Source organism: Salmo salar, chromosome ssa27 (assembly GCF_905237065.1).
Source record: "Salmo salar chromosome ssa27, Ssal_v3.1, whole genome shotgun sequence".
Taxonomy (NCBI): Eukaryota; Metazoa; Chordata; class Actinopteri; order Salmoniformes; family Salmonidae; genus Salmo; species Salmo salar.
This window is the reverse complement of record NC_059468.1, coordinates 4,016,708-4,160,886: the sequence shown is the minus strand read 5'-3', so window position 1 is coordinate 4,160,886 and position 144,179 is coordinate 4,016,708. Positions and strand designations below refer to the sequence as shown.

The window sequence follows — 144,179 nt, the reverse complement described above, 5'->3', positions numbered from 1 at the left end:
GATGATAAATCAGCAGAACATATTGAAGTCGCTGACCAAATGAATGATGAGAGAATTCAGGTGATGAGGATGGAAATATTGATTTCTAAGCAAGCAGAGGAAATCTCATCACTGAATCTTTCGCTCCGTACTCAAGACCTCTATCTGCAAACTATGACAGATAAGTTTGAGATTGAAAGGAGCAGGTGTGACACTCACGTGTCCAAAATCAGTACTCTAAGCGCTCAAGTGGACTCTGCAATGCAGCAGAATTCCACCCTTAGGTACCATCTGGAGGAAATCCAGAATGGTCACGCTCTACAGCGCGACTACCCATCCAAGCAACTGGAGCCCTGTACTCACAGGAGTGAAGACAATAGGTTTCAGACCTTGCCTCCCTCATGTGTCCCTCAGTCTTCTCCTCTTGGCCCTTTGGCACTGAGTAATATGGAGCCTCTTGGCCAACAACAACAAGGCTTGGCTTCTTCTCTTGGCCTTTTGGCCCCAATTTCTCCACAGGATGAAGCCAACCCTCTCCGCCCGCTTGGCGCGGAATACCTTGACAAACTCGTCAAGAATTTACCCACCTTTGACCCCGTTCCAGGTCAGCCAAACGATACTGAGACGTTCCTAGCTGACATAGAGGACGCGTTGGATAGCTACCCGAATGCTACGGGTTCTGACAGGGTTTACCTGTTGAAGCGAACGTCGAATAGACACGTGACAAGGTTAATTCGTTTACAACAGCAACACGTGCTAAATGACTACGCTAAACTTGCCACAGCTTTGAAATTAGAATTCAGTGGTTCTGCAACTCGCAAACACGATAGCTCACTGGCTAACACCGTCAAACAAGCTCGGAACGAACACCCACAAGCTTACTATCATAGGCTTCGTTCAGCTTACTTTGGCCTACTCACTGAAACAGGAATGGAAGAGCTGTTACCATTCAAACAAATGTTTCTGTAGAACATGTATCCCACCTTCATTACCTACTTGGGCCCTGCCGCCCACGTTGGCTTGCCTATCTTTCAACTCAGAGAGCTTGCAAGCACAGCTTTTGAGGCATCAAAAGTTCACAACGCTAAGAGCCCTGACCACTCGGTTTTGAAGTTTGACCAGGAGCACTCACTCCAGTTAGAGGGTACATTATCAGGTATTGGAGCGTAAAGAGATGACGCACAACGACAGTTTCTACCACGAAACCATGATTCCAATAACCTCCGCGGTCAAAATAACTGTAAAGTACGTAGCCATCAACATGACTACCGCTACAATCGACCCGATCGCTACGTTCCTGCACCCAACCCACAAAAAGTGTCAGAGCACAAGGGTAACAAAGGGTTGACGGACGATCAAAACGTAGACCAATGTTCTCCAGAAGTCCCACTACGGGAAGAACTTAAGCGAGAACAATTTGAGAAAAGGGTAAAAGATAAGTCACAAGGACTAAACGGGGAATTACCGGACACCAGGTCCGCAGGAATTAACACCCATAGCAAGGACGTTAAAGTTCAAATTTCTCCCGCTCTCATTCAAGACCCTATCCAGGGCCCGCTTGATCAAGAAACAAGCCCCCGGGCTTTGTCTATAGACTCTGATACAAAAGTTGCGAAGAAAAAGGTAAAACGCTTCGTTAAAGCCAAGCCCACTCAAAATCGGGAAAAGTCAATCTGCTTCCACCTTGAACAGAAATGGCACATCACGTCGTTGTGAACGACCACTCCACTTTGTGGGGAATATGTCCACTAACCACGAATCTAAACGGCCATACCTGGAAACAGTCCTGGAGGACTGCTTAACTTGTCATGCGCTAATGGATTCGGGTGCGACAATATCACTCATCTCTCAAACATTGTTTGATGATCTCAAAAGGGCTTTGAAGCCAACTAAACGTTGGTTAAAAGTGGAACGATGCGACACTACACTTCGAGGGGTCACTCAGAATACCTCGCCTCTCACATTGAGAGTCATGCTGAAACTACACTTCCAGGATGTATCGCTCGTTCACCCTGTGTATGTTACCAGCCTCGAAACTGTAACCCTGCTACTTGGAGCAGACTTGATGGATCGGTTACTCCCATTGATGGATTGGAAAACCAATCAGGTATGGTCACAGGCCACGGTGCCTTCTCCACTGACCACACTGTCTTCCCCTAACGCTAGCTGCAACGCAGTCATTCACGAGGGGTATCTGTCGAAAGCACCCCTTGGGAAAAAGACGTTTAGAAACCTCTCGGTACAGAATCCGATCCACGGAGATATTACGATATCTCAACACATTCCATCAGCCAATCTGATTGACCATTCTTTTCATGATTTCGAGCCAGCTGTCTCTGTGAATAAGCAACTTCCCTCCTCCTTGCAGTCGTGCAATACGATAGTTGAGATGAACTTCTCTTGCCCTTTGGACGCTTCCGCAAGCACTGCGGCCGTCCCAGCAAGAAAAACATTGATGCGCAGAGTATACTCTGTTTCCGATGATACACCTTGCGCTTTGTTGGGGACTGTCACCCCTTACAATGACACCAATGGCATCAGTCCAGCAACTGACCCGATGACTCCCACTGGTGAAACACTTTGCGATATCACAGACCGATATCCTCGTCTCAGTTCGCAGGTAATGAAGAGGTTGCCACACGCAGACGCGGTGGTGACTGACATGCCTCAACAGCCACTGAGCGTTTTGAAGCACAAACACCAGGAGATTTGGTTGAAAGGTTACAGCCATTCTCATAAAAACGCGGCCGCTGACAACTCGTACATAGGGTCCGATCTTTTCGTTTGCACATCGGACACCAACACCACCCGCTGGTGGGGGGGTCCCGAGGCACAAAGGGGGGAATAGTAGCCCAGACCCATGATGAGCCTCATCGAGGCCGGTGGGGGGGTCAAGACTACGGACAACACCGTACGAAGCCGCCAGAGCATAAATCAAATCTAGTTGTAAACTCCCCTATGAGAACAGTGAGGAGCAGACAGGCCCCTAGACGGGGATTATCTTAGAAGACATCTAAGATAGTACTGAGGTGTACCACACTGGTCGTAAAGGAAGTCCAGTGGACTTGTCCACCTCCAAAACAAATGGCATCAATAAACCATTCTTTGCCATGTGTAGGTTCAACTACAATACAACTAGTAATATGCTCCAATCATGTGTTCCGGTAGATAATATTTCAGAATAAATCGGTAGGATAACTGGTCCCCTTGAGTACCAGTACCAATACTAGCAACAGTCAGTCCAGCTACAATCAGTAAGAATGTTAGAGACTTAACCAATCAAATTACCATTGACAACAGCGACATAGGAGTCACTCAGAGTGCAACACGTGGAGGGGAATCTCCAGTGCACTCTTCCAATGGTTAACACACGTGTCACTAATAAATAGGACCCTCCATTCAGGAGGAAAATTATTAGAAGTCATGAACCATGATCACACCACGTATGACTGGTCCAATACTTAAAGAGTACTTCCGTCGTGAGGTTAGCTCCTCCGTGGATAACATAGCTATGAAATAGACTTCATACCTATCGCCACTACAAAAGTGGAAGACACAGTGACTTGTAGAAAAACTACTACAGACTCCCTTGACACCAATTCTGACTGACCTCCAGGCATTGACCTGAAAATGTCAGACTCATTCTGAACAAGTTGTAATCTGCCCGGATACTTGGTTTTCTTCCCTTGACATATGCGATTGTGTAAGCATAAACGCACATGCACAACGGAACATCCAATTAGGATTTATGCTAGGACCACTTAAGGGCTCAAGCAATATACCAGCCTTAGTAAAGTTGAACATTTACTTCTAGGCCTTTGACTCTACAGCACTCACCAGTTTTCTTCCCAGAAGTCCATAGGTCATTCCTGTAGACTGCCCAAAACTAGTGCATTACAGCTGTAGACTTATCATATAGTGATCAACTTAGGATAGCGCCTAAGCAACACACCAAGTAGGAAAAACCCTAGATATGGAATTAGAGACAATGCCATGATAATAATTTTGCCAGAACATTGGACGTATATAGAATACAGTCCAATTAGATGATTTTTTGTGTGAGAACTATATTTTGTATATTTTTTGTTTTGTTTATGCTTTCATTCCTTTTCGGTTCAGTTCCTTTGACACTTAGGAAGTGATAGAGCCATAAAAAAAGTCCCCATAAAACCATCACTTAGTGCCACAACGCCGCTCATTGGGGAATGAATGTAATTATATATATTTCATGAGTGTGTGTGCGTTGTTAACATCTGCCTAAGTTACTGCCCAGAACTTCCAGTCTGGACGATGGGTCCAGAACGGCGACCCCAAATCCGGACACCCACGGCCTATCCTTGTGGCGGCATGCCCGCTGTCAGAGAGCCTACCAAGGTAAACCACCAGAGGGGGGGACCGCAACGGCGATCACCAACCAGGACATCCCCTGGCCCTTCCTGGGGTACTTTGCAGCTTCCAGGGAACCTACCAAGGTACACCACTAGAGGAGACCGCAACGGCGATCACCAACCGGACATCAACTGCCCATCCTTGTGGTGGACTGCTCCGCTTCCAGAGAGCCTATAACAGTTCAACCACCAGAGGGGACTGCAACGATGATCTACCAACGGGACATCACGTGGTCATGATTTTATGTTGATTTGTAACTTGCAGGATAAACAAGATCCAAACCACCAGGGGGGATATGTCATGACGTTGGCCTCTTTGAGTACAGGGAGGACAGTTGACCCCCTCCCCCCTTGCACCATCCCCCAACCTACCTCCCCCCACCCAGGCCCTGTGTGAAAGGGTTGTAAAACTCTAAGAGGAGAATCTCTTGCCACATGGCCCATAGAGAGACACAGGAAATTCTTCCAACTCACAGAATTGGGGAGCCAAGCGAAATTTGTGTTCTGGAGAAGGTATGGAAGACTGGTGAAGAATCCAGCTACGAACTGGTCCGCTTGGTACAATTTTGTGATACTCAGAAGAGACAATATAGCCATATTACCATAAAACGGTTTATATAATAGCCTCAGCAATGAGACTTGCATCCACATGGTTGTATAAAATGTATTAATAAGGATAAAGCTATTTGTAATACATTGAGATGCTATGTACTGATGTTAATGTGATAGAATTGTATTTCTGTACCAAGCTTAACCTCTCTGGGCTAGGCGGGAAGAATTCGTCCCGCCTACGCAACAGCCAGTTGAATCCCGTGGCGCGATTTTCAAATACCTTAGAAATACTATTACTTCAATTTCTCAAACATATGACTATTTTACAGCATTTTAAAGACAAGACTCTCGTTAACCTGTTAGGGCTAGGGGGCAGTATTGACACGGTTGGATAAAAAACTTACCCGATTTAATCTGGTTACTACTCCTGCCCAGTAACTAGAATATGCATATAATTATTGGCTTTGGATAGAAAACACTCCAAAGTTTCTAAAACTGTTTGAATGGTGTCTGTGAGTATAACAGAACTCAAATGGCAGGTCAAAACCTGAGAGATTCCTTTACAGGAAGTGGCCTGTCTGACCATTTATTGTCTTTCTTTGACATCTCATTCCATTACAAAGGATCTCTGTGGTAACGTGACACTTCCCACGGCTCCAATAGGCTCTCAGAGCCCGGGAAAAACCTGAATGTCGTCATTCCAGCCCCAGGCTGAAACACATTATCGCCTTTCTCAAGTTGCCGATCAAGGGACTGAGGGCTTAGGCGCGTGCACTGGCCGCCCCCGTCTTTGTGTTTTTTCCTCTGTTTACAGAAAAGGAGATTCCCGGTCGGAATATTATCGCTTTTTTACGAGATAAATTGCATAAAAATTGATTTTAAACAGCGGTTGACATGCTTCGAAGTACGGTAATGGAATATTTAGACATTTTTTTTCACGAATTGCGCCATGCGCGTGACCCTGATTTATCATTTCGGATAGTTTCTGGAACGCACGAACAAAACGCCGCTATTCGGATATAACGATGGATTATTTGGGACCAAACCAACATTTGTTATTGAAGTAGAAGTCCTGGGAGTGCATTTTGACGAAGACAACAAAGGTAATAACATTTTTGTTATAGTAAATCTGATTTTGGTGAAGGCTAAACTTGCCGGGTGTCTAAATAGCTAGCCCGTGATGGCTGGGCTATGTACTTAGAATATTGCAAAATGTGCTTTCACCAAAAAGCTATTTTAAACATATCGAGTGCATAGAGGAGTTCTGTATCTATAATTCTTAAAATAATTGTTGTGCTTTTTGTGAACGTTTATCGTGAGTAATTTAGTAAATTGTTAGTAAATTCCCCAGAAGTTTGGGGGGGTATGCTAGTTCTGAACGTCACATGCCAATGTAAAAAGCTGTTTTTTGATATAAATATGAACTTGATTGAACAAAACATGCATGTATTGTATAACATAATGTCCTAGGGTTGTCATCTGATGAAGATCATCAAAGGTTAGTGCTGCATTTAGCTGTCTTCTGGGTTTTTGTGACATTATATGCTAGCTTGAAAAATGGGTGTCTGATTATTTCTGGCTGGGTACTCTGCTGACATAATCTAATGTTTTGCTTTCGTTGTAAAGCCTTTTTGAATTCGGACAGCGTGGTTAGATTAACGAGAGTCTTGTCTTTAAATAGCTGTAAAATAGTCATATGTTTGAGAAATTGAAGTAATAGGATTTTTAAGGTATTTGAAAATCGCGCCACTGGATTACACTGGCTGTTACGTAGGTGGGACGATTATGTCCCGCCTAGCCCAGAGTGGTTAATCTAACCACACTGTCCGATTGTCCCACCTACTCAACAGCCAGCGTAATCCCGTGGCGCGTTATTCAAATTCCTCAAAAATGCAAAAACTTCAATTTTTCAAACATATGACTATTTTACACCATTTTAAAGATAAGACTCTCGTGAATCTAACCACACTGTCCGATTTCAAAAAGGCTTTAAAACGAAAGCAAAACATTAGATTATGTTAGGAGAGTACATAGCCAGAAATAACCACACAGCCATTTTACTAAATTACTCACTATAAAAGCTCACAAAAACCATAACAATTATTTTAAGAATTATAGATACAGAACTCCTCTATGCACTCGATATGTCCGATTTTAAAATAGCTTTTCGGTGAAAGCACATTTTGCAATTGTCACGTCCTGACCAGTAGAGGGTGTAGTTGGGTCAGGACGTGGCAGAAGGGAGTGTGTGTTTTTTATTGTTTCATTGATTTTGGCCGTGTGACTTCCAATCAAGCACAGCTGTAGAGGGTTGTGGTTGATTGGGAGTCACACATAAGGAGCATGTTTTTCCTTTGGGTTTTGTTGGTAATTGTTTCTTGTTTAGTGTGTTTGCACCTGACAGGACTGTTGGCTGTCAGTTTCCTTGTTTTGTTTGTTATAGTGTTCTTTCTAATTAAATTGAAAGATGAATACTAACTCCGCTGCATTTTGGTCCATTCCTGAAGACAGCCCTTACAGAATTACCCACCAAACAAGGACCAAGCAGCGGAGGAGGAAGGAGCAGCGACAGGAGAGAAAAAGGGAGGAATGGACATGGGAGGACGTCCTGGACGGCAAGGGAGCCTACACCTGGGAAGAGATCCTGGCCGGAAGGGATCGCCTCCCATGGGAACAGGTGGAGGCACTCAGGAGACTGGAGGCAGCTGGACAGAGGAACCATCGGGAACGTTACGCTGGAACACGGTTGGCTAGGAAACCCGAGAGGCAGGGCGCCATGTTACGCTGTGGTACGCACCATCTCGCCGATACGGACGCACAGCCCAGTTCGCCCATTTTGGTCCATTCCTGAAGACAGCCCTTACAGCAATATTCTCAGTAGATAGCCCGGCATCACAGGGCTAGCTATTTAGACACCCAGCAAGTTTAGCACTCATCAAAGTCAGATTTACTATAAGAACACTGTTATTACCTTTGCTGTCTTCGTCAGAATGCACTCCCAGGACTTCTACTTCAATAACAAATGTTGGTTTGGTTCAAAATAATCCATAGTTATATCCAAACAGCGGCGTTTTGTTCGTGCGTTCAAGACACTATCCGAAAGGGTAAATAAGGGTGACGAGCATGGCGCAATTCGTGACAATTTTTTTTTAAATATTCCATTACCGTACTTCGAAGCATGTCAACCGCTGTTTAAAATCAGTTTTTAAGCCATTTTTCTCATAAAAAAGCGATAATATTCCGACCGGGAATCTGCGTTTAGGTAAACAGACGAAAGAAAATAAAGCATTCGGTCGACTCGGGCACGCGCCTAAGCCCATAGTACTCTGATCGGCCACTTGCCAAAAGCGATAATGTGTTTCAGCCAGAGCCTGCCTCGATATCGTTCAGCTTTTTCCCGGGCTCTGAGAGCCTATGGGAGCCGTAGGAAGTGTCACGTTATTGCAAAGATCCTCAGTCTTCAATAAAAAGAGCCAAGATGAAACACAATTTGTCAGACAGGCCACTTCCTGCATGGAATCTTCTCAGGTTTTGGCCTGCGTATGAGTTCTGTTATACTCACAGACACCATTCAAACAGTTTTAGAAACTTTAGGGTATTTTCTATCCAAAGCCAATAATTATATGCATATTCTAGTTACTGGGCAGGAGTAGTAACCAGATTAAATCGGGTACGTTTTTTATCCGGCCGTGTCAATACTGCCCCCTAGCCATAACAGGTTAACTCAGCCATCGGCACGCCCCCAGGGACACAGAGAGGACCAGGCGTCATGTGACAAGCCTGTTCTATGTTCACTATAAAACTATACCCTGATCTACTTTCTTCAGACCAGGCCTCCACTCCATTGCGAGTTGGCCAATACGTTTGACCATCCAATCCATCTACTGAAAGTGAACCATACACATGGTTAACTTTTAGACTATTGATATCGACAGAATAAGAACAAGTCTTTGATATTAATTAATAGTCTGCAGCTAGAAATTATATAATTGAACGCGAAGACCAACGAAACATCCATTCTATAACGACATTAATGAATGTCGCTTTGAAAGATCCATTCTAACCGAGAGAGAGAGAGAGAACGCGGACAAACCTCTCCAACAGAACGACGCTCCAACAAGGATCCCGACGACACACTGAGCGTAAATATATATTGATTGCAATTGTTCCCAAATGAGTGAGCGTTCATGTGCAATTGATTAGCATGTCAATTGTTAATATTAATGAACTCTGTGTGTCTCCTCAGCTGACCATTTATGACCCATTGTTCAACAGGCCGCCAGGCCTGTTAGCCCACTAGGGCACATTACTCTACCAATTCTTTGTGACGATAATTACTGTTTGTATACTTTCTGTGAATTACTTAGTTTAGTAAATAAATGATTTTAAGACAATTGATGTATGGATGACTCTTAGTAAAGGCTGGGTTCGTGCAGATACAACAATTTACGACGTTTGGAATGAGACTGGACGCGAGGTAAAATACACCATTTAAACCAGAAGATAATCGGCCTATACTATAATAGAATATAATATATAATGTTATAATATAGGAAAGTTGTATTAGGAAAATTATAACTTTGTAATCTGAATATTTTCCTTGGTGCCCCGATCTCCTAGTTAATTACAATTAAACGATTAATCAGTTTAATCGCGTGATAATAATTACAGGGAGTTAATTGATAAACATGTCTTCAGTTTAATGGTACCCCAAAGACACGACAGTATGCTATTTAAGATACTGAATACATAATGTTAATAATAATCTATAATAAAACCCTACTTCTTCAAACAGTATCTTAAATTATCCTCCTCCTCACCTCGACCCCCCTCCCCTTCTAGCTATGACTCTATTGTCTGCTAAATGACAACGTAAAAATAAAAAAAACATGTGATAATCTCTCTGCCTTATTTTCCAGTTCTCAGAACATCCATCAGAATGTGCCCTGAAATGACAGTATTGATCATGGGTTTCGAACAGAACTAAACTGTCACAACTGTCTGAAGAATGGGACCAAAGCGCAGTGTGTGTATCGTTCCACATTTTATTATAACTGTGAAACTATGCAAGACATACAAATAAACTAATGACCAAAACAAACCATGACGAAGCGGTGCAACATACACTTACTCAAAATAATCTCCCACAACTCCTAGTGGGAGAAACAACAACTTAACTATGATCCCCAATTAGAGACAACGTTGACCAGCTGCCTCTAATTGGAGATCATCCCAAAAAAACAACAACATAGAAATACAACAACTAGAACCCCACATAGAAATACATAAACTAGACAAAACCCCAACATAGAAAAAAGAAACTAGAACCAACATAGACATAAATAAACTAGATAAAACCCTCTGTCACGCCCTGACCTACTCTACCATAGAAAAATAAAAGCTTTCTATGGTCAGGACGTGACATAAATATTGGGTTTCTCACTTGAGGGAGAATGTCAATATCATCGACAGTGCAAGAACAACACGCAACATCACATCAGTTAACCTTAACAACAGCCATATTGATCTGTCCTGTGCTTATCTGTCCTCAGATCAAAGCTTAGAGCTGTTTGGGTTAATTGAACACCCAGACAGATAGAAGACAAAAGGATCCAATGCACTCGAGATAATAGTGTTGTATTTTACATTATTTCATATTGCACTGAGGCATATGCGGAAATGTTTAAATGAAATACATATTTTGTCTTATTAATGATAATTTCTCCAATGAGTTTCAAAAGAAGATACCAGTATTATGATTTATGAATACATGCAGTCCAACAATAAGTCGGCATTCAACTGGCACAATCATAGCCTTGCATTTTATCAGAAATCATTAGAATATTTGAAAAGCAATCTTATTGTTTGCTTATGCATGCTGCGAGAAGATAAATTAAAGGGGACTTTTTAACTGAAGATCTTGAGCCAAAATTGGACACACATTTTAATCTATTTTCAGGAGCAAATAACAACAGGCCATCATAAATCATTTTTGTAGCACCCATTTATCCTTCCCTATGTGACAAACACAGTGGAAAGGCCTTTCCAGGTCCTGATAAGTGTTAATAAATTACCTGAATTTCCCAGTTAATGGCTGTCAGCCTGCTAGAATGAGATACCATTGTGTGTCATGAATATTTTGATGGCGTGATTAGATCAAAATGCAGTGAATTCCTAAACAGCAATGCCAAAGCACTACTGATCATAAAAGTCATTTTTGTTGCATATCTACTGATGTGAAATAATTAGGATGGCACTGCACTGTTAAAATTAAGTACTTTGTAACACCAAAACTAGGGTTAACTGAGCTGCCACCAACTTGAAGACTAAACCTTAACTTTGCTGGAGCATTGAAACACATCATCCAGAGATGTTTTGAAACATAACATGGTGTGTTGTAACGCTACTTAATCAAGTGTTGTGCAATACCTTGCCAGGAACTGGTAACACTAACAGAAAAGATTGAAAACACTATTTTGGTGTTTCGATTCCTGTTTAGTGCAGAATTAGAACAGAATTAGAACATTTTTTTTAGACAGTTATGCAATGACAGAGGGGATACAGATAGGTGGGAGAAACAGATTGAAGGGTTGGAGTAGGGAATTTAACCCTGTTCTTTGGTGGGGAGAGAGATGACGAGTCTAAGCCAGGTTCGTTACCGCTAGACCACGGGCTCTGCACGACTTGCATTCATTTTTATTAAGTATGTGATTTATTTATTTTTTGGTCAATTTCAATTCACCCCTGAATAATTTCTTACAGTGTGGCTGTGTGGTTGAGTGGGTAAAATGTCTATGAAATGTACCATCTTACCTACCACCCCTCCAGTTTGTAATATGTCTAAATAAAGTATTGAAAAAATAAAGGTGGAACTCAACCAAAAATATTCTCCATAGGACCTTATCATCAATCAATATTTAGGCTATAAAGTATTTGCATTTCTAAACCACTAATTCTATGAGAAACACAGTTTTAGTGTTTTTATGCTGCATTTTACATGCACTTAAACCCTCAGAGTGTTTTCACAACACTCTCAAAAACACCAATATTCAGGTTGATGAACCACTTTGGGTGTTTCAGAGTACTTCATTTCTGTTTTAAAACACTTACATTGGGTTTACATTCAAACACCAGATCTCAGCTTAGGTGCACTACTTTTCATGATTTCATTACACAATCATGGTGTTTTAAAACTTTGTATTTTGAAAGTGTGTCAGTTTGCGACAAGATCTGCAACCACCTAAACTTAGTTTTCTTCTCTGGACGCTTAAGTTAAATGCAGGTCTTTTGGAACTTTTCTTGGAGATATAGTGGTTTTTATTGTGATGTTAAAGCAGTTTGTATTTGGCTAGGAAATTAAGAAGAAGAAGAAGAAATGCCAGTTATTGTCCTTTTGAGACATTGATTGGAGACTGTCATTCTCTCTCTGCTTCTCCATTCCCTCTCCCCTATTATTTGTCTGTGATAGGAATCACATACATGTATGAAATGCTCATATAATCTAATTGACCGGGACAAAAGTCTGACAGATAAATATTAGACAAGCAAAATTAAAGAATTGCTAGGAGAGTTAATTTGATCTCTCTCTCCTCGTCTCCTTATCCTCCTCTCTCTCTCTCTCTGTGACGATCGTCAAAATGAGTAGACTAAGGTGCAGCGTGGTACGTGTTCATATTTCTATTAAACTCAGAACACAAAATCAAACCAACAATCAAACCAACAAACAAAGAAAAAAACTAATGTCACGTTCTGCAGGCTTACTGAGCTGTACAAAAAAAAAATCCCACAACTGAAGGTGGAAAAAACGGCTGCCTAAGTATGATTCCTAATCAGAGACAACGATAGACAGCTGCCTCTGATTAGGAACCATACTCGGCTCAACACAAAGAAATAGAAAACATAGAATGGAACATAGAAATATAACACATAGAATGCCCACCCCATGTCACACCCTGACCTAACCAAACAGAGAAAAACGTCTCTCTCAGGTCAGGGCGTGACACTCTCTTTCACTCCCTCTTTCAATTCAAAGGGCTTTATTGGAATGGGAAACATATGTTTATATTGCCAAAACAAGTGAAATAGATAATAAACAAAAGTGTACTTTTTCTCTTTCTCTCTCTCTTTCTCTCTTTTTCATAATTTCCACATGCATACTTTAATTGTGTCTTTGAAATTCCATAGTGCCATATGTGCAAGGTTCAGGTATTCTAATCTACATAAAACTGAATCCACTACCAATATTTCTATGCAGTAGATATATGCTTGCAGCACCAGCCATGAAACAACCATGGTACAGCAGAATTAAGTGGGACTACTTTTAATTGCTAATTTGTTGAATGAGAAAAGGCATCTGCACAGATGGCTGTCAGAATATGCGGCTTGTCAGTGAAGATTTGCATCTCTGTGTTCATTTGCATGGTACTCTCTGTGATGTGATGTTTCTCTATCCCCCCTCGAAACTGTCTGAGTAAAAGCTAAAAGACATCTGGAAATATGCATTCCCAAATGGCTGTTCCAACCAGCGGAGTCCACACCTGTCACTCAACCACTTACATTTTACAGTACAGGTGATGTTTATATCTCTCTCACATTGGAATCTATGGGGCTATGTTTAGCTGAGTAAAACTAAATTAGTAAAACTAAATAACCATGTCATAATATGTCAACAGCAGACATAACTTGCCATAACATGGTCATACCACTGTCATGACACATATATTTAGACCTGTTGTGAAATATATTGCATTTTTTTATGGGTGGTTATGACACCTACATAAGAGTGTCAAAACCTACAAAACCTAGCACGGTAGTTATTTTATGGCTGGTTATGACACCAACATAAGAGTGTCAAAACCCACAAAACCTACCACACAAGGAAAAACATTCCATAACGCGATCGCCTACTTGTCAAACATATTTTTGTTATATTGTATAAGGATCCGCCCCTTTTTTTCAATTTTCGCCGAAAATGACATACCCAAATCTAACTGCCTGTAGCTCAGGCCCTGAAGCAAGGATATGCATATTCTTGTTACCATTTCAAAGGAAAAACTTTGAATTGTTTGGAAATGTGAAAGGAATGTAGGAGGATATGACACAATACGTCTGGTAAAAGATAATACAAAGAAAAAAACAACTGTTCTTTTGTATTTTTTTGTACCATCATCTTTGAAATGCAAGGGAAAGGCCATAATGAATTTTTCCAGCCCAGGTGCAATTTAGATTTTGGCCACTAGATGGCAGCAGTGTATGTGCAAATTTTACACTGATCCAGTGAACCATTGCATTTCTGTTCAAAATTGTGTATCAAGACTGACCAAATTTGTTTATTAATAACTTTTCATGTTCAAAATTGTGCACTCTCCTCAACCAATAGCATGGTATTCTTTCTCTGTAATAGGTACTGTAAATTGGACAGTGCAGTTAGATTAACAAGAACTTAAGCTTTCTGCCAAAATCAGATATGTCTATGTCCTGGGAAATGTTCTTGTTACTTACAACCTCATGCTAATTGCATTAGCCTATGTTAGCTCAACCGTCGAGGGGAAGGGACACCGATCCCGAAGAAGCCTTTGTTGTTGTTATAATGAATTCTTTAAAGTACCGTAATTTCCGGACTATTAAGCGCACCTGAATATAAGCCGCACCCACTGAATTTAAAAAAAAGTATTATTTTGAACATAAATAAGCCGCACATCCGCAGGTGCCTACCTGTACATTGAAACAAATTAATTTTACACAGGCTTTAACGAAACACGGCTTGTAACAAAAATAAATAGGCTTTAACGAAACACGGCTTGTAACAAAAATAAATAGGCTTTAACGAAACACGGCTTGTAAAAAAAAAAAATTTTGCAGTAAGCTTTGCACTGAGTCTATTCCTCACGCTGCTGTTTCCAACGTCTTATCATCGACTCATTAAGACCAAGCTCCTGTGCAGCAGCTCTATTTCCTTTTCCAACAGCCAGATCAATCGCCTTCAACTTGAAAGCTGCATCATATGCATTTCTCCGTGTCTTTGCCATGATGAGGGTGACAAAATGACTACCGTAATCAGAATGATGGGAAGTTTGAGAGCGCTCGATTTAATCTAAACAGTAAACAAAAAAGTTGCTTGACCTTAACCCGTTCGGCAATTTCATTGGTCTAATGAAAGCTTCATGCCGCCAAAAAACTGAGCACGTCACAGAATGTGTTTAAAAAAAAAAAAAAAATTGAAAGCGGGAAAAATCCATATATTGTTTAAGCCGCAAGGTTCAAACCCTGGGAAAAAAGTTGCAGCTTATAGTCCAGAATTTACGGTAATATTTTTCCACTTTATGACACTGTCAAGAAACACTATGACCATCCTGTGTCACTTTACTTGGACTAAGAAAATACACTTTATGACGCTGTCATGAAGCATTATGACCATCAGCATTATATAAGCCAGATAGGCCTATCACGTACAGTACATGACATTATGTCAGTCATCAGTCAAAAAGAGGGGGTCTTGTCCCACTCATGAAATCTGCTCCTGCATTCATCCCAGTCATCAGCAACAGAGAAATAGGATAGGTACATGTCTGACATTAATGTGTGAGCAATTACAATGATAATTCAATATGGTCCATTTCAGAAAATGTTAAGAAACATTTTTCAAACGAAAGAAAACGTATTGGAAGGGAAAAAATACATTTGAATAAATGTGGGTTTTGACACTTATGTAGGTGTCATAATCAACCATAAACAACATGTCACAACAGGTGTAAATATTTAGGTTGTGACAGGTTATGTCAGCTGTTATGACATTTATGACATGGTTATGACCATATCATAACGTGATATGACACTAGGTGTCAAGTAAAGTGTTACCACATTAGTATTACTGCAGTGTTGTTTTTCCACAATGGTTTGTATCACTTTTTCCGTCATTGTCAGGTGTATAAAACACCATATGAAAATGACCATGTTATCTCTTTTTTTTTGCATTCGCTATTACCTTACTAAGATAGATTGATAGTATAGTATAGCCCTGTCAATATATCTATCTAACTAACCTGATTCACACTATATTTTCCCCTCATTTGAGAACAACAACCCTCTTCTGCATAATGTTCACTTACGGCTCATCCAAGTCTATTTTCCATCAAAATCTGAGGGCAAATTTCCATCCTTTCACTTAGAACTCTCCATCAAAGCTCTGAGGTATGAATATGACTATATGTTGACATTTTAAAATGTCAGTGGTAAGGGTGCTTTGTAAAAAGAGGGAGAAGTACCACATTTCTTATAAGCAGTCCTGTATGAGTTGACGTTTAATGGGGCTTATTACACAATGATTTGTGCTGAAGTATGAGAGACTGCACATGTTGGGTGTGATGTGTGTTTTAACTTCAGTGAAATTGTATCAGGACTAGCCTCGGACACCCAGGCTTCGCTCAAGGTGAGGTGAAAGCCTTTGACAGAAGCTATATCAGGCAGATATGATAAACTGTACTCTAGGAGGGAGTCTCATTCACTTGCCATGTTGCAAGTAAGGAGATTGTAGCTATCTACTTCATTCAGATTCCTCTTCTATCTGAAGATCTTAGAATGACCAACGAGTTTACCAAAGATACATGAACAGGAGACAGTAAGCTATTGATTCACAAAACCACTGCTATGTAATGTATAGATTTCTCCATTTTGACTTTATCTTTTCCCATTCTCCTCTTAGATACAAGAGCATGTTGACATTTGAGAACCGGTGACTGTGATGGTTGTCTTGTGAAAGTCTGTTTTCAACATTATCTGGAAACTTTGAGCACTGTAAATGTCCTCGCTGATGAGAGGGAGATAAGAACAAATAGTATTCTGCCTGTCTCTGTCAGGTGACTATTGTGACTCTTGAGGTCTGTCAAGGATCTACAGATATACCCTTTATAAATCTCATCCTCTCATCTCTCAATTAATAAAGGTCTTATTTGAAGGGGGTCTGATAGTTTGCTAATGATGGTAGAACAGAGGCAAGAAACTTGACATTTTAATCAATGCTGCCATCTAGTGTAATGGTAGCCACGTTCTTGTCATTCCGTTTCTCCAGGGGTCTCTGTATGACACAATTATGCACTATTGAATGAGCAAAGTAAACCATCGAAAAGATTCTAATCAGACTGGGAATTCTTAGATATGACATACAATATTTGTCTAAAACTGTAATTATTTGAAAGTCAAAGAGTTTATATCACTCATGGATAAAACAACTGCAGGTGTAGGTGTTGTGTATTGATATTCTAGTTTTGTCCCTTTAGGGCACCTGTAACCCCCCCCCTTGCTTATCTATGTTAAAATGCTTGGAATTTTCTTCCTGTGGCACGCATTAAACAATGCCCACGTTAATTTCTACTCCCGTCTCATACCCTGTCCCTATATTAGTTGTACAAGTAATACAGTGTGCTATACAACAAAACTGGCGATGAGGAAGAAATGTTCTCACGTTTGTGCTCATTATCTTTGGCAGAAAGTCTTAGTTAAATTAGTTCATTTTCTTTCGCTGTAGAAAGATGCAAACAAAACGTGGAGCTAGCCAGTTGAGTGATGCTAGCTAGCTTTTGCTGTTACAGCTACGAGACCATCAAGGGATAGGAAGAGTTTCGCTGCGGGAGAAAGTGAAGTCCGCTTGAGTTAAAAGAAAAAAAAGGGTCTGGGAGTAAGGGACTGTCTGAAAAGTGTGAGAATGAAAAATGAACCGAAAATGTCTGCATTGGTTGGAAATATAGGAACATTTGATGAATCTGGGGAACAATGGAGTTCTTACACAGAACATGTTGAGTACTTTGTGTTGGCAAATGGAATTAAAGCAGAAGTCGTTGTGTCAACATTTTTGACTGTTATGGGAGGAAAAACATTCAATCTACTGCACCGCCTAGTAACGCTGAAAAACCTGGTGGTAAATCATATGATGAAATTGTGGCTACCTTAAAAGAACATTATTCTCCCAAACCACTGATAATCGCAGAGAGATTCCGGTTTCATAAGAGAAATCAAGAGGAGGAGGAATCAATCTCACAGTTTATGGCTGTATTGAAACAGTTATCTGAAGACTGTGAATTTGGGCGATCAATGAGTGACACTATACGTGATAGGTTAGTGTGTGGCATGCGCAGCGAGGCAATTCGGAAACGCCTTTTGACTGAGAGTAACTTAACGCTGCAGAGAGCAATAGAAGTGAGTACGTCAATGGAAATGGCAAATAAAGACGCACAACAGCTAAGTGCATCGACCCAAGTGCATAAGGTGTCTACCGAGTTAAAAAACACCAAGCAGAGGAGTGTTGGAGCAAAGACTTAGACTGCTGAAAAAAGGGTCACATCGAACGTGCATGTAAAAACAAAAAGAGACAATCAAACAAAAGTACTGAACAAAGGAAAAGCGACTTCAGGGAGTATAAAAAGAAAGTGCTTAAAATGGAGCACACAGAGGATGAACAAAGTGATACCCTGTCTGAAGGGGAAGAATCTTTGCATGTTTTGTTCATTTCAGACAATGGACACGGATACTGGGTGACACCGCTACTGGATGGAAACGCAGTACGGACACTGGAGCAGCCACATCTTTGCTGTCTGAGGCTGTATACAAGGAGAAACTACATCAACGCACACTACAGCCCACAAAGATGATGCTGAAAACATACACCGGTGAGATTGTTCCAGTGAGAGGAAGCGTGATTGTTACAGTGGAGCTCAACAAACAGAAGGTAAAGCTACCACTCTACTTTGTGAAAGGCAACCATCCAGCATTGCTAGGACGCACATGGCTGGAAAAGATCAAACTAAACTGTCAGGAAATTCACATGGTTGCAAAAGAGGACACAAACCTACAAGGGATATTGAGGAAACACGCGGATGTGTTCAAAGGAGACCTTGGCAGTATGAAGGACATAACAGTTAAACTGACCGTGAAACCAGACAGCAAGCCAAAATGCTTCAAAGCTACACCTGTCCCATAATACGCCATAAAACCAAAAGTTGAAATTGAGCTAAACAGACTAGTGGAGAGTGGAGTATTGGATCCAGTGGATGTTAGTGAATGGGCTACACCCGTTGTTCCAGTCATAAAAAAAGATGGCCTATCTACAGATGCATGTGGACCAAGAGTCACAAGAACTGTTGACCATAGTGACTCACAAAGGACTGTACAGGTACCGGAGGCTTCTTTTTGGAATCACCTCAGCTCCAGCCTTGTTTCAGAGAGCTATGGACCAGATACTGAGCGGGCTCACTGGGGTCCAATGTTACCTCGATGATCTACTCATCTCCGGCAAAGATGAGCAGGAGCACCTGAGAAACCTGAACGCTACACTACAGAGATTGGAGGAGTACAGTCTGAGGGTCCGGAAGGACAAATGCGAGTTTTTCCGGCCCTCTGTTGAGTACCTGGGCCACGCCATTGACAGTTCAGGGCTCCACAAGGCGCCATTGAAGGTGAAGGCCGTTGCGGAAGCTCCATCCCCACAGAATGTGAGTCAGCTGAGGTCATTCTTAGGACTACTGACATACTACGCAAAGTTTGTGCCAAACCTAGCTAACATGTTAAAGCCACTGCATGAACTTTTGAACAAAACCAAACAGTGGAAGTGGACAGACCGATGTGAGGAGGCCTTCAAGAAAGTGAAAACAGCCTTAGCTCAGTCAGAGGCCCTAATCCACTTCAACCCCAACTTGCCATTACAGTTGGCATGTGATGCATCGCCTTATGGCGTTGGTGTGGTTGTCTCACACATCATGCCATCAGGTGAAGAAAGGCCAATTGCTTTCGCATCACAAACCTTAAGTAAAGCTGAGAGCAACTATGCACAGATAGAGTGTGAAGCACTCACCATTGTGTTTGGAGTTAAGAAATTTCATCAGTTTCTGTTTGGCCGACGATTCACACTGCTGACGGACCGTATACCCCTCACCTCCATCTTTGGTCCCCAAACCGGCATTCCATCGCTTGCAGCCAGCCGCATGCAGCGATGGCCGTTATTGTTCTGTTCTGCATGTCAAAAGATGAGGAACATGCCTCAGCTAGTGCCACTACACCCATGGGACTTCCCAGAGGAGCCTTGGCAGTGAGTCCACATAGACTATGCAGGCCCACTGGAGGATAGAATGTTCTTCTGCCATTTGCTGTGTGCGTCAACTACAACTGAGGTCACAGTGATGAAGAGCACCTCAGCGGAGAGAACCATCGAAGAGCTACGGTCAATCTTCAGTCGCTTTGGCTTGCCAACGCAACTCGTTAGTGATGATGGCCCCCAACTGGTGTCTGAAGTGTTCCGGTCATTCATGGAAGAAAATGGAATTCAACACAAAGTCAGCGCCGTATCAGCCTGCAACGAACGGCCTCGCTGAAAGGTTTGTCCAAACGATGAAGCAAGCTTTAAAGTCATCACAAGGGAACGGCTCCCTCAATAGGCGCCTAAACACCTTCCTGTTAACCTACAGAAACACTCCCCACGCTACAACCAAAGTGGCACCCGCGTCAGCCATGATGAAAAGACAGCTTCGCACACAACTCGACCTCCTGAGACCTCCAAAGACTAAACAGGTTGTACAGATACAACAGAGAGCACAGGTGGAGAGATGGAGAAAAGCTAGCTGGAGAGAGAGTTCTTGCTCGGAACTACTGCAAAGATCCAAAGTGGATACCAGCCACAGTGGTTGCACAAACAGGGCCTCTGTCCTACACAGTTCACACACCGGAAAACATCATCTGGAGGAGACACGTGGATCAACTGTTGCCAGGAACCAACCTCAGAGATGACTCCTGTCAAGTGACAAACCAAGATCAGCTACTGGAGACCTACCATGACTACGAGCTATCACCTGAACATCCACTGCAGCAACCTACAAATGTGGAAAGTGCTCCAGACTCAGCTGAACCAGCCAGAGTGCCTACTCAGGGTACTGTTGCACCCCAGTCTGGGCATACACCATCACCACTCAGACTCAGAGATAATGTGACTGTAGACTTACCTGAACCAGCCAGAGTGCCTACTGAGGGTACTGTTGCACCCCAGTCTGGGCATACACCATCACCACTCAGACTCAGAGATAATGTGACTGTAGACACACCTGAACCAGCCAGAGTGCCTACTGAGGGTACTGTTGCACCTCAGTCTGGGCATACACCATCACCACTCAGACTCAGACATAATGTGACTATAGACTCACCTGAACCAGCCAGAGTGCCTACTCAGGGTACTGTTGCACCCCAGTCTGGGCATACACCATCACCACTCAGACTCAGAGATAATGTGACTGTAGACTGACCTGTACGTCGTCATTACCCTGCAAGACAAAGACGACCCCCTGACAGGTTGACTATTTAGTTCAGACTAACCTCCGACATTGGGGCAGAATACACCCCAGGGTTAAGTCTGGGGACTGAGGCAGTCTACCCTCTATCCCTAGTTTAGAAAAGGTTATTCTGAAAAGTTCATTTATTTACATTAGAGAACTTATGTGAAAAAGAAAACAATAGGCAAAACAGTGAATATTTACTTTTTCCTTATTAGTCATCAAAGGTAAAGGGGGAGGAATATGTTGTGTATTGATATTCTAGTTTTGTCCCTTTAGGGCACCTGTAACTTGCTTACTTACTTACATAAAAATGCTTGGAATGTTTTTCCTGTGAAACGCATTAAACAGTGACCACGTTAATTTCTACTCCCGTCTCGTGTCCTGTCCTTATATTAGTTGTATAAGTAATACAGTGTGCTATACAACAGTAGGAATATGGAATGATGGTCTATCAGGGTGGCTTCTCAACTAAGGTGAACGTGTCCCGGTTTAAACAACGATGGTTGCTGTTCTCTTTTGCGTTCTGTATCTGAACATAGTGTACTTAATCCCTCTCACCTTTCAGCGGTCTCCAAGACAACCAGCTATTTATTCCTGCTGTGGTGCTTGGCGAGACATAGACCCTTAGAATATCACACATTTGGATGCAGGCTCAGGACAAAGATATACTGTTATGATTGCAACATCTGCATCTGCTTTTCCAAAGCTGGAAGTTGCAGGGGCCACAGATAGGGCTGCATTTGAGACTATATTGAATGTGACAGTTATATACTATATTGAATGTAAAATGTTATTGATCTCTTAATGTGCCAAATATTCCAATATTCTTCTAAAATAGACATGTTTGTGTGTCTTCAACTAGAAATACACACAAATTACAACTTCAGAAAAAAATATAGAATACAGCTTACTGAAAAAAATTGTAGAGAAGATTCCAATTTCAGTTCTCAAGCCATAAAATGCAGTAGGATCACTATGAGAATCTTATTTCATGTCCATTGTAATTGACCCTACAGTTGTCCCATTCCAAAGGATTAAAAGGGCAAAAACATAATCAAACTCCTCCCCATATTTGTACAATAACTATTCTTCAGTAGGCATCATCTATATGGTAAATCAAAAAGGCAAGTGGCATAACAAAAACTGCTTAATTTTGGAAGAGTTGCTAAATCAAAAGACATCGAATCTATTAATTTCTACATAACACGACCATGAATAATTTATTCTACTACCAATGATCAAATAATGTAACTATACTGAAACAAATGCTTCATTATTTTCTTCTTTGCTTGCATCATTTAATAGGTAGTATGTAGCTTTCAAACCATTTTTGAAAACTTTGCTTACATTTAACTACATGAGCAACATTTGAGAATGTAGTATTAGTTTTAATGCTATATTGGAAAAAGTAGCAATAAAAACAAGTCAAAGAAGGATAAGGTATGTTGGTGTTGTTGTAGTTGTTGTTTTACAGTAGGCCACTGAATCAGCTTCTAATCTGTTGTATGTTCTTAAACAGTGGCTTGATACAAGCTCCCCGCATTACATAAGGAAAACAAAGTCCCTTGCATTAGAATCATTTTCTTCCACCAAATCAAATCCCAAATGAGATGGATATCCCAAAATCGAAAGAGGACGTAGGACTATAGCATCACTGGTAAACAGAATACAATCCCTTGTGTTCGTTCCCCTCCCTGATATTCAGCACTGGATTTAGAGAGAGCATCATCCTATGCAGCGGAAGACTTACCATTAGGCAGAAGAGGCAATTGCCTAAGGCCTCACATCCTCAAGGATTTGTCATAATGCTTCAGCAAATGTATATTATCCCAGGGGCATTGGAAGATACAATGTAAGTAACATAATGTATGTCCCTCTTACTGCCCTGAATGCCTCTGCTGATCTCACAGCTATTGTGGAGGGTTTGACCATGACAGTTGACCATGACAGCGCTACTTGCTCAATTTCCACATTATTCATTAAAAGATTTAGTTGAGGTTTAGTCAAAGCCAGTGGCATGTCGTTAGTAAAGGGGCCTAGACAGTTCACCTTGGGAATTCCTGATTCTTCCAGGATTATGTTGGAGAGGCTTCCATTAAAGAACACCCTCTGTGTTCTGTTAGACAGGTAACTCCTTATCCACAATATAGCAGGGGTTGTAAAACCATAACGCATATGTTTTTCCAGCATCAGATCGATAATGTCAAACGCAGCACTGAAGTCTAACAAAACAGCCCCCAAAATCATTTTTGTCAGTGCTGTGTTTGTTGAATATCCATCCCTATAAGCGTACTTATAAGTGTGTTTATATTCATAACCACATTCCTGTAAAGATTAGAGAGGATCTCATGTTAAATACTGTTGAAGTCATATGGCTACAGGTTCATCTGCCTCACCTAAAGCCCATTCTGGTGGGAATCTGCTATAGACCCCCAAGTGCTAACAGTCAGTATCTGGATAAAATATGTGAAATGTTTGATAATGTATGTGATATCAACAGAGAGGTATATTTTCTGGGTGATTTAAATATTGAATCTGCCCACTCAAGAGAAAGCTTCGAACTGTAACCAGTGCCTGCAACCTTGTTTAGGTTATCAGTCAAGCTACCGGGGTAGTTAAACAGCATTGTAAATTTGAATTCCTTAAAGTGTGTTTGGAAGAGGTGAATTTTTTTTTGTCTATCAACAATGACAAGACACCGGTGTCACGTCCTGACCATAGTAAGTTGTTATTTTCTATGGTAGAGTAGGTCAGGGCGTGACAGGGGGTGTTTGTCTGTTTTTCAACTTTTCTATGTTCAGTTTCTAGTTTAGTATTTCTATGTTGGTTTTTGTTTGGCATGACCTCCAATTAGAGGCAGCCGGTTGTCGTTCTCTCTAATTGGAGGTCCTATTTAAGTTGATGTTTGTCCCACCTGTTTTTGTGGTTGATTATCTTTTGAGTAGTGTGTTTTCCTCTCTGCGTCATGGTTTGTTGTTTTTGTATTTTCAAGTATTTAACCTGTTGGGGCTAGGGGGCAGTATTTGCACGGCCGGATAAAAAACCTACCCGATTTAAACTGGTTACTACTCTTGCCCAGAAACGAGAATATGCATATAATTAGTAGATTTGGATATAAAACACTGTAAAGTTTCTAAAACTGTTTGAATGGTGTCTGTGAGTATAACAGAACTCATATGGCAGGCCAAAACCTGAGAAGATTCCATACAGGAAGGGCCCTGTCTGACAATTTGTTCTCCTTCTGTGGCATCTCTATCGAAAATACAGCATCTCTGCTGTAACGTGACATTTTCTAAGGCTTCCATTGGCTCTCAGAAGACGCCAGAAAGTGTAATGGGGTGACTGCAGTCTCTGGGCAAAGTACAGGAGCTCTGTTTGTGAGTGGTCAGGCTGGGAACAGTGAGACTGGAGATGCGCGTCCGCCTTTGAATGAATACAATGTCGCCCGGTTGGAATATTATCGCTTTTTTACAAGAAAAATGGCATAAAAATTTATTTTAAACAGCGTTTGACATGCTTCGAAGTACGGTAATGGAATATTTTGAAATATTTTGTCACGAAATGCGCTCGCACGTCACCCTTCGGATACTGACCTGAACGCATGAACAAAACGGAGCTATTTGGATATAACTATGGATTATTTCGAACCAAAACAACATTTGTTGTTGAAGTAGAAGTCCTGGGAGTGCATTCTGACGAAGAACAGCAAAGGTAATCCAATTTTTCTTATAGTAAATATGAGTTTGGTGAGGGCCAAACTTGGTGGGTGTCAAATTAGCTAGCCGTGATGGCCGGGCTATCTACTCAGAATATAGCAAAATGTGCTTTCACCGAAAAGCTATTTTAAAATCTGACACCGCGATTGCATAAAGGAGTTCTGTATCTATAATTCTTAAAATAATTGTTATGTATTTTGTGAACGTTAATCGTGAGTAATTTAGTAAATTCACCGAAAGTTTTCGGTGGGTATGCTAGTTCTGAACAAAACATTCTAATGTAAAAAGCTGTTTTTTGATATAAAAATGAACTTGATTGAACAAAACATGCATGTATTGTATAACATAATGTCCTAAGAGTATCATCTGATGAAGATCATCAAAGGTTAGTGCTGCATTTAGCTGTGGTTTTGGTTTTTGTGACATATATGCTAGCTTGAAAAATGGCTGTGTGATTATTTCTGACTGGGTACTCTCCTGACATAATCTAATGTTTTGCTTTCGCTGTAAAGCCTTTTTGAAATCGGACAATGTGGTTGGATTAACGAGAGTCTTATCTTTCAAATGGTGTAAAATAGTCATATGTTTGAGAAATTGAAATTATAGCATTTTTATGGTTTTTCATATTTCGTGCCAGGCGCTACCATTGGATATTGGCGAGGCGTTCCGCTAGCGGAACGTCTGTCCATAAGAGGATAAGGGACCTTTCTGCTGCATTTCAATGATGGTGGTAGAGAAAGAAAATGTTCAATGGTTGTTTTTTTCTTTGTATTGTCTTCTACCAGATCTATTGTGTTATATCCTCCTACATTCTATTCACATTTACACAAACTTCAAAGTGTTTCCTTTCAAATGGTACCAAGAATATGCATATCCTTGCTTCAGGGCCTGAGCTACAGGCAGTTAAATTTGGGTATGTCATTTTAGGCAACAAAAAAAAGGAAAAAAAGGAGGCTATCCCTAAGAAGTACCAGGTTTCCAGCCAACCTTTTTACGTGAGTAATGTAGCCTACATGTCTGATAAATATGACACCACATCATGGGAAAGCATGCAGTTTTATTAGGTTACAGATGAAATAAGTTATGATGAACTTCACAGGGTCGTGAAAGTGCACGGTGATGAGGTTGATGCTCCTTTCGATAAATATTGAGGGTCTTATTCTGGTGACATGATGATCGATGCTTGAATTCCATTTGACAAATAAAAATCATCTTGCACTTTTGTCCATAATATTCTCATCATGTAGTAGGCTCTACCTGCAATGTATCTGCAAGCCAATGGGCACATTCACTATACAACCGGAACATTTTTTGTGACAAAACCATCAGTGAGTCTAGAGTTGAAAATGTGATGGAAACCCATTTAATTTGTATTTTTTATTCAGTACATGGGAATTTAACCTCTTATGTGCACTACCACAGACTTTTATCTGCAACAAGTCAATTTGATTGTAACACAACTCTGATGGGAAAATTCTCCAGGGTTTCCCTTAACTGATAATTGCCATAATTTGGCTGATAAAAAATGAAAGCAGATAAATAAAATTGTAGCTGCCCAAATTGTCCAGGAGGGGCTGTCTATCATAGCTTGCACACCGAATTCTCACTTCAGCACCATTATTATTTTAATTATTATTATTGTATATCATTGTTAAGCTTATTTATTAAATATGCAAAACACTGTTTTGTTTAATTCTGTTGACATTTTCAATGGCTAAATTAAATTTGATCTGTCTTTTTAATTGTGTGCTCCGTATTTAATTTAAGATAGGTTGTAAGTAGGTCTGTTGTAGAATAAATAACATGAGCCTATTTCTGTCATTTGTTGGGTATGGTAGGCATTTGCCTTTGTTGGTAATTGCTGCAATATAGCCTGTTCATTACCTTTGTTAAGGTTTAAATCAGTTCGGAAGTGTTTAGTGTCATTCTATTGAGCCATTTTCTTTTGCCTAATTAAGTTCCAACTGTAATGCTGCGTTTGACGCAATACAATAGCCTGCTCACATTTTCCCTATAAACAATGGCTTGACTTACTTTTGATATTACATGAATAAAGTTTAGAAACTTTTGTGAAGGTTTGTTGTGGCTATTATTAAGCTTTAGCTATTGCAAGCCTATGATATGAAGGCAGGCGCTTTCCAACTAATTCCGGCAGTTGATTTTGAGGTGAGGAAGAATGTTTCAGGGCTACCAGAGTTAATCCTATAATCTACCAATATAATGCTTATCTTTATACAAAATATTCTGATAGAAAATTATTGAAATAGCTTCATTCTGTTCCTAATACAGTATATACTGTATGTATAGCATAAAGCAATGCATGTTGATGTAGTAGCAAGCCTCTGGCATATCTCTCTGGGGCAAGGCCTAAGCTTCTCTTCCTTTATATAGGCTTAAACAGTGCATTCGGAAAGTATTCAGACCCCTTGACTTTTTCCAAATTTCTTTACATTACAGCCTTATTGTAAAATTTTTACAATTGTTTTTTCCCCTCATCAAGCTACACACAATAGCCCATAAGGACAAAGCAAAAACAGGTTTTTAGAAATGATGACATTTATATAGGTATTCAGACCCTTCACTCAGTTTCTCCAATTATTCTCTGAACATCCTCTCAAGCTCTGTCAGGTTGAATGGGGAGCACAGCTATTTTCAGGTCTCTCCAGAGATGTTCGATCGGGTTCTAGCTGGGCCACTCAAGGACATTCGGAGACTTGTCCTAAAAACACTCCTGCATTCTCTTGGCTGTGTGCTTAGGGTCGTTATCCTGTTGGAAGGTGAACCTTCGCCCCAGTCTGAGGTCCTGAGCGCTCTAGAGCAGGTTTTCATCAAGGATCTCTCTGCACTTTACTCCGTTCATCTTTGCCTAGATCCTGACAAGTCTCCCAGTCCCTGCCGCGTAACCACATCCCCACCACCATGCTTTACCGTAGGGATGATGCCAGGTTTTCTCCAGATGTGACGCTTGGCATTCAGGCCAAGAGTTCAATCTTGGTTTCATCAGACCAGAGAATCTTGTTTCTCATTGTCTGAGAGTCCTTTAGGTGCCCTTTGGCAAACTCCAACTGAGCTGTCATGTGCAATTTACTGAGGAGTGGCTTCTGTCTGGCCACTCCTCCATAAAGGCCTGATTGGTGGAGTGCTGCAGAGATGGTTGTCCTTCTGGAAGGTTCTCCCATCTCCACAGAGGAACTCTGGAGCTCTTTCAGAGTGACCATCAGGTTCTTGGTCACCTCCCTGACCAAGGCCGTTCTCCCCCGATTACTCAGTTTGGCCGGGTGGCTAGAGCTAGGAAGAGTCTTGGTGGTTACAAACTTCTTCAATTTAAGAATGATGGAGGCCACTGTGATCTTGCGGACCTTCATTGCTACAGAAATGTTTTGGTGTCCTTCCCCAGATCTGTGCCTTGACACAATCCTGTCTCGGAGCTCTATGGGCAATCCCTTCGACCTCATGGCTTGGTCTTTTCTCTGACATGCACTGTCAACTGTGGGACCTTATATAGACAGGTGTGGGCCTTTCCAAATCATGCCCAATCAATTGAATTTACCACAGGTGGACTCCAATTAAGTTGTAAAAACATCTCAAGGATGATCAATTTTGAGTCTCATAGCAAAGGGACTGAATGCTTATGTAAATAAGGTATTTCTGTTTTTTATTTTTAATACATATGCAAACATTTCTAAAAACCTGTTGTTTCTTTGTCATTATGGGGTATTGTGTGTAGATTGAGGGAAAACAGTTATTTTATCCATTTTAGAATAAGGCTGTAGTGTAACAAAATGTGGAAAAAGGGAAGGGGTCTGAATACTTTCTGAATGCACTATATATATTTTTTATACACTGCTCAAAAAAATAAAGTGAACACTAAAATAACACATCCTAGATCTGAATGAATGAAATAATCGTATTAAATACTTTTATCTTTACATTGTTGAATGTGCTGACAACAAAATCACACAAAAAATAATCAATGGAAATCCAATTTATCAACCCATGGAGGTCTGGATTTGGAGTCACACTCAAAATTAAAGTGGAAAACCACACTACAGGCTGATCCAACTTTAATGTAATGTCCTTAAAAAAAGTCAAAATGAGGCTCATTAGTGTGTATGACCTCCCTACAACGCCTGGGCATGCTCCTGATGAGGTGGCGGATGGTCTCCTGAGGGATCTCCTCCCAGACCTGGACTAAAGCATCCGCCAACTCCTGGACAGTCTGTGGTGCAACGTGGCGTTGGTGGATGGATCGAGACATGATGTCCCAGATGTGCTCAATTGGATTCAGGTCTGGGGAACTGGCGGGCCAGTCCATAACATCAATGCTTTCCTCTTGCAGGAACTGCTGACACACTCCAGCCACATGAGGTCTTGCATTAGGAGGAACCCAGGGCCAACCGCACCAGCATATGGTCTCACAAGGGGTCTGAGGATCTCATCTCGGTACCTAATGGCAGTCAGGCTACCTCTGGCGAGCACATGGGCTGTGCGGCCCCCCAAAGAAATGCCACCCCACACCATGACTGACCCACCGCGAAACCGGTCATGCTGGAGGATGTTGCAGGCAGCAGAACGTTCTCCATGGGGTCTCCAGACTGTCACATGTGCTCAGTGTGAACCTGCTTTCATCTGTGAAGAGCACAGGGCGCCAGTGGCGAATTTGCCAATCTTGGTGTTCTCTGGCAAATGCCAAACGTCCTGCAAGGTCTTGGGCTGTAAGCACAACCCCCACCTGTGGACGTCGGGGCCTCATACCACCCTCATGGAGTCTGTTTCTGACCGTTTTAGCAGACACATGCACATTTGTGGCCTGCTGAAGGTCATTTTGCAGGGCTCTGGCATCGGCTCCTCCTGCTCCTCCTTGCACAAAGGCGAAGGTAGCGGTCCTGCTGCTGGGTTGTTGCCCTCCTACGGCCTCCTTCACGTCTCCTGATGTACTGGCCTGTCTCCTGGTAGCGCCTCCATGCTCTGGACACTACGTTGACAGACACAGCAAACCTTCTTGCCACAGCTCGCATTGATGTGCCATCCTGGATGAGCTGCACTACCTGAGCCATTTGTGTGGGTTGTAGACTCCATCTCATGCTACCACTAGAGTGAAAGCACCGCCAGCATTCAAAAGTGACCAAAACATCAGCCAGGAAGCATAGGAACTGAGAAGTGGTCTGTGGTTACCACCTGCAGAACCACTCCTTTATTGGGGGTGTCTTGCTAATTGCCAATAATTTCCACCTGTTGTCTATTCCATTTGCACAACAGCATGCGAAATGTATTGTCAATCAGTGTTGCTTCCTAATTGGATAGTCTGATTTCACAGAAGTGTGATTGACTTGTAGTTACATTGTGTTGTTTAAGTGTTCCCTTTATTTTTTTGAGCAGTATATTAATATCATACAGTGGACACCTAAGCTTATAGGCCTATGCATCCAATGCACTGATGCATTTAGTGATAAAATCCCGTATATTTGATCCGTTAGGTGGACAATTACTGTTTTAGGAAAGTAGTCTAAAAAACTATTTAAAAGATTGTCTATACGGTTTTGCAAATGCTACACTTCGAAACACAAGGAATAGTGTTTTTATAATTTGCTTAAGGATGTTTTTAATCCTTAAGAGTCTATTTACCTACCCATGCGTCAATCTAAGTAACATAATAAAACAATCTCCATCAAAATCCTTGTTTAAACTCGAGATTTCTGTTTTTTGCATGGGCTGTGTCTCAATCCACCACATCCAACAGGCCTTCTGCATCTGCGGTGGAAGGTGGCCAAGCTACAGCAGTGTTTGTCAGATCATGAGACATCCCAAAAATCGGTCTTCTCACGAAAATGTCTGTAACGTCCGAACGGTTTGGCCTACAAAAATAATATGACCACTCTATGGAAAGGGGAGACTTTCACAGAACTCGTCTGAAGGTAACCCATACAAATCAATGGAAGTATTGGGGTAGTTTTGTGCCAACAAAAATAAGGGGTTAAATATGTGTAAAAATCAATTTAAAAAATATTTCCTGAGCTTTCTTATATCGCCTAGATATAGGATAGACACTTCAAAACCTTATTCCTGAAAAAATGTACTACCATTTATGAATGTTCTACTCAATGAGTTTCTATGGGCAATAGTAATAAAGGTCAACTTGTTATATACTTTAAGGGGTCCTAAACTTCTAAATCAAATAGCTAAATGATCCATGGTATGACCATCTTAAAACAATTCCATATGTTAGCTTAGAACAACCCCACAGCACCCCCAAACATCTAAAGAATAAGGTACAGACTATGGTTGAATATCTTCCTGGTATTTGACAAATGTTCCATCCCGAGGATAATCACTTTCCTTCAGGTTAACCCAGTGTTTCCCACCCAACCGGAAGTGTCCTTCTAAACAGTATAAAGCATATAAATATGTCTGGATTTGATTAAAGCTTTGATCATCATGAAAATTCAAGTATGATGCTACCTGAGTCTGATGAGCCATACATTAAATACAATTTATGAGCCCTAGGTTAGCAAACATTACGTATGACAGAAAAACATAAAAGCCCATAGATGTAGCTATATTAAAAAATAATGTGACCACCAAAAGCCAGATGGAGATGTGTAAATTATACTTGCATTCAGTCCTTATATTACTGTAGCATTTGCTGAAGCAAATGTAGGCACCACAATGGCAATAAGGCGACGAGTGAGTCGGTTACCCCTGAGCCTATGCAACTAGGCAGAGCTGGACTATCGCCTAAGGAACGTTCCCGCAGGCTGAGCGCCAACTGTTGTCTGTACAGTGGGGCTGCAGGACATTATATAGCCACCAGCCCCTTCAGGTGGAATCCCGCAAACTTTCCCCCCGTTTCATTGGCCCTTTCCCCATCTCTAGAGTCCTTAGTTCCACTGCTGTTCGTCTTTTGTTACCCCGTACCTTCCATATTCACCCTAAATTCCATGTGGCTAGGATTAAGCCCGTGTCTCACAACCCTTTGTCTTCTGTTTCCAGGCCCACCCCGGTGAGACGCCTCCTGAGTGTTCGACCACGGGGCAGGGGTTTCCAATACCTGGTTGACAGGGAGGGTTATGGCCCGGAGGAGAGGTGCTGGGTTCCCGCTAGAGACATCCTGGACCCAGCCCTCATCGCCGACTTCCAACACCGGCACCCCGGTCAATCAGGTATGCACCCAGGTAGGACGCCAGGTGGCGGCCCTGGGGGGGGGGTACTGTCACACCCTGATCTGTTTCACCTGTCCTTGTGCTTGTCTCCACACCCCTCCAAGTGTCGCCCATCTTCCCCACTTATCCCCAGGGTATTTATACCAGTGTTTTCTGTTTGTGCTAGTTTGTCTTGTTTGCCTAGTCAACCAGCGTTTTTCTCTCAGCTCCTGGTTTTCCCAGTCTCTCTATTCTCGCCCTCCTGGTTTTGACCCTTGCCTGTCCTGACTCTGAGCCCGCCTGCCTGACCACTCTGCCTGCCACTGACCTCGAGCCTGCCTGCCACCCTGTACCATTTTGGACTCTGCCCTGGCTATGAACACTTGTCTGTCCCTGACCTGCCTTTTGTCTATCCCTTGGATTATAATAAATACCAGAGCTCAAACCATCTGCCTCCTGTGTCTGCATCTGGGTCTTGCCTTGTGTCGTGATAGTAATATGTCATTTTTCATGTTTTGTGTGGACCACAGGAAGAGTAACTGCTGCTTTTGCATCAGCTAATGGGGATCCTAATAAAATAATAAAATACCAAAATACCAAAAAATGCATTGAGGAAGATGATAACGCCCTGATTTTAGGGGATGTTACCAGCAGCCTGGAAACATGCCATAGTGGTGCCAATTGTGAATACAGACCTATAGCGTTGACCTATGTACTGTGTAAAGTAATGGAAGGAATGGTCACAGACTGATTAGTACATACTGTATGTTTCAGAGTAAACGTCTCTTTTCCCTGTACCAGAGCAGATTTAGGTTGGGACGGTGTACCATGGACTCAGTGCTAGCACTGGACTGTGATATAAAGAAGATGCTGGCCAACAAGGAGGGAGTGGTGGCGGTGTTTCTGGACGTTGAAAAGGCATATGACATGCTCTGGAAAGGGGGACTGCTGCTGAAGTTGTATGCTGCTGGGGTGCGGGGTCGCCTGTTTAATTGGATCCAGGAATTCTTGAAGAACCGGGCGATCCAGTTCCGAGTTGGTGGGGCCAATTTTGAGTCAGTGGGGACAGAGAATTGGACACGGCAGGGAAGTGTAGTTGGTCCAATTTTGTTTAATATAATGATGAATAACATGTTCCAGGATGTCGGGCCTGGTTTTGGCCTCTCCCTGTTTGCTGATGGGGTGCTCTGGAAAAGAGGAAGGAATATTCCGTTTGTGGTCCAGAAGGTGCAGGAGGCATTGGGAAAGCTGTTGGACTGAACAGATAGGTGGGTATTTAGACCAATATAAAAAAGAATGTGGAGCAAGGGCTTGAAATGTATGATACACTGCTGGAACGGGTCAAGACGTTCAAATTCCCGGGGGTTTGGTTGGAAGAGAGAATGTCCTGGAACAGTGGTTCCCAAACTTTTTATAGTCTCGTACGCCTTCAAACATTCAACCTCCAGCTGTGTACCCGGGGTCAGCGCACTCTCAAATGTTGTTTTTTGCCATCATTGTAAGCCTGCCACACACACACTATATGATACATTTATTAAACATAAGAATGAGTGTGAGTTTTTGTCACAACCCGGCTTGTGGGAAGTGACAAAGAGCTCTTATAGGACCAGGGCACAAATAATAAAATAATAATAATCAATAACTGTGCTCTTTATTTAGCCATCTTACATATAAAACCTTATTTGTTCATCAAAAATGGTGAATAACTCACCACAAAAATCATACAATGATGGAATAACCTGTGTGTTTTCCTTGTTAATGCAGACAGAGAAGAGCTAATCATAGCCTCAATTTTGTCCCGCACGTTGAATATAGTTGCGGAGAATCCCTGTAATCATAGATTCAGATCATTCAGGTGAGACAAAACATCACCCAGATAGGCCAGTCGTGTGAGAAACTCGTCATCATGCAAGCGGTTAGACAAGTGAAAATGATGGTCAGTAAAGAAAACGTTAACCTCGTCTCTCAATTAAAAAAAACGTGTACTTTGCCCCTTGATAAATCCTGTTGGGGCTAGGGGGCAGTATTTTCACGGCCGGATGAAAAACGTACCCGATTTAAACAGGTTACTACTCTGGCCCAGAAAATAGAATATGCATATTATTAGTAGATTTGGATAGAAAACACTCTGAAGTTTCTAAAACTGTTTGAATGGTGTCTGTGAGTATAACAGAACTCATATGGCAGGCAGAAAACCTGAGAAAAATTGAATCAGGAAGTGGGAGAAATTAGAAATGTAGTTTTTTCTTTTGAATCCCTTGAAAAACTACAGTGACATAGGATTTACGTTGCACCTCCTAACTCTTCCATTGGCTGTCAACAATCCTTAGGAACTGGTTTTATCCGTCACCTGTTACTGGGCAGAAAATTGTGGCTCAGTCAATCACTGGCCAGTCTGAGGACAAGTGTCTTATGACGCACATGCACATGACTTCGTTGTTTTTTTATTTTTCTTCTGGGATGAATACCTATTGCCCGGCTGTAAAATGATCGCAATTTTACGTTAAAAAATACCCTAAAGGATTGATTGTAAACATCGTTTGACGTGTTTCTACAAACGGTAATGGAACTTTGAACATTTCGTCTATGGATTTGCGTCCACGCCACATGGCATTGTAAAGTGTTCTGGATGGGTCAACAAAACGGACGTATTTGGACATAAATGATGGACTTTGCAGAACAAATGAACATTTCTTGTGGAAGTGGGTGCCCATCCGAGTGCATTCCGCCGAAGATCAGCAAAGGTAAGTAAATATTTCAAACATATTTTTGAGATTTGTCGACGCTGTGGTTGTAGGCTAACTGTATAGCTTAGCATTGAAGGCTAAGTTCTGTACTCAGAATATTGAACAATGTGCTTTTTCCGTAAAGTTATTTTGAAATCTGACAAAGTGGTTGCATAAAGGAGTACATTATCTCTAATTCTTTAAATAATTGTTCTACATTTTGTCAACGTTTATGAGTTCTTCTGTAAATTAAATGTGCCTATTCACCGGCGGTTATGGGGAGAAAACATTTTCTGAACGTCACGCGCCAATGTAAAAATTGGGTTATTGGATATAAATATAAACTTGATCGAACAAAAAAATGCATTTATTGTCTAACATGATGTCCTAGGAGTGTCATCTGATGAAGATTGTCAAAGGTTAGTGCTTAATTTTAGCTGTATATCTGGTTTTGTGATGGCTTTCCGTGCTTGGAAAATTGCTTTTTTTTTGCTAAGGTGCTATGCTAAAATAATCTAATGTTTTGCTTTCACCGTAAAGCCTTTTTGAAATCGGACAATGTGATTGGATTAATGAGTAGAGTATCTTTAAAATGCCGTATAATACTTGAATTTTAATTTAGAGATTATGTTGTTTTGAATTTCGCACCGTGCCATCTCACTGGTTGTTGTCCAACCAATCCCTTTAGCAGGATTTTATCCTCTAGAGGATAACCAGCGCACTTCTGTGTGTTGTAAAAGCGTTACATGGTCGCTGCCCATATCATTGTATAGTGCAGGAAATACGCGAGAGTTCAGGGGCCTTGCTTTAATAACAAAGTTAACCATTTTTCACTGTAGTGTCCAAAACGTCTTTCAAGCTGTCAGGCATTCCCTTGGCAATAAGATCCCCTCGGTGGATGCTGCAGTGTACCCAAGTGGCGTCGGGAGCAACTGCTTGTACACGCGTTACCACTCCACTATGTCTCCCTGTCATGGCTTTTGCGCCATCTGTCCAGATACAGATACCAACACATCTTAACCACCACTTCCGGTTTGGAGCGAGCAGTCGCACCACGCTTCGCTCCACAGGTAATATTCCACTTCGCTACATTACAACGGCTTGATTTGTTTGATCTGAGCAATTCTTCTTAGCTAGCTACATAGCCGTCTTTGTATCAAAGATAATTGTGTAGTTTAGAGTAACTGAGTAATTATCGAGGCTAGCTATCTTCGTCCTCCTAACGTAGTCAACACTGCTAGCTGCTAGCTAGCTAGTCATCACTGTTAGCTAGCCAACTTCTACCGACTAACAGCACCGCAGAAACTATTACATTACAACGCAACGACTTGATTAGTGTGGTGTTAGTGTTAGTTAGCCAGCTACATAGTTGTCTGTGCTGTCTCTGTATCTAAGATAATTGTGTAGCTTGAGTTTGAGTATTATCGAGGTGTGCTAGCCAGCCGCGACGCGGCGCCAGACTTACTCAACACACCTAGTCATCATTAACCCACTGCCAGATAGCCATCCGTTACCGACTAGCAGCGCTGTAGTTACTAATACTTCACAACGGAACGATTTGACTAGTGCAGTGTTACCTAGCGAGCTACCTAGTTGTCTTTGTCATAGCTTGATAATTGTTAATTGATAATTGTTAGCTAGCCAGCCATCGAGGTTAGCTAGCCAGCTATTTCCGTCCCCCGCGACGCCATTTTTCCTAACCTAGCCAACTATTACCGACGAGCAGCATTGTTGAAACTAAATACACTACAAGGAACGTCTTGATTAGTGTTATGTTAGCTAGCTAGCTACAAAGTTGCTTTGTATCATGACAAGGTGTAGTACTGAAACTACCGAGGTTACCTAGCCAGCTACACGTTCAAAGTCAACAACGCAGCCACTGCTAGCTAGCCTACTCCACCAGCCAGCAGTACTGTATCATTTTAGTCAATAACATTTTTGCAACGTAAGCTTAACTTCCTGAACATTCGAGACGTGTAGTCCACTTGTCACTCCAATCTCATTTGCATTAGCGTAGCCTCTTCTGTAGCTTGTCTACTATGTGTCCGCCTATCCCTGTTCTCTCTCCTCTGCACAGGCCATACAAACGCTCCACACCGCGTGGCCGCTGCCGCTCTAACCTGGTGGTCCCAGCGCGCACGACCCACGTGGAGTTCCAGGTCTCCGGCAGCCTCTGGAACTGCCGGTCTGCGGCCAACAAGGCTGAGTTCATCTCAGCCTATGCTACCCTCCAGTCCCTAGACTTCCTGGCGCTGACGGAAACATGGATCACCACAGATAACACTGCTACTCCTACTGCTCTCTCCTCGTCTGACTACGTGTTCTCGCATACCCCTAGAGCATCGAGCCAGCGGGGTGGTGGCACTGGAATCCTCATCTCTCCCAAGTGGACATTCTCTCTTTCTCCCCTGACCCATCTGTCTATCTCCTCATTTGAATTCCATGCTGTCACAGTTACCAGCCCTTTCAAGCTTAACATCCTTATCATTTATCGCCCTCCAGGTTCCCTTGGAGAGTTCATCAATGAGCTTGACGCCTTGATAAGTTCCTTTCCTGAGGATGGCTCACCTCTCACAGTTCTGGGTGACTTTAACCTCCCCACGTCTACCTTCGACTCATTCCTCTCTGCCTCCTTCTTTCCACTCCTCTCCTCTTTCGACCTCACCCTCTCACCTTCCCCCCTACTCACAAGGCAGGCAATACGCTTGACCTCATCTTTACTAGATGCTGTTCTTCCACTAATCTCATTGCAACTCCCCTCCAAGTCTCCGACCACTACCTTGTATCCTTTTCCCTCTCGCTCTCATCCAACACTTCTCACTCTCCCCCTACTCGGATGGTATTGCGCCGTCCCAACCTTCGCTCTCTCTCTCCCGCTACTCTCTCCTCTTCCATCCTATCATCTCTTCCCTCTGCTCAAACCTTCTCCAACCTATCTCCTGATTCTGCCTCCTCAACCCTCCTCTCCTCCCTCTCTGCATCCTTTGATTTCCTCTGTCCCCTATCCTCCAGGCCGGCTCGGTCCTCCCCTCCTGCTCCGTGGCTCGACGACTCACTGCGAGCTCACAGAACAGGGCTCCGGGCAGCCGAGCGGAAATGGAGGAAAACTCGCCTCCCCTGCGGACCTGGCATCCTTTCACTCCCTCCTCTCTACATTTTCCTCTTCTGTCTCTGCTGCTAAAGCCACTTTCTACCACTCTAAACTCCAAGCATCTGCCTCTAACCCTAGGAAGCTCTTTGCTACCTTCTCCTCCCTCCTTAATCCTCCTCCCCCTCCCCCCCTCCTCCCTCTCTGCGGATGACTTCGTCAACCATTTTGAAAAGAAGGTTGACGACATCCGATCCTCGTTTGCTAAGTCAAACGACACTGCTGGTCCTGCTCACACTGCCCTACCCTGTGCTTTGACCTCTTTCTCCCCTCTCTCTCCAGATGAACTCTCGCGTCTTGTGACGGCCGGCCGCCCAACAACCTGCCCACTTGACCCTATCCCCTCCTCTCTTCTCCAGACCATTTCCGGAGACCTTCTCCCCTACCTCACCTCGCTCATCAACGCATCCTTGACCGCTGGCTACGTCCCTTCCGTCTTCAAGAGAGCGAGAGTTGCACCCCTTCTGAAAAAACCTACACTCGATCCCTCCGATGTCAACAACTACAGGCCAGTATCCCTTCTTTCCTTTCTCTCCAAAACTCTTGAACGCGCCGTGCTTGGCCAGCTCTCTTGCTATCTCTCTCAGAATGACCTTCTTGATCCTAATCAGTCAGGTTTCAAGACTGGGCATTCAACTGAGACTGCTCTTCTCTGTGTCACGGAGGCTCTCCGCACTGCTAAAGCTAACTCTCTCTCCTCTGCTCTCATCCTTCTAGACCTATCTGCTGCCTTTGATACCGTGAACCATCAGATCCTCCTCTCCACCCTCTCCGAGCTGGGCATCTCCGGCACCGCGCACGCTTGGATTGCGTCCTACCTGACAGGTCGCTCCTACCAGGTGGCGTGGCGAGAATCTGTCTCCGCACCACGTGCTCTCACCACTGGTGTCCCCCAGGGCTCTGTTCTTGGCCCACTCCTATTCTCGCTATACACCAAGTCACTTGGCTCTGTCATATCCTCACATGGTCTCTCATATCATTGCTATGCAGACGACACACAATTAATCTTCTCCTTTCCCCCTTCTGACAACCAGGTGGCGAATCGCATCTCTGCATGTCTGGCAGACATATCAGTGTGGATGACGGATCACCACCTCAAGCTGAACCTCGGCAAGACGGAGCTGCTCTTCCTCCCGGGGAAGGACTGCCCGTTCCATGATCTCGCCATCACGGTTGACAACTCCCTTGTGTCCTCCTCCCAGAGTGCTAAGAGCCTTGGCGTGACCCTGGACAACACCCTGTCGTTCTCCACCAACATCAAGGCGGTGACCCGATCCTGTAGGTTCATGCTCTACAACATTCGCAGAGTACGACCCTGCCTCACACAGGAAGCGGCGCAGGTCCTAATCCAGGCACTTGTCATCTCCCGTCTGGATTACTGCAACTCGCTGTTGGCTGGGCTCCCTGCCTGTGCCATTAAACCCCTACAACTCATCCAGAACGCCGCAGCCCGTCTGGTGTTCAACCTTCCCAAGTTCTCTCACGTCACCCCGCTCCTCCGCTCTCTCCACTGGCTTCCAGTCGAAGCTCGCATCCGCTACAAGACCATGGTGCTTGCCTACGGAGCTGTGAGGGGACCTCCGTACCTTCAGGCTCTGATCAGGCCCTACACCCAAACAAGGGCACTCCGTTCATCCACCTCTGGCCTGCTCGCCTCCCTACCTCTGAGGAAGCACAGTTCCCGCTCAGCCCAGTCAAAACTGTTCGCTGCTCTGGCACCCCAATGGTGGAACAAGCTCCCTCACGACGCCAGGACAGCGGAGTCAATCACCACCTTCCGGAGACACCTGAAACCCCACCTCTTCAAGGAATACCTGGGATAGGATAAAGTAATCCTTCTAACCCCCCCCTTAAAAGATTTAGATGCACTATTGTAAAGTGGTTGTTCCACTGGATATTATAGGTGAATGCACCAATTTGTAAGTCGCTCTGGATAAGAGCGTCTGCTAAATGACTAAAATGTAAATGTAAATGTAAAGTCCGTTTGATGTCACAAAGCTGTCCAGTACTGAAAAAATATCCTCTCATGTTATCCTGGTTTCCAGAAGAGGGTGGCTTCCTTAATTGACCCCCATAAATGTAATGGACATATACCATATACCATGGACATATACCAACAGATCCGCCACGTCTGTTGACTCATCCAGCTGTAACACATAGAATTTACTGGCTTGTATGCAAAGCAGTAATTGTTTGAAAATATCTCCTGCCATGTCACTGATGTGTCGTAAAACAGTGCAGGTGTAGTACTGCTGGTTGTAGCAGTACTACCAGTAGAGCTGGTATGTGTCTCTATGGACGCGGGCCTTACTTTTTTTTGAACAATTTATAAATTTTCTAGCAAATGGAATGACCAGCAGCTATTTTTGGCTACATATGGACCATTAGTGATATTCCCATGAGAGAGTAACAGTTAATGTGATTGGATGTTAATTATTTGACTAGGCTACCTATATTTGACATTGTGTTGTTATTTCACTGAACACTACATGGTTTAATAACATTTTTGACAGGAAAACGAGGCTACTCAGGCGAGAGAAAAAAGCTCACCCAAATGTATAGCCCCATTGGAAAATCTAAATGCACTGTTTGAAAATATGAATCACATTTTTATTTGGCGTACCCCTGACGGCAAGTTTGGGAATAGCCGTCCTGGAGGATGATCCGCAATGATCCGCTTGGTGCTGGAATATGGGAGCATGGCATTTGGATCGGCGGCAGCTACAACCCTGTGGATGTTGGATTTGGTACAGGCATGGGCGCTGAGGTTGTGTTGTGGGGCATTTCGAACTACCCCTATCCCTGTGTTGTTGGTTGTAATGGGGGAGGTTCCGTTGAGGCTGAGACGAGCTAATCTGGCCATTCACTATGGTATGAAAGTATGGGGAATGACTCAACTCCCCTCACAAAGTGTCTGCTGGGAGAATGGGGAGGTGAGGGAAATGGAGTGAGAAGAGGTAGGCCAAGCTATGTGACCCAAGTGCAGGAATGGTGGGAGGAGTTAAGAATGGGAGGTCTGGAAGTGGGGGTCCCTGTCTGCTGGCCATAAGTTCCTCAGTGGCTGTTTGATGAAGGTTCAGTCTTCTCTGCTGAAATGCTAGCACTAGTGTGGGCGTTGGGATGGGTGGAAGAAATGGGTCCTAAAGGGATTTGTTTTCAGACTTTGCTGCTAGACTGGTCGAAGGGAAGTCAAAGGCATGACCAGACCTGATAAGGTGGGTCAGAAAGGGTGTAAGGTAGCTTTCTGTGGATCCCAACTCATGTTGTGGTAGGGGAAATGAGGCAGCAGATAAGGTAGCGAAGGCAGCTCTGAAGAGGGAGGACGTAGATGTGGTGGTCCCATTAGGGGGGGATGGAATTTCGGAGCATCATAGTAGAGGGGTTGACCCAGGAGTGGTAACATAAGTGAGAGAGAGAGAGGAGCGGTGAAGGCAGTTTTTCTCTATCCAGAATTCTGTGAGGAAGGTCAGTAGGAATCAGGGGCTCGTTTATAAACGTTGCGTACGTACAAAATATGCCCCAAAACATGCATGTGCCAGTTTTCACACAAAATTGGGAAATTATAAGAAATGTATTTGACCTGAGAATGTGCTTATCCTCCCACTGTAATGACGGTCGTCAGGAATGGACCAAGGCGCAGCGGGTTGAGTGCTCATAATTAACTTTTTAATGAAAACACTTATACCAAACAAAACAAAACGATGGACGATGAATACAGACTTAAAGGCAAACAACAGCAATTCAAGTGACAACCTCCCACAAATTACAAACACAAACACACCCTAATATATAGGACTCTCAATCAAAGGCAACTAGACAACACCTGCCTTCAATTGAGAGTCCACACCCCAATTAACTAAACATAGAAAACAGACTAACTAGAAAGAACATAGACTAACAGAGCAGTGACCAAAAACCCCGGAATACATAAATCAACTACCCTCTACTAATACACACACCCTGAACCACATAAACCAAATACCCTCTGCCACGTCCTGACCAGCCTACACTAACAAAATAACCCTCATACTGGTCAGAACGTGACACCCGCAAACTTTAGATCATGCATACGCACAGTGTTTGAAGTATTGCATTGCAAGAGGCAAAACTAGGCCGTCATTGTAAATAAGAATTTGTTCTTAATAACTGACTTGCCTAGTTAAATAAAATGTAAAAATAAAATAAAAGTAGCCTATTTAGTAGCCTTGTGCAGGAACATTCACATAGCTTAACCTCTCTAGGGTCGGCTCGACGAAATCGTCCCACCTACGTAACAGCCAGTGGGATCCTGTGGCGCGTTATTCAAATACCTTAGAAATGCTATTACTTCAATTTCTCAAACATATGACTGTTTTACACCATTTTAAAGACAAGACTCTCGTTAATCTAACCACACTGTCCGATTTCAAAAAGGCTTTACAACGAAAACAAAACATTAGATTATGTCAGCAGAGTACCCAGCCAGAAATAATCAGACACCCATTTTTCAAGCTAGCATAGAATGTCACATAAACCAAAATCACAGCTAAATACAGCACTAACCTTTGATGATCTTCATCAGATGACACACCTAGGACATTATGTTATACAATACATGCATGTTTTGTTCAATCAAGTTCATATTTATATCAAAAAACAGCTTTTTACATTAGCATGTGACGTTCAGAACTAGCATACCCCCCGCAAACTTCCGAGGAATTCGCTAACAATTTACTAAATTACTCACGATAAACGTTCACAAAAAGCATAACAATTATTTTAAGAATTATAGATACAGACCTCCTCTATGCACTCGATATGTCCGATTTTAAAATAGCTTTTTGGTGAAAGCACATTTTGCAATATTCTAAGTACATAGCCCAGGCATCACGGGCTAGCTATTTAGCCTCTATGGGACCGGCGGGACGAATTCGTCCCACCTACGTAACAGCCACTGCCAGCCTGTGGCGCGATTTTCAAAATCTTAAAAATCCTATTACTTCAATTTCTCAAACATATGACTATTTTACAGCCATTTAAAGATAAGACTCTCGTTAATCTAACCACACTGTCCGATTTCAAAAAGGCTTTACAACGAAAGCAAAACATTAGATTATGTCAGCAGAGTACCAAGCCAGAAATAATCAGACACCCATTTTTCAAGCCAGCATATAATGTCACCAAAACCCAGAAGACAGCTAAATGCAGCACTCACCTTTGATGATCTTCATCAGATGACAACCCTAGGACATTATGTTATACAATACATGCATGTTTTGTTCAATCAAGTTCATATTTATATCAAAAACCAGCTTTTTACATTAGCATGTGACGTTCAGAACTAGCATACCCCCCGCAAACTTCCGGGGAATTCGCTAACATTTTACTAAATTACTCACGATAAACGTTCACAAAAAGCATAACAATTATTTTAAGAATTATAGATACAGACCTCCTCTATGCACTCGATATGTCCGATTTTAAAATAGCTTTTTGGTGAAAGCACATTTTGCAATATTCTAAGTACATAGCCCAGGCATCACGGGCTCGCTATTTAGACACCCGGCAAGTTTAGCACTCACCATAATCATATTTACTATTATAAAAATGTCATTACCTTTTGTTGTCTTCGTCAGAATGCACACCCAGGACAGCTACTTCAATAACAAATGTTGGTTTGGTCCAAAATAATCCATCGTTATATCCGAATAGCGGCGTTTTGTTCGTGCGTTCCAGACACTATCCGAAATAGTAAAGAAGTGTCACGCGCTTGGCGCAATTCCTGACAATAAAATTCAAAGTATTCCATTGCCGTACGTCGAAGCATGTCAACCGCTGTTTAAAATCAATTTTTACGTCATTTTTCTCGTAGAAAAGCGATAATATTCCGACAGGGAATCTCCTTTTCGGCAAACAGAGGAAAAAATCCCAAAGGCGGGGGCGGTCGGGGTCACGCGCATAAGCTAGTGTCTCTTGATGGGCCACTTGAGAAAGGCGATAATGTGTTTCAGCCTGGGGCTGGAATGACGACATTCTGTTTTTTCCCGGGCTCTGAGAGCCTATGGAAGACGTGGGAAGTGTCACGTTAGAGCAGAGATCCTTAGTAAATGATAGAGATGGCAAAGAAGTTCCAGAAATGGTCAGACAGGCCACTTCCTGTAAAGGAATCTCTCAGGTTTTGACCTGCCATTTGAGTTCTGTTATACTCACAGACACCATTCAAACAGTTTTAGAAAATTTAGGGTGTTTTCTATCCATATGTAATAAGTATATGCATATTCTAGTTACTGAGTAGGAGTGGTAACCAGATTAAATCGGGTATGTTTTTTATCCAGCCGTGTCAATGCTGCCCCCTAGCCCTAACAGGTTAAACACCCGGCAAGTTTAGCACTCACCATAATCAGATTTACTATTATAAAAGTTTGATTACCTTTTGTTGTCTTCGTCAGAATGCACTCCCAGGACTGCTACTTCAATAACAAATGTTGGTTTGGTCCAAAATAATCCATCGTTATATCCGAATAGCGGAGTTTTGTTGTGCGTCCCAGACACTATCTGAAATGGTAAATCAGGGTCAATTGCGCAATTCGTGACCAAAAAAATCTAAATATTCCATTACCGTACTTCGAAGCATGTCAACCGCTGTTTAAAATCCATTTTTATGCCATTTTTCTCGTAAAAAAAGCGATAATATTCCGACCGGGAATGTCCATTTAGCTAAACAGAGGAAAGAAAACACAGCTTTCGGTCGACGCGGGCACGAGCCTGAGTCTCACAGTACTGTAACCAGCCACTAACCAAACGCGCTACTTTTTTTCAGCCAGAGCCTGCAAAGCCACGATTCTGCGTTTTGCTGCCTTCTGAGAGCCTATGGCAGCCGTAGGAAGTGTCACGGGACAGCTAAGATCCTCACTCTTCAATAAACAGAGACAAGAAGAACGACACCTTGTCAGACAGGCCACTTCCTGCATGAAACCTTCTCAGATTTTTGCCTGCCAAATGAGTTCTGTTATACTCACAGACACCATTCAAACAGTTTTAGAAACTTTAGGGTGTTTTCTATCCATATGTAATAAGTATATGCATATTCTAGTTACTGGGTAGGAGTGGTAACCAGATTAAATCAGGTACGTTTTTTATCCGGCGGTGTAAATACTTCCCCCTAGCCCTAACAGGTTAAAATCAATTTTTATGCCATTTTTCTCGTAAAAAAAGCGATAATATTCCGACCGGGAATCTGTGTTTAGGTTCAGAGATGAACGAAAATAAAAACATGGGGTCGACTCGTGCACGCGCCTCAGCCCTTTGTCCTCTGATAGAGCACTTGCCAAAAGCGCTAATGTGTTTCAGCCTGGGGCTGGAATTACATCATTCAGCTTTTTCCCGCCTTCTGAGAGCCTATGGGAGCCGTAGGAAGTGTCACGTTACAGCAAAGATCCTCAGTCTTCAATAAACAGAGTCAAGAAGCTCAAGGAATGGTCAGACAGGCCACTTCCTGTAAGGCATCTTCTCAGGTTTTTGCCTGCCATATGAGTTCTGTTATAGTCACAGACACCATTCAAACAGTTTTAGAAACTTTAGGGTGTTTTCTATCCAAAGCCCATAATTATATGCATATTCTAGTTTCTGGGCAGGAGTAATAATCAGATTAAATTGGGTACGTTTTTTATCTGGCCGTGAAAATACTGCCCCCTAGCCATAACAGGTTAACTTCTCTAGGGCCAGTGGTACGATTTCGTCCCACCTACGTAACAGCCAGTGGAATCCCGTGGTGCGTTATTCAAATACCTTAGAAATGCTATTACTTCAATTTCTCAAACATATGACTATTTTACACCATTTTAAAGACAAGACTCTCGTTAATCTAACCACACTGTCCGATTTCAAAAAGGCTTTACAACGAAAGCAAAACATTAGATTATGTCAGCAGAGTACCCAGCCAGAAATAATCAGACACCCATTTTTCAAGCTAGCATAGAATGTCACATAAACCCAAATCACAGCTAAATGCAGCACTGACCTTTGATGATCTTCATCAGATGACACACCTAGGATATTATGTTATACAATACATGCATGTTTTGTTCAATCAAGTTCATATTTATATCAAAAACCAGCTTTTTACATTAGCATATGACGTTCAGAACTAGCATACCCACTGCAAACTTCCGGCGAATTCACTAAACATTTACTAAATTACTCATGATAAACGTTCACAAAAAACATAACAATTCTTTTAAGAATTATAGATACAGAACTCCTCTATGCAATCGCAGTGCCCGATTTTCAAACAGTTTTAGAAACTTTAGAGTGTTTTCTATCCAAATCAAACAATTATATGCATATTCTAGTTACTGGGCAGGAGTAGTAACCAGATTAAATCGGGTACATTTTTTATCCGGCCGTGCAAATACTGCCCCCTATCCCCAACAGGTTAATATAATAGCAAGATGCAATCATTTACTGTTAGTGAGAAGAGTGCATTCTAAAATAATTAGAAATAGGCATCTATTTCCTATTATTTATTTAATTTCCATGATCCTTGCAGAGTAAATGGCTCACCTTTTCAAACTGTGATGGTTTCATATTTGCAAAATAGCCTATAGGCCTACAACAAGTTAGGATAGGCTACTATTCGTCCAAGGGAGTCATTTAATTGGACATACTTCACTGCAGTAAATAGATACCCACACAGACAGTGTGGTGAAGAAGGCGCAACAGCACCTCTTCAACCTCAGGAGACTGAAGAAATTTGGCTTGGCCCCTAAGACCCTCACAAACTTTTACAGATGTACAACTCAGAGCATCCTGTCTGGCTGTATCACTGCCTGGTACGGCAACTGTACCGTCCGCAACTGCATTGCTCTCCAGAGGGTTGTGTGGTCTGCACAACATATCACCGGTGGCACACTGTCTACCCTCCAGGACACCTACAGCCCCCGATGTCACAGGAAGGCCAAAAAGATAATCAAGGACATCAACCACCTGAGCCACAGCCTGTTCACCCCGCTATCATCCAGAAGGCAAGGTCAGTACAGGACCATCAAACCTGTAACAGAAGCTGTTTTTCAACGTCAAGGCCATCAGACTGTTGGATGTAGTCTATTACAGTGCCATCCGTTTTGTCACCAAAGCCCCATTTTTTACCCACCACTGCGACCTCTATTCTCTCGTTGGCTGGACCTCACTTCATATTCGTCGCCAAACCCACTGGCTCCAGGTCATCTATAAGTCTTTGCTAGGTAAAGCTCCGCCTTATCACAGCTCACTGGTAACCATAGCAACACCCACCCGTGGCACGTGCTCCAGCAGGTATATTTCACTGGTCATCCCCAAAGCCAACACCTCTTTGGTCGCCTTTCCTTCCAGTTCTCTGCTGCCAATGACTGGAACGAATTGCAAAAATCACTGAAGCTGGAGACTTACCTATATCTCCCTCACTAACTTTAAGTATCAGCTGCCAGAGCAGCTTACTGATCACTGCACCTGTACACAGCCCATCTGTAAATAGCCCACCCAACTACCTGTGTCGTGGAAAATTGCAAGATTATGTTATAATGCTTCTATTGTATTATAATGGTTGTTTTATTCGACAGAATAGAGTATTCTGTTAACTATTGTGTGTGTGTTTTACTGAGGATGGGCCTCTATGAGATAGCACTGACAGAGGAGATTTACAATGTCTTTGGGTGATAAAACCTAAAGAGCATTCCAGAATAACATGAGGTAATGTTTTTGTGCTATGAACTACCAGGAACGAGATTAGAACCTCGTCTTAGGGAACAAACTGAACAATAATTTATAGCGAATGCTATCTGCCTATGGGATACTCCTCTCTCAAGTAAAAGTCTTTCTTTGTGAACTGTTCCTAAGATCTGTGGTTCGTCATGTAGGTTGAGAGGGATGTATCTTGGCTATAAAAGATCTTTGTACTTTTGTGTTGTCACTTTCAATGGTTCATTAGGAATGGCGCATCATTGAAAGTCAGTGCTAATGCAAAGCTCTTATTATTAAAGATGTAGTTTAAGTATAGCTCTGACTGGTGTGTGAAGTTTGTAACTCTCCTCATTTGGTAATGCAGAAATTAGCTACCACATTTGGCGACGGGGATGTGAATCTTTACTTGGTTACCGCTCCCAACGAGCAAATCGTGCACGAGGGATCCCTCAAACTTGGGATCTCAGGGAAACCACACTTCGAGAACTAAGCAGATGGACCCACCTTTGATCTGAGGCAGTGAGCTGAGTGGATACCACATCTCGAACTTAGTTTTTTAAAAGAAAGAGGTGAGCAAACCACACTTGAAGTCGAGTTTTTAGAAAAACCTCTGTTACGTAGGCTCTGAGTGTGTATTCCTTTGTGAGGGGGGCACCTTGGAGGCGTAAGCAGGGCTGAGTCAGAGGAGAGTAATCTGAGAGTTTGCGGACTCAAAGATACTCTGCCACTGGTCGGTTGCGGGCGACCTAGAGCCGTCCTGACACTGAATTGATCACAGTGGGGATTGGTGCGGTCTGTGGGGGTGAGGGGCCAAGGTGACTGTGTTCTGTGTGAAACACGGTACTTGGTAAGCCCTATTGGAAGAAGGACCTCATTCTGAAAGTGTCTATGTGACTGTCTAAGTGACCCTCAGAGGTGGTGAATTCCAATTATTTTAAATGTGCTAGCCAGGTATGCCCTTGGTTACTCTGTGTGAGTATTTTGTTTTGGGACCACTAGGTAATCTTTGTAGGAGCGTTCCGTGTGAGCGGGGTAGGTTGACTCTGTGTGGGTAACCTTTCAATTATGTTCTGATGTTCTGTGTGGACATCTGACCAGTTTTGTGTGAGCATCTGACCAATCCTGTGTGGGTGATTCTTAATGTTCTGTGTGAGTACCTAAGAATTTCTAACGTTTTATATGGATTCTGTGAATATATGAAAATATGATACATTTTATGTGTCTATAAACAATTACTAGAGATTTGATAAAGTAATGCTGAGAATATAATTAGATACAATTTAAACCACCCATTCGTAGAAGTACGTAGGTTTTGAGTTGGTATCTTTATTAATGGATAATTTGATAAAGATGAGGTTTTAAGCACTATTAAACTGTCTAAAAAAAAATCTGGGCAATTGTGCTCTAGAAACTGATTGGAGTGTGTCCACTTTTGGTTATCTTACCCTAACGATGTAACTATAAATGCTTATTGGATTACCTCCTTCTGGGTACAACAGTTGAAATCAAACTGCCCTTAAGGTCTGAAACTGTTTTATTTTTTCTTCCCAGTATGAGAGGAGTTGCTGGATTTATTGAATAAACCATTTTCCATGAAATTAGAGAGAATTAAGATGGAATCTCAACGTAATTTATAATGTCGTACAAAGCCTAGGGTATCCATCAAACTAATTATCATTGCTTGGTTAATGTGATGTAGTAAAGTAATTGAAATACGTTGCATGAGAAAACATAATCTACTTTTATTAAAAGTCGCAAGATCTGTTTCCTAGTCAATGAATGTCGATTTTACTCTTTGACTGCTAATCTATTCATTTGGCATGTGAGAATCATCACCGGAGTAACGCTTGGACCTTTACATTATGGCTATTTTCTGGGAATTGTCTCAGTAGTACGTGCCTGATTTTACGACTACAGACAATTGTAAATTGGTTTATTTGCGGGGAGTTTTAGTCACTTAAATAGCATTGGTGGTTCAGTGGTAGAATTCTCCCTGCCACGCGGGAGGCCCGGGTTTGTTTCCCGGCCAATGCACTAATTGACTAAAGTCTGGTTTTCTGATTGTAATTCAACTATTGATCTGTTTTGCCTGGAAAGATACGGTCACTAGTGTTTGTTTAAGATAAACTGAACGTTTTAATAGCTTGTCGGGTTCAAATTGAAAGACGAATTCATTCAACTTAAATAGCGAGGTGATTTCGATGTAATACGTTGTCTGTTGCCTAAATGGTCTGCTGGAATAACATTTTGAGAATTGAGGTCGTATTTAAATAACTGAATCAAAGAAGAGACAGTTACCTAAATCTAATGAATTATAATAATAAGCGGATAGGTAATTGCGATAGAGTTGTGCCCACCGAAATGTGGTTCTTTTTCTAAAGGGTTGACTGATGTATTTTATAAATGTCACGGTTGCCGTAGGTTAAAGCAGACCAAGACGCAGCGGGGAAATGTGCACTCATCTTCTTTTTATTTAAACGGACAAGAAGGTGAACCAAAACAAATACGTACATAACAAAAACACAACGACTAATAACAGGCCGGTAAGGCAACAAAGCTATACCTAGCACAATCTCCCACAAAATACTAATATAAACACATACCTATATATAGGACCCTCAATCAAAGGCAACTAGAAAACACCTGCCTCCAATTGAGAGTCCAATCCCCAATTAACTAAACATAGAAATACAAAGATCTAGACTAAACATAGAAATACATTAACATAGACCAGTGCCCAAAACCCGGAATACTAAATCAAACACCCTACTAAACACACAACCACCCCGAACCACATAAAACAAATATCCTCTGCCACGTCCTGACCAAACTATAATAACAAATAACCCCTATTACTGGTCAGGACGTGACAATAAATTTGGCACTTTATATGTTATTTTTAAAGTTTTGGACATTTCATAAGTGTGAAGCCGAAAGAGAAGAGAAAGTTGTAAAGTTTGTTTTTAATCTTACGATAGAGGTAAGGCAGAATGTTGTTTGAGTAGGGGTTATATATTTTCGTCTACTGGTAAGAATAAGTTTCTGATGATTGTTTCTTGGTGAATTTGAGCAGGAAGTTTAATGTATTCTATCATTATAATCTGTTTCCATTATGTGGAACAATGTCCGGTTATTACTGAGTGGAGGGGGAGCCTGGACATTTAGGATCTTGAATACAAGACAGGCGTCAGTGTATTGCACAAGATTTTTTTCCAACGCTGGAGCTTATGCTTTCTATAGCTATTGGGCTTCCTATCAAGCACTTTGAGAGCCTGTTTGCAGACAGACTGAATGGGTTTTAATGTTGTACAGCAAGCTTGGGCCAAACTAGTAAAGTAGTATGTTAAGTGGGGGAGTATCATAGATTTGAAGTATAGTTTTGTTACCTCTGTAGTCAAACAATTTCATATGTTTTGGAAATTAGCTAGGTTGAATTTGGTTATTTAAGTTATCTTTTTCATTTGCTTTTTAAAAGAGAGGTTGGAATCAAGTATGATGCCGTGGTACTTAAAATCAGATACCACCTGGAGCTTTTCCCCTGATACATAGACATCTGTCTCAGGGGCATCAGTTGTTTTCTTTGTGAGGATCATGCAGACTGAGTTCATTTTTTATTTTTATTGAGATGCAAACATGAGTCCCTGAGCAACTTTGTCATCTGAATCATAACAGTAGTGAGTTCTTGTGTAGCTTGTTGTTTGTTTTTTGCATGCATTTATCACTGTATCATCTGCATACATTGGAACTTCAGACCCTGTACAGATAGAAGGAAGATCATTAATGTACGAGCTGTACGGGGTTATGGGTTTGTTTATTGTTTACTGTTTAGTGTTTATTTTGGGTGTTGATTTCACTTAATTAAACATTGTATTATCTGATGTGTTTGAGTAGGATTCTTTCTTTCGGGATGGATGGAAGTCACCTAAAGTATGTATGTTTAAGGAGACATAGAAGAACACGTCTAAATTTTTATTAAATGCCTGGGATTAAATATTGCTGATACCTTACACTGAGAAATTTACTACATTTGCGATAGAGGATAATTGTGTCTAAGGGTAGCGCATGCTAAATTAAGTACATATAAATATTGAGGAAGTTTAAAACTAATGATTAATAATTTGAGGGAGTACAGTGGAATTATCATTATTATTAGATTTTGTTTGTAGTTAACTTTTGGGTTTCTGAATCGGTATAGTATAATGAACGCTAATGAAGTGTTTGTGTTTTTTTCTGGGAAAATTAGTGTTTCATTGTCTCTCTTTGGAATGTTTCCTGGGACTATAATCTTGGGGAGAGTGAGTGAGATTGAGGCCGTAAACTACCAAAATTGAAAAGGCCTGGCAATTTTTTGTTTGTTTTTACATTAGGGTTTGCAAATACACACAACATATTTGTTATAACTATTTGTTGGTGTTTTTAAAATACTATGTTTGATTTGTTTTTCTATTTCCTTTGGGTTTGGTGAGTTTTCCATTTGACTTAGAGCTAAGATATCGTAAAGGGGCATCCACACACATGGAATTTTTATACGTTTTTATTTTCTGAGTTTTAATTAAACACGTGAATTCTTCTGATAAAGAAATGTTCTGGGAACCTGGGATACAACATGTAGGAAATGTTTGACGGTTTTTCTTTAATTTGTCTAATATAGTAAGAAACACCTCTTTGAAGGGGTGGTATGACTTTTGACCTTTGTCAGGGCTTTCCTTTGTGGTCTGATCAGCCTCATTGGAAAGCCATTTGGATAATGAATTTAAGGTAATTTGTTATAGTGATTTCAAGGTAATTCATGAAATTGATAACTATGATGGAGTTTATAGTTCTTAGACATATTTGTAATTTGGACCAATGTGAAGAAGGAGAGGGCATTGCCTTTAACTTAGGGTAGGCTGCTTTAAGTCTATTTTCCTATGACCATATGGGTACAATAATTTTTCTTTGTGGAGTTTTTCAGAGTAGTGATTTTAATTTGATTATGCTATTTGAAATTTTGTTTTATCTTTTGACCAGTAGTAGTGTTGTTTCATACATTACTCTCATGGAGGGTTATGTGTTTAAAAATGGGGGGAGGATTCAGTCCTTTGAGGTTTTGGATTCAGTTCTTTGAGGTTTTGGATTGAAGTTTACACACCTTGAGTGATATGTGAAGGAGTGTATTGTTGTGTTGTTTGTTCTGTTCTATTCCCGATAGGTTATAGGTCTAACTTCCTGATCTTTTGGCTCTGCGATGGAGTTGACAGTGTGATGGGGAGTATAAGCCAATTTGAAAGAATAGTTTCAATAGAATGTGTTGTTATTCTCTTTAACATATGTTTAGACATTTGTATTAAGAATAATTGGTAAAAGTAATAATTTATCATATAGTTAATGAACTGAACTAAACTGTTGTTCTGATCTGTTCTTTCGAGGTTATCATGAAAAGTGACATCAGACGGTATCTTAATGCATGGAAGAGATAATTGGACCGAACAGTGTGTGTACCTCAAAACCCCCTCTAACTGGCTGAAGAAGAAGACAAAGGCGTTGAATACGGCCCTGTCCGAACCACTTCTACCGAGAGAAAAGAGCCGAGCCAGAAATCGGGGGAGTATCCGATCTAAGCTATCAACTGCTTTTCTCTCATGTTTTTCTCAGGAGTGTGAGAGGAGTCCATGTGGAGTGAGCATGGGGAAAGGTGCTGTTCTAAACTTCCCTTATGTTGCTGGTATACTGGTTGACGAATGGACAAGAAATAATGGGTGGTAAAGGTGATGGTGTCTAAGGTGAAACATTGAAATTGGGACATTATCATGGGAAATCCACTTTGAACTGTAAAGCTATCTAAGGTGAAACATTGAAATTGGGACATTATCATGGGAAATCCACTTTGAACTGTAAAGCTATCTGAAGAAGAACGAAAAGGATGCCAGAAGAATCAGTGCCTGAAGGAGGGGGGTTGGTCAACTGTGCCCAAAAAATTGTGTTAGACTTTTGGGGTATCAGGTTGATTGTAGAGGTCTACACCAGATAAAATTATAGTAATTTAGATTAAGAATGCATTGAGATACTGATCTGTATTATAATCGTGATAAAAAAGTTAATAGTAGAATTATGGGATAATTATACTGGATGTTAATATAAATGTACATTCTGCCAATGTCGATGTGTGTTAAATTGAGTTTTTTACTTTGAGTGATAGGACCAATTTGAATCACTGAGCAATGTCATTCTAAATTTTGGTTGGATAATTAGTCACACCTGGATTTGTCCAACAAGATATGCTAATTTTAGTTTCTGGGATGGAAATAGTCATTTCCAACATACTATGCTGATCCATTGGAGTGTGATAGATAACTAAAGCTTATTTTATTAAACTCCATTGTTGCATGCACTGCATTATGCATTAAACATGTGCTTTTCACTGTCTATGGAAATTATAGCTTTGAATCTCATAAACTGTATGCATTTTTCGTTTTTCTTCGTGGTTTCGTGCAGGTGACTGTGTATCATAGCCTTCCCAGACAAATTGCTAGAGTGCTTAGAAAATGTGTTGGGGATTGAAATAAGAGACAGTGCTGAGTTTCTTGGGATGAGGCTGAGTTAGTGTTGTGGAAGCTGGTCATGTGCAGGAACCCCATGCAATGAGTTATTGTTTTGTGATTTTTGGTTTATGGAGAATATATGTATTTTCTATGTGAATGAATGTTCTTAAATCTTGTAACTTTCTTTTAAGTTGAAGATTCTCAAAATGGGGGCGATGTCGTGGAAAATTGCAAGATTATGTTATAATGCTTGTATTGTAATGGTTGTTTTATTCGACAGAATAGAGTATTCTGTTAACTATTGTGTGTGTGTTTTACTGAGGATGGGCCTCTATGAGATAGCACTGACAGAGGAGATTTACGATGTCTTTGGGTGATAAAACTTAAAGAGCATTCCAGAATAACATGAGGTAATGTTTTTGTGCTATGAAGTACCAGGAACGAGATTAGAACCTCGTTTTAGGGACCAAACTGAACGATCATTTCTAGCGAATGCTATCTGGCTATGGGATGCTCCTCTCTCAAGTAAAAGTATTTCTTTGTGAACTGTTCCTAAGATCTGTGGTTCGTCATGTAGGTTGAGAGGGGTGTATCTTGGCTATAAAAGATCTTTGTACTTAATGCTAAATTGTAATTATTTCACCTCTATGGCCTATTTATTGCCTTACCTCCCTAATCTTACTACATTTACACACACTGTATATAGATTTTTCTATTGTGTTATTGACTGTACGTTTGTTTATCCCATGTGTAACTCTGTGTTGTTGTTTTTGTCGCACTGCTTTGCTTTATCTTGGCCAGGTTGCAGTTGTAAATGAGAACTTGTTTTCAAATGGCCTACCTGGTTAAATAAAGTTGAAATACATTTTTTTAATAAAAAAAATAGCAAATCAATAGCTGGCTACCACCCGGTTATTCAACCCTGCACCTTAGAGGCTGCTGCCCTATGTACACAGACATGGAATCCCTCGTCACTTTATTAAATGGAACACTTGTCACGCCTGCTCCCGCTTTCCCTCCCTGGCACTCAAGGGCGCCAAGCTGCCCTGCATTACACACTACTGCCACCATCATTACACAGACCTGCTCCCCTCGTGACACGCATCAGCGATTCATTACACTCACCTGGACTCACTCACCTGTGTTTATTTCCTCCCCTATATCTGTCTGTTCCCGAGGTTGTCCCCCACTTCAGCATTGATTGTCATATGTCTATCTCTTACCAGGTTCTGACGCTGTTCCTGGCTCATGTCTGTGTAAATTAAATGTTCACTCTCCGTAACTGCTTCTCATCATCAGCGTCGGTTCTTACAGAATGCTGAAGCCATCAAACGAAGCATTGGGGAGTGCTGACGTTTCGGTTGGTGGTGACGTCGGGTCCGGTGTCCGCCTCCGATGGAACCGGGGGTGCCTTAGCTGGCTCGTCGGGCTTCCACGCCCTAGCCAGCTCGAGAGGTTTCCTTGCCCTGGTTGACTCGGCAGGCGCCCATCCCACGTCAGGCCTCAGCCGGATCGTCAGGTTTTTACGCCTCAGCCGGATCATTAGGCTCTCACGTCTCAGCTGGCTCATCTGGCTCCAATGTCCCAGCGGGATCATCAGGCTGTCACGCCTAGACCGGATCGTCAGGCTCCTACGCCTTTGCCGGTTCGCCAGGCTCCTACGCATCTGCCGGTTCGTCGGGCCTCTACGCCCCCGCCGGCTGGTCCAACGCCCATGCTTCGGTTGGCCCGTCAGGCTCGTCCAGGTGGGACGACAGGTGGGGCCCCTAGAGGGGGGGTATTGTCACACCTGCTCCCGCTCTACCTCCCTGGCGCTTAAGGGGGCAAGGCTGCCCTGCATTACGCACTCATGCCACCATCATTACGCACACCTGCTCCCCTCGTCATGCACATCTGCGATTCATTATACTCACCTGGACTCACTCCCCTGTGTTTATTTCCTCCCCTATATCTGTTTGTTCCTGAGGTTTTCCCCCCGCTTCAGCATTGATTGTTGTATGTCTTTGTCTTAACCTGTTAGGGCTAGGGGGCAGCATTTGCACGTCTGGATAAAAAAAATGTACCCGATTTAATCTGGTTACTAATCCTACCCAGTAACTAGAATATGCATATACTTATTATATATGGATAGAAAACACTCTAAAGTTTCTAAAACTGTTTGAATGGTGTCTGTGAGTATAACAGAACTCATTTGGCAGGCAAAACCCTGAGACATTTTCTGACAGGAAGTGGATACCTGATGTGTTGTATTGACTTTAAACCTATCCCATTGAAAAACACAGGGGCTGAGGAATATTTTGGCACTTCCTATTGCTTCCACTAGATGTCACCAGCCTTTACAAAGTGTTTTGAGTCTTCTGGAGGGAGATCTGACCGAACAAGAGCCATGGAACGATGATGTCCCATTAGACACCTGGCGCGCGAGTTCATGTTGGGTACCCTCGTTCCAATACGTTATAAAAGAGTATGCATTCGTCCACCTTGAATATTATTCATGTTCTGGTTAAAAAAGGCCCTAATGATTTATGCTATACAACGTTTGACATGTTTGAACGAACGTAAATATATTTTTTCCCCTCGTTCATGACGAGAAGTCCGGCTGGCTTAGATCATGTGCTAACAAGACGGAGATTTTTGGACATAAATGATGAGCTTTTTTGAACAAAACTACATTCGTTATGGACCTGTGATACCTGGAAGTGACATCTGATGAAGAGAATCAAAGGTAATGGATTATTTACATAGTATTTTCGATTTTAGATCTCCCCAACATGACGTCTAGTCTGTATCGCAACGCGTATTTTTCTGGGCGCAGTGCTCAGATTATTGCAAAGTGTGATTTCCCAGTAAGGTTATTTTTAAATCTGGCAAGTTGATTGCGTTCAAGAGATGTAAATCTATAATTCTTTAAATGACAATATAATATTTTACCAATGTTTTCTAATTTTAATTATTTAATTTGTGACGCTGACTTGACTGCCGGTTATTGGAGGGAAACGATTTCCTCAACATCAATGCCATAGTAAAACGCTGTTTTTGGATATAAATATGAACTTGATAGAACTAAAAATGCATGCATTGTCTAACATAATGTCCTAGGAGTGTCATCTGATGGAGATTGTAAAAGGTTAGTGCATCATTTTAGCTGGTTTTATGGTTTTGGTGACCCTGTCTTTGACTTGACAAAACATTACACACAACTCTTGTAAATGTACTGTCCTAACATACTCTAAATTTATGCTTTCGCCGTAAAACCTTTTTGAAATCGTAAAACGTGGTTAGATTAAGGAGATGTTTATCTTTCAAATGGTGTAAAATAGTTGTATTTTTGAAAAATTTGAATTTTGACATTTATTTGGATTCAAATTTGCCGCTCTTGAAATGCACCTGCTGTTGATGGAGTGCACCACGGGTGGCACGCTAGCGTCCCACCTAGCCCATAGAGGTTAACCGGTTCTGACGCTGTTCCTGTCCTGTCCTGTCCCTGTCTGTGTAAATTAAATGTTCACTCTCCGTACCTGCTTCTCATCATCAGCGTCGGTTCTTACAACACTAGTCACTTTAATAATGTTTACATACTGTTTTACTCATTTCATATGTATATACTGTATTCTACTGTATTTTAGTCAATGCGACTCAGACGTCACTCATCCTAATATTTATATATTCTTAATTCCATTCTTCTACTGTCACGTTTGCTCCTGCTCCTCCCCTCCGGCGTACGACGTCGCCAGAGTACTAACCACCGGTCCTGGGATTCATCATTACGCACACCTGGCACTCATCATTACGTGCACCTGGTAATCATTATAATTCACACCAGGACTTCATTACCTTAATCATCTACTTTTATATGTCACTCTCCCATGTTCACTCACCAGTTGGTATTATTCTTGTGTATCGGCGTTCTGCCTTATGTTAGTGTCGTGTTCTTGGTTTTGTTGTTTTATTAAAACGTTTCACCTGTTTCCGACTCACCGCCCCATCATTACAGAATACCTACTCAATATGGAAGCAGCAGGACAACCGGACATCTCCCAGACAATCGATGAACAAGGTTAACTTCTTCGTCAACACCATGATCAGCTGGCTCAACTGGGGACGGCCATGAAAGATGTTCTCCGCAGTCTACAATGTCTCAACAGCGGAGGATATTCTAGAGCCCGTCTACCCAATGAGTCAGCACACCAGCCCATCCAGCAAACCGCTCAGGTCAGCGATACCCGTCTACACCTCCCGGAGAAATATGACGGGACACCATCCAAATGTCATGGCTTCCTCATTCAGGGCTCCCTCTATTTCGCACATCAGATGGGAGCCCCCACCACTGACAGGTCTAAGGTTGCCACGGTTATTTCTTTGCCGACTGGGCGGACATTGGAATGGGCTACGGCCATCTGGGAAAGAGGAGAGGAGGAGCTCGAGTCTTATGAGGGGTTCATGGCTCTGTTTAAATGTATTTCCGATCATCCTGCGGAGGGCAGAGAGGGAGGTGAGCATCTGCTTCAGCTCCAGCAGGGGAATCAGACAGATGTTGAGTATACTCTTACCTTCCTGACAGTAGCAGCTTCCAGTGGATGGAATAAGCCGGCGCTCAGCATGTTATTTAGAAGAGGTCTGCGTGTGGAGGTCCTCTGCGTGAGGAGGCCCTGGACGCACTCATTGCGATGGCCATCCATCTGAATATCCTCCTCCGGGAGATTCGGCATCTTCATCGCTTCTCTCCCTCCTTCGGCAAGTGTTCGGGATCAGAGCCTGAACCCATGGAGGTACGGGTCACACACCTCCCCACGGCGGAACGACGCAGATGGATACAGCTGGGGCTCTGTCTGTACTATGGCCAGGGAGGGCAAAAAAGCTAGCGGTGTCCGTTACTTCAGAATCCGGGATCCACTAGAGATGAGAGACGGTACGTGATGTTACATCCCCTGGACAAGGAGTGAGTATTCCATCTACTGCTCTTCCTGTTAGACTCTTTGTCGTACCCATCACTCTGGCTGACTGTCCCTCATGCCCTGTCTACAGCTTTAGTGGATTCCGGCGCCGCGGGGAACTTTATGGATCAAATCAAATCAAATTTATTTTTATATAGCCCTTCGTACATCAGCTGATATCTCAAAGTGCTGTACAGAAACCCAGCCTAAAACCCCAAACAGCAAACAAAGCATGTGAAAGAAGCACGGTGGCTAGGAAAAACTCCCTAGGAAAAACTCCCTAGAAAGGCCAAAAACCTAGGAAGAAACCTAGAGAGGAACCAGGCTATGAGGGGTGGCCAGTCCTCTTCTGGCTGTGCAGGGTGGATATTATAACAGAACATGGTCAAGATGTTAAAATGTTAAAATGTTCATAAATGACCAGCATGGTCAAATAATAATAATCATAGTAGTTGTCGAGGGTGCAACAAGCACGTCCGGTGAACAGGTCAGGGTTCCATAGCCGCAGGCAGAACAGTTGAAACTGGAGCAGCAGCACGGCCAGGTGGACTGGGGACAGCAAGGAGTCATCATACCAGGTAGTCCTGAGGCATGGTCCTAGGGCTCAGGTCCTCCGAGAGAAAGACAGAAAGAGAGAAAGAGAGAATTAGAGAGAGCATATTTAAATTCACACAGGACACCGGATAAGACAGGAGAAATACTCCAGATGTAACAGACTGACCCTAGCCCCCCGACACATAAACTACTGCAGCATAAATACTGGAGGCTGAGACAGGAGGGATCAGAAGACACTGTGGCCCCATCCGATGATACCCCCGGACAGGGCCAAACAGGCAGGATATAACCCCACCCACTTTGCCGAAGCACAGCCCCCACACCACTAGAGGGATGTCTCCAACCACCAACTTACCGTCCTAAGACAAGGCCGAGTATCAGATCCTTGCCTCCTCTCTCAATATTACTACCTACCCACTCTCCTTTTCCGGTGCAAGTTCTTGGCTGTCGGCCTCTAGGATCCGGAACCATCACACACATCACCCAACCACTCACCCTCACTGTGGAGCCTAATCACCAGGAAAACATCCCTTTCTTCATCACCACTACACCAGCTCACAAAATCATCCTCGGCCTACCTTGGCTTCAGCGCCATAACCATACCATCTCATGGTAGAGGATGAGAATCCCTGGCTAGTCACATGAATGCCGGAGGACATGCTTCCCTGTCCCCTGTGGTTCCACGTCGGTTGAGAGTCCCATGGTTTCCCTCCAGCCCAATATCCCGGAGGAATATCAGGATCTAAGGGAGGTATTCTCCAAGACCCGTCTTACCTGTCTCCCTCTTCATCGCCCCTGGGACTGTGCCATTGACCTGTTTTCCGGTGCTACACCTCCGCGCAGATGCAGCTAGTGGCCAACCGACAGAGGGTAGATGGACTACATTCAAGATGCCCTCCAACAGGGTTTCATCCGCAGGTCCACATCCCGTGTTGGCTGGTTTCTTCTTCATGGCCAAGAAGGAGGTAGGATTAAGCCCTTGTTTCGATCAACGTGGAATCAATGACATCAACACAAAGTATCTGTACCCTCTCCTGCTGGTGCCATCAGCCATCGAGCAGCTCCACCGGGCCCGGTTCTTTACCAAACTGGCCCTGCAGAGTGCCTACAATCTCATTCGCATCTGGGAGGGGGATCAAATCAAACTTTATTTGCCACATGTGTCGAATACAACAAGTGTAGACTACAGTGAAATGCTTACTTACAAGGCCTTAACCAACAGTGCAGTTCAAGAAGAAGAAAATATTTACCAAGTAGGCTAAAATAAAAAGTAACACAATTAGAATAACAATAACTAGGCTATATACAGGGGTCACCGGTATCGAGTCAGTGTGCAAGGGTACAGGCTACTTGAGGTAATCTGTACATGTACGTGGGGGTAAAGTGACTATGCATAGGTTACAAACAAACAGCCAATAGCAGCAGTGTACAAGGGAGGAGGGGGGGGGGTCAATGTAACTTGTCCGGTGGCGATTTTTATTAATTGTTCAACATTCTTATGGCTTGGGGATAGAAGCTGTTGAGGAGGCTTTTGGTCCTAGATTTGGCTCTCCAGTACCGCTTGCCATGCGGTAGCAGAGAAAACAATCTATAACTTGTGTCAGGGATTTCTTCGTCGTCAGACGATATGGCGAAATCATCGTCGGAAAATGAGGACCAATATGCAGCAGAGTTGAGATAGTTCATTTTTGAACATTTAATGAACTCAAAAATGAACATACAAAATAACAAAAACGAACTCACGATTTCTAGACAGTCCTGTTAGGCTCACTCACGCTGAACAAGAAACAGATTACCTAGACTAAACATAGAATTACATAAACAAGGAACAGTGCCCAAAAACCCCGGAATACATAAATCAAATGCCCTTTTTAGAAAAACCACCACCCCGAACCACATAAACCAAATACCCTCTGCCACGTCCTGACCAAACTACAATAACAATTAACCTTTATACTGGCCGGGACGTGACAACTTGGGTGACTGGAATCTCTGACAATTTGATTTGCCTTTCCTCTGACACCGCATATTATATACATCTGAAGTCGGAAGTTTACATACACTTATGTTGGAGTCATTAAAACTTGTTTTTCAACCCCTTCCACAAATTTATTTTTAACAAACTATAGTTTTGGAAAGTCGGTTAGGACATCTACTTTGTGTATGACACAAGTCATTTTTCAAACAATTGTTTACAGACAGATTATATTACTTATCATTCACTGTATCACAATTCCAGTGGGTCAGAAGTTTACATACAGTTAGTTGACTGTGCCATTAAACAGCAAGAATTGAACCCTGTGGCACCCCCATAGAGACCGGACAACAGGCCCTCCGATTTGACACACTGAACTCTATCAGAGAAGTAGTTGGTGAACCAGGTGAGGCAATCATTTGAGAAACCAAGACTATTGAGTCTGCCGATGAGGATGTGGTGATTGACAGAGTCGAAAGCCTTGGCCAGGTCAATGAATACGGCTGCACAGTATTGTTTCTTTTCGATGGCGGTTAAGATATCGTTTAGTACCTTGAGCGTGGCTGAGGTGCACACATGACCAGCTCTGAAACCAGATTGCATAGCGGAGAAGTGCGGTGGGATTCGAAATGGTCGGTAATCTGTTTGTTGACTTGGCTTTCGAAGACCTTAGAAAGGCAAGGTAGGATAGATATAGGTCTGTAGCAGTTTGGGTCAAGAGTGTCCCCCGCTTTGAAGAGGGGGATGACTGCAGCTGCTTTCCAATCTTTGGGAATCTCAGACGACACGAAAGAGAGGTTGAACAGGCTAGTAATAGTTGCAACAATTTCGGCAGATAGTTTTAGAAAGAAAGGGTCCAGATTGTCTAGCCCGGCTGATTTGTAGGGGTCCAGATTTTGCAGCTCTTTCAGAACATCAGCTGACTGGATTTGGGAGAAGGAGAAATGGGGAAGGCTGGGCGAGTTGCTGTGGGGGGTGCAGTGCTGTTGACCGAGGTAGGGGTAGCAAGGTGGAAAGCATGGCCAGCCGTAGAGAAATGCTTATTGAAATTCTCAATTACAGTGGATTTATCAGTGGTGACAGAGTTTCCTTTCCTCAGTGCAGTGGGCAGCTGGGAGGAGGTGCTCTTATTCTCCATGGACTTTACAGTGCCCCAGAACTTTTTTGAGTTTGTGTTGCAGGAAGCAAATTTCTGCTTGAAAAAGCTAGCCTTTGCTTTTCTAACTGGCTGTGTATATTGATTTCTAACTTCCCTGAAAAGTTGCATATCACGGGGGCTGTTCGATGCTAATGCAGAACGCCACAGGATGTTTTTGTGTTGGTTAAGGGCAGTCAGGTCTGGAGAGAACCAAGGGCTATATCTGTTCCTGGTTCTACATTTCTTGAATGGGGCATGCTTATTTAAGATGGTGAGGAAGGCATTTAAAAAGAATAACCAGGCATCCTCTACTGATGGGATGAGGTCAATATCCTTCCAGGATACCTGATCGCTGAGATCTTGGTTGAAAACAGCAGAGGTGTATTTAGAGGGCAAGTTGGTTAGGATGATATCTATGAGGGTGCCCGTGTTTACGACTTTGGGGTGGTACCTGGTAGGTTCATTGATAATTTGTGTGAGATTGAGGGCATCAAGCTTAGATTGTAGGATGGCTGGGGTGTTAAACATATCCCAGTTTAAGTCACCTAGCAGCCAAGACCTCAGAAAAAAAATGGTAGACCTCCACAAGTCTGGTTCATCCTTGGGAGCAATTTCCAAATGACTGAAGGTACCATGTTCATCTGTACAAACAATAGAACGCATGTATAAACACCATGGGACCACGCAACCGTCATACCGCTCAGGAAAGAGACGCATTCTGTCTCCGAGAGCTGAACATACTTTGGTGCGAAAAGTGCAAATCAATCCCAGAACAACATCAAAGGAGCTTGTGAAGATGCTGGAGGAAACAGGTACAAAAGTATCTATATCCACAGTAAAACGAGTCCTATATCGACATAACCTGAAAGGCCGCTCAGCGAGGAAGAAGCCACTGCTCCAAAACCGCCATAAAAAAAGCCAGCAACTGCAACTGCAACTGCACATGGGGACAAATATCGTGCTTTTTGGAGAAATGTCCTCTGGTCTGATGAAACTAAAATATAATTGTTTGGCCATAATGTCCATTGTTATGTTTGGAGGATAAAAGGGGAGGCTTGCAAACCTAAGAACACCATCCCAACCGTGAACCACGGGGGTGGCAGCATCATGTTGTGGGACGGACTGCAGCATCATGTTCTGCAGGAGGGACTGCAGGAGGGACTGGTGCACTTCACAAAATAGATGGCATTGTGAGGAATGAAAAGTATGTGAAAATATTGAAGCAACATCTCAAGACATCAGTCAGGAAGTTAAAGCTTGGTCACAAATGGGTCTTCCAAATAGACAACGACCCCAAGCATACTTCCAAAGTTGTGGCAAAATGGCTTAAGGACAACAACGTCAAGGTATTGGAGTGGCCGTCACAAAGCCCTGACCTCAATCCTATAGAAAATGTGTGAGGGTAGCGTGGTTCGTTCTGCATTGTGTGATTTAAGTAGGACACTGCCACAACTGGAGGTCTGCTGGTTGGATTTTTTTATTTGCCATGCACATGAACGAGATGTGCTGGGCTCGACAACAACAGTACTGCCCACAGAGAGTTTTGTCTTTGGGGTTAGGCGGCCCCACACCAGATTCTCACTCATGGGTTGGAGCATTACTGGTCTCTTCAACTAAATAGTGCCCATTTTATCTGGGATGGAGTCTCCTCTCCATCTCTCCAGATTTGATAGGAGACGCAGGAACTGGCTGTCATCACACTGGCCAGAAGGACCTGGCGTACCCACCACCCGCCAGTAGCTGTCATTTGATTTGAACTGCCTAATCAGAGACTTCAACACGTTAGTGCTCACAATGAGTTCATCAACCTGGCCATCTACAATAAGCACTAGGACTAGATATCTGAAGCCATAAAGCTGTATTTTTAAGTCACACGTGCCCACTGGGCTAGTCTACGTCCCACCACAACCCACCAGGATGATGTCTGAAGGAGCTAGAATGTTCCCCTCTACCACTCCTGCCTCCTTCAACCGAGGTACAATATCTGAGCGCAGAGTAGTAGCCATGGACCCACTATCTAGCGTCCCCTTCAGCTCCACTTTATTTCTGACAAGAGCCTTCTCTAACACACTCAAAACTTTCTCTAATGTCCCACCCTCAGATACAGATGGGGCCTGTTCTGGTTCACGGCCAAATCAAGAAAAAGATGACACATTAGGTCTGCTCACAGGATCCACTTCCTCCTGGGGGAGTCAAAGACGGCAGCCATCTGCTGTAAAAGTTGTGTTCTACATGCTTTACGCTCCCTTAACAGTTCATCCAAATGATCCTGTACCTCACTGGCTGTCCAGTCACGAAGGGGTTTGCATTTGAACACTTGGGCCAACTCTTTATCAGGACAGTTGTGTACAAACATGACTGCCAACTCTGAGCACTGATTGGGCAAGGTTCTACCCTCGCTCACAAGGTAATGTTCAGCTGCCTCTGCAGCTTCGTTAAACCTAATCCAGAAATCTAGTGGACCCTCATTAGCATATGGTTTGATTGAGTAGAAATCAGCATACCTGAGCAGACAGTATCCCCAAAGTGTTGCTTGAGAACACTGAACACTGCCTTAACATCTGTGACAACAGGGTTGTTACGCATCCAGACTTTGGTCACATCCCGTGCCCTCCCCATGAGCTTAGACATCACCTCTCCAACATGCTCAGACCCAGTGTAACCCCTTTTCTCTAGATACACTCCCATTATCTCCTCCCACTCCAGGACAGAGTACTTATCTGAGCCATCACCCCTAAAGAAAGGTGGAGCACTAACATCTGACTTCACAACCAGATTCAGCTTGGACGCATCAATAAAAGTTGACCCACACTGCTCAGGCAGGGGAAATTGCTGGGGTTGGTGAGGGTGATAGGCAGGAGAAAGACTTGATGCCCCAGGCTGCAGTAAACTCGCTCTGATAGGAGAATCTATCTCTGAACCAATCTGCTAGGGCGGCATTTTCACGTCCGGATGAAAACCGTGCCCAAAGTAAACTGCCTGCTACTCAGGCCCAGAAGCTAGGATATGCATATAATTGGTAGATTTGGATGGAAAACACTCTAAAGATTCTAAAACTGTTTGAATAATGTCTATGACTATAACAGAACTGATTTGGCAGGCTAAACCCCGAGCACAATCCATCCAGGGAAAAAAAATTTTGAGGTCAATCTGTTCTCCGTATAGTTTTCTATGGCAAGCCCATTTTAATAGAAATATGCTTGCAGTTCCTATAGCTTCCACTAGATGTCAACAGTCTTTAAAAATTGGTTGATGTTTTTCTTTAGAGAAATGAAGAAGTACGGCTTTTCAGAACGAGGGTCCAGCCTAGTGCTATCTACTGTTTTGATGCGTGCTCCAGGTCACGCGCTTCACGTTGTTTATATCCGGTATTGAACACAGTTTTTCCCGTCTTCAATTTTTAGCGATTATTTACGTTTTAAAATACCTAAAGTTGGATTAGGAAAGTTGTTTGAAATGTTTGGACAGCGTTTACAGGTAACTTATTAGATATTTTGTAGTCATGCTGGGTGAGTTGGGACCGGTGTTTTGGTAGTGTTGGAACGCGCCAAATAAATGGACATTTTGGAGATATAACGACGGAATTAATCGAACAAAAGGACCACTTGTGATGTTTATGGGACATCAGAAGAAGTTCTTCAGTGGTAAGGCATGAATTATATCGTTATTTCTGAGTTTTGTGTCACGCCTGGCGGGTTGAAATCTGATTTTCATGTGTTGGTATGCTGGGCGCTGTCCTCAGATAATAGCATGGTTTGCTTTCGCCGTAAAGCCTTTTTGAAATCTGACATGGTGGCTAGATTAACCTGTTATGACTAGGGGGCAGTATTTTCACGGCTGGATAAAAAACGTAGCCGATTTAATCTGAATATTACTCCAGACCAGAAACTAGAATATGCATATAATTATTAGCTTTGGATAGAAAACACTCCAAAGTTTCTAAAACTGTTTGAATGGTGTCTGTGAGTATAACAACTCATTTGGCAGGCCAAAACCTGAGAAGATTCTGTACAGGAAGAACCCTGTCTGACCATTTCTTAGCCTTCTTTGTCATCTCTATCCATTACAAAGGATCTCTGCTGTTACGTGACACTTCCTACGGCTCCAATGGGCTCTCAGAGCCCGGGAAAAAGCTGAATGACGTAATTCAAAGCCCTGGCTGAAACACATTATCGCGTTTGTCAAGTGGCCGATCAGGGGACAGTGGGCTTAGGCGCGTGCACTGGCCAACCCCGTCTTTCTGTTTTTCCCTCTATTTACCGAAAGGCAGATTCCCGGTCGGAATATTATCGCTTTTTTACGAGAAAAATGGCATAAAAATTGATTTTAAACAGCGGTTGACATGCTTCGAAGTACGGTAATGAAATATTTAGAAATCTTTTGTCACGAAATGCGCCATGCGCACGACCCTTATTTACCATTCGGATAGTGTCTAGAACGCACGAACAAAACGCCGCTGTTGGACATAACTATGGATTATTTTGGACCAAACCAACATTTGTTATTGAAGTAGCAGTCCTGGGAGTGCATTCTGACGAAGAACATCAAAGGTAATCAAACTTTTCTAATAGTAAATCTAATTTTGGTCAGGGCTAAACTTGGTCGGTGTCTAAATGGCTAGCCGTGATGGCTGGGCTATCTACTGAGAATATTGTAAAATGTGCCTTCACCGAAAAGCTATTTTAAAATCGGACATATCGAGTGCATAGAGGAGTTCTGTATCTATAATTCTTAAAATAATTGTTATGGTTTTTGTGAACGTTTATCGTGAGTAATTTAGTAAATTCACCGGAGGTTTGCGGGGGGTATGCTAGTTCTGAACGTCACATGCTAATGTAAAAAAGCTGGGTTTTGATATAAATATGAACTTGATTGAACAAAACATGCATGCATTGTATAACATAATGTCCTAGGGTTGTCATCTAATGAAGATCATCAAAGGTTAGTGCTGCATTTAGCTGTGGTTTTGTTTTTTGTGACATTATATGCTAGCTTGAAAAATGGGTAGTCTGATTATTTCTGGCTGGGTACTCTGCTGACATAATCTAATGTTTTGCTTTCGTTGTAAAGCCTTTTTGAAATCGGACAGTGTGGTTAGATAAAGGAGAGTCTTATCTTTAAAATGCTGTGAAATAGTCATATGTTTGAAAAATGGAAGTTTTGGGATTTTAGAGGAATTTGTATTTCGCGCCACGCCCATCATTGGATATTGGAGCAGGTGTTCCGCTAGCGGAACGTCTAGATGTAAGATTAACAAGAAGTTAAGCTTTAATTTGGTGTATTGCACTTGTGAATGTATGAAAGTTAAATATTTCTAATAATTTCTTTTTAATTTTGCGCTCTGCATTTTCACCGGATGATGTCAAATCGATCCCGTTAACGGGATTTGATCCATAAGAAGTTTTAATATGGTCACTAAGCTCACTCGGAGGTGTCCCATTACTACTGAGAACTGGGGATGATGGTACACCAAAAGACAGGTGGGATACCCTGGTCAGGTGGAGTAAACAGCCTACCCCTCCCAGTGCTTGTAAACTCAGGACTAGCAAACACTAAAGAGAACTCTACTCCCAGGAGCTGACTGTACAATTGGTGTAAATGCAAGGACACCCCTCCCTCTACCCACACCAAAATCCCCAGCATAACTCATTTTATGGAATTGAGAGTCTTCCATGGCTCAATATAGCACTAAAATACAACGTAATTTACTTCATTCAAATACAACCAAAAAAATTACAATAAACAAATTCCTTCAAAACATGCAAATAAACACAAATACCCTTATCTAGTGAATATGCTACATTCACCTTAACTATTTACAGTATATATTCACTTACAGCAAACTATCAACAAGTGCGCATGCGCAGATCTCGCACCTCATCCCCATGCACAGTTCCGGTGGTCGGCTTGAGCTGACCAGTCGTTGTGGCACCAGTTTGTAGTGTGGTCGTGGCACCAGTTTGTAGTGTGGTTCGTTCTGCATTGTGTGATTTAAGTAGGACACTGCAACAACTGGAGGTCTGCTGGTTAGATTTTTTTATTTGCCCTGCACACGAAGAAACAACACACAATATTTTAGCCCTTGGCACAGTCACAGCTCTCAGGAACCTGCGCGAGCACATGGAAACTCACTCAAACACTGTCCCAAGTACTCACAAGTTAACATAGGTACCCTAGTTAGCGAGCTCGGGTAAAACTTGTTAACATCAATCTTTACATTGTCCACATTGTAACAAAACTTATTGTTGCATAACAGCACATTGTGTAACATTACCACGGTTTTATATTGAACAATTGCTGAGCCAAGGACAACATACCTCGCTAGCCGAAGGTCAGGCAAAAGAGAACAATAAGCAGGTACGGAAATACAGATAACCCGCGATGGACCAAACCAAAATATACAAAACTTTTACAATCACGTGTATGTACAATATAGATATGAAAGTGTTTGTATACCAAAAATAACATTAGCTATGCAGCTGTAAATACATTTTCAAAAACACACTGAATTATTATTATCAAATTATTAACATGCCCTCTTGACCTGGCCTATTTGAATTGGTCCTTGTGTGCAATTTTGTGCATAATCTAGGGGAACAACATCACACTGCTACATTCACCCCCACTGTTTAACACTAGATTATAGGCACAAAACAAAACACATTACCTCGAAGGTAACAAAGCAAAGAGAAAAAATAACATTTCACACCCACAGTACGACAGAGTAACCCAGTGTAGTCCCTTAATTCTAGACCCACAAATGGTTGATCAGGTGAAAAGCTATCCTGTGAAGGATTAGGAAAAATAAGGGGTAGCTAATCCCTTATTCCGTATTGTAACGGCTGTCTTGAGAGAGAGTGGACCAAAACGCAGCGGAGTTAGTGTTCATCTTATTTAATTCTTAAAGACGGAACACTCTACAATTACAAAACAAGAAACTGACAGCCAAACAGTCCTGTCAGGTGAAACAAAATGACAGAAACAATTACCCACAAAACCCCAACGGAAAAACATGCACTTTATGTGTGACTCCCAATCAACAACAACGAACTTCAGCTGTGCCTGATTGGGAGCCACACACGGCCCAAAACAAAGAAATACAAAAACATAGAAAAAGAACATAGAACGCCCGCCCAATGTAACACCCTGGCCTAACCAAAATAAAGAACAAAGAACCCCTCTCTATGGCCAGGGCGTTACACGTATATGAAAAATGCCATATACATTTTATGCCGGTGGACTACACACAAAGTTACATGAATTGTCAAATATAGACAAATCCACAAATCATTCTAAGACACGCTTAGATTACTACATATATATATATATATATATATATATATATATATATATAAAGGTAGGCAATATCCTACCGTCACTGAGAAACCAAGAACTGTTTCATTTCCTGTGTAGACATAGTTTGGATTAGCCTATTCACTGGCTTAATAAATCTACCTAGTCTAGTTCGAACACCCTCACCCAAAAACCTAGCAGGAATGTCACAGACAGCACTAACCGTGCTCAGAGGTCTAACCTCAGGATGGGGAGTACTACAGATCGCAATGCTACATGTGCAGAACTGAAAAAGCGTGTGAGAGCACGGAGGCCTAAAAACCTGACTCAGTTACACCAGCTCTGTCAGGAAGAATGGGCCAAAGTTCATCCAACGCATTGTGGGAAGCTTGTGGAAGGCTACCCAAAACATGTGACCCAAGTTAAACAATTTGTAACAGCGTTCGTCAGAAGAATGGGACCAAAGCGCAGCGTGGTAAGTGCTCATGATTTTATTTAACTATGAAAACACTCGAACAAAATGAAAAGCCGAACAGTTCCGTCAGGTACACTATGCAAAACAGAAAACAACTACCCACAAACACAGGTGAGAAAAAGGCTGCCTAAGTATGATTCCCAATCAGAGACAATGATAGACAGCTGCCTCTGATTGGAAACCATACTCGGCCAAAACAAAGAAATAGAATGCCCACCCCACACCCTGACCTAACCAAATAGAGAAAAAACACGGCTCTAAGGTCAGGGCGTGACACAATTTAAAGTCAATTCTACCAAATACTAATTGAGTGTATGTAAACTTCTGACCCACTGGGAATGTGATGAAAGAAATAAAAGCTGAAATAAGTAATTTTCTCTACTATTATTCCGACATTTCACATTCTTAAAATAAAGTGGTGATCCTAATTGACCTAAGACAGGGAATTTTTACTAGGATTAAATGTCAGGAATTGTGAAAAACTGAGTTTAAATGTATTTGGCGAAGGTGTATGTAAACTTCCGACTTCAACTGTATGTGACAAATAAGATTTGATTTAGATATTTCAAGTATTTTGCACTGTTTGATCCGATCCAAAGCGCAGTTTACTGGTTGAACAGACGGTTTACCTTTTCCATTGACGTTTGTAAGCTACTGCGGCCGAATACTGTAATGTCAAATTTCTCGAATAGACATTATTTCATATATAAACATAATACGTACACTATTATAACCATTGCAGAATAAATTCCTCACCTTTTCTGGCCATTTTTAATTAATATTCTTGTAGCAGCCATACAACAAATTACCATGCGTATCTATCATTGTGCTCTTTAGATATTATAATTTCAATGTTGTTTTTTTTAAGCGAATAAACAGTTTAAGTGGGTAGGCTACCACTGTAAGTAGGCCTAAGTAGGCCTACTGTAAGTCAGTTTTCTGAGTGGAAAATATTTCAGAATTTACAGGCAGTGCGGCATATTGTAACGACCCTGGGTTTATAAACGCGGATATCGACTCTTCCGCACGAGCATGCTTTTGCGGCGCTGGACTAGAAAGTCGAGGGTTCGAGACCTGCTCCCTCCCTGTTTCATTACAATATTTATGTTCGGAAAAAGTAAAAATAAAACACAAATATAAAACATCTGTTTACTGGTCCACAACAATGTGCAATTGTTTTTGTCTTTCAGATACAGCAAGTGTCACTTAAAAAAAATTAAAAAACATTCTGCCAACCCCTCCAAAGACATTTGACCAAGTTCGCCATGCATTGCGATTTCCTTAGATACAATCTTGGCCTAATTCCAATACTTCCAAGGTATACCGAGTGTTATGGTCAGCATGAAAGGCTCGTTCGCGAGCGCACTGTTTCACGACAGATCTGATTATAATGGGAAACATGCGTATGTATGGCGTGCACCAAGTTTACAAATCTCAATATTTGTGTACATGCGCAATCTTTTCAGAAATGACGCATGCAGATATTTTGTGTTACATTTACGCAATGGTTATAAATGACGCTCATGGGGAGTGAAAGGAGGGGTGGGGTTCTGTCCACGAGGTTGAGGTTGGGTCATTGGGAAGTGGGTTATTAGTGGGGAAACACCAGATGGGAAATGTGAGGATTATGGGGAGGTAGAGACTGTGAAGCATGTCCTGTTATATTGCAGGTGGCATGCTGAGCATAGGAAGACATTTTTCTGTGAGCTGGCTGAGTCGGGTGTAACCACATTTAAACTTGTAACAATTGTGGACTCAAAACGACAGGCAGAGAAAAATGGCAAGGAAGCTTTTGTCGTTTCCCTATTCTACCGGCCTGCACCTACGGGTGACGTTTTTTAGACATTTAAATGTGTAATTCGCACTCCGACCTGAGAAAGGCAGCAATACAGCGTCTAGTCTGCCGGAAACGCACAAGAAGAAGCAGAAGGGGATGATGATAATGATGATACTGATACCACCGATACCCCGGCTGTAACAACATTCGGCCGATTCATAGCTAGTTGTGGCTACGACGGGGTGTACTGTTACATACAGGTTAGGGCCCGGAGTTTTAGGGGGCTTATGCTTTATAACATTTTCAATGATGATGAAACTCTAAATAAACATTTTAGACACCACTAGAAGAAGACAGTGAAGTGACATTTCAAGGATACCTCATGAATATTTTTGTTCCGTTCTGCCATTGCTTTGGAAGCTAGCTTACGTTAGCAGGCTAGCTTGTAGCTAGCATTTGGGAGGTTGTGGAGGCGTAAAACGAGAAGAGGGATTGCAACGCTCTTTTGTTTTTTAGTTCACAGTTATCTTTCGGTTATATTGTATTTATTTTTCTAGTTTACATTCAGTGACATTTATGTGCGATTTCAATGTTGGTAATGAAACGTCATTGTGCTAACCCAGCTAGCTATCTTTGTTAAACGATAGCTAACGTTTGCGTTGATCACTAACGTTAGCTAGCTAACACAAAGGGGAGTTCTAGTAGCTAACGTTAGCTAGTTAACGTTGGAGTTGACTGTGTTGCTAGCAATGCCTTTGTATTTTCCTCTGTTCTGGAACAATGCATAACACAAAGGTTAATATCATACTAGGAGATGGGGTGTCACATATATCTACACATGTAATGTGACGATGGATTAATATTGGCTAGGAATAGATAGATAGCTTACATAAGAGTAATCGTTAGCTAGCAGTTTGATTAGCTAAAATTCAATGTCGCTATTTTGTTGTTATACTAGCTAACTAACTAACCAGCCAGTTACAACGCACTGTCGTGTTTAACGGTTTGATTGCAGTATTTTGTCAAGACGGCTATAGTATATTGTTTCTTCATTGTCATCTAGCTAGCAAGATAACTGTATAAGATCTGTATTGGCTGTATAATTGATTGTAAATCACTGTCAGTTGTCTGGCCAGAAAGGAATTGGCAAACGTTAGTTGAAATAACTTTAAATCCGTAGCAATCTCATTGGTTGCTTTTGTTTTTGTCACTGCCTAAATGTTTTTGGGACACCAAAGAGAGGTTGCTTAGTTAAATTTTTGGGAACATTGTAACAAGTAACAACATAGCAACAAATATAATTAGGCCTAGTTCATTAGCTATAATGGCCTACTACACTTTGAGCTCAAATGGGATTTCATCTTCTTCATGGATATCTCTACACATGGTCCTCATATTCACTGGTAAGTATTTAATAACTAAATATTTGTTACAACTCTCATACAATCTATACCACAGCAACTCAAACACACTGAAGCACACAACAGGATATGGTCATTTCCATCTAAAAGGACCCATGCACACCGAGTTAGTCCTGTGTAGCTCAGTTGGTAGAGCATGTCGCTAGATAAGCCAGGGTTGTGGGTTTCGATTCCCACAGTGGACCAGTATGAAAATGTATGCTCTAAGTTGCGTCTGCTAAATGACTGAAATGTAACTTGAAGTTTATAGGCGCATATAACATTTGGTGTCAAATGAAATCTAAGTGTATATTTTGGGAGATTCTCACAATGCTATATGTATTGCGATTCGATACTGGGATTTTCTTGTGATTTGATGTTCCAATCATATTGCTCACTACAGTGCATTCGGGAAAGTATTCAGACCCCTTGACTTTTTCCACAATTTGTTACTTTACAGCCATATTCTAAAATTGATTAAATATTTTTTCCCGTCACCAATCTTCACAGAATGACAAAGCAAAAACAGGTTTTTAGACATTTTCAGAAATGTATTAAAATTAATAACAGAAATTTTGTATTTGCATAAGTATTCAGACCCTTTGCTATGAGACTCGTAATTGAGCTCAGGTGCATCATGTTTCCATTGATCATCCTTGAGATGTTTATACAACTTGGAGTCCCCCTGTGGTAAATTAAATGTATTGGACATGATTTGGAAAGGCACACATCTCTCTATATACGGTCCCACAGTTGTCAGAGCAAAAACCAAGCCATGGGGTCGAAGGAATTGTCCGTAGAGCTCAGAGACAGAATTGTATCGATGCACAAATCTGGGGAAGGGTACCAAAACATGTCTGCAGCATTGAAGGTCCCCAAGAACACAGTGGCCTCCATCATTCTTGAATGGAAGAAGTTTGGAACCACCAAGACTCCCCCTAGAGCTGGCTGCCTGGCAAAACTGAGCAATCGGTGGAGAAGGGCCTTGGTCAGGGAGGTGACCAAGAACCAGATAGTCACTCTGACAGAGCTCCAGCATTCCTCTGTGGAGATGGGAGAACCTTCCAGAAGGTCAACCATCTCTGCAGCACTCCACCAATCAGGCCTTTATGGTAGAGTGGCCAGAGAGAAGCCACTCCTCAGTAAAAGGCACATGACAGCCCGCTTGGAGTTTGCCGAAAGGCACCTAAAGGACTCAGACCGTGAGAAACAAGATTCTCTGTTCTGATGAAACCAAGATTGAACTTTTTGACATGAATGCTAATCGTCACGTCTGGAAGAAACCTGGCACCATCCCTACGGTGAAGCATGGTGGAGGCAGCATCATGCTGTGGAGATGTCTTTCAGCGGCAGGGACTGGGAGACTAGTCAGGATCAAGGGAAAGATGAACGTAGCACAGTACAGAGAGATCCTTGATGAAAACCTGCTCCAGAGCGCTCAGGACCTCAGACTGGGGCAAAGGTTCACCTTCCAACAGGACAACAACCCTAAGAACACAGCCAAGACAACGCAGGTGTGGCTTCAGGACAAGTCTCTGAATGTCCTTGAGTGGCTCAACCAGAGCCTGGACTTGAACCTGATCGAACATCTCTGGAGAGACCTGAAAATAGCTGTGCAGCGATGCTCCCCATCCAACCTGACAGAGAATCTGCAGAGAAAAATGGGAGAAACTACCCAAATACAGGTGTGCCAAACTTGTAGCGTCATATCCAAGAAGACTCAAGGCTGTAATCGCTGCCAAAGGTGTTTCAACAAAGTACTGAGTAAAGGGTCTGAATACTTATGTAAATGTGATATTTCAGTTTTTTATTTTTAATAGATTTGCAAAAATATCTAAACCTGTTTTTGCTTTGTCATTATGGGGTTTTGTGTGGAGATTGATGGAAAAAATTACATTTAATACATTTTAGAATAAGGCTGTAACGTAACAAATGTGGAAAAGTCAAGGGGTCTGAATACTTTCCGAATGCACTGTATATGTCTGCTGCAGGGACATGAGAAAATTACATTTACATTTAAGTCATTTAGCAGACGCTCTTATCCAGAGCGACTTACAAAATGGTGCATTCACCTTATGATATCCAGTGGAACAACCACTTTACAATAGTGCATCTAAATCTTTTAAGGGGGGGTTAGAAGGATTACTTTATCCTATCCTAGGTATTCCTTAAAGAGGTGGGGTTTCAGGTGTCTCCGGAAGGTGGTGATTGACTCCGCTGTCCTGGCGTCGTGAGGGAGCTTGTTCCACCATTGGGGTGCCAGAATGAGTTTTGATCAGTCATGGAAATAAAAGTGCTGAAAACATGTTGGCTCACTATTTAAAAAGCTGTAGAACAAGTTATAGGATGAAAAATACCAGAGTTTTTGCACAGGTACAGCCAACTAGTGCTCGCTAACGCTGCCTGGCATTTTATTATTTTACAAATCGATACTTTGAGTCTTGGTATTGACATATTGTCCAAAATTATATTGCAGTTTGTAACTGCCGATTTCCCCCCCCCCCCCCCCCCATCACTTTCCAATTACCCACATATCTTTATGATATTTTCTTATTTCTCTCCCGCATGAGGGAGAATTATGAAAGTTCACAGAAGTAATAAGTATAGGTAGACATACCGCTTAGTGTTTTTACTGATAACAATTTTGTTTATGAATCGGTAACAGTGACTGAAAAATCTGGAACAAACTGACTGCAATTGAATTGGCCACAATGGGGAAATCCTAGTAATCCCAAACCACAGTTGCAGTAGAGTATGGTACAGTAGAGCACAAATGAGTAGGATACAGTATAATGTAATATACAGAACTGTACTCTTTACTGTACTCTACTGTACCAGGGGTCGCATTAACACAGAATTCTGAGAATTAAAAATTAAAGCTAAAAATAAAACACTAAATAAATATCTTGCTGTATTTTGTAAGCACAAATCTAAAATGTTATTGTAATATCTGCTCGGCTTCAGAAAAATGTTGTGCTTCAGTTGCACTTTTCCGCTCGGATGTCGTCAGACTAAGCAAATTCACGTATTCACAAACGGGCATTCTATCAGCAGACAGCGCTATGATGTGCTAATTTTCTCGGTGTACTTTTATCCGGTAAAATGCAAGATTAACTTCAAGCAAAACATTAGGAAATGTAGATGGTTACAATCATTCTATGATAAACATTAGAAATGTGATGTACATGCTTCGTTTTGCAAAAAAGACCTTGCTTTTTCATTGTAAGCTAATTTATTTGTGTAGCTGCTAGCCAAATAGCATTACACTTCTATTGTCAACTGATGAAAATGAAGCTATTTACTGCCAAATGTTTGGCATTAATTTATTTTGTGTGATGAAAAACCTTAGTTGCATGCTCATGATCGCTGTTGACTTTTAATATAAAACACAGATTTTTTTCATGGTCTGCTGTACTGAACTATACTCTGCTGTGCTGTACTCTAGTCTGCTGTACTCTACTGTGCTATACTGTGATGTCCAAACTTCTTGAACATAGTCATGTCTAAGATTGGTAGATATTAGGTCCATTCTGGACCAACCAAATTTGATCTTGTTTGGGGGCCGACTTCATTAGAATAATAGCTAGTGTGTAGAATAATACCCAAACATGGAGGATATTACATTTTTCTGCCTTATAAATAAATAATAGGGCCAATGTGTCACATTGGAATCAACGTTTTAAATGGGTTGGGGGGGGGGGAGTGTTTCATGCAGTTCCACATGTGTAGTTAGAGGAATAAAAGTGAATATATGCAAATTTGCCCATAACACCACCTATACAACAACATAGGCCTAGGACTATACATCCTTTAAAGAGGGTTCATACAGACATTGGCAAGTCAAATCCAAGGGATTTCAATGTTATACAATGGTATAATTCATATAATTGTACATATAGGGCCTAATATAGAACCCCCCCACCTCTCCCAGCATTCAAAAAGTAGCCATTACCAGAATAATGCATTTTTTAGGCCTTGCGAATGCATTGATAGACAGGTCGACGCAGGGACACATAATAAAGTCATGAATAGCAGTAGCATTAAGCTCACCATTGCTGTTTTTATGATGAGAAAGTTACCAAAAAACAGGTTCCTTTTTTAAATGGAAGGATGTGTATGGAAATCCAAGTTGAAGGCAACAGATATTTTTGTCCTCTTAATAACTGCATTTGGTTTTACCGCAACAATGTAGCGCAACACCCTTCAATTGAAGCTTGTGAAACAAAGAAAATGGTCACATCTCACAAAAAACTGATCAAAAATGAAATCACAGATAATTCTAAGGGAGTAGGAGAACTTAAAATTGGCTAAAATAATTACAAGGACTTTTCAAGAACTAAATTGAGGAAATGTCAGGTTTTCAAGATCGGCCTATTCAAGTAACGAATGAGACACCAAAATATTCTTGACATTTCTTGCAAATGCCTTTTTTTCCAGTACTTAGTGCCTGCGATGCAACAACAGCCCATCACAACAGCTGTTCGTCACTTGAGTGTCATTCTGAAAATTCCTTCCTGGATCAGATGTCACGGTGTAACTATTTTGCATAATTAAGAAAGAACCACGTTAATGAAAATATCGATTTAAGTTTTAAATATCAAGGTAAGGTGACTCGGTTAGAAGCATTCAATTTTGCAATCTCATACATCATTTGGAATTTGTGTGCCCATGCAAAAAAAAATCACCCTGTAACAACACAAGGAGACACAAAATGTTACATAGTTACACTGCATTTCTGAGATCTCTATACAAAAAAACTGTCCAACAGCTGTATCCAGGATTCTTACAGGGTTCAACTTCAATGTCAAATTTAACTGCTTAAAATGTATGACAACAATTTACACTGTCATAAATGCAAGGACAGAAAAGTAATATTTTATGTCACACGATTTTGGACAATCCGTCAAGACAACCATGATAAAGGGTTAAACAGGTTTTAAATCAACTCTTGAATTTTATTGAATATAGCTATGTAATTACATGGGGGAAAAAATGGCACATTGTCATTGACTTGTCAACAGCTGCAACAAGTTGTCCAGTGTAGGAAATCCTCACTGGTACCCTGGTTTATAGAAAGGCCCTCATAATTATGCATTTCTGTATAGTACAGATCAAGGACCCATGATGTCATTATTTTACCGTAAGTATGTTACCAGGTGTTGATCCACTTCACTTTACTGAAGTTCAATAGCCAAAAATGTCCTGAACAAAATATAAACGCAACATGAAACAATTTCAAAGATTTTACTGAGTAACCGTTCATATAAAGAAATCATTCAATTGAAATCAATTAATTAGGCCTTAATCTATGTATTTCACATAACTGGGAATACAAATATGCATCTTTTGGTCACAGATGTATATAAAAAAAAAAAGTAGGGTCATGATGTTAAAAAAAATATATATATATGGTGTGACCACCATTTGCCTAATGCAGCGCGACACATCTCCTTCGCATAGAGTTGATCAGGCTGTTGATTGTGGCCTGTGGAATGTTGTCCCACTCCTCTTGAATGGCTCTGTGAAGTTGCTGGATATTGTCGGGAACTGGAACACAACTGTTGTACACGTCAATCCAGAGCATCCCAAACATGCTCAGTGGGTGACGTCTGCAGAGTATGCAGGCCATAATAGAACTGGGAAATGTTCAGCTTCCAGAAATAGTATACAACATGGGGCTGTACATTATCGTACTGAAACAAGAGTTGATGGCAGTGGATAAATGGCACGACAATGGGCCTAAGGATCTCGTGTTCGTTGTCCGTAGCTTATGCTTGCCTGCCCATACCATAACCAAACAGCCACCACGGGGCTCTCTGTTCACAACGTTGGCATCAGCAAACCGCTCACCCACACAACGCCATACACGTGGTCTGCAGTTGTGAGGCCGGTTGGACGTACTGCCAAATTCTCTAAAATGACGTTGGATGCGGCTTACGGTAAATAAATTAACATTACATTCTCTGGCAACAGCTCTGGTGGACTTTCCTGTAGTCAACTTGCCAATTGCACGCTTCCTCAACTTGAGACATCTGTTGCATAATGTTGTGTGACATTAAAAAAAACACTGCATCGTTTGGAAAGGTCCCTAAGCAAGCATTTCACGGTAAAGTCTGCACACATTGTATTTGGCGCATGTGACATAACATTTGATTTGATTGTCATAGGATGGGTTACCTTTAAATATTGATCAGCAGTACCAGGTCTCTATGGGGTTTGTCAGCTTTCTAATTCTCTTATTTCAGCCCATGTGAAAGGCAGCTATTTAAATCCACATTTGTTAACTGGGTCGTTCCATGTCATTTCAGCAAGCCATAACACGTATCATCTCAGATTGTTCTGGAATAATTTCTGTATTTAGAAACATAAGATAAGCATTCCAGAAACATTATTTTTTAGAAATATAATTTGATCTCTGCGAAATTAAGCTGATTGATGGCACCCAAATTGGCCATTTTAATTTATAAGATTGATATAATATTCAATAATTATACTAGCAAACATCCAATTTGGACCAAACTTTTTTTCTAACAATGAGTTAGACATGAGGAATCCAAAGAAGGGTTCAAAAGCCATCCACGGACCCCCGAGATCCCACACCAGCAACAAGTGTATATGGTATCAGTTCTCTATAGTTGAAAAGTAGTATGAAGCTATGGCTCGGAATATTGCTTCTTCATCCTATGAAATGTAATTCTTTTTCCCCCCTGTTCAGAAAAATTAGTAATTGTAGTTGTTGGGTTTCTGCCCCATTTTAAAGAATCTCCCCCATTGTTAAAGGGATAGTTCACCCAAATTACATAGCATGTGCTGCTGTCATACCTGGTCAATGGACTGTTTACAGGGTAAGAAAACCAATATGTAATTTGGGTGAATTATCACTTTTGACAAAAGGGGGGTGGGTTCTTTAAAGAATCACCTAATAGGAGGAACAGCACCATTATAGTGGTCAGAACCTGGTAATCACAGGATGTAGGATGGGACATAAACCCAACATCTTAACTTACTAATTTCTCTGAACTGGGGGGAAAACAACATCACCAAATTTACTGAGAACACATTACATAGGATGAAGAAAGAATACTCAGAGCTGCAGCTCCATACTACTTGTCAAATACTGTATACTCGTTGTTGGGGTGGGGATTGGTGTGGAGGGTCCGTGGGTGGCTTTTGACCATTCAAATCAGATGTTAGGTACTCTTATAGATGAATCCTATAAAATGGCCAAATTGGGTGCAATCAATTAGCTTAATTTCTCGGAGCCAAAATTATATTTCAACAAAATGATGTTGCAGGAACTCTAATCTTAACGGTTTCTAACAACAGAAGCGATTTCATAACAATCTGAGATGGTGGGTGTCAACCCTCTTTCTTGTGCTTTTTGAGGTGGAACGACTAAATGAATGCAAAATGCCTACTGAGGTGTTTTTTCCCCACTACCATCCATAATGGGCATGTAGGCCTAGCAGCTAGCCTTAGTTGATTGAGGCATGAGCGATGACGTTTTCAGAATAGCATGTCATAGGTTAACCTCTCTAGGGTAGGTGGGACGAAATCGTCCCGCACTATTCAACAGCCAGTGACGCATCAGAGCGCCAAATTTAAAACCACAAAATGTCATAATTCAAAGTTCTCAAACATAGGACTATTTTACACCATTTGAAAGATAAGACTCTCGTTAATCTAACCACATTGTCCGATTTCAAAAAGGCTTTACAGCGAAAGCAAAACATTAGATTATGTTAGGAGAGTACATAGCCAGAAATAACCACACAGCCATTTTTCAAGCAATCATATATATACGTCACAAAAACCAAAAACACAGCTAAATGCAGCACTAACCTTTTGATGATCTTCATCAGATGACACTCCTAGGACATTATGTTATACAATACATGCATGTTTTGTTCAATCAAGTTCATATTTATATCAAAAACCAGCTTTTTACATTAGCATGTGATGTTCAGAACTAGCAACTAGCATACACACTGCAAACTTCCGGTGAATTTACTTTATTACTCAGCATAAAACGTTCACAAAATACATAACAATTATTTTAAGAATTATATATACAGAACTCCTTTATGCAATCGCGGTGTCAGATTTTAAAATAACTTTTCGGCGAAAGCACATTTTGCAATATTCTCAGTAGATAGCCCAGCCATCACGGCTAGCTAATTTGATACCCACCAACTTTGGCCCTCACCAAACTCAGATTTACTATAAGAAAAATGGGATTACCTTTGCTGTTCTTCGTCAGAATGCACTCCCAGGACTTCTACTTCAACAACAAATGTTGTTTTGGTTCGAAATAATCCATAGTTATATTCAAATAGCTCCATTTTGTTCGTGCGTTCAGGTCACAATCCGAAGGGTGACGCGCGAGCGCATTTCGTGACAAAATATTTCAAAACAGTCCATTACCGTACTTCGAAGCATGTCAAACACTGTTTAAAATCTATTTTATGCAATTTTTCTCGTAAAATAGCGATAATATTCCAACCGGGCGATGTTGTATTCATTCAAAGACTGAAAGAACAAAATGGAGAATTCACATGAATGCGCATCTCCAGTGTCACTGTCCCCAGGCAGGCCAGTAACAAACTCTGCTGCTGTTCTTTGCCCAGAGACTGCAGACATCTCATTACACTTTCTGGCGCCTTCTGAGAGCCAATGGAAGCCTTAGAAAATGTCACGTTACAGCAGAGATGCTGTATTTTCGATAGAGAGGCTACAGAAGGACAATCAATTGTCAGACAGGGCACTTCTTGTATGGAATCTTCTCAGGTTTTTTGCCTGCCATATGAGTTCTGTTATACTCACAGACACCATTCAAACAGTTTTAGAAACTTTAGTGTTTTCTATCCAAATCTACTAATTATATGCATATTCTCGTTTCTGGGCAAGAGTAGTAACCAGTTTAAATCGGGTACGTTTTTTTATCCGGCCATGCAAATACTGCCCCCTAGCCCCAACAGGTTAATACTGCTAAGTAGTTTGTCTAGTCAAATGATTCAGTCCTTCAAAAGCCTTGTCTTATTTGCCTTTAGTCAGTTCCTAGGCTACCCCAGGGAAGGAGCAGTGGTTCTGTAGTCAAACTAGTCGTTTAACAACATTGTTTCCTTTGTTGGGACATGTCGGAGGGTTTGTCTGAAGATTATTGATGCTCTGTTCTAATGCTCACTCACAGCACCACACACCCGACATTGCCTAAATGCCCTCAGCTCACAGCTTGGCTAATAACAAGGCATAAGCCTAGGGCCAGGCAGCCAAGTACTTCAAGTCTTCCATTAGCCTAGCCTGTTCAGTCGTATATATTTCAATTGGCATGTAGAATCCATTCTTTCAGTCATATATTTTTTCTTCATTTTCTATGATACTCATAACCTGCAAGAATGTTAAGCCTAGTTAGTTTTCCACTTTCCAATATTTTCCACTCAGTTGTTGACCAATGTTTACGTGTGACACTTTAAGCAAGTGTAATCGTCCTCTCTAACTGTCAGTTGTTCCCATACACATTAGCCTACACACTGTCTCAAAGCTTCTCAAATTCTCCTGCTGCAAGACTACAGATGTAATTTCAGTTGCCTGTTAATCGACGTGTTGTTTGTAGCCTATGTCTAAAGGCAGTCTTGGGTTTCATTTATTCAATAGGTCAACATCTGCATTTGCCCTAGAACCAGTGGACTTGCCTCAGAAGGGCCAGAGTTATGAATTATCCCCGTTTACACAAAAGATGAGTCCAAAGCTCCATCTCGTGATCACACAGTCATTCATTAGAAAATAACCTTTTTTTTTGTTTGTTTTATCTTTTCTAGGAAATGCAGTTTGCTCCCAGCACAACGAGAACGTTTACGTATCGGGGTTTTCTAATGGTAAGTTGATTTAGCCTAGATCACATGATTTATGATTATCTCTGAGCTTGTAGGCAGTAGGCATTAACTTACAACTCAGCCTTTGTTTTTGTCTGCAAAGAACCAAACACTACAATTGTTGCCCACAGCAGACTTTCAGAATAGCCTTTTTGCATGAACAGAACAGAACAACCAGAGTTTGACTGCAGATTGAAGGAAAAGCTGCCAACAAGTCAAGTGCTCAGCATATGTGGGAATTCCTTCAAGACTTGGAAAAGCATTCCTCGTGAAGCTGGTTGAGAGAATGCCAAGAGTGTGCAAAGCGCTCAAGGCAAAGGGTGGCTACTTTGAAGAATCTAAAATATATTTTGATTTAACACTTTTTTTGGTTACTTTATGATTCTATATGTGTTATTTCATAGTTTTGATGTGTTCACTATTATTATATTATGTAGAAAATAGTAAAAATAAAGAAAAACCCTTGAGTAGGTGTGTCCAAACTTTTGACTTGTACTGTATAGGCCCTCAGGAGCAAACTGTTTTTTCACTCTCTATAAATAAGAACATTGTGGCCTACTTTCCTGATTCCATAGTGACATTTTGGTCTTGACAAACTCACAACGGGTGATGGTAGTCCACAGTATGGCTAATCTATATTCTATTGGCTACATGACTTGCAGGCTATTTGATGCAGACATAAGAATAACATTTCCATTGTACAAAATGACATTCACTTACTAGCTCGAGGAAGTTTTGCCCTGGCTTGGAAACATCTCTTGCAATAATTTTTTGAAATTATGATAAAACTTAAAAGTTAGGACTTTTTTTTCGTAGCCCAACAAAATTATATTACCCAACAAAAAATGTAACAGTGATCATAAATTGTATTTCCATAGCTGCACGCATCAATATCTATTTGGAATAGGGAAATTATTTTGATGGTGAAAAGATTTTTTTGCCCTGTCAGAAGCTCTCTGGCAGTTGAAGCATCTAGCCTAATGAAAAACGAGGTTAATACATTTTTTGAATAAATCATTTATTTTAGCTTATACAGTGCCTTTCAAAAGTATTCACACCCCTTTATTTTTTCAACATTATGTTGTTACAGCCTGAATTTAAAATGAATTAAATTAAATTGAGATTTTGTGTCACACAATACCCTGTAACATCAAAGTCGAATTTTGTTTCTAGAAATTACAAAAAAAAATTACAACTGAAATGTTTTGAGTCCAAGTATTCAACCTCTTTTGTTATGGCAAGCTTAAGTTCAGGATTATAACTATGCTTAACAAATCACAGAAGTTGCAAACTCATTCTGTGTTCAATAATATGTGGTTAATATGATTTTTGAATTACTATCCATCACACTACCCCACACATACAATTATCTATAAGGTCCCTCAATCGAGTAGTGAATTTCAAGCACAGGTTCAACCACAAAGACCAGGGAGGTTTTTCAATACCTCGCAAAGAAGGACACCGATTGGTAGATGTGTAACAACAAAAAAAGCAAACACTGATTATCCTTTTGTGCATGGTGAAGTTATGAAATAGGCTTTGGATGACATATCAATACATCCAGTCACTACAAAGAAGCATGCGTCCTTCTTAACTCAGTTGCCGGAGTGGAAGGAAACTGCTCAGGGATTTCACCATGAGGCCAATGGTGATTTCAACACTTACAGAGTTCGGGCTCCCGAGTGGCGCAGCGGTCTAAGGCAGTGCCGCCATTGTAAATAAGAATTTGTTCTTAACTGACTTGACTAGTTAAATAAAGGTTTAATTTAAATAAAATCTCATTTAAAAAAAATGGTTGTGATATGAGAGAACTGAGGATGGATCAACAACATTGTTGTTACGACGCATACCAACCTAAATGACAGTGTGAAAAGGAAGCCTGTACAGAATACAAAATATTCCAAAACCTGCATCATGTTTGCAAAAAGGCACTAAGTAATACTGCAAAGAAATTAACTTTCTGTCCTTAAAGATTTGGGGCAAATCCAACACAACACATCACTGAGTACCACTTCATAATTTCAAGCATAGTGGTGGCTGCATCATGTTATGGGTATGCTTGTCATCGGCAAGGACTAGGGAGTCCTTGAAAGACACGGAATACAGCAAAGCACAGGCATAATCCTCGAGGAATACCTGGTTGTCTTTCCAACAGACACTGGGAGATGAATGCACCTTTCAGCAGTACAATAACCTAAAACACATGGCCAAATATACACTGAACATCTGCATCCCCTTTTTGCTCTCAGAACAGCCTCATTTCGCCGAAGCATGGACTCTACAAGGTGTCGAAAGCGGTCCACAGGGATGGTGGCCCATGTTGACTCCAATGCTTCCCAAAGTTGTGTCAAGTTGGCTCGATCTCCTTTGGGTGGTGGACCATTCTTGATACACATGGAAAACTGCTGAGTGTGAAAAATCCAGCAATGTTGCAGTTCTTGACACACTCAAACCGGTGCGCCTGGCACCTACTACCGTACCCTGTTCAAAGGCTCTCTGCTTCCATACGGCAAGCGGTACCGGTGCATCAAGTTGACACAACAGTAGCTAAGATGGGAAGAAGTCTGTCCATAATAAAGCGTTGCTCTACCTTGTTAACAGCACTATCAACAAGGCAGGTCCTACAGGCCCTGGTTTTGTTGCATCTGAACTACTGTTCAGTAGTGTGGTCAGGTGCCACAAAGAGGGACTTGGGAAAGTTACAGTTGGCTGAGAACAGGGCAGCACGGCTGGCCCTTAAAAGTACACGGAGAGCTAACAATAATGACATGCATGTCAATCTTCGTAAGAGGTACAGAGCTGTCTGTTTAAAATACTAGCTCACAGCTCGGACACCCATGCATACCCCACAAGACATGCCACCAGAGGTCTCTTCACGGTCCCCAAGTCCAGAACAGACTATGGGAGGTGCACACTACTACATAGAGCCATGACTACATGGAACTCTATTCCACATCAGGTAACTGATGAAAGCAGTAGAATCAGATTTAAAAAGCAGGTAAAAATACACCTTATGGAACAGCGGGGACTGTGAAGTAACACACACATGATAACATACGCACTATACACACACATGGATTTTGTGTTGTGGAGTATGCGCCTGAGGGCACACACTTAGTGTGTTGTGAATTCTGTAATGTTTTTAAATGTGTATAACTGCCTTAATTCTGCCGGACCCCAAAAAGAGTAGCTCTGCCTTTACATGAGCTAATGGGGATCCATAGTAAATACAAATACAAATCACTCGGAGTTCCAATGTGGCAATTGTTTGCTTGCCGAGGATTATAGGATTGAAGTGGCTTCCTTGATCAAGGAATTTGCCAGCCTACGTAAGAAACTGGGGGAAACGCAGATTGGAATGTTTACCTTTTCTACGCCGGTAGCTGGACGGTGTTCGCACTTGTTGGATGCATCTCTGCCTTGCCGTTTGTTGTTGTCCGACTGGCCGGTGTTGCCCAGAGTTCGCTCTCCAGGGGAGCCATCTTCTTCCTCTCCTCCCCTATCTGATAGTGGAGTCGAAGGAGCACAGCAAGAGGAGCATGCAAATCCAATGATGGTCGCATGTTACGAGCCATGGAAGCTGAAGACAGCGGCCTGCCGCAAAGCAGGCTACACTCCCTACGACAGGCCCGGTCAGATACAAACAACTAATAGTTTCGCCGCCCTGGAGCCTGATCTTCCTGCACCTTCATTACTGGTGGTACCTGTGTCTCTCGGCCGCCGTGCCTACTCATTCCCCAACGATTTCAATGTCGGCGTCGGCAACCTTCCGTCCCTGCTCTGGATCGAGCGGGCCTGCACCAGGCACCGGGAGCAACTGACTCAAGTTATCCTGCGTCTCGCCCATCCTTAAAGGATTCGCCGAATCCTGTGAAGCGTTGGAGTGGGCGAATTTCCTCGTCCTTCTCGCCAGCTGTGATTTTGGCAGCTCCATGATAAGAAATGTGACTGTTTTTGCACCAGAAACAATGTCTTCTCCCGAAGATCGAGTAAATGACATTACTAAGCTGCTCCCGAATGTACTACGTCAGGACATGGACATCGATTCTATCGTAGTCCTTGTGGGTTTTAATGACATTATGAAGTCAGCTCTGAACAGTTGAAACTGGATTTTAAAGAGCTGACTGATTCTCTGCTAGACAATAATAAAATACCCATCATATCTGGCCCTGTGCCCTCTTTGAATCGTGTCATTGAATGCTTTAGCCGGATTCTTTCTCTTCACAACTGGCTATGTGATTATTGCAGCTCAATGGGTGTAACTTTTGTTGACAATTTCAATACCTTTTTGGTAAACAAAACACGTTTTATAAGGAGGATGGATAATAGATCATACCTTTTGATACAGTGGTAGCAATACATTTTACATTTTAGTAATTTAGCAGATGCTCTTATCCAGAGCCACTTACAGGAGTGAGTTCATGCATTTTCTCGTACTGGTCCCCCGTGGGAATCAAACGCCAAGCTCTACCAACTGAGCCACATGGTTATAGCATCAACAGAAAAGACAGAAATCCCAATAGTGGTGGTGTTGCTGTTTATATTCAGAACTACATTCCTGTAAAGCTCAGAGGATCTCATGTTAAATTATGTTGGAAGTAATATGGCTACAGGTTCATCTGCCTCACCTGAAGCCCATTCTTGTGGGAAGCTGCCATAGACCACCAAGTGCTAACAGTCAGTATCTGGATAACGTGTGAAGTGCTTGATAAATGTATGTAATATCAACAGAGAGGTATGTTTTCTGTGTGATTTGTAATAATGACTGGCTTTCATCAAGCTGCCCACTCAAGAAAAGCTTCAAACTGTAACTAGTGCCTGCAACCTGGTTCAGGTTGTCAGTCAACCTACCAGGGTATTAACAAACAGCATAGGAATGAAATCATCAACGTGTATTAATCACATCTTTACTAATGCTACAGACATTTGCTTGACAGCTGTATCCAAATCCTTTGGATGTAGTGATCACAATGTAGTAATAATATCTAGGAAAACCAAAGTCACACGAGGTCATACAATAAGTTTTGTAGTGATTCCTATGTTGATATAAACAATATTTGTATGCCTGTGGTGTGTAATGAGGAGCTACCACACGCTGCACTTGACACATTTTTGAAATTGCTTATTCCAGTTACTAATAAGCATGCACCCATTTAAGAAAATGACTGTAAAAACTGTTAAATCCTGGTGGATTGATGAAGAATATAAAAATTGTATGGTTGAGAGAGCTGAGGCAAATAAGTCTGCCTGCACAACTGATTGGCAATGTACTGCAAATTGAGAAATCGTGACTAAACTAAATAAGAAGAAGAAATTATACTATGAAACAAAGATGAATAATAGTAAAAAACTCTTGGCTTTGTACAATTTGGCTCAGAACAGGGCAGCACATCTAGGCCTTGAATCTACACAGAGAGCTAAAATTAATAATATGCATGTCAATCTCTCCTGGCTCAAAGTGGAGGAGAAATTGACATCACTACTTGTTTTTGTAAGAAGTGTTGACATGCTGAATGCATCGAGCTGTCTGTTTAAACTACTAGCACACAGCTCAGACACCCAATTCCACATCAGGTAACAGATGCAAGCATTAGAATCAGATTTATTTATTTTTTACGATAAAAATACACCTTATGGAACAGCGTGGACTGTGAAGAGAACATCTGTAATTTTAGTCCCATTCAAATCTGCCATGTCAGTCATTTTTACTTGGCAGGAAGGTTATTATCCCAGCCCTAAAAACCTACAGTTTTTCAGCAAACTCCCAGATCTTCAGATAATAATTATCCTGTGCGAATCGTCACGCCTCTGTTTTGAGGGATATTACAAAGTTGAACAGGTGCTGCACCCAGTTTGGGTAAGAACATCTGGACAATTTGATACATAAAACAAAGTACTATGCATATAGCCTTCAGATTAACTGTTTTGTCATATATCAACTTTCCTAGTGCGATACTTCTCTTTTAAAAGATGAAGTGGACGATATTGTGCCAATGAATTGCAAAATTGCCGTACACGTCAGGTAATTAAATGTTTGGATAGGTTACAGTTCATGGTTCTTGATGATATACATTATTGTATGTAGGCTAATATTAGGCTATCCTTAGATATTTGAAATATCTTCACGCCAGGAAGAGCCCACTTTGAATGAGGAAAAAAAAGAATTGCAGCGGCAGTTTTGTAAAACCAATTCCGTCCGAATCGTCCACTGAAAAAATGGACATGCTGGGGTAATAATTACATAACTGACATTCTATAGTAGTATTAGTCCCATGCGAATAGGGCTTAAATCATGGAAAGGAAAGAGCAGGTGTTCCTAATGTTTTGTACATTCAGTGTAGAAAATCTATGGCAAGACTTGAAAATGGCTGTCTAGCAATTATCAACAACCAACTTGACTTGCAGAACAAAAAAATTAAATAATGGGCAAATATTGTACAATCCAGGTGTGAAAATATCTTAGGTGTTTCTAACATTACTTATCTACTAATCAAGATATATTTGTTTTTTCTGTGTTTTCTGTAGATTGTTGACCGAAAATGAAATACATTTTATACCCACTTTTTAACACAACAAAATTTGGAGGAAGTCAAGGGGTGTGAATACTTTCTGAAGGTCCTCAGATTTTATTATATTTTGCCATAGTCTTTTCCGACCATCCAACAAAGGGTGATAGAAAATCAGTAGCTTACAACAACCTAGCATGATGGACAATGTTTATTGACAGGTGGAATCATGCCCAATTAGGTTGCAAGGTAAAAATGGTAGGCGGGATCTGGTCAGCCCAGTATTGTCCAATGAGGTTGCATGGTGGATCCAAGCACATCTGTTTAATTTACTCTCTTTGTGCACAGTGCAGGGTTCGAGAACAGTGACGTGATACACATACAGTTGAAGTCGGAAGTTTACATACACCTTAGCCAAATAGGTTTTTCACAATTCCTTAATCCAAGTAAAAATTCCCTGTCTTAGGTCAGTTAGGATCATCACTTTATTTTAAGAATGTGAAATGTCAGAATAATAGTAGAGAGAGTGATTTATTTCAGCTTTTATTTCATTCATCACATTCCCAGTGGGTCAGAAGTTTACATACACTCAATTAGTATTTGGTAGCATTGCCTTTACATTGTTTAACTTGGGTCAAATGTGTGTGTGTGTGTCCAGCATGTGGAGATGTGGCAGAGCAGATCAGGGCGTCCAGTGGAGTGATCACCAGCCCTGGCTGGCCCTTCCAGTACCCCTCCAGGATCAACTGCAGCTGGAACATCAGGGCTAACCCTGGGGAAATCATCACCATCAGGTACAGCTCTGCACCATCTCCTCTCCACAATGTATACCACTTTGAAACATCTCTTCCTCTCCTCCATTCCTCATCTCCTCCCTCAGTATCTCCCTCCCTCAGTCTGTACCCTCCTCAGCCTAGCTGGATGCATGCATTGCCCATGCGATAAGAGGGCCTGATTAATGCAGGGGCTGATTCCTCCTGGCCCAAGCCTGTAGGGGGCACTTGAGGTGGGAAAAATGCAGAGTTTCTTTTTTTTTTTTTTACTGCAACTGTCAACTACAGAAGCCTGCACTCAATAAGTGTTAATCAGCAGATGGGGAAGAGAGGAGGTAGGGGGCCCTATATGGGGGTTGGGTAACTGGGGGCCCTAAGCAAGGCAAAACACTTTAGTCAACCCACTCAACCCGCCCCTACCATCCATTCTATTAGCCAACGTGCAGTCACTGGATAATAAACTGGATGAGGTCATTTCGAGACTGTACTACCAACGGGACATTAAAAACGGTAGTATCTTATGTTTCACCGAGTCCTGGCTAATCGACGACACAGATAATATACAGTTGCCTGGGTTTTCCGTGCATCGGCAGGACAGAACAGCTACGTCCGGTAAGACAAGGGGGGGGGGGGGGTGTCTTTGTCAATAACAGCTGGTGCGCAATGTCTAATATTAATGTAATCTTGAGGTATTGCTCACCTGAGGTAGAGTACCTTATGATCAGCTGTAGACCACACTATCTACCAAGAGAGTTTTCATCTATATTTTTCGTAGCCGTTTATTTACCACACAACAAATGACGCTGGCACTAAGACCACACTCAACGAGCTGTATAAGGCCATAAGCAAAAAAGAAAATCCTCATCCAGAAGCGGCCCACCTAGAGGCCAGGGACATTTATGCAGGCAAACTTAACTTAAATCAGTTTTACCACATTTCTACCAGCATGTCACATGTGCAACCAGAGGGGGAAAAAACTCTAGACCACCTTTACTTCACACACAGAGATGCGTAGAAAGCTGTCCCTCGCCCTCCATTTGGAAAATCTGACCATAATTCTATCCTCCTGCTTACAAGCAAAAATTAAAGCAGGAAGTACCAGTGACTCGCTTAATACGGAAGTGGTCAGATGACGTGGATGCTACGCTACAGGACTGTTTTGTTAACACAGACTGGAATATGTTCTGTGATTCATCCAATGGCATTGAGGAGTTTACCACCTCAGTCACCGGATTCATCAATACAGTTGTGGCCAAAAATATTGGCACCCTTGCACTTTTTTCAAGTAACTCACTAATTGTATTTGGTCTCCACAATTCTTTATTTCACTGTTAATATTACAGAACCTTTATTTTTGATTCAGAATGTAATATATCCATTTAAATCAGAAAATAAACAGAAATGGCATTGACAAAATTATTGACACCCTAGACTGCAATCAAGCGCTTCCTATAACCATCAATGAGCTTCCTGCACCTCTGTACAGTCAGTTTGGCCCACTCCTCTTGTGCAAACTGCTCCAGTTCTACCAGATTAGAAGGGTGCCTTCTCCTAACTGCTGTTTTCAGATCTCTCTACAAGTTTTCAATGGGATTTAGATCTGGACTCATTGATGACCACTTCAGAACAGTCCAACGTTTTGTCTTGAATCATTCCTGGGTGCTTTTTGAAGTGTGTTTGGGGTCATTGTCCTGCTGGAAGAACCATGACCTGGGTCTGACATTGCGCTCCAAAATACCTTGGTATTCACCTGACTTCATGATGCCATGCACACGTTCCAGGCACAACCCCAAAACATCACTCAACCTCCATGTTTGACTGTAGGGAAGGTGTTATTTTCTTTGAAAGCTTCATTATGTTTTCCGTAAACATAGAGATGGTGTGCTTTACCAAAAACCTCTAATTTGGTCTCATCTGTCCACAGAAAATTCTCCCAGAAGGATTTTGGCATGTTCAGATGTGTTTTGGCAATTGCAGTCGGGCTTTCTTATGTCTTTCTCTCAGCAGTGGGTCCTCCTGGGTCTCCTACCATATAATTTAGTAAATTATTCTGATTTTTTTGTTTTGTTCAACTGCACACCGAAGACATGCATATATGGATACCAAAATATGTTTTAATTTCAACAGTTTTCTGGAAGAAATGGTGCATTATTTGAAAAAATTACAAGGGTGCCAATATCTTTGTCCGCGACTGGTCGTGCATCGATGACGTCATCCCCACAGTGACCATAGGTATATATATCCTAACCAGAAGCCATGGATTACAGGCAACATCCGCACCCAGCTAAAGCTGCCGATTTCAAGGACTTGGGACACTAATCCAGACGCTTATAAGAAATCCTGCTATTCCCTCAGACGAACCATCAAACAGGCAAAGCATCAATACATGACTAAGATTGAATCTTACTACACTGGCTCTGTCGCTCGTCGGATGTGCCAGGGCTTGCAAACTATTATGGACTACAAAGGGAAACCCAGCCGCGACCTGCTCAGTGACGTGAGCTGACCCAACTGGCTAAATAACTTTTATGCTCGCTTCGAGGCAAGCAATGCTTTTTCAGTTCTGCCCACAAATGTTCTATAGGATTGAGGTCAGGGGTCCAATACCTTGACTTTGTTGCGCTTAAGCCATTTTGCCACAACTTTGGAAGTATGCTTGGGGTCATTATCCATTTGGAAGACCCATTTGTGACCAAGCTTTAACTTCCTGACTGATGTCTTGAGATGTTGCTTCAATATATCCACGTAATTTCCCGCCTCATGATGCCATCTATTTTGTGAAGTGCACCAGTCCCTCCTGCAGCAAAGCACCCCCACAACATGATGCTGCCACCCCCGTGCTTCACGGTTGGGATGGTGTTCTTCGGCTTGCAAGCCTCCACCTTTTTCCTCCAAACATAACGATGGTCATTATGGCCGAACAGTTCTATTTTTGTTTCATCAGACCAGAGGACATTTCTCCAAAAAGTACATTCTTTAAAACCATGTGCAGTTGCAAACCGTAGTCTGGCTTTTTTATGGCGGTTTTGGAGCAGTGGCTTCTTCCTTGCTGAGCGGCCTTTCAGGTTATGTCGATATAGGACTTGTTTTACTGTGAATATAGATACTTTTTTACCTGTTTCCTCCAGCATCATCACAAGGTCCTTTGCTGTTGTTCTGGGATTGATTTGCACTTTTCGCAAAGTACGTTCATCTCTAGGAGACAGAATGCGTCTCCTTCCTGAGCGGTATGACAGCTGCATGGTCCCATGGTGTTTATACTTGCGTACTATTGTTTGTACAGATGAACGTGGTACCTTCAGGCGTTTGGAAATTGCTCCTAAGGATAAATCAGACTTGTGGAGGTCTGAGGTCTTGGCTGATTTCATTTGATTTTTCCATGATGTCAAGTAAAGAGGCTCTGAGTTTGAAGGTAAGCCTTGAAATATATCCACAGGTGCACCTCCAATTGACTCAAATTATGTCAATCAGAAGCTTCTAAAGCCATGACATAATTTTCTGCAATTTTCCAAGCTGTTTAAAGGCACAGTCGACTTAGTGTATGTAAACCTCTGACCCACTGGAATTGTGATACAGTGAAATAATCTGTCTGTCTAAACAATTGTTGGAAAACTTTGTGTCATGCACAAAGTAGATGTCCTAACCTACTAGCCAAAACGATTGTTTGTTAACCTCTCTAGGGTAGGTGGCACCAAATCGTCCCACCTACGCAACAGCCAGTCTAATCCCGTGGCGCGATATTCAAATACCTTAAAAATGCAATTACTTCAATTTCTCAAACATATAACTATTTTACACCATTTTAAAGACAAGACTCTCCTTTATCTAACCACACTGTCCGATTTCAAAAAGGCTTTACAACGAAAGCAAAACATTAGATTATGTCAGCAGAGTACCCAGCCAGAAATAATCAGACACCCATTTTTCAAGCTAGCATATAATGTCACATAAACCCAAACCACAGCTAAATGCAGCACTAACCTTTGATGATCTTCATCAGATGACAACCCTAGGACATTAGGTTATACAATACATGCATGTTTTGTTCAATCAAGTTCATATTTATATCAAAAACCAGCTTTTTACATTAGCATGTGACGTTCAGAACTAGCATACCCCCCGCAAACTTCCGGGGAATTTACTAACAATTTACTAAATTACTCACGATAAACGTTCACAAAAAGCATAACAATTATTTTAAGAATTATAGATACAGAACTCCTCTATGCACTCGATATGTCCGATTTTAAAATAGCTTTTTGGTGAAAGCACATTTTGCAATATTCTAAGTACATAGCCCAGCCATCACGGGCTAGCTATTTAGACACCCAGCAAGTTTAGCCTTCACCAAAATCAGATTTACTATAACAAAAATGTTATTACCTTTGCTGTTCTTCGTCAGAATGCACTCCCAGGACTTCTACTTCAATAACAAATGTTGGTTTGGTCCCAAATAATCCATCGTTATATCCAAACAGCGGCGTTTTGTTCGTGCGTTCTAGACACTATCCGAAATGGTAAATCAGGGGTTACGAGCATGGCGCATTTCGTGACAAAAAAATTCTAAATATTCCATTACCGTACTTCGAAGCATGTCAACCGCTGTTTAAAATCAATTTTTATGCAATTTATCTCGTAAAAAAGCGATAATATTCCGACCGGGAATCTGCGTTTCGGTAAATAGAGGGAAAAAAAGAAGACGGGGGCGACCAGTGCACGCGCCTAAGCCCACTGTCCCCTGATCGGCCACTTGACAAAGGCGATAATGTGTTTCAGCCTGGGGCTGGAATGACGACATTAAGCTTTTTCCCGGGCTCTGAGAGCCGTGGGAAGTGTCACGTTACCGCAGAGATCCTTTGTTATGGAAAGAGATGTCAAAGAAAGCCAATAAATGGTCAGACAGGCCACTTCCTGTAAAGGAATCTCTCAGGTTTTTGCCTGCCATATGAGTTCTGTTATACTCACAGACACCATTCAAACAGTTTTATAAACTTTAGGGTGTTTTCTATCCATATCTAATACGTATATGCATATTCTAGTTACTGGGTAGGAGTAGTAACCAGATTAAATCGGGTACGTTTTTTATCCGGCGGTGTAAATACTGCCCCCTAGCCCTAAGAGGTTAAGGACAGACCGCCTCACCAATATCCAATGGTAGAGCGTGGCGCGAAATACAAATACCTCAAAAATGCTATAACTTCAATTTCTCAAACATATGACTATTTTACACCATTTTAAAGACAAGACTCTCGTTAATCTAACCACATTGTCCGATTTCAAAAAGGCTTTACAGCGAAAGCAAAACATTAGATTATGTCAGGAGAGTACCCTGCCAAAAATAATCACACAGCCATTTTCAAAGCAAGCATATATGTCACAAAAACCAAAACCACAGCTAAATGCAGCACTAACCTTTGATGATCTTCATCAGATGACACTCCTAGGACATTGTTATACAATACATGCATGTTTTGTTCAATCAAGTTCATATTTATATCAAAAACCAGCTTTTTACATTAGCATGTGATGTTCAGAACTAACATACCCACCGCAAAGATCCGGTGAATTTACTAAATTACTCATGATAAACGTTCACAAAATACATAACAATTATTTTAAGAATTATAGATACAGAACTCCTTTATGCAATCGCGGTGTCAGATTTTAAAATAGCTTTTCGGCGAAAGCTCATTTTGTAATATTCTGAGTAGATAGCCCGGCCATCACGGCTAGCTATTTTGACACCCACCAAGTTTGGGACAACCTAAACTCAGAATTACTATTAGAAAAATTGGATTACCTTTGCTGTTCTTCGTCAGAATGCACTCCCAGCACTTCTACTTCAACAATAAATGCTGTTTTGGTTCCAAATAATCCATAGTTATATTGAAATAGCTCTGTTTTGTTTGTGCGTTCAGGTCACTATCCGAAGGGTGACGCGCGAGCGCATTTCGTGACAAAAAAATTAAAAATATTCCATTACCGTACTTCGAAGCATGTCAAACGCTGTTTAAAATCAATTTTTTTGCAATTTTTCTCGTAAAATAGCAATAATATTCCAACCGGGCGACATTGTATTCATTCAAAGGCTGAAAGAAAAAAATTGAGTAGTCTTGTGACCGCGCATCTCCAGTGTCACTGTCCCCAGGCTGACCACTCACAAATTCTCCTGTTCTTCGCCCAGAGACAGCAGACACCCCATTCCACTTTCTGGCGCCTTCTGAGAGCCAATGGAAGCCTTAGAAAATGTCACATATTTTTGATAGAGATGCAACAGAAGGAGAACAAAGTGTCAGACAGGGCACTTCCTGTATGGAATCTTCTCAGGTTTTGGCCTGCCATATGAGTTTGGTTATACTCACAGACACCGTTCAAACAGTTTTAGAAACTTTTGTGTTTTCTATCCAAATCTACTAATTATATGCATATTCTAGTTTCTGGGCAGGAGTAGTAACCAGATTAAATCGGGTATGTTTTTTGTCCGGCTGTGAAAATACTGCCCCCTATCCCAAACAGGTTAACAAGAATTTTGTGGAGTGGTTGAAAAACAAGTTTTAATGACTCCAACTTAAGTGTATGTAAACGTCCGACTTCAACTGTATGTACAGTCACTGTGGGGACAACAACATCGATGCACTTATTGATGAAGCCAGTGACTGTTGTGGTGTACTCCTCAATGGTATCGGAAGAGTCCTGGAACATATTCCAGTCTGTGCTAGCAAAACAGTCCTGTAGCTTAGTATCTGCGTCACCTGACCACTTCCGTATTGAGCGAGTCACTGATACTTCCTGCTTTAGTATTTGCTTGTAAGCAGGAATCAGGACGATAGCGTTATGGTCAGATTTGCCAAATGGAGGGCGAGGGAGATCTTTGTACGTATCTTTGTGTGTGTGACGTAAAGGTTGTCTAGAGTTTTTTTCCCTCTGGTTGCACATGTTACATGCTGGTATAAATGAGATCAAACGGATTTAAATTTCCCTGCGTTGAAGTCCCTGGCCAAAAGGAACGCCGCCTATGGATGAGCACCGACCAGAGTGCTGACAGCAACTTGCCTTTTCTTTTTGGCAGTGCTGTGTCCATGGTTACCAGCACAGAAATAGACCCTGTTTAGTGGTTAAGAACAAACAGAAAATGCAATCTATCAATGACCATTAATGGGCAACAGGGCTTGCATGCAAAAACAACACTTGATAAATTCACTAAATTAGCGAATGTGTTAGTAGTGTTTATACGCAAGTCGTGGTTCTACACATTAGTAATGTAAGTGGTTTTACTCTCTTTATTTTTTTTAATAAAAGCAGTTCAGTATTGGTTATGTCTCATCCAATGTATTCTAACCCTGGAGGAAAGTCAACTAGTCATATCAGGGAAATACATTGATTATCTTTATTGTTGGGAAACTTCTTTCAACTGTTTGCTTTTTTCCAGCATGTACCCTATGAAAGTCGCTCATATCGAGGACATCCAATTTACAGACTTCGACGAGATATGTGGTTTTCTTACCTACTTCAGATGAATGCACTTATTGTAGTTCGCTCTGGATAAGAGTGTCTATAAAGCTAGAATCCTTAATTAGTGAAACTGCCATGTCCTTTTGGGATATTTCAACAAGTTACTGCAAACAACGAACACTCGAACATCAATGCACGCGCATTAGAACAGCAGAATATGTACTGCACATTTTATTTTACCACGCTGCTAGACACTCCTCTCCATTGTTTCATCAACAAAACAATAACAAAGACGCTGGGGCGAACAGTGGTGCTGTTTCCCAAAATGCGGATTCGATCTTTAACATACTAAATTGTGAAATGTACAGTACATGAATGGTTTTTACTGTCGGGAAACCTCTTTTAACCCTTTGCCATTTCTCCCCCCAGTTTCCAGGACTTTGAGATCCAGAGCTCTCACCGTTGCGGCCTGGACTGGATCTCCATTAGCACCTACAAGAACCTGGACAGCTACCGGGCATGTGGCTCATCCATCCCAGCCCCTTACATTTCCTCCCAGGACCACGTGTGGATCAAGTTCCACTCGGACGACATCATGACCGGCAAGGGCTTCAGGCTGTCTTATATAACAGGTAGCACCGCTCGCAGAGTCATGCTATTTATATCTGTAGCAAGGGCTACTGTACAGTCAGATCAGAGATGACATGTGGACAGATGTCTACTGGTGGTGAGGATGTTACTACCCCCAAGAGAAAAGAGAGAAAGCAGCTTTTATTTTTTTTGTCCTCTTTCTATGCTTTTCTCTCTGTTGTCTCCAAGCATTGGATTTTCAAACGTGTAAAAAGACAGAGGATCAGAGGCTCACGGATTGTGTACGTCGATAAATGAACATATAAAGAAATTGATTCTGCTGATATAATGTTGATCAACTTGATCAGCTTGATCAATAGGCACTATCATTGTACATCATTTAACTAAATGATCCCACAATTTTTGCTTGATTGTCACTAATGGTAAAACATTTTTAAATGGTCACAAAGTGCATTAACCTCTATGGGCTAGGTGGGACGCTAGCGTGCCACCCGTGGTGCACTCCATCAACAGCAGGTGCATTTCAAGAGCGGCAAATTTGAATCCAAATAAATGTCAAAATTCACATTTTTCAAACATACAACTATTTTACACCCTTTGAAAGATAAACATCTCCTTAATCTAACCACGTTTTACGATTTCAAAAAGGTTTTACGGCGAAAGCATAAATTTAGAGTATGTTAGGACAGTACATTTACAAGAGTTGTGTGTAATGTTTTGTCAATTCAAAGACAGGGTAACCAAAACCATAAAACCAGCTAAAATGATGCACTAACCTTTTACAATCTCCATCAGATGACACTCCTAGGACATTATGTTAGACAATGCATGCATTTTTAGTTCTATCAAGTTCATATTTATATCCAAAAACAGCGTTTTACTATGGCATTGATGTTGAGGAAATCGTTTCCCTCCAATAACCGGCAGTCAAGTCAGCGTCACAAATTAAATAATTAAAATTAGAAAACATTGGTAAAATATTATATTGTCATTTAAAGAATTATAGATGTACATCTCTTGAACGCAATCAACTTGCCAGATTTAAAAATAACCTTACTGGGAAATCACACTTTGCAATAATCTGAGCACTGCGCCCAGAAAAATACGCGTTGCGATACAGACTAGACGTCATGTTGGGGAGATCTAAAATCGAAAATACTATGTAAATAATCCATTACCTTTGATTCTCTTCATCAGATATCACTTCCAGGTATCACAGGTCCATAACGAATGTAGTTTTGTTCAAAAAAGCTCATCATTTATGTCCAAAAATCTCCGTCTTGTTAGCACATGATCTAAGCCAGCCGGACTTCTCGTCATGAACGAGGGGAATAAATATATTTACGTTCGTTCAAACATGTCAAACGTTGTATAGCATAAATCATTAGGGCCTTTTTTAACCAGAACATGAATAATATTCAAGGTGGACGAATGCATACTCTTTTATAACCTATTGGAACGAGGGTACCCAACATGAACTCGCGCGCCAGGTGTCTAATGGGACATCATCGTTCCATGGCTCTTGTTCGGTCAGATCTCCCTCCAGAAGACTCAAAACACTTTGTAAAGGCTGGTGACATCTAGTGGAAGCAATAGGAAGTGCCAAAATATTCCTCAGCCCCTGTGTTTTTCAATGGGATAGGTTTAAAGGTAATACAACACATCAGGTATCCACTTCCTGTCAGAAAATGTCTCAGGGTTTTGCCTGCCAAATGAGTTCTGTTATACTCACAGACACCATTCAAACAGTTTTAGAAACTTTAGAGTGTTTTCTATCCATATATAATAAGTATATGCATATTCTAGTTACTGGGTAGGATTAGTAACCAGATTAAATCGGGTACATTTTTTTTATCCAGACGTGCAAATGCTGCCCCCTAGCCCTATCAGGTTAAATGGTGGCATTTCCCCTAGGGCTGTTGCGGTGACCGTATTACCGCCACACCGGCGGTCACGAGTCATGAAGGCAGTCAAATTACACGTGACCATTTAGTCACGGTAATTAGGCTTCTCCCAGCTCTGATGCTGCTGCTGGTCATATAGTAGCCTACCAAACTTGCTAACTGCCTGGTACTCAGCACTTTATTGGCCCTCTATTTACTCTGACATCAATGCAAATGCAATCGAAAATCTAATCAAACACTTCATTAGAGCCCATGAGCTCATGTTGCGCAACATTTCTATACGCTATGCAATTGCGTGAGAAAACAGAGTGATGGCCTCTATTAAAAAGAGGAGGATCCCATCACCTTTCTATAGACTAGGCCTACTATATTTATTTCTCAACTTTCCTAATATTAAGCACATTATTTATCTTTACAACAGGAGTATAGCCTACCTGGCTGGCATGAAAATAAACCACAGGGAAAAGCGTTCTCCATTCACTATTTAAGTGCATGTATTTTTTCCCGCTGACCCTGTTTCGATACAGGTGCATGATAATGGTCCATTCTTAATCCAAAACAAATTTCACACATATATTATTTAGTATATGTAAAGACGAGATTAAATCAAGAATAGTCTGATGGGTGACAATATTAGCCTATCACTTGTGAAAATATATCACTTGTGAATGATGCCCAGCATAAGAAACTGCATTTTTTTGTGACTTTTTCAAATCATAATTGCACACCTCGTGTTGCCTAGCCCAAAGCCCTATATGTTTTGATAAGGTTTGGATCAACTAAAGTGGCCAAATAACTTCTTAAAATTAAGTATATTAATCCGCTGTACAAGGGATGTAGAGCCTAACTGGCAGACCCAAGCAGTGTGTGAGTTTCAAGTTTGGGGAAGACACTTTTATAATAATGGTGCATTTTTATGGTGAAAATTATTACATGCATAATTGCATTTGTGATCACTTCTGATAATGGTGTTTTCCCGCTTATGATAATGGTGTTGTGCGCTAATGGAACATTTGCGCTTATAGTGTGCATTGCTGCGCTTATTATGTGAAGAAATAGCCTAATAGTTTATCAACAGTTTAAGCTAAACGTTCTGATCTGTTGCGTCAGCCACATTGCGTAAAAAGGTATTTTGATGTTAGTGGTTGTATTAATTTAGGATCTATCGCATCCCACAACTGTCCCAGACTATGTTTGGAATATTTATTGCCACCTTGAAATTCTAAGCATTATCAAGTGCTTGTCAAATTGTGAATGAGTGACTGATGTAGTGTGTACACCCTACTCAAGAAACAAAGCACAGCTCATGCCTTTCAAGCTACTTTTTTCAAATCATCATTAGAGTCGCATCATGCAGCCTTACAATGTATTAAACATCAAAACATATATCCCAACGTTTGTAGAACTGAAATTACACTAATAACTCTAAATGAAGCATATAGGAATAGGTATTTCTTTGTTAACCGCTCAACACAGAATAGCCGCACGTGCGCACCCCCTCAATTGTTTGGAAAAAATGTCCTTTCTATTTTATTCAGCTTTGTTCAATTGTATTCTTCATACACTATAAAATAATGCCACAGAATTCTAAGCAAATCTTGTCTGCTAAATGAACTAGTGTAGCCCACAGCCATTTGGCATAGCCAGATCAGGACCTAACATTAGGACAACATTTCTTCATATCATGGTTCTTTAGACCCGTTTTTAAAATAAATAATGGATTTATTGTGACGATGTAGGCCATATTATATGGCTTTATTAGACTTTTTAAAATATATATGTTCCAAAGGTCTGCATCAGTGGCAGGGATGTGTGGAAGCCAGGAGATGAGAAAATGTGTTTATGTTGATTAACGGTCAATTACCGTGAGACCGACAGATATTTGCTTGACAATCACCGGCTGACGAACTTTCATGACCGCCACAGCCCTAATATTCCTAATTTCAGGAAAATCGGAGATGATCAGCTGCGACTTGGACCAGTTCCACTGCTCCAACGGAAAGTGCATCCCGGAGTCATGGAAGTGCAACACCATGGACGAGTGTGGTGACAACTCTGACGAGGAGCTGTGCGTCCAGCCCAACCCCTCGGCAGCATTCTCCTTCCAGCCCTGTGCCTTCAACCAGGTATCTCATTTACATACAGTACCAGTCAAAAGTTTGGACACCTACTCATTCAAGGGTTTTTCTTTAAATCTATTATTTGCTACATTGTAGAATAATAGTGAAGACATCAACTGTGAAATAACACATATGGAATCATTTAGTAACCAAAAAAGTGTTAAACAAATCAAAATATATTTTAGATTTTAGATTCTTCAAAGTGGTAACCTTTTGCCTTGATGAAAGCTTTGCACACTCTTGGCATTCTCTCAACCAGCTTCATGAGGAATACTTTTCCAACAGTCTTGAAGGAGTTCCCACATATGCTGAGCACGTGTTGGCCGCTTTTCCTTCACTCTGCGGTCCAACTCATCCCAAACCATCTCAATTGGGTTGAGGTTTGGTGATTGTGGAGGCCAGGTCATCTGATGCAGCGCTCCATCACTCTCCTTGGTCAAATAGCCCTTACACAGCCTGGAGGTGTGTTGGGTCATTGTCCTGTTGAAAAACAAATGATAGTCCCACTAAGCACAAACCAGATGGGATGGCGTATCGCTGCAGAATGCTGTGGTTGCCATGCTTTTTAAGTGTGCCTTGGATTCTAAATAAATCACAGACAGTGTCACCAGCAAGCACCATCACACCTCCTCCTCTGTGCTTCACGGTGGGAACCACACATGCAGAGATCATTCGTTCACCTACTAGACACTGCGGTTGGAACCAAAACTCTCAAATTTGGACTCATCAGTCCAAAGGACAGATTTCCACCCGTCTAATGTCCGTTGCTCGTGTTTCTTGGCTCAAGCAAGTCTCTTCTTCTTATTGGTGTTCTGTAGTAGTGGTTTCTTTGTAGCAATTTGACCATGAAGGCCTGATTCATGCAGTGTCTGAACAGTTGATGTTGAGATGTGTCTGTTACTTGAACTCTGAAGCATATATTTCAGCTGCAATTTCTGAGGCTGGTAACTCTAATGAACTTATCCTCTGCAGCAGAGGTAAATCTGGGTCTTCCTTTCCTGTGGCGGTCCTCATGAGAGCCAGTTTCATCATAACGCTTGATGGCTTTTGCGACTGCACTTGAAGAAACTCCGGATTGACTGACCTTCATGTCTTAAAGTAATGATGGGGGGTCGTTTCTCTTTGCTTATTTGAGCTGTTCTTGCTATAATATGGATTTGGTATTTCACTAAATAGGGCTATCTTCTGTATACCACCACTGCCTTGTTACAACATAACTGATTGGCTCAAATGCATTAAGAAGGAAAGAAATTCCACAAATGAACTTTAACAAGCCACACCTGTTAATTGAAATGCAATCCAGGTGACTACCTCATGAAGGGAATGCCAAGAGAGTGCAAAGCTTTCATCAAGGCAGAAGGTGACCACTTTGAAGAATCTAAAATTTCAAATATATTTTGATTTGTTTAACCCTTTTTTGGTTACTACATGATTCCATATGTGTTATTTCACAGCTGATGTCGTCACTATTATTCTACAATGTAGAAAATAGTCAAAATAAAGAAAAACCCTGGAATGAGTAGGTGTGTCCAAACATTTGACTGCTACTGTAAGTATTCACACCCCTGAGTCAATACATGTTAGAATCATCTTCGGCTGCGATTACAGCTGTGACTCTTTCTGGGTAAGTCTCTAAGAGCTTTGCACACCTGGATTGTATAATTTTTGCATATTATGAATTTTTCAAATTCTTCAAGCTCTGTCAAATTGGTTATTGGTCATTGCTAGACAGCCATTTTCCAGTCTTTAATTATTTATTTTTTGCCCTTTTTCTCCCCAATTTTCGTGGTATCTAATTGGTAGTCTTGTCTCATCGCTGCAACTCTCGAATGGACTCGGGAGAGGCGAAGGTCGAGAGCCGTGCATCCTCCGAAACACAACCCTGCCAAGCCGCACTGCTTCATGACAAAATGCTCACTTAACCCGGAAGCCAGCCGTACCAATGTGTCGGAGGAAACTCCGTACACCTGGCGACCGTGTCAGTGTGCACTGCGCCCGGCCCACCACAGGAGTTGCTAGAGAGACATGGACAACCCAGCCGGCCAAACCCTCCCCTAATCCGGACGACTCTGGGCCAATTGTGCGCCGCCTCATGGGTCTCCCGGTCGCGGCCGGCTGCAACACAGCCTAGGATCGAACCAGGATCTGTAGTGACGTAGCCAGCACTTCAATGCAGTGCCTTAGACCGCTGCGCCATGCGGGAGGCCCTCAATGTTTTACTCTTGACATAGATTTTCAAGCCAATTTTAAAACTGTAATTAGGCCACTTTGAAACGTTCAATGTAATTTTGGTAAGCAACTCGTGTATATTTGGCTCCCAGTATCTGTTGGAAAGCAGACTGAACCAGGTTTTCCTATAGGATTTTGCCTGTGCTTAACTCTATTCCATTTTTATCCCCCCAAAAACTCCCTAGTCCTTGCCGATGACAAGCATATCCGTAACATGATGCAGCCACCACCATCCTCAAAAATATGAAGAGTTGTACTCAGTGATGTGTTGTGCTGGATTTGCCCCGAACATAACACTTTGTATTCAGGACAGAAAGTTAATTTCTTTCACACATTTTTTGCATTTTTATTTTAATGCCTTATTGCAAACATGCATGTCATGGAATATTTTTATTTGGTATAGGCTTCCTTCTTTTCACTCTGTCATTTAGGTTAGTATTGTGGAGTAACTAAATTTGACATTTTTGTCATTTAGCAGATGCTTTTCTCAAGATCAACTTACAGTAGTGAGTGCATACATTTTTCATACTATTTCGTACTGTTCCCCTATGGGAATCGAACCCATAACACTGGCATTGCAAGTGCCATGCTCTATGAACTGAGCCACATGGGACCTACAACTACAATATTGTTGATCCATTCTCAGATTTTTCCTATCACTGCCATTGAGCTCTGTAACCATGGCCTCATGGTGAAATCCCTGAGTTTCTGAAGAGGTAGGAAACCTCAGTTAGGAAGGACGCCTCTACCTTTGTAGTGACTGGGTGTATTTAAAGGGTAATTAATAACTTCACCATGCTCAAAATGATATTCAATGTCAGTATTTTTACTCATCTACCAATAGGTGATCTCCATGCAACTTATGTAATTTGTTAAGCAAGTTTGTACTCCTGAACTTATTTAGGCTTGCTATAACAGCAGAGTTGAATACTAATTGACTCAAGCATTTTCAGCTTTTCATTTTAAATTAGTTCTTAGAAAATGTTTTTCACATAATTCCACATTATGGGATATTGTGTGTGTTCAGACCAGTGACACAAAATCTATTTTAAATTAAGGCTGTAACACAACAAAATGTGGAAAAAGTCAAGGGGTGTGAATACTTTCTGTATGTATTTTCTAATTTAATTGAATATAAAGTGCTTTTGGGGTGTCTAATGTACAGCCAATCTTGCACAAGCTGTCCATTATTTTGCCCACTTGATAAAAACAAGGACCACAATTGAAAATACGTTTGTAGACCTTGTTTTCAATTCTCTACGATTTTTTTGTACTCCCATGGCCGAGGAAACTATATGTATTTTAAATTTGTAAAATAAAATTATAATATTAATATTATTAATTAATACAATTATCATTCAGTTTCCCTGCCTGTCCCGCTACACCCGTGTCTACACCTGCCTGCACGAGTCGCTCAAATGTGACGGCAGCATCGACTGCCAGGACCTTGGTGACGAGATCGACTGTGACGTGCCCACCTGTGGCGAGTGGCTGCGGAACTTCTACGGCACCTTCAGCTCGCCCAACTACCCTGACTTCTACCCACCAGGCAGCAACTGCACCTGGCTTATCGACACAGGCGACCACCGCAAGGTTGGATGTAGCTAGGACTGTTGATTTTTTTTAAATCCTCAATGATTTTTTGTATGTGTGTATTGTTGTACGGTATTCACATGGCTGAGACAACTATGGGTTTGTCTGAAATGACACGATATCCCTATATGGTAAACTATTTTTGACAAAGGCTCACCAGACGTAGACTATGTATTTAAAAATCATTAATTCATTCTTTAATGGATTGATTTCAGGTGATCCTGCGTTTCATGGACTTCAAGCTGGACGGGACGGGCTATGGGGACTACGTCAAGGTGTACGACGGCTTGGAAGAGAACCCTCGCCGTCTACTCCGCGTCCTCACAGCCTTTGACTCCCGTGCCCCCATGGCCGTGGTCTCGTCCTCGGGCCAGCTGCGCGTTCACTTCTACGCTGACAAGATCAATGCGGCAAGGGGCTTCAATGTCACCTACCAGGTAGGCGCATGAGTTCAACCCAAGTTTCTCCATATCGATTAGTTGCTATTGGTTTGGTTGCTAGGGCCGATTGATTCAATTAATAGTTTTCCAGGCAAAATATAGTAAGAGGTACCCACATCGTTGCATACTAGCTTCTTATTTATTGCACGGGAGAAAAGCTTATTTTTTTTTATCAAAACCAACAAGCTTGTTTATTTAAAGGGACATTTAGCCTTATCTCTGCCACTGTATATAGAATATTAACAACGTTACGTTTTTTTCATAAACATAAAAAACCAACAATCGTGTTTATTTAAAGGGACATTTAGCCTTATCTCTGCCACTGTATATAGAATATTAACAACGTTACGTTTTTTCATAAACAACCAACAAGCTTGTTTTCATTTCACTGGCAGAATTAGGAAGTTTCGACTTCCTGTCTATTCCTCTGCTCACAGTGTACCACAAGATCCAGCATTCATACCGAATGCACGACGGACCAGAGCAGGAAGCACTGCCCCACACAGAGCTGTAGTATTTCTGATGTGTCATCGTGTGTATATATAGGAATGAATCCGCTGAAAGACATCCAATGGCTCTATCGAAGAAGTACAACAATATCTACACGCACACAAATATATAGTGCCATTGGTATATCAGAGGCTTTGCGAAATGCCACAAAGCAGGACTTACTTCAATTTTCTGATCTCGTCCGTATTTTTGTCATTGGGTGTATTGTGTATCGTTAGATGCATGAAACCCAGACCCACTTTCTTTGAGGCCAAATATGTGTAAAACACATCTCACTGACCTAGAAGTGCTTCTGATATTTCCCTTTAAACTCTCCCTTGAAAAGTCTTGATTTCTTTATTTTGGAATCATTACGGATGCCCTCGAATCAACTAATCAATTAATCTACCTCATCTCCTGCCAGGTGGACGGTTTCTGTCTGCCCTGGGAGATCCCGTGTGGGGGCAACTGGGGCTGCTACACGGAGCAGCAACGCTGCGACGGTTACTGGCACTGCCCCAATGGCCGCGATGAGGTCAACTGCAGCACCTGCCAGGAGGATGAGTTTCCCTGCTCCAGAAATGGCGCCTGTTACCCGCGCTCGGACCGCTGCAACTACCAGAACCGCTGCCCCAACGGCTCGGACGAGAAGAACTGCTTCTTCTGCCAGCCTGGCAACTTCCACTGTAAGAACAACCGCTGTGTGTTCGAGAGCTGGGTGTGTGATGCGCAGGACGACTGTGGCGACGGAAGCGATGAGGAGAGTTGTCCGGTCATCGTGCCCACACGGGTCATCACGGCGGCGGTTATAGGAAGTCTCATCTGTGGCCTGCTGCTGGTCATCGCTCTGGGCTGCACCTGCAAACTCTACTCCCTCCGGATGTTTGAGCGCAGGTAATAAACTCAGACCCCATGCTATTACTCTTGTTATTACACAGTGGTTAAACAGTTATACAGTGCCCACATAAGTCATAAGACTTTGTTTCTGTCTGTGTGGTTTGCTATGACAGCTTTAGTATGTTTCACACCTACTACGAGAGATGATTGATAATCCAGACTAGTCTTTAGCCTTTTATAAATGCTGTCTTTGGATTCATATAGCTAGTTAGCTCTCTGATTTCTGTCTTTGATCTCCATCAAAGGACACTGAATGAACTTTGAAATGCTTTTTTTTTGTACATCTAACTGATCTGGTTGTGTTTGTTGCTTCAATTCCTTTGAATCCCTCTAACTGTTTCCCCAGGTCATTTGAGACCCAGCTGTCCAGGGTTGAGGCTGAGCTCCTGAGGAGGGAGGCTCCCCCGTCGTATGGCCAGCTGATCGCCCAGGGCCTTATACCCCCTGTGGAGGACTTCCCTGTCTGCTCCGGCAACCAGGTAAGTCTACATCTAGATCACACTGCCCTCTCTTGTTCTCCTCAGAAGATGTGATCCTCTTGTCCATACACGACTTAAGCTTAAGTCTGTGTTAAGAGTGCACATTTCAAGTCCGGACGTGAATGCCTATCTTTGTCATAGGATTGGAGACACCAAGAATCAACTCTGTAATGTCTAACAACCTGACTTCAGTAACAAAAGTTGAAGCGGTTTAACTGTGATTGATTACGTGGAAGTTGACTGGGATTGTTTAGTTAAACAACTGCTTCATGGAGAACATTATGGCTGTTTTTATATAGTAAGGTTTATTTGAGCTTGTACACATTCACAGCTGAAAGCTGAATTACAGTGTACAGACAAAAAGGGAAAGAAAAGATATGCGGGTGAAATGAAATAATGGATTTAAAGCAGATTGGAACTGGAGTGGAGGGAGGATCACGGTAGCAGCCAGGAGGGTCACAGTTAGTCAGCCAAACACGGACAGGTCCGGAGCCTCAGCCACGAATCAAGCTGTCCTGCCTGCTTCTCTGTATAGCCACTTGTATAGCCACTCCTCCAACAAGTTTGTTCAGCACCAACTTTTCTCTCCTCATAAAGCCTTTGTCATGGAAATCCAAACAAACATTCCGGTTTGCCGCCAGCTTACAACTATGTGGGATAAACTGTCTTTCCTGGTTTCTGTTGGGAGACACATTTCCCAATGACCTTCAGATTCACATCTCAGGAGTTTGATGTTAATTGTCATCTATAATAGATTGGATTACTTACTGTAAAGGACTGTGTAAACTGTTGATTTAAAAAGGGCTTTATTATTTGATTGATGATACTAACAGTCTTGCTGTTCTCCCTGTGTGTTGTCCAGGCGTCTGTGTTGGAGAACCTGAGGTTGGCTGTTCGCTCCCAGCTGGGTTTCACCTCCATCCACCTGCCCACCTCCGGTCGCCACAGCAACATCTGGCAACGTCTCTTCAACTTCACACGCTCACGGCGCTCCGGCTCACTGGCCCTGGTGTCTGCTGACGGCGAGGACAACAGCACCAGCAGCAGTAACGGTGGCTGCTCGGCCCACGAACCCGACAGGGCTGGACCGCACCGGGGGTTGCTGCCCCTCGACTCGGACGACACTGATACAGAGAGCGAGCGCCGGGATGTCCGTGGGGCCGTGGGGGGGCTTGTAGCCCCCCTCCCCGTAAAGACCCCTCCGGCAACTGCAGTGGAGGCCATCGTCTCGGTGTCGACAAACTCCACCACTTCCGCCCCTCTGCCCAGCTGTAGGGACAGCCACCGGGCTAGGGCCAGCCCAGCAGTGGTGGAGACACACACCATAGAGACCCCAGGGGGAGAGGCAGCAGAGCCTCAGTGTTCTGCGACCGGGAGGAGTCAGCTGAGCAGTGCCCTGAGCCGGGTCACCCGCAGCCTGCGCTGGGTACGTTTCTCCCTGGGCCGCTCCGGAGGCTCCTCGGGTGGGGGAACCCAGAACCACAGCCCTCTGAGGCACCTAGAGCATGGAGCAGGGACCAGGGAGGACGAAGACGACGTGGAGCTGCTTATCCCTGTTTCAGATGCTGCCTCGGACACTGACTCCACCAGCGAGACCTCCAGGCTCCTCAGCCTGGAGGTAGGTCTAGATCAGGCTGCCCCACGCCTATCATCCCCAGCCTCTCTCAGGTCAGGCCGGGTGTCCCTGGGCCGGAACGGGCCCTGTGAACACTGTAGCATGGTTCACACCGCACAGATCCCAGACGCCTGTCTGGAGGCCACAGGCAAGACGGAGACCAATAGTGATGACGAGTTACTTCTGCTCTGCTAATAGCTCTAACCTAAATGACGTTACAGTATGGCTCAACTGACTGTCAAAATGGACCGTCCCTGTCAAACTTTGCCATTTATTTTCTCTGGAAGAGGGCGGGGGGGTAAATGTCATTTTTATGCCCCGTTTTTGAAAAGTCTGTAGTTCGTACTGTATTGCAGTTTTCTTGGTGTATTCATCAGATGGTACCATCTCTGCCCTCCTCCCCCTCTTCCCCTCCAAGTTCCAGTTCCAGACCTTTCCCTTGGGAGTTCCAACTCAGCCTGGGAACTGGGGAGTAGAACTACTGAACCTTGACTTTGTCTAGCCGAGCAAAAGTTGAATTTCCTCCATAGCAACAAGACCCGTGCACCTGTGAGTGTGAGTTAGGCTTAACTCAAGGCAAGCAGAGTGGGACTGAGGTGTATAACAACGCAGCCACAGCACCTCTTCTTCTAACACTAATTTGGGATGAAGCAGAATAAATAAGCTGTCTTTTTATGTTCAAGAATAATGGTACGAGAGAGACCAAGTGTAGAGTACGTACAATTAACAAACTAAAGCCTATGAAAAGCTTGACGAGATTTAAAAATAGCTGTCAGCTTTATTTGATGTCAGTTGTTTCTTCTCCTTCAGTATAGGGAATGTGAGGGTGAGGGCTCTGAGTATCTGTGGCTTACCGTGTGATGGTATGTTTGTTTCATTTCAGTTCATGGGAGGCTGTGTAACTCCTTTCCTATTGAAAGGTACTGATGTGTTCTCATGCGTAATCTTAGCAAGAGCAGTTTATTTATGAAAAGTAAATTGCAGAGAACCTCTTTCTGAAGACGAAACTTGTATAACATCCACAGATGTTTGTTGTATTTATTGTTTTGTTACTGTTTTGGTAACCTCAGTGTTTTGGTACTGAGAATACTTGTGCCACTGTGTATATTTATTTCATTTTCAGTAGTTATTACTTGAGAAGATGCATGTCAAATTGTCTTGTGCTATTTTTTTGTTAAAGTGATACATTGAAAAACAAGTATATAAACATAACTGTTTTCTGCATGTAGAAAATCAGAATAAAGCATTCATCCTGCTAACTTGTTTGTTTCTTTGTTGGGATATGAGGTGAAATTTGTAATGCTCAAAGTCATTAGTAAATTCAGCACTAATGTTCGTACCTGTATTGCTGTCAATATTAGTTTTCTTTACTGAATCACCTGATGATGGTCGACAATATCACTTGACAACTAGCCTGCAGCTAGTCAAAAATGCGGCAGGTAGCCTAGTGGTTAGAGCGTTGGGCCAGTAACCGAAAGGTTCCTAGATCGAATCTCCGATCTGACAAGGTAAAAATCTGTCATTCTGCCCCTGAACAAGGCACTGTTCCTAGGCTGTCATTGTAAGAATTTGTTCTTAACTGGCTGGCCTAGTTAAATACAGGTTAAATAAAAAATGTGCATCCAATCCATCCAACAAGTATACTGAACAAAAAAATTTAAACAAAATCAGTCAATTCAAATAAATTCATTAGGCCCTACTTTATGGATTTCACATTACTGGGAATACAGATATGCGTCTGTTGGTCACAGACACCTTACAAAAAAGATAGGGGCGTGGATCAGAAAACCAGTCAGTATCTGGTGTGACCACCATTTGTCTTATGCAGTGCGACTCATCTCCTTTGCATAAAGTTGGTCAGGGTGTCTCTGGCTAAAGCTCTGGTGGACATTCCTGCAGTCAGCATGCCAATTGCACGCTACTGTGCCTCAACATGAGACATCTGTGGCAGTATTGTATGACAAAACTGCCCATTTTAGAGTGGGCTTTTATTGTCCCCAGGACAAGGTGCACCTGTGTAATGACCATGCTGTTTAATCAGCTTCTTGATGTGTCACACCTGTCAGGTGGATGGATTATCTTGGCAAAGGATAAATGCTCACAAATAGGGATGTAAAACAAATTTGTGCACGGAATATGAGAAGAACATTTCTGGGACATTTTACATGTTGCGTTTGTATTTCTGTTCAGTGTACAGTATATGTTAATGACAGCAGGCCTATAGTTAACTATTTTGGTTAGAAGCATTCGATTTTGAATTAGCATATGCCTACATTATGTTGGATTTGTGTGAGATCTGTTTTCACAGCGAAACATAATGAAATGTTAAGTAGGTATAGTTACACTTACGGTGCATTTTCAGAGATCTCCAAGATCCATGATTCGTACAGGGTTTAAGTTCAATGTTCTGATTTAATTGTTAAATGCTACATAACACTAATTAATGTAAGGAAAGAAATGTCGTGTTTTATATCACATGATCTGTGAAGACTCCAAGCATTAACTCATGAATTATGGACAATTCATGAACTAGGGTGCAAAACATGTATACTGCTCAAAAAAATAAAGGGAACACTTAAACAACACATCCTAGATCTGAATAAAAGAAATAATCTTATTAAATACTTTTTTATTTACATAGTTGAATGTGCTGACAACAAAATCACACAAAAATAATCAATGGAAATCCAATTTATCAACCCATGGAGGTCTGGATTTGGAGTCGCACTCAATTAAAGTGTAAAACCACACTACAGGCTGATCCAACTTTGATGTAATGTCCTTAAAACAAGTCAAAATGAGGCTCAGTAGAGTGTGTGGCCTCCACGTGCCTGTATGACCTCCCTACAACGCCTGGGCATGCTCCTGATGAGGTGGCGGATGGTCTCCTGAGGGATCTCCTCCCAGCCTGGACTAAAGCATCCGCCAACTCCTGGACAGTCTGTGGTACAACGTGGCGTTGGTGGATGGAGCGAGACATGATGTCCCAGATGTGCTCAATTGGATTCAGGTCTGGGGAACGGGCGGGCCAGTCCATAGCATCAATGCCTTCCTCTTGCAGGAACTGCTGACACACTCCAGCCACATGAGGTCTAGCATTGTCTTGCATTAGGAGGAACCCAGGGCCAACCGCACCAGCATATGGTCTCACAAGGGGTCTGAGGATCTCATCTCGGTACCTAATGGCAGTCAGGCTACCTCTGGCGAGCACGGAGGGCTGTGCGGCCCCCCAAAGAAATGCCACCCCACACCATGACTGACCCACCGCCAAACCGGTCATGCTGGAGGATGTTGCAGGCAGCAGAACGTTCTCCACGGCGTCTCCAGACTCTGCCACGGCTGTCACATGTGCTCAGTGTGAACCTGCTTTCATCTGTGAAGAGCACAGGGCGCCAGTGGCGAATTTGCCAATCTTGGTGTTCTCTGGCAAATGCCAAACGTCCTGCACGGTGTTGGGCTGTAAGCACAACCCCCACCTGTGGACGTCGGGCCCTCATACCACCCTCATGGAGTCTGTTTCTGACCGTTTCAGCAGACACATGCACATTTGTGACCTGCTGGAGGTCATTTTGCAGGGCTCTGGCAGTGCTTCTCCTGCTCCTCCTTGCACAAAGGCGGAGGTAGCGGTCCTGCTGCTGGGTTGTTGCCCTCCTACGGCCTCCTCCACGTCTCCTGATGTACTGGCCTGTCTCCTGGTAGCGCCTCCATGCTCTGGACACTACGCTGACAGACACAGCAAACTTTCTTGCCACAGCACGCATTGATGTGCCATCCTGGATGAGCTGCACTACCTGAGCCACTTGTGTGGGTTGTAGACTCCGTCTCATGCTACCACTAGGGTGAAAGCACTGCCAGCATTCAAAAGTGACCAAAACATCAGCCAGGAAGCATTGGAACTGAGAAGTGGTCTGTGGTCCCCACCTGCACAACCACTCCTTTATTGGGGGTGTCTTGCTAATTGCCTATAATTTCCACCTGTTGTCTATTCCATTTGCAGAACAGCATGTGAAATGTATTGTCAATCAGTGTTGCGTCCTAAGTGGACAGTTTGATTTCACAGAAGTGTGATTGACTTGGAGTTACATTGTGTTGTTTAAGTGTTCCCTTTATTTTTTTGAGCAGTGTATTATATTAAATGTAGTCTATTCTGTGTATGTTCAAGTGTTTAACATTGCCTTGGCTGAGAGGGTAGGCTACCGGCAGTGGTGTAGGCCAAGTGGAGGGTAAACGCTGTTCAAAAAAATGCATTGAAAGTCCAGGGAGAGTTACTTTTTTCACCGTGACCAGCAATCAGTTTACCCACCTATTATTTTTAACACTACATCACTGGCTACCGGTAGGTATATTTGTAGTTCATGTTAATACACATTTTAGCCTAGTTTAGTAAGTTGACCATGTCAGCAAGACGCATCAATTAATGCAGGCCTGATCAATGGCAATCACTGAATGTCATTAGGAACACTTGGTGTTTTGTAACATCTGGCTATTTCCATTCATCAAATGGCATGAGTATACATGCAGTTTGGATGCTGGAATTATTTTGGAGTGGAAGAACATGCCTTCTTTTTGAAGTTATTTCTTGGACAATCAGATGAAAATATCATGACTGGTTGAGTTCATGCCACTTTAAAATGTAATTATGTTTTACAGTTTATTATTAGGCCCTTAAAAAAAATCATGCACAAGCTCAATACTGAGACCCTCCCGAATGTCATAGCATAATTCACATCCCTTATATTGTACGACAACAGGTTTGGGCAGCTGCCATGGTAATACCTGGCATTGGAGTACTCTGTAAGTTAGCGTTTTGATGGTCATCATGCATGCATACTGTGAGAAGATATCTACTGCTCTCTAGTGGCAGGACTTTCCATTCCATGTCCACTTTCATAAGCAATATAAACAACAAAGTACATCACTGAAGAACACATTTATTTGGGCCTGTTCAACGTGAATTGTTCAATAGCAGAACTAGTTTGATGTGTCTTTTATTGGAAACATGCTGTTGTGATGATGTTAGGCCTATCTGTCTTAAAGCCAATTTATTCTTGATCCGAAAATGTGGTCGGAGGCACCGTATGGATGATGTAACGCAATTGCAGAGCTTATGGTGGCATGCAGAAGCTCCGTACTGGAGGTCCAGTATAAACACAAACTCGCTTCCTTGACAACTTCCTTCACAACAGCTCTGCTCAGCGAAGTGCAAGAAGTACAGTTTAAGTCAGAAGTTTACATACACCTTAGCCAAGTACATTTAAACTCTGTTTTTCACAATTCCTGACATTTAATCCTTGTAAAAATTCCCTGTCTTAGGTCACTTAGGATCACCACCTCATTTTAAGAATGTGAAATGTCAGAATAATAGTGGAGAGAATGATTTATTTCAGCTTTTATTTCTTTCATCACATTCCCAGTGGGTCAGAAGTTTACATACACTCAATTAGTATTTGGTAGCATTGCCTTTAAATTGTTTAACTTGGGTCAAACGTTTTGGGTAGCCTTCCACAAGCTTCCCACAATAAGTTAGGTGAATTTTGGCCCATTCCTCCTGACAGAGCTGGTGTAACTGGGTCAGGTTTGTAGGCCTTCTTGCTCGCACACACTGTTTCAGTTCTGCCCACAAATTTTCTATAGGATTGAGGTCAGGGCTTTGTGATGGCCACTCCAATACCTTGACTTTGTTATCTTTAAGCCATTTTGCCACAACTTTGGAAGTATGCTTGGGGTCATTGTCCATTTGGAAGACCCATTTGCAACCAAGCTTTAACTTCCTGACTGATGTCTTGAGATGTTGCTTCAGTACATCCACATAATTTTCCTACCTCATGATGCTATCTATTTTGTGAAGTGCAGCAGTCCCTCCTGCAGCAAAGCACCCCCACAACATGATGCTGCCACCCCCGTGCTTCACGGTTGGGATGGTGTTCTTAGGTTTGCAAGCCTCCCCCTTTTTCCTCCAAACATAACGATGGTCATTATGGCCAAACAGTTCTATTTTTGTTTCATCAGACCAGAGGACATTTCTCCAAAAAGTACGATCTTTGTCCCCATGTGCAGTTGCAAACCGTAGTCTGGCTTTTTTATGGCGGTTTTGGAGCAGTGGCTTCTTCCTTGCTGGTCGGCCTTTCAGGTTATGTCGATATAGGACTTGTTTTACTGTGGATATAGATACTTTTGTACCTGTTTCCTCCAGCATCTTCACAATGTCCTTTGCTGTTGTTCTGGGATTGATTTGCACTTTTCGCACCAAAGTACGTTCATCTCTAGGAGACAGAACACGTCTCCTACCTGAGCGGTATGACGGCTGCGTGGTCCCATGGTGTTTATACTTGCGTACTATTGTTTGTACAGATGAACGTGGTACCTTAAGGTATTTGGAAATTGCTCCCAAGGATGAACCAGATTTTTTTTATGTCTTGGCTGATTTGTTTTGATTTTCCCATGATGTTAAGCAAAGAGGCACTGAGTTGGAAGGTAGGCCTTGAAATACATCCACAGGTACATCTCCAATTGACTCAAATTGTGTCAATTAGCCTAAAGCTATGACTTAATTTTCTGGAATTTTCCAAGCTGTTTAAAGGCACAGTCAACTTAGTGTATGTAAACTGCTGACCCACTGGAATTGTGATACAGTGAATTTTAAGTGAAATAATCTGTCTGTCAACAATTGTTGGAAAAGATGTATTGTGTCATTCACAAAGTAAATGTCCTAACCAACTTGCCAAAACTATAGTTTGTTAACAAGAAATTTGTGGAGTAGTTGAAAAACTAGTTTTAATGATTCCAACCTAAGTGTATGTAAACTTCTGACTTCAACTGTATAAATGCCCTGACTTCTGCAGAGCCCGTATCACCACAAATGCTGCACGGTCAATGCAGACGTCGGATTGAGCATGCAGCGACTTTTACGGCAGACTAAAGGCGTCCGCATGCTTCCCAGCCGCAACAGTTCATGCATACATTATGATGACATTCTGTTATGTTTTTGTACGTTTTGGACTTATGTGTTTTTTATTTTTTTGAAGAAGCCTAAGTTCGGAGCCGAAGTCTACACCCCTTTTTCTGTGATTGGTCAACAATAGGGATTCTTCAATAAAGTCTGTTGTCATTCAATGAGAGACGACGGAACTTTGCACTTGTCAACTTCTGCTTACAGACGTATCTAGCGGGCGGCGAGTAGTGCGGACGAAGTGGAAGAAATTAGAAAAGGTTGGAGAAGCAACAGCTGTTCTGGAATGTTAACAACATGGGTGTATGTTCTGATGATATGAAGCAGGAGGATGTTAATATTTTGTAGTACCCAGGCTCAGCAAGGGAAGCTTCTGCAAATAGAAAAACTTAATGGGAAGATGATTAAAAGCCATGTCCCTGGTGCTTATCCTAGGTTGAGGGGAGTCATCTCTGGAGTCCTAATATCTATGTCCATATATGATATTAAAGAAAATGTAAAGGGAGGCAGAGTGATTGATGCCAAAAGGTTGATCAGTAGGAAAAAGGATCAAAGAAGTGAAAGCTTATCAGCACTGCCGAGGTTTGAGAGGATTGCGGTTAATGTGGGAGCAATGTGAAGGTTAGGTGTTGTAATTGTGGTGGGGGGGACATAGTGCAGCATTTGGTAAATGCCAGGTGCAAAGAGAGGCCTTTCAGGTTATGTCGATATAGGACTTGTTTTACTGTGGATATAGATACTTTTGTACCTGTTTCCTCCAGCATCTTCACAATGTCCTTTGCTGTTGTTCTGGGATTGATTTGCTCAGAGATATAGAATCAATCATGACGTATCATATGCAGAGGCTGTAAGACATATTGGTAGAACTACAATGCGGACTGATGGAGCCTACATGAATGTTCCTATAGTAAGTGGACCTACTGTCGCGGCTGGTGCTTCTGCTGGTCCTGGCATGGTTTTGAGGAATGTTCAGAAATCTTGCGTTCATTAATGTGCGGTGTCAAAGGAAACTTTAATAATGAATAACGTTGACTTCATAGCTTTTATTGGTAAGGTTATCAATTTGACTCAGGTTGTGGAAAGCATAAATGCCAGGTTGATAGTTATTGTGGATATGGCAAAATAGATATTGGGGGTAACAGATGTCATCAGATCTCTGTAGTTTTCTTTCTTTACTGGAAGAGGAGACTCGTAGGCCCTGGGTTAGTGGCTTGCGAATGAGGTATCTTGAGTTCTATATTCACTCTTCAGCCTACAGACAGATCAGGACTTCCATCCCTCATACTGGCTGGGGCTCTGACTAGTGTGTATGTTCCAATGATCATCAGCTGAAATTATAAAGGACGTCAGAAACAATATTTACGATACAATTCTAAAAGTTTTTTCAAACTAATGCCCTACCATCACTTTTGGTATAAAGCAGTGTGCTGGATTAGGAAACCCCTCTAAAAGACAGACAAACAGCGAGAGAGACAGAGAGATATTTTAGTACCTGAGAGTTTGAGTCATGTAAGTGAGGTGATGTGTAGTGCAGCTGGTCGCTTGAGGACAGAATCTGCTGGAAGTCTTCACACACCATTTCAATGACATTCAAGGAGTTTTCAGGTCTTGCTTGTGCAATCATTTTTGAGGGGGCAGAGGGGCATGTCTGGGGGAGAGAAGGAACTGGTCCTTACCATCTTTAGACTTTGAAGAATGGACAGACCCTCATAGGCCTGGGAATCTGGAAACGATAGGGGACCGGGTGATGCGATTCAGGATCTTGAATGGTCCTATGTAACGTGGAGCAAGCTTCCGCAAGTCCACCTTTAAGGGAAGATCACAGGTGGAGAGCCTCACCCGTTGACCCGGTCGGAGGAGACGAAGAGGCCCTTGATGCCGGTTTGCCTGGTGTTGGTGTCTGGCAGAGGAGCGGAGCAAGGAGGATCGTGCTCGGAATCCAGGTGGGTCAACATTGTGGAATGAACGCCTCGGCTGATGACAACCCAGCTTCGGCCTCTTGTTCAGGAAATGGGGGGGGGATTGACAATCGAACGGCAACGAGTTTGGCAGTGTGTTATGAGCATATTCCGCCCAGACGAGGAACTTGCTCCAGTTGCTGGCCTGAGTGGAGATGAATCAGCTCCTGGTTAGCCCGCTCAGTTTGCTCATTAGACTGTGGGTGGAACCCTGAGGAAAGATTCACCGACACCTCTACAGGGAGCAGAAGGCCTTCCAATACCGTGCAACGAACTGTCCTGGGGAAGTCCGTGTAGTCGAAAGACATGGGTAATCATGAGATCAGCGTTCTCCTTCACTGAGGGTAACTTGGGTAAGGCAATGAATGGGCAGCCTTGGAGAACCGATCTACGACCACCAGGGTAGTGGTAAGCCCTTGGGATCGAGATAAAGTCTACAGACAGGTGGAACCAGGGCCGGCTAGGGATGGGTAGAGGTTGGAGCCACCCAGCCGGTCGCTGTCATGAGGACTTGCTTTGGGCACCGGTGGAACAGGCCGCAACAAAGGATCTCACATCCTCAATCATGTTGGGCCACCAGAATTTTGCCTCAGGAACTCCAGTGTCCAATTTACCCCTGGATGCGCAGTTAATTTAGAGGAGTGTCCCCATTGTAGCATTGTAGCATAAAGTATTTTAGTGGGACCCTCGCCGGGGTCAGGTTCTCAGGTCTGGGCTTGTCGTACCCGTGGTCTCAATACTCCATATCACAGGGGCCACAATGAAGGAGCTGGGGATGATGGGCTTGGTCCCGAGTGGCTCAGTTGGTAGAGCATGGTGTTTGCAATGCCAGGGTTGTGGGTTCGATTCCCATGGGGGACCAGTACGGAGAAAAAAATGTATGAAATGTATGCATTCACTACTGTAAGTCGCTCTGGATAAGGGCGTCTGCTAAATGACTAAAGTGTCAAAAAAAATGTAAATGTAAAATGAGTCCCTCTCCTCATTAGAGACATCGTGTTGGCGGGACAGAACCTGTTAAAAAACAGAGCCCACCTAGCCTAGTGAGCGTTCAACCTCTGGTCTTCTTGAATGGAGACCAAGTTCTTATGGTCTTTCCAGATCACGAAAGGACAAGGTGCCCCCTCCAACCAGTGTCTCCACCCCTCAAGGGCCCACTTAACTGCCAAGAGCTCCTGGTTGCCTACATTGTAGTTGCGTTCCTCTGGCGAGAACCACTTGGATAGAAAGGTGCATGGGTGCAGTTTCTTGTCCTCCTCGTTCCACTGTGAAAGGACCGCCCCTGCTCTGGTGTCCGAGGCATCCACATCTATCACAAAGGGACGAGTAGGATCAGGATGAACAAGGATGGGTCTGGATGTGAAATGTCCCTTGAGCTCCATGAATGCCCTGTCAGCCTCAGGAGTCCAGCGAAAACGGGTATGTGACTTGCAGGTTAGGACCGTTAGAGGTGCTGCCACCACACCAAAGTTGCGTATAAAACGGCTGTAAAAATTGACAAACCCGAGGAACCGCTGGACCTGCTTGAGTGAGATGGGACGGGGCCAGTCAGCGACTGCCTCAACCTTCATGGGATCCCTTTGGATGCCTGCGGTAGAGATAATGTGACCCGGGAAGGAAACTTGGGATACATGGAACTCACACTTCTCAATCTTGACATATAGTTGACTCTGCAGGAGGCATCTCAGGAATTGGCAGACGTGCAGTATGTGTTCCGGAAGGGTTTTGGAGAAGATCAGGATGTCGTCGAGGTAAACAAAGACAAACCGATTCAACATATCCCTAAGAGTGTCATTGACTAATGCCTCCAGTGACTAACCTGCCTCCAGTGATTCCCGGATGTAATTGTCTTTGAATGCTGCTTTAGGGGTCGAGAGGGAGTACAGATGGCCACGGGGAGGTGTGGAGCTGGGTAGGAGTTCTATGGCACAGTTGTATGGACGATGGGAGGGAAGGGTGGCTCTTACTGAAGGCCTCCCGGAAGAAAAGTATTCGTGAGGAAGAGCAGAGAAGTCTTGGTCGTCAATGAATGCAGGAGGACACGGCGAGGCTCTTGGTGGGGGTCTGAGACATTTAGTCTGGCAGTTCTTACCCCAGTCTAGTAGGTGTCCCGTGGACCAGGAGAATAGTGGGTTATGTAGCACTAGCCAGGAGTACCCTAGGATAAGGGGGTTCTCGGGAGACGTGATCAAAAGAAATTTAAGTCTCTGAGGGATTCACCGCAACCTACAATAGAATGGGCTTGGTCTGATATTTCACCTGGCCGGAGCCAATGGGGCGTCCATCGAGGGCTTGAATCTGCAGAGGGTTGGGACATTTCACACAGGGGATTTGTAATTCTCTGGTGAAGTCTTGATCAATGAAATTCTCTGCGGCCCCGGAGTCCGCAACGGCTTGAATCTGGTGCTGATGGTTGTCCCAGTGGAGAGTTGCGGGTAGTGACAGACAGTGACTGGGTAGCCAGGGGGCTCGTCAGGGTCTCCCCTTATCCTGGCAAGCCCTGGCGTTTCCCGCCAGCTCTGGGCATATAGCTCGGAGAAGACCGAGACCTCCGCAGTATAAGCAGCAGCCTTCGCGCATGCGCCTGTCACGCTCCTGTGGGCTCAGACGTGTGCGTCCCAGCTGCATAGGCTCCTTAATGCTGGGTTTGGGGGTCTTGGGGTGCTCAGGAAACCAGGATACTGGGGTGGTGTCAAAAAGGCGCAGTCACGCGTTCTCGGCGGCGGTTGTCGATCCTGATTGCCAGCGTTATCATGAACTTGAGGTCCTCTCCCAGTTCCCGGGAGGCCTGTTCATCCTTGATGGAGTTAGACAAACCCTGGTTGAAAGCGGTGACCAGGGCCTCCGTATTCCACCCACTCTCGGCTGCGAGGGTGCGGAACTCAATGGCGAAGTCAGCCACTGGTCTGGTTGGCGGATGTTGAACAGTCGGCTGGACGCTTCTCGTCCTCCAACTGGGTGGTCAAAGACTCGTCTCAGCTCGGCAGTGAAGGCTAATATGGAGCTGCAGGATGTTGGCTGCTGTTCCCACACCACCGTTCCCCACGCCAGGGCCTTGCCCGAGAGTAGAGAGATGATGTAGGCGATCATGGCCAGATCGGTGTAGAACGAGGAGGACTGTAGCTCGAACACCAGAGAACACTGAGTAAGGAACCCCTTGCATCCTCCCGTGTGGCCGTCATACCATTCGGCGGAGGCTGGGATCTTGGGTTCCCGGGGGTGGGTATAATTTGTGGAACGTTCCAACAGGATTCCGTTCCAAAAACTTTGTAAATATCAAGATTGCCAACAAACAACGCATACAAAGTCGTATAGCGTTAGAATGAGATACCGGACAGGGAGTGGGCTATGTAATTCTGTTTTTCACTCACCAAGTTTATTCGGAAAAATGTCTCTCTTCATTCTGGTAGCCTCCACCATTTCTCGGTCGTTGGTTTATTTATTATTTCCGGTGTTCCGGCATTCACTGGTGAACTCTATTGCGACCTGAATTAGGCTATCGCTATGGTTGAAATGTAACTAACGACCGCTAGTCCCAGTATTTTATTAGCTAGTTGGCTTGTACACAATTGTTACCGATGATACTGCATATACCAGCTTACTCGTACTACAGAAACATACATTGTATTTTGCCAAGTTCTCTGTGTTAATCCTAATTCCCAAATATAGCAGGTAACTTGTGTCTGTGTCGATGTTGTTGAGTTCAACTTGCCTAGTTAAATAAAGATGAAATAAATTAGAACATTTTAAATATATGATTTGACCTATTTCAGGCAACCTCAAGGTGCTTGACTCGCTACAGCTGCTTTTCAAGAACTTTCCAGTCGTTTGTTCTTTACATTCCGACTTTTGAATGTCTGTTAATTGGACATATATAGTAGTGTCTAATGAAAAAGAGAAATGTATGTAAAGCATCCCATCTGTTTTAAGGTTATTGTGTTTGGTGTAGTTTCTCTTGATGTCCACTAGGTGTCATCACAGTTTCAATAATGTCGCACCAGGTTCACAATATGTTTTTGTGTAAAAAATCTAATCAAATTGTATTTGTCACATGCGCCGAATACTACATGTGTAGACCTTACAGTGAAATGCTGACTTACAAGCCCTGAACCAACAATTTAGTTTTGAGAAAAATACGTGTTAAGTACAAAATAAGAAATAAAAGTAACAAATAATTAAAGAACAGCAGTAAAATAACAATAGCAAGGCTATATACATGGGGTACCGGTACAGAGTCAATGTGCAGGACATCGGTTAGTCGAGGTAATTGAGGTGTTCCTTTCAAGTCCAGTTGTGTAAATTACTTAGCAAAAATGAATTTAAAGTACTCCACTACATTCCATATATATATATATATATATATATATATATATATATATATATATACTGTATTTTTCTGCAGTTTTCATTGCACAAATATTTCATCTACATTTCATGGCTAACAATATCAAATAATTTCATACAGTTTATGTATATATATATATATATCCATTCAGTTGGGTCATGTACATTCAAGGACATGTTTACATTGCTAGAGGGAAATGCTTCTCAACTACTGGCCTTGGGACTCCACTACATTTCTAAAGAAAATGTACTTTTTACTCCATACAGTTTCCATGATGTAAAAATACTTGAGAAAGTACTACTTAAGTCAGTTCTTTTTTGTATCTGTACTTTTACTCTTTCTATTTTTTTTACAACTTTCAATTTTACTTCACTACATTTCTAAAAAAAAATAATGTATTTTTCACTCCATACAGTTTCCCTGACACCCAAAATAACTTGTTGCATTTCGAATGCTAAGTCGGACCGGAAAATGGTCCAATTCACACACTTATCAACAGAACATCCCTGGTCATTCCTACTGCCTCTGATCTAGCGGACTCACTAAACACATGCTTCGTTTGTAAATTATGTCTGAGTGTTCCCATGGCTATTTCTTAAATGAAAAAACAAGAGAATCGTGCTGTCTGGTTTGTTTAATATAAGTAAGGTCAAATAATTTAGACTTTTACCACTCTTATTTAAGTATATTTTAGAAATGAAGTTTAGTATTTTACTGGGTGACTTTCACTTTTACTTGAGTCATTTTCTATTAAGGTATCTTTACTTTTACTCAAGTTTGACATTTGGGTACTTTTTCAACCACTGTTCAAGACATTTAAACCCAAGAACCAACATTCACTTGGTGGCCTGAAGTAGGAGTGCTGAACTAGCATTTTAGCATTTCTGAGCACAATGAATAACATTACTTCGACGGGGGGGGGGGGACTGATTCCAGTTCAGCATTCTTAGCCTGAGACATTTCATAAATGCGTACAGAGGAGTACTGTTCTACGATCAGCTTTGCCTAGATCATACAGAATCAGTTGTCTCTGGAATAAGATTATATGGACAGGGGTGGGTTTGATCGTAGCTCAGCACTCCTACTCAACACCAGTTGCTATAACCTAACATTATATAATCCAATTTCCCTTGCTTTCTAATGTCCTCCCGGAACCCCACCTCAACATTGTTCTGTCAAGGCAACAAAAGCAAGTTGGCATGCTCTTGCAAGGATTTTAACTCACAACCTCTCCTTTGGGAATTCACCACCATAACTAATACTACAACTATTTCTAAACTATCATAACATGTGGCTTTCTTCAGGGGGAACAAGATTAGGAACACCTTTGAATGGTCTACAAAGCATGCCCCCAGGTAAAAGTAGGCTTTTGCAGAGAACGGTTATATTGTTACTCCACAACATAATATGTTACCACAACTCTATTAAAAGGACATTCTATACAAGGTGTCACTTCATTCATGCTATTTGATGGGAACTAGCTCCTGTCCCCCTACACAAATCAAGTTTTCTCTATCAGGCCCACAAAAAAAACTTCTACGAGCAGGCCTTTCTAAATGATCTGGCCCGGGTATCCTGGAAGGATATTGACTTCATCCCATCAGTAGAGGATGCCTGGTTGTTTTTCAAAAGTGCCTTCCTCACCATCTTAAATAAGCATGCCCCACTCAAAAAATGTCGAACTTAGAACAGCCTTTGGTTCACTCCAGACTTGACTGCCCTTGACCAGCACAAAAACATCCTGTCTCACACTGCACTAGCTTCGAATAGTCCCCTCGATATGCATCAGGGAAGTCAGGAACCAATATACACAGTCAGTTAGGAAAGCAAAGGCTAGCTTTTTCAAACAGAAATTTGCATCCTGCAGCACAAATTCCAAAATGTTTTGGGACACTGTAAAGTCCATGGAGAATAAGAGCACCTCCTCTCAGCTGCCCACTGCACTGAGGCTAGGAAACACTGTCACCACTGATAAATCCACGATAATCAAGAATTTCAATAAACATTTCTCTACGGCTGGCCATGCTTTCCACCCGGCTAGCCCAACCCTGGCCAACACCCCCGCAGCATCTGGCCCAAGCCCCCCCCCCCCTCCCCGCTTCTCCTTCACCCAAATCCAGACAGCTGATGTCCTGAAAGAGCTGCAGAACCTGGATGCTCTTCAACCGATCGCTGCCCGCCCGCCTAGCATCACTACCCTGGACGGTTCTGACTTAGAATATGTGGACAACTATAAATACCTAGGTGTCTGGCTAAACTGTAAACTCTCCTTCCAGACTCATATTAAGCATCTCCAATCCAAAATTAAATCTAGAATCGGCTTCCTATTTCGCAACAAAGCCTCCTTCACTCATGCTGCCAAATATACCCTTGTAAAACTGACTATCCTGCCGATCCTTGACTTCGGCGATGTCATTTGCACAATAGCCTCCAACACTCTACTCAGCAAATTGGATGCAGTCTATCACAGTGCCATCCGTTTTGTCACCAAAGCCCCATATACTACCGACAATTGCAACCTGTATGCTCTCATTGGCTGGCCCTCGCTTCATATTCATCGCCAAACCCACGGTCTCCAGGTCATCTATAAGTCTATGCTAGGTAAAGCTCCGCCTAATATACATTGTTTGTCTTCAGGAAGGCAGTGACAGCTTTTCATTTAGTTTTAGAGAGAGATAGGAGATTCGATATAGGCCGATAATTTTGGGGATTTTATGGGTCAAGGTTTGGTTTTTCAAGAGAGGCTTTAATTCTGCCACTTTTAGTGAGTTTGGTTAACATCCGGTGGATAGGGAGCCGTTGTCATAGGGGTCGTTGAATGGAGACCAAGGCGCAGCGTGTATAGTGCTCATTCTTTGTCTTTAATGAATACACTTTAACAACAAAACGACCAACAACAGGTTTAACTACTTTTAATAAACAGATACTTCAGCTAGCAATATCCTTGTGTAGCCATGCAAGGCATACTTCAACTACCCCCACCCTCGCATAGCATGCTGGGTAACGTAGTCTTAAAGTTATTAACACATAGCAACACAGTGTACATAAACATTTTTTCCAAGTGAGCCTATAATTAAATCTTAAATATTAGCGCATTAAAGTCTCATGAAACTACTTATTTAATAGCGAGAATATCAAATGTTTGTTTATTGAATTATTTTCTTCAAAAATGTACCTTTTTTTTGTCGCAAGGGCTCAATTATTGCCTCATTTCAGGGCTTTGTTGTCTAGCTAACATTCTTCCATCCTTGGTAAATGTACAACTCTGCTCTTTTTTTTTATCTGAGAAATGTATTTTGAATGTAAACCAATCAGGGTTTAGGCCTGGGCATAGCACTATTAAAGCAACCTTTAGATTAGTTTATTAATTCGACCATTTAAAAAAAAACAAGTACACAACTTAAAAAAGCCATACATGCACATGAATAAAATCGAGGATAACACACAAAGTCTGGGACTTATTTCCATTGTTGTCCTGTTGAGACAAGATGTGTAGACAAGATCCAACACAGTATGGCAGTGATCACTTTAGTTATTAATGATGTTGTCAATGCTTTAGACACACCATTAAATGTGCTGATTTGTTTGGACCTGTCAAAAGCTTTTGAGACTGTTGATCATGCTATTTTGTTGAATAAGAGGTCCTCAATTGGCCTGAGCTCTGACGCCTGTTCATGGTTTCATGATCATCTTCGTGGCAGAATTTTTTGAAGTACATAAAGATGTTCACAGGGTGAGTTAACTCTGTGGAGTCTCCTTTGGTGTCTAGAGAGTTAGGTAGATTAGCCATTGGTTTCCTTGCACCTTTGCTGTGGAATGATCAACAATGCAGTTTAAAATTGGAGGAATTGGTGTCTCTAGGGCAGATATTCCCAAACTGGGGTACGCGTCATGGCACAGCTGCTCTATTTGGATAGACGGTGAGAATTCCCTGCATAATTGTTTTGCTTATCAGAAATATGCTGTCCGAAAACCATGGTAATAGAGGTGCGGTTATGGCCATTATGTAAATAATGGGTATAGGGGTTGAATGGCCATATAAAGGGTGTAGAATGTTTAAATAGTATATTTCCGAGGTTCTCAAGGCTCCAATGTCAATATAAAAACGTTTTTATAAACATTTACTTACATACATACATACATACATACATACATACATACATACATACATACATACATACACTTGTTTTCTGCCATGAAGCACTATACACCCTTACAAAACCATCTATTTTATCAAGCCATGTCTGGTCATGGAATAACCAACATTTTTATTTTCAGTTTTTGGTAGCTCAGACTTGTGTTATTCTGCAATTACTGCATCCAAAATACCACAGTCGACTACAGTTACTGCACTTTTACTGCAGTTACAAAACTGCAATCTTTTCTTGTACGGGAGGGCTCAATGTTACAGAACAATCACTCAATGGTACAATCAAACTATAACAACACTTCAACATTGACCAAGAACTTACCGATTAAGTGTGACTTTTATTGCCAGCTAATGAATGTATGGCTTACACATATTGTAGCCACAGGAGGTTGGTGGCACCTTAATCCAATACTCCTTAGCCGGCCCACAAGAACGGAATGGTCTACCACAGGTATTATCGCAGGGGTACGTGCAATGTCGGGGGTACGCCAAATAAAAATGTGATTCACATTTAAAATATATACTGTATATATGTCAAATACAGGTAGCCTAGTCAAATACTTAACATCCAATCACATCAACTGTTACACTCTCGCGGTAATTCCACTATTGGTCCATATGTAGCCAAACGCAGCTTCTACTCATGTTGGTATCTATACTAATGCGGCAAAAGCCATGACAGGGAGACATAGTGTAGTGGTAATGCGCGTGTAAGCAGTTGCTCCTGACGCAACTTGGGTACACTGCAGCATCCACCGAGAGGCACTTGCTCCCAAGGGAATGCCTGACAGCGTGAAAGACGTTTTTGACACTACAGTGAAAATGGTTAACTTTGTTAAAGCAAGGCCCCTGAACTCTCGCGTATTTTCTGCACTATGCAATGATATGGGCAGCGACCATGTAACGCTTTTACAACAGTACGCTGGTTATCAAGGGGCAAAGTATTGAAAGGGATTTTTAATTGAGAGACAAGCTTAAAGTTCTCTTTATAGACCATAATTTTCACTTGTCTGACTGCTTGCATGATGACTAGTTTCTCACACGACTGGCCTATCTGGGTGATGTTTTTTCTCGCCTGAATGATCTGAATCTATGATTACAGGGACTCTCCGCAACTATATTCAATGTGTGGGACAAAATTGAGGCTATGATTAAGAAGTTGGAGCTCTTCTCTGTCTGCATTAACAAGGACAACACACAGGTCTTTCCATCATTGTATGATTTTTTTTGTGTGTGCGCAAATGAACTCAAGCTTACGGACAATGTCAAATATGATATAGCGAAGCACATGAGTGAGGTGGGTGCGTAATTACGCAGGTACTTTCTGAAACAGATGACACAAGCAACTGGATTCGTTATCCCTTTTGTGCCTTGCCTCCAGTGCACCTACCGATAGCTGAACAAGAGAGCCTCATCGAAATTGGAACAAGCGGTTCTTTGAAAATTTAATTTAGCGTCGGTCCTTACAACCATGGTACATTTTTGTAAAGGAATTCACTTTTTCTCTTTCCCTCTCCCATGCAATATCGGCCAAGGCACAAGCCATGGTCTCTTTCGCTCTCTGATCATGCTTAGAATAATGCTTTGTTAATATCAGTATTGCCTTGTAACTTATGCTTTATGCCTTGTAGAATCCATTCATTTTACAAAGTAATTAAATACACTTGAATTTAAAATTCCATTCTCAGACATTTCTTGATTGCCTTTCACTGTAACTTAACTAAAGTGTTCTTGTGTATTGCTATTTATCTTATGGAGTCAGATAATGAATTGAATTGGCTAATTGCTTAGTCTTATTACGAGTCGCATGTGAGATAAATATAATTTATGATAATTATTACCTCTACACATTAGGAAAGGAGTTGGAGCTTAAAAATCCTAAAAAGGCACAGTGCCTCAAAGTACAAAGAAGTACTTTGCTTTATGTTTTTGTATGTTCTGTTAGTGTTTGCTCAGCCTACATGTTCACACATTCTATATATGTATACAATTACTATGTATTCATACTATGACTCTCCCATATCCATGGAATGTCCACCACCCTCCTATGACATGTCTGCTAAAATGTTTTATTTGGTTCTGAAATGATAGATGGAACAGACAAGATGGAACAGACAAGGTTAACTTTGATTCTATACAAGTAAAGGCCAACAAAATCCAACTTATTACATGGAATGTACCCGGGCTCTATGATGGCAAGAAAAAGCATAAGGTTCTTGAACATTTAAAGAGATTGTCATCAGATGTGGTCTTCCTGCAAGACGTACATTTTAAAAAAGGAGAAATGCTATATTTAGAGGAGCTGGGTTGGAGGACTATGCTGCACCTACTGCAGAAACATCAGAGATGTAGGCATCCTGCTTAACAAGAATACACCACTTTCCCTTATATCCCAGCACATGGAACAAGAAGGCTGTTTTCTCATTTTGAATTGTATTTTATATAGTGAAAAATACATATTCACCTCATTGTATATCCCACCAGGGACAAATCAGATTTTTTTGTTGTTGATAGAATTCAAGCTATATTAGATCAAATCCAGACAGGAACTATTATCCTCGACAAGTTAGAAAGAAAACAATAAAAAGGGCAAATTCAAGGAACCTCCAAAGAGGCATGAAATGTTAATCTCTACAAATAATCAACAGGACACCTAGAGATTATTATTCCAAACTAATATAGACAAATCCTTTTTTTCTCTCAAAGAAAAGCTATTCAAGAATTGACTACATTTATATTCACAAAAATGCACAACAATTTATTGGTTTAAAAAATCCATGACAGTGATATTGGATCATTCTCCTGTATCATGCTTAATTACACAAAAATAAAATACACTCAGTGACAGAGTATGGAGAATGAACAGAGCACATCTTCAAGACCTGAGGTGTATTAAATACGTAAATAAAAAATTCAAACCTTTACTATTACAAATGTAGACATAAAGGACAGAGAAAAGCCGACCCCTGTCATCATTTGGGATGCTTTTAAAGGCGTAGATTACGGCAGTGGTCACCAACATTTTCTGGGTCAAGATCACTTTCCAAGTGAAAATGCAAGCAGAGATCTACCGCTCAGGCATGAGTCTGAGCAAGTTTGATGTCATGAATGTTTGTTGAAATGTATGTACAGTGGCAAGAAAAAGTGTGTGAACCCTTTGGAATTACCTGGATTTCTGCATAGATTTGTCATAAAATTTGATCTGATCTTCATCTAAGTCACAACAATGGACAAACACAGTCTGTTTAAACTAATAACACACAAACAAGTATACGTTTTCATGTCTTGGGTGGGAAAAGAATGTGAACCCTTGGATTTAATAACTGGTTGACCCTCCTTTTTGCAACAATAACCTCAACCAAACATTTTCTGTATTTCTTTGGACCATTCCTCTTTACAAAACTGTATCAGTTCAGCAATATTCTTGGGATGTCTGGTGTGAACCGTTCTTTTGAGGTCATGCCACAGCATCTCAATCGGGTTGAGGTCAGGACTCTGACTGGTCCACTCCAGAAGGCGTATTTTCTTCTGGTGAAGCCATTCTGTTGATTTACTTCTGTGTTTTTTGTTTTTGGGATAGGATTTTGATGTTGGTGTTCTGTGCCTTTTTTTCTCCACACATAGTGTTGTGTATTCCTTCCAAACAACTCAACTTTAGTTTCATCTGTCCACAGAATATTTTGCCACAGAATATTTCTGTGGAACATCCAGGTGCTCTTTTACGAACCTCAGACGTGCAGCAATGTTTTTTTTTTTTGGACAGCAATGGTTTCTTCCGGGGTGTCCTCCCATGAACACCATTCTTGATTAGTGTTTTACGTATCGTAGACTCGTCAACAGACATGTTAGCATGTCCCAGAGATGTATGTAAGTCTTTAGCTGACATTCTAGGATTCTTCTTAACCTCGTTGAGCATTCTGTACTGTGCTCTTGCAGTCATCTTTGCAGGACAGCCACTCCTAGGGAGTAGCAACAGTGCTGAACTTTTTGCATTTATAGACAATTTGTCTTTCCGTGGACTGATGAACATCAAGGCTTTTAGAGATACTTTTGTAACCAAGTCAACAATTCTTAGTCTTAGGTCTTTTGAGATCTCTTTTCTTCAAGGCATGGTTCACATCAGGCAATGCTTCTTATGAATAGCAAACTCAAATTGTGCGAGTGTTTTTTATAAGGCAGGGCAGCTCTAACCAACATCTACAATCTCGTCTCATTGATTGGACTCAAGGTTAACTGACTCCTGTCTCCAATTTAGCTTTTGGAGAAGTCATTAGCCTAGGAATTCACATACTTTTTCCAACCTACACTGTGAAAGTTTAAATGATGTATTCAATATAGATGAAAAATACAATAATTTGTGTGTTATTAGTTTAAGCACAATGTGTTTGTCTATTGTTGTGACTTAGACGAAGATCAGATAAATTCTTTACCAATTTATACAGAAATCCAGGTAATTCCAAAGGGTTCACATACTTTCTCTTGCCACTGTACATGTACAGTACCAGTCAAAAGTTGTTGAACACCTATTAATTTGTATGTATTATGGATCCCCATTAGCTGCCAAAGCAGCAGCTACTTTTCCTGGGGTCCAGCAAAATTAAGGCAGTTTATACCATTTTTAAAACATTACAATACATTTACAGATTTCACAACACACTGTGTGCCCTCAGGCCCCTACTCCACACTACCACATATCATCGTGTGTGTGTGTGTGTGTGTGTGTCTGTGCCAATGTTTGTTGCTTCACAGTCCCCGCTATTCCATAAGGTGTTTATCTGTTTTTTTATTATTCTAATTTTACTGCTTGCATCAGTTACTGGTTGTGGAATAGAGTTCCATGTAGTCATGACTATGTAGTAATGTGTGCCTACCATAGTCTGTTCTGGACTTGGGGACTGTGAAGAAACCTTTTGTGGCATGTCTTGTGGGGTATGCATGGGTGTCCGTGCTGTGTGCCAGTAGTCAGGCAGACAGCTCGGTGCATTCAACATGTCAATACCTCTCAAATAAAAGTAGTGACGACATCAATCTCTACTCCACTTTCAGATTGACATGTGTATTATTAATATTAGCTCTCAGTGTACATCCAAGGGCCAGCCATGCTGCCCTGTTCAATTTTTCTAAGTCCTTTTTGTGGCACCTGACCACACGACTGCACAGTAGTCAAGGTGCGACAAAACTAGGACCTGCCTTGTTTATAGTGTTGTTAAGAAGGCAGCGCATCGCTTTATTATGGACAGACTTATCCCCATCTTAGCTACTGTTGTATCAATATGTTTTGACCATGACAGTTTACAATCCAGGGTTATTCCAAGCAGTTTAGTCACCTCAACTTGCTCAATTCCCACATTATTCAATACGAGATGTAATTGAGGTTTAGGGTTTAGTGAATGATTTGTCCCATATACAAAGCTTTTAGTTTTGGAAATATTTAGGACCAACTTATTCCTTGCTAGCCATTCTGAAACTAACTGCAGCTCTTTGTTAAGTGTTGCAGTCATTTCTGGTCGCTGTAGTAGCTGACATGTATAGTGTTGAGTCATCCGCATACATAGACACACTGGCCTCACTCAAAGCCAGTGGCATGTCGTTAGTAAAGATTTTTTTTAAATCAAGGGGCCTAAACAGCTACCCTTGGTAATTCCTGCTTCTACCTGGATTATGTTTGAGAGGCTTCCATTAAAGAACACCCTCTGTGTTCTGTTAGACAAGTAACTCTTTATCCACATTATAGCAGGGGGTGTAAAGCGGTAACAAGTTTTTCCAGCAGCAGACTATGATTGATAATATCAAAAGCGGCACTGAAGTCTAACTAGACAGCCCCCACAATCATTTTATCATGAATTCTCTCAGCCAATCATCAGTCATTTGTGTAAGTGCCTGTGCTTGTTGAGTGTTCTTCCCAATATGCATTCTGAAAGTCTGTCAATTTGTTTACTGTGAAATAGCATTGTATCTGGTCAAACAATTTTTTCCAGAAGTTTACCAAGGGTTGGTAACAGACTGATTGGTCAGCTGTTTGAGCCAGAAAAGGAGGCTTTACTATTCTTGGGTAGCGGAATGACTTTTGCTTCCCTCCAGGCCTGAGGGCACACACTTTCTAGTAGGCTTAAATTGAAGATGTGGCAAATAGGAGTGGCAATATCATCCGCTATTATCCTCAGGAATTTTCCACATAGATTGCCAGACCCCGGTGGCTTGTCATTGTTGATAGACAATAATTTGTTCACCTCTTCTACACTGACTTTACGGAATTCAAAAGTACAATTCTTGTCTTTCATAATTTGGTCAGATATACTTGGATGTGTAGTGTCAGCGTTTGTTGCTGGCATGTCATCCCTAAGTTTGTTTATCGTGTCAATGAAAAAGTCATTAAAGTAGTTGACAATATCAGTGGGTTTTATGATGAATGAGCCATCTGATTCAATGAATGATGGAGCCGAGTTGGCTTTTTTCCACAATATTTAATTGAAGGTGCTCCAAAGCTTTTTACTATCATTATTTTATATTATTTATTGGTTTCATAGTATAGTTTATTTTTATTTAGCTTAGTCACATGATTTCTTAAATTTGCAGTATGTTTGCCAGTCAGTTGGGCTGCCAGACTTAATTGCCATACCTTTTGCCTCATCCCTCTCAACCATACAATTTTTTAATTCCTCATCAAGCCAAGGGGATTTAACAGTTTTTACAGTCATTTTCTTAATGGGAGCGTGCTTATTAGTAACTGGGATGAGCAATTTAATAAATGAGGCAAGTGCAGAGTCTGGTTGCTCCTCATTACACACCACAGACCAGCAAATATTATTTCTCCAATCGAATGTGCAGCCAGGCTTATTTGCCATTCCTTTTGCCTCATCCCTCTCAACTTTTCAATTCCTCATCCACAGGGATTTAATTGTTTTTACAGTCATTCTCTTAATGAGTGAATTCTTATTAGTAACTGGGATAAGCAATTTCATAAAGGTGTCAAGTGGAATGTCTGTTTGCTCCTCATTACACACCACGGACCAACAAATATTCTTTACATCAACAACATAGGAATCACTACAAAATATATTGTATGACCTCTTATACTCTATATTTGGCCCAGCTATCGGAACTTTGTTTTCCTAGATATGGCTACTATATTGTGATCCCTAAATCCGATGGATCTGGATACAGCTAATTTCTGCAGAATTAGTAAAGATGTGATCAATACATGTTGATGATTTCATTCCTATGCTGTATGTACTCTACCCTGGTAGGTTGACTGATAACCAGGTTACAGGCACTGGTTACAGTTTGAAGCTTTTTCTTGAGTGGGCAGCTTGATGAAAGCCAGTCAATATTTAAATCACACAGAAAATATACCTCTGTTGATATCACATGCATTTCACACATGTTATCCAGATACTGACTGTTAGCACTTGGTGGTCTATAGCAGCTTCCCACAAGAATGGGCTTTAGGTGAGGCAGATGAACTTGTAGCCATATTACTTCAACAGTATTTAACATGAGATCCTTTCTAATCTTTAAAGGAATGTGGTTCTGAATATAACAGCAACACCTCCACCACTGGCATTTCTGTCTTTCATGTAAATGTTATAACCTTGTATCATCAAAAGGTATTGTCTACATGAGTTTCAGAGATGGTCAGAATATGAATGTCTTCTGTTACTTGCAAGTTATTCATTTCATGAACCTTGTTTCTTAAAGCTACATATGTTAATATGGGCTATTTTTAGCACTTTTCTGGGATGCTTGCTTGTTTTCACTGCTTTACTAAGAAGCTTAGCAGAAGTATATATTCTCATGTTATTTGTGTTAGTGCAGGGTGAGCTGCACACAGTGGACTTCCTACTAGGGCACACCGCCTCAGTGCTAACACATAAATCTGGTTCATAGGCACATGATTGCTAAATACAATAGTTGTAGGATCAGCAGCGGCATTGAGGGACATAAATTAGGGAAAGGGGGATACCTAGTCAGTTGTACAACTGAATGCATTCAACTGAAATGTGTCTTCCGCATCTGAATCAGAGGTGCGGGGGGCTGCCTTAATCGACATCATCGGCGCTCGGGGAACAGTGGGTTAACTGCCTTGCTCAGTGGCAGAATGACAGATTTTTACTTTGTCAGCTCGGGGATTTGATTCAGCAACCTTTCGGTTACTGGCCCAATGCTCCTACCCGCCAGACTGTGTCTACCAATGTCCCTGGAATAATGTACATTTACTAAAGCATTATGATGACTCAGCGACACAATGGTAGGGATTAACTGAGCTGGGCTTGGGTCATTGATAAGTTGTCTCAACGCAGCCTTATAATGCTGTGAAAGGATCCAGAAACCCAAATGATTTGGGTGGATCCCATCCTCCTTATAAAATGTGTTTTGTTTGCAAAAGCTATCAAAATTGTCAACAAAAGTTACACCCATTGAGCCGCAATAATCATGTAGCCAGTTGTGAAGAGAAAGAATCCTCCTAAAGCATTCAATGCCACAATTCACAGAGGGCCAGATATGATGGGTATTTTATTAGTGTCTAGCAGAGAATCCATTAGCTCTTTGAAATCCAGTTTCAACTTTTCAAAGTTGCCCTTCATAATGTCATTAAAACCCACATGGACTACAGTAGAATCGATGTCCTTGTCCTGGCGTAGTACACTTGGGAGCAGCTTAGTAATGTCATTTACTTGAGCTCCAGCATAGGACATTGTTTTTGCACCAGGAACAGTCACATTTCTTATCATGGAGCTGCCCAAAATCACGGCTGGCAAGAAGGACGAGGAAATCCATCTACTCCAACTGTAACGTTCGTCGCCTGGTGACGAGGAAGCGGACCAAAACGCAGCTGGGAGCGAACACATGTTTATTCAACACACTGGAATTAAACATGTACACAAAAATCAAGAAAAATGCAGATACGTTAGGTGCTCAAACAAAGAGACAACACCCCACAAACAGCGTGGGGAAAACAGCAACTTAAATGTGATCCCAATCAGAGACAATTAGCGACAGCTGTCTCTGATTGGGAATCGACAGAACCCAACATAGAAATAACCCACCTAGAGCCTACACAAGGCTAAAATGTAAACCAAACACAAACCAATGAAAAATACCTAACATGACACACCCTGACCCAATATACCCGAGTTCACCTGGTCAGGGCGTGACAGAACCCCCCCCCCAACGGTGCGTACTCCCGGTGCACCAAACAAGTCTATTAGGGGGGGGACCCGGGTGGGCGCCTCACCCTCGGTGGAGGCTCTGGCCCCGGGCGTGTTCTCTTCCCCGCCTTCACCTTAACCCTACCCCTCTGGCCCGGACTGGACCACTGTGGAGCGGCATGCTCAGGCTCCGGAGCGGAGCCGTCGACAGGAACAGGATTGGGGACACGCACCACTAACCTGGTGCGGGGAGCAGGGACGGGCCGCACAGGACTGGGGACACGCACCACTGACTTGGTGCGGGGAGCAGGAACGGGCCGGGCCGGACTGGGGACACGCACCACTAACCTGGTGCGGGGAGCAGGAACGGGCCGGACAGGACTGTGAACACGCACCACTGACCTGGTGCGGCTTGGCGCAGCAGGGAGCGGGCCGGACGCAGGACGCATGGGGACACGCGCCACTCCGCATACCAGCTGGTGCGGGGAGCAGGGACGAGCCGGGCAGGACTGTGGACACGCACCACTAGCCTGGTGCGGGGAGCAGGGACGGGCCGGACAGGACTGGGGACACGCACCACCAACCTGGTGCGGGGAGCAGGGACGGGCCAGACAGGACTGTGAACACGTACTCCGCATACCATGGTTCCTCCTCCAGATCTTCCCTCTGCAGGTCCTCAATCAACTGCCTCATCATCTTCGTCTCTTCCTCCGCCGTCATCCCCCACGAGAGCAGTGGTCTGGGCTCTTCCTCTGCCCTTCCCGACCACCCCATTAGCCCCCCCCAAAAAAAAATTCTTGGGGGTGTTTTCCGGGCCTCCTCGACCGCCGCCTGCGACTCCGTCTACCGGCTGGCTTTACCTCCTCGACCTGGGAATCCTTCCGCCAGGGTCCTTTCCCCGACATGATCTCCTCCCAGGTCCAGAACTCCTTCCCCTCGCGAGCCCATCTCTCGCGCTCCTTTTCCTCCCGCTGCTTGGTCCTGGTTCGGTGGGGTGTTCTGTAACGTTCGTCGCCTGGTGACGAGGAAGCGGACCAAAACGCAGCTGGGAGCGAACACATGTTTATTCAACACACTGGAATTAAACATGTACACAAAAATCAAGAAAAATGCAGATACGTTACGTGCTCAAACAAAGAGACAACACCCCACAAACAGCGTGGGGAAAACAGCAACTTAAATGTGATCCCAATCAGAGACAATTAGCGACAGCTGTCTCTGATTGGGAATCGACAGAACCCAACATAGAAATAACCCACCTAGAGCCTACACAAGGCTAAAACGTAAACCAAACACAAACCAATGAAAAATACCTAACATGACACACCCTGACCCAATATACCCGAGTTCACCTGGTCAGGGCGTGACACCAACGCTTCATAGGATGGTGCAGGCCTCCGACAGATGGAGAAGCCCCGCTCAATCCAGAGCAGGGATGGAAGGTTGCCGACGTTGACTTCGAAATCATAGGGGAAGGAGTAGGAGTAGGCACAGCGGCCGAAAGACACAGGTACCCCCAGCGACGAAGGTGCAGGAAGGTCAGGCTCTAATGCGGCTAAACTATTAGTTATTAGTTACAATTGCCGCATTGGAACTTTGGGTGATCCAGTTTGTCCTCCAAAACAAAGCGTAGTAGATACAGCTCCTACGGTGCTGGAACCGTTCATTTACTTCTCCAGACAAAGAGGGCTCCATTGGAAAACTCATCTGGGACTAACTTCGTTAGCCATTAGCGGCTCTTTCAAGAAGACTTTAACCTGTCAGTTAAGCAGGATTCCGGGACAAGAAATAGCGGTCACTATAAAGCTTTTGTTCATGTTGCAAGTGTTTGCAGAAGGGAGAAACAGAGATGTCCAAGTTGTGGAAAATATAATTTCATGGGTTTTGGCATTTGGATGCACTGTTGAGCGCTACATCCCGAGGGGTTCATGCTGATTGTATGGAGATTGTGAGAGCCGGTTAAATGGCGTCCCTTGAGAAAGAAAGAACAAGATATGTCAGGAGAAGTGCAGTATTATCACAAGGAGACTTGGAATACGGCGGAGGAAAAAAGAGGGGCAGAGGAGGTCAGAGAGAGGGAGGAAGATGGTGACCTTGAGTCGGTTAAAAATGGCGGTAAAAAGGGACATGATTTGTTAAAGAAGAATGCTGGAAAGTGTAAGCAGAGTGAGCTGAAGACAGGAGGAGAAATGGAAGTGAATGAGGGCGAAGTATCTGAGGTGATAGGTGTGGTGAAGTTCTCGGAGCACGAGGCTTGCACCAAGAGTCAGGATAAAGCATCCCGGAGTCGCCTCTTCACTGTTGATGTTGAGACTGTTGTTTTGCAGGTACTATTTAATGAAGCTGCCAGTTGAGGACTTGTGAGGCGTCTGTTTCTCAAACTAGACACTAATGTACTTGTCCACTTGCTCAGTTGTGCACAGGGGCCTCCCACTCCTCTTTCTACTCTGGTTATAGCCAGTTTGTGCTGTTCTGTGAAGGGAGTAGTACACAGCGTTGTACGAGATCTTCAATTTTCTTGGCAATTTCTCGCATGGTATAGCCTTCATTTCTCAGAACAAGAATAGACTGACACGTTTCAGAAGAAAGTTCTTTGTTTCTGGCTATTTTGAGCCTGTAATCGAACCCACAAATGCTGACGCTCCAGATACTCAACTAGTCTAAAGAAGGCCAGTTTTATTGCTTCTTTAATTAGGACAACAGTTTTCAGCTGTGCTAACATAATTGCAAAAGGATTTTCTAATGATCAATTGGCCTTTAAAAATGATAAACTTGGATTAGCTAACACAATGTGCCATTGGAACACTGGAGTGATGGTTGCTGATAATGGGCCTCTGTACGCCTATGTAGATATTCTATAAAGAACCTGCCGTTTCCGGCTACAATAGTCATTTACAACATTAACAATGTCTACACTGTATTTCTGATTAATTTGATGTTATTTTAATGGTAAAAAAATATGCTTTTCTTTAAAAAAACAAGGACATTTCTAAGTGACCCCAAACATTTGAACGGTAGTGTACATAATTAGAAATAAGAGATTATCCTGATTTAAAATGGTGTCCTACTTGAAAAAACCTAAATGTACACATTGGGAAATATTTGGCGAAATATACCGGCATGCTTCTCCAAAGGAAAACAATGGGGGGAGCTCAGCGTTCCAAAGGCAAAAAGTATTTTGGGGCTAGTGATCGATGACAATGAGATACACTGCCCAGCCTTACATAATTAGAAATAAGAGATTATCCTGAATAAAATGGTGTCCTACTTGAAAAAAATCGAAATATAGACATTGAGAGATATTTGGCAAAATAGAAATACATACCTCTATTTCCCCAAAACAATGGCAGTCTGAGAGTTCTAAGAACAGTCTTAATTTAACCAGTTTACCATGTATCTACTACCATTTGCCTTAGTGTTTAACATTTTGTGGTTTGTAATCTAGCGGTTAAGAGCGTTGGGCAGTAACCAAAATGTGTCTAGTTCGAATCCCCGAACGGACTAGGTGAAAAATCTGTCTATGTACCCTTGAGCAAGGCACTTAACCTTAGTCGCGTCTGCTAAATTACTCAAATGTAAACTAGGCCTCTATGTGAAAGCGTGGCAATAATTTATTAACTTTTCATTATTCACAGATCTACTCCTCTGACATTACAGGCAGGTTGGCAGACAGACTCCTGATGGCAGGCAGGCAGCACACTCACGAAAACAAACTGCTCAGCAAAGCAAAGGCTTTTTTGAGAGCTACCAGATTTACTATAAAAAAAGCACATTTTTTTGTGTCTGTATTTATATGTTAAGGGTGTGTTACTTTCGCAGATGTCAACCTTCTAAATAAATGGTTCATTTAAAATAATTCACTTAAATGTATGGTGTTTGTCAATTTCATTGTTTGTTATGTTTTAAAAGGTTATAAGTGATAAAATGAACTAGAAAATTGTAGATTTTGCAATTCTGAGTAATTACTACTTTAGTAAGGATATACAATTTATTCAATACTACTGCAGTTGCTAAATAATTCCAATAGATGGCAGCATAAGACCACAGTGGTGTATCTCCCTGGATACACCACCTTTTTTTGCTTTTTTCCGTCCCTTTCCACACTGCTAACGCAAGAAGGACTGAAAATGCATTTAACAGATTACTGTGAAGTAATATAATATTCCTGTTTATTATTACCTGTTTTTATGCTCATGTTTTGAAATTCTACTTCATTACTATAACGATTATCAATAAGCCTAAACATTAATTCAGTCACCTCTGGTTGACAAAAACGTATTTTCCTGGTACATTCATTGTCAAATTCATCAACCAGCATCGACCTGCTCTGCCTTCTCGCAAAAGTAGCCCACTCAACAAGCCCCGCCAAAAGCCTGTGCCCCCAGCGGCAGCGAGCAGTCTGACTTTCTCGCAAGCAAGGGGCATATTGTGGTAAATTTGCTAACTGCGAGGGTTGCATGATGTAATTTATTGGTGGGCTGGAAGAAACACTCGTCTTTTCTATTCGAAGCTGTTACTTTAACAGAGCTATTAATCATGCATATCAACTAGGGTTGAGGTTAGCGCACCTGTCTAGTGATTAATTGGCCGTGGTTCAATACTTACTGTCGTCACAAATGTTTTGCTCTCCCAAAAGCAAAACAGGCTTAATACGAGATTTTATTTTCAGCTTTATTTAACTAGGCAAGTCAGTTAAGAACAAATTCTTATTTACAATGACAGCATTGGAACAGCTCGGGGATTCAATCTAGCAACCTTTCAGTTACTGGCTCAACGCTCTAACCACTAGGCTACATGTAAAGTAATGAATGACCATTTAAAAAAATCATGGGACACATAGTCTATGGTTGCATGCTATTTTATTATGTCAGTCATGCTGCTGCTATAGCCTATACTTGATGCTTTGTGATCTTATGCTGCCATCTATTGATTATATTTAGCAATAAAAGTTATTAATTCACATAAAGACATTGGTGAAGCAGCTGAGAAATAAAGAGTATTTTTCTTATTAATTCCTGAGATCAGTCTCAAACCTGCCCCACCTATCCAAGCCAATTGCTGGACTTTCACATATAGGATACTAAGTCACACCCAGTTCAAACCACATTTGAAAAATAACAAATATAAAATAACAAAAAAATAGCAAAATGCTTGCATAGGTTTTGATTAAAAACATCAAAATGCTATTTAGTACTATAATGGTATTTACTAACATAATATTACTACAAAAATTTGTTTTTAAAAGTTTTCTAGGTTACCCTACCCAAGAATTTGGGTTAATAAGGCTAAAATAGTTTATACCTATTGTTAGGGCTAAAATAGGTTATACCAAGGGTTAGGGTTTTTAAAGCAAAAACAGTATGGGTTTATAGCTCTTGCTCCTCCCTGTGGCCTTCTGTGGGTACTACATAACTCATTCGTGACACTTGCTAGGCTCATAATCTGAGGTAGCAACTGCGTCAGATCTACAAATCAATGAGCTAGACCTATCCATTTGATTTACAACTCTGTGAACCTGCGCAGCATTCGCTCCATTCGATGCCAACTAAAACATTTTGATGCATATCAAATTACCGTTTTGTTTAGGTTTACACATTTTCTGAAAGAAAATATGTTTAACTATGACCAGAAAATGTTTTAATGTTCGATGGCTATGCGGCAGCCATCATTAGCACTGTGGGTCACAATACCATGTACCCAGGTGAACAGTGTGTTCACCAAGTAGCACTGCTGGTGTTAAACTCATAGGCTTACCTCAAGTATTTTATTATTAACGTGGGCATGTCTCAATGCCAACAAATGCGAAGCAGGCATTGTGACGTAGAACAATGGGCTGGGAATAGAACGTTCGGATGGTGAGTTGGTGCCACTGTGCTCAATAGAACTAATAAGAGCTGGCAGGGTGAAAAATGCCCTAAAATAAAGGCCAGTTTTTTCACGACTACTTCAAAACTACGGCAGTTGGAACAGATGGTAATATTATGAAACTGGGCTCCACGGCGGATGCAATGAACTCGTTTTTATCAGAAAAAAGTGTTGTTTAAAATGTCATGTGTCCAGCCTAGATTTATTGCGCTACAGTAACATTAGCTAGCTAACTGTTAGCTAACTTACCGTTACTGCTCCTCAGCATGTTTTAACAGAAAATAGCTAGCCAAACAGTTAACGCCCACTACAAAATGTTTTAACATGTAATTTATAACATGTATAACATTAATCTATATATTTGTAACTTTTCTATCTTGGTGGCGTTATAAAAGTCTCAACGAATAGTTACTTAAAGTTAGGTACATCAAATCAAGTGTAAGTCCATCTTCTCCAAATCAGTCCAACGTCTGCATCTCATTATTATTCTTCTGAGGTTTAACAGCAGTTGGCATCCAATTTGTTGCATTACCGCCACCTACTAGACTGGAGTACAACTCACTTATACTTTGCTTGAATTTTTTTTTTTTTATTACTAAATAAATATCCTAACAATAGACTACACTAAATTCAAAATTATATAAAATAAAATTAACACCACCCTATTCCACTAATTAAATGTATTTATTCGTACCTCATGCCATCATCCTGAAAGGATGGGACATCACCACTTAACACACCCTTTAACTCTTCTGATGTCAAATCTCGCACTTCCGTTCCATCCCTTCAGTACAGTTGATAATCATTGCTTATAAATGCTAAAAATCCAATCTTACTGAAACCTATCACTTTTTGTCCTATCCCTCTGTACTGGTATATCGCTACTACTCTTACCACTCCTCCCCCTTGACCCATTTTCCTCTACTTTCTTCACTGCCTCAGCATATGACAACTTCTGCACTAGTCTAACCCTGTAAACCTCAACCAACCTCTCTCGCACGGGACATTTCTGATCCCCAGCTCCATGGGCACCCCTACAATTAACACATTCTACTACTTTCCCCAATATACGTTCTTTTGT

General features: G+C 42.0%; 1 protein-coding gene across 1 annotated transcript; it reads left to right on the top strand.

The window, feature by feature from the left end:
- Window positions 1–72,280: 72,280 nt before the first annotated feature.
- Window positions 72,281–111,941, top strand: LOC106588220 (low density lipoprotein receptor-related protein 12). The gene is made up of 10 exons (XM_014176997.2): window positions 72,281–73,725; window positions 83,541–83,597; window positions 90,759–90,894; window positions 98,755–98,957; window positions 102,768–102,946; window positions 106,532–106,762; window positions 106,978–107,199; window positions 108,116–108,585; window positions 108,935–109,067; window positions 109,930–111,941. Exons 1-10 carry the CDS (start codon window positions 73,647–73,649, stop codon window positions 110,875–110,877), a joined length of 2,658 nt encoding a protein of 885 aa, XP_014032472.1. The 5' UTR covers window positions 72,281–73,646; the 3' UTR covers window positions 110,878–111,941.
- The last annotated feature ends 32,238 nt before the right edge of the window (window positions 111,942–144,179 follow it).

Excerpts from the sequence above, each read along its gene's own strand:
- LOC106588220 (XM_014176997.2), top strand. The coding sequence starts at position 73,647 with ATGGCCTACTACACTTTGAGCTCAAATGGGATTTCATCTTCTTCATGG. Across the intron at positions 73,726-83,540 it reads CATGGTCCTCATATTCACTG|GAAATGCAGTTTGCTCCCAG; the intron begins GTAAGTATTTAA and ends TATCTTTTCTAG. Across the intron at positions 107,200-108,115 it reads GCTTCAATGTCACCTACCAG|GTGGACGGTTTCTGTCTGCC; the intron begins GTAGGCGCATGA and ends ATCTCCTGCCAG.